General features: G+C 42.9%; 6 protein-coding genes across 13 annotated transcripts; 2 read left to right on the forward strand and 4 right to left on the reverse strand.

The window, feature by feature from the left end:
- Positions 1–411: 411 nt before the first annotated feature.
- LOC147217279 (uncharacterized) lies at positions 412–25,230 on the reverse strand. The gene is made up of 80 exons (XM_086176432.1): positions 25,139–25,230; positions 24,653–24,694; positions 24,331–24,553; positions 24,084–24,227; positions 23,747–23,903; positions 23,610–23,637; positions 23,418–23,526; positions 23,249–23,341; positions 23,108–23,171; positions 22,871–22,969; positions 22,680–22,783; positions 22,462–22,600; positions 22,236–22,354; positions 22,004–22,153; positions 21,751–21,921; positions 21,357–21,663; positions 20,926–20,993; positions 20,747–20,834; positions 20,542–20,659; positions 20,253–20,376; positions 20,017–20,153; positions 19,642–19,897; positions 19,236–19,478; positions 18,964–19,140; positions 18,707–18,852; positions 18,490–18,580; positions 18,005–18,394; positions 17,760–17,886; positions 17,563–17,681; positions 17,173–17,369; positions 16,840–17,023; positions 16,591–16,756; positions 16,375–16,499; positions 15,971–16,279; positions 15,686–15,889; positions 15,475–15,600; positions 15,194–15,364; positions 14,970–15,074; positions 14,787–14,882; positions 14,574–14,705; positions 14,396–14,409; positions 10,391–10,604; positions 10,135–10,278; positions 9,891–10,047; positions 9,750–9,777; positions 9,544–9,658; positions 9,356–9,448; positions 9,189–9,252; positions 8,984–9,082; positions 8,804–8,907; positions 8,587–8,725; positions 8,361–8,479; positions 8,129–8,278; positions 7,875–8,045; positions 7,481–7,787; positions 7,075–7,142; positions 6,896–6,983; positions 6,691–6,808; positions 6,402–6,525; positions 6,166–6,302; positions 5,791–6,046; positions 5,357–5,599; positions 5,085–5,261; positions 4,828–4,973; positions 4,611–4,701; positions 4,126–4,515; positions 3,886–4,012; positions 3,689–3,807; positions 3,299–3,495; positions 2,966–3,149; positions 2,717–2,882; positions 2,501–2,625; positions 2,097–2,405; positions 1,809–2,012; positions 1,599–1,724; positions 1,318–1,488; positions 1,092–1,196; positions 915–1,010; positions 678–809; positions 412–537 (listed from the first exon to the last, which is right to left on the reverse strand). Exons 3-80 carry the CDS (start codon positions 24,532–24,534, stop codon positions 520–522), a joined length of 11,622 nt encoding a protein of 3,873 aa, XP_086032558.1. The 5' UTR covers positions 24,535–24,553; positions 24,653–24,694; positions 25,139–25,230; the 3' UTR covers positions 412–519.
- Positions 25,231–31,440: 6,210 nt separating this feature from the next.
- xab2 (XPA binding protein 2) lies at positions 31,441–40,022 on the forward strand. The gene is made up of 19 exons (XM_086175849.1): positions 31,441–31,581; positions 31,995–32,143; positions 32,265–32,388; positions 32,477–32,674; positions 32,935–33,069; positions 33,154–33,318; positions 33,743–33,887; positions 33,991–34,133; positions 34,276–34,404; positions 34,480–34,611; positions 34,957–35,088; positions 35,276–35,389; positions 35,491–35,653; positions 35,755–35,945; positions 36,567–36,689; positions 36,800–36,971; positions 37,187–37,313; positions 37,924–38,030; positions 38,138–40,022. Exons 1-19 carry the CDS (start codon positions 31,546–31,548, stop codon positions 38,197–38,199), a joined length of 2,547 nt encoding a protein of 848 aa, XP_086031975.1. The 5' UTR covers positions 31,441–31,545; the 3' UTR covers positions 38,200–40,022.
- Positions 40,023–40,838: 816 nt separating this feature from the next.
- camsap3 (calmodulin regulated spectrin-associated protein family, member 3) lies at positions 40,839–64,967 on the forward strand. 6 transcript variants are annotated; one of them, XM_086175858.1, is made up of 19 exons: positions 41,782–41,819; positions 42,537–42,627; positions 48,178–48,440; positions 54,470–54,610; positions 54,779–54,871; positions 55,241–55,273; positions 56,764–56,902; positions 56,991–57,130; positions 57,225–57,309; positions 57,410–57,452; positions 57,541–57,596; positions 57,829–57,901; positions 57,987–60,117; positions 60,209–60,327; positions 60,539–60,831; positions 60,936–61,029; positions 62,223–62,341; positions 62,437–62,555; positions 62,657–64,967. In XM_086175858.1, exons 3-19 carry the CDS (start codon positions 48,303–48,305, stop codon positions 62,954–62,956), a joined length of 4,116 nt encoding a protein of 1,371 aa, XP_086031984.1. In that variant the 5' UTR covers positions 41,782–41,819; positions 42,537–42,627; positions 48,178–48,302; the 3' UTR covers positions 62,957–64,967. The 6 variants fall into 6 exon arrangements, with proteins under 6 accessions (XP_086031981.1, XP_086031978.1, XP_086031982.1 ...); XM_086175852.1 differs by lacking the exons at positions 41,782–41,819; positions 42,537–42,627 and adding an exon at positions 40,846–41,338; XM_086175856.1 differs by lacking the exons at positions 41,782–41,819; positions 42,537–42,627 and adding an exon at positions 40,846–41,338 and having other exon boundaries at positions 57,865–57,901.
- A 187-nt stretch (positions 64,968–65,154) lies between these two features.
- Positions 65,155–68,934, reverse strand: nr5a5 (nuclear receptor subfamily 5, group A, member 5). 2 transcript variants are annotated; one of them, XM_086175860.1, is made up of 7 exons: positions 68,701–68,934; positions 67,783–67,898; positions 67,453–67,594; positions 66,444–67,165; positions 66,203–66,322; positions 65,931–66,078; positions 65,155–65,796 (listed from the first exon to the last, which is right to left on the reverse strand). In XM_086175860.1, the coding sequence occupies exons 1-7, from the start codon at positions 68,792–68,794 to the stop codon at positions 65,549–65,551; spliced, it is 1,590 nt and encodes a 529-aa protein (XP_086031986.1). In that variant the 5' UTR covers positions 68,795–68,934; the 3' UTR covers positions 65,155–65,548. The 2 variants fall into 2 exon arrangements, with proteins under 2 accessions (XP_086031986.1, XP_086031985.1); XM_086175859.1 differs by having other exon boundaries at positions 66,444–67,168.
- An 870-nt stretch (positions 68,935–69,804) lies between these two features.
- soul5 (heme-binding protein soul5) lies at positions 69,805–71,348 on the reverse strand. The gene is made up of 7 exons (XM_086175861.1): positions 71,297–71,348; positions 71,071–71,127; positions 70,843–70,924; positions 70,635–70,755; positions 70,392–70,528; positions 70,139–70,302; positions 69,805–70,048 (listed from the first exon to the last, which is right to left on the reverse strand). Coding segments are annotated over exons 1-7 (666 nt in total). The 5' UTR covers positions 71,299–71,348; the 3' UTR covers positions 69,805–69,945.
- Positions 71,349–76,096: 4,748 nt separating this feature from the next.
- Positions 76,097–104,581, reverse strand: notch3 (notch receptor 3). Of its 2 annotated transcripts, XM_086175850.1 has the most exons (33): positions 104,210–104,581; positions 103,268–103,340; positions 93,444–93,586; positions 93,012–93,347; positions 92,267–92,389; positions 91,949–92,182; positions 91,515–91,670; positions 91,225–91,410; positions 90,049–90,162; positions 88,922–89,035; positions 87,723–87,956; positions 87,007–87,117; positions 86,725–86,917; positions 86,425–86,570; positions 85,661–85,894; positions 85,396–85,548; positions 85,076–85,304; positions 84,796–84,997; positions 84,544–84,700; positions 84,269–84,453; positions 84,040–84,172; positions 83,678–83,935; positions 83,489–83,598; positions 82,385–82,914; positions 81,957–82,283; positions 81,722–81,861; positions 81,391–81,619; positions 81,206–81,296; positions 80,926–81,094; positions 80,535–80,839; positions 80,287–80,434; positions 80,084–80,181; positions 76,097–79,953 (listed from the first exon to the last, which is right to left on the reverse strand). In XM_086175850.1, exons 1-33 carry the CDS (start codon positions 104,268–104,270, stop codon positions 78,436–78,438), a joined length of 7,440 nt encoding a protein of 2,479 aa, XP_086031976.1. In that variant the 5' UTR covers positions 104,271–104,581; the 3' UTR covers positions 76,097–78,435. The 2 variants fall into 2 exon arrangements, with proteins under 2 accessions (XP_086031976.1, XP_086031977.1); XM_086175851.1 differs by lacking the exons at positions 93,012–93,347; positions 93,444–93,586; positions 103,268–103,340; positions 104,210–104,581 and adding an exon at positions 92,579–92,695.
- Between the last annotated feature and the right edge of the window lie 21,852 nt (positions 104,582–126,433).

A 126,433-nucleotide genomic window follows, 5' to 3' on the forward strand; every position in this document is an offset into this window, starting at 1 on the left:
TTTTAAGGTTGTAAAAGTAACTATTTTGCACCTATCCCTTTGAAAAGATAGCTTCATTATCAGCTTCATTATGGCCATTGAGCTCTGTTTATAAATAAATTAGGGGTTTTCATTTCAGCCTGCATGATATATTTTAGGGATGAACTTGATCACCTGATGCAGCTATTGCTTATCCTGAAGGTGGCATTAGACAGATGGGGTCTCATTTGATCTGGTGTTTCCACTTAGATATGAATTCTGATTATTCTTTGGAGAGAAAATCGTTCCTCTCAGCCCACCACACAAGTACTCAGCAATCACAAACTTTCAAGCCAAGTCAACCCGTGTAGCTCTAATTAGCTGTTGTTTTGATCTCTGTGTACAACAATATAGAGTTGGTTACCTAGACAGAAAACAGCACAAGTCAAATTATTAATTAATGAGAAAATGGTTTATTGAATGAATACGCTGGTAAAGATCAATTCAACGAGGAGTCCATATTCTATGAACTCTGTCGAAAGAAGCCCATAACGATGACTCTTATTCAGCAGACTCAGCCTAGAAGGAAACAAGAATAAACCCCATGAAAACCATGATAAAAATCACCCCAAAATAAATGTAGAGATATTTTGTTTTGTATCTAAAGTATTCTCTGCTGTATTTATAATGATGTCCAATATCGCCATGTAAATCATTACCTTTCCAGTATCACGGCTCTTGGCCCTCAGCTTGTTGACCTGGGACTCAGCAATGTCAGCACGCTCCTGAGCCTCCTCCAGCTCGTGCTGGACTTTCCTGAGCTTGGACATGTGAGTGTTGGCCTGCTCCTCCTGTATTTGCAACAAAAGACATTTTGTTACCGTAGCACAAACATTTATGTTGATATGAATTTTGTGTATCATTGTAGACTAAAATAAATAATGATTTTCACTTACAGCTTCTTCAGCCTGTCTCTTGTAAGCCTTGACTTTGAGCTGCAGTTTATCAACCAGATCCTGAAGTCTGCTCATATTCTTCTTGTCCTCTTCAGTCTGTAACCGGAAATGATTGTTACTCATTGAGTGTGAAAAGTGAATGATGAATTTGGAAATTGTAGTTCAGTTAGACAATACCTGGTAGGTCAGCTCCTTCACTCTCCTCTCATATTTACGGACTCCTTTAACAGCATCAACTCCGCGTCTCTGTTCGGCCTCAACTTCAGTTTCCAGCTCACGGACCTGAGATGTAATAGTAGGTAATATAGCACAATAGTTTTATCAAGCTCAGTGACTACAAAATGACATCGAACAGATTTCATAAAGTGATGCTCTATCAGAAGAATTTTTGTTCATATCATACCCTGGACTCCAGTTTCTGCAGCTGCTTCTTGCCACCCTTCATGGCGAGGTTCTCAGCTTCATCCAGACGGTGCTGCAGGTCCTTGACTGTGACCTCCAGGTTCTTCTTCATCCTCTCCAGATGAGCACTGGTGTCCTGTTCCTTCTTCAGCTCCTCTGCCATCATGGCAGCCTGACATAAAGAACCAGAATTAGTTCATTCTCTAAAATTCCTCCAAAATCTTAAGTCCATTGACATTTCATCAAACTTATACATTTTTAAATTCAGTGAATGAAGCTCACATCAGTGATAGCCTTCTTGGCTTTATCCTCAGCATTTCTTGCTTCCTGAACAGCATCGTCCACCTCACCCTGGACCTGGACAAGGTCTGTCTCCAGCTTCTTCTTGGTGTTCAGAAGGCTGGTGTTCTGAATGTTAAAATAAATTCACATTTAATTCAATGTTTTTGGTCCTGAATAACAGCTTGAAGTTATAATCATCGGAATACCAACCTGAGAGTGAAGCAGTCCAACACGCTCACTAGCATCAACCAATTCCTGCTCAGCCACTTTGCGGCCTCTCTCTGTCTGCTCCAGAGCAACTCTGAGCTCCTCAATTTCAGCCAGCATCAGGCCATTTCTGCGCTCCACCATGGCAGCCTGCTCCTTCATGTCTTCCTGTCCTCTGACAGCTTCATCCAGATGCAGTTGTGCATCCTGAATGCAAGAAGAAGAGCTACTATAAGGTTTCTGGCATCCTCAGATATTGTTAATTTTAAGTAGACATGTAATTAAAGTGACCTTGAGCTGTCCCTGGACGTTCCTGAGCTGTTTCTGGGCCTCAGCAGCCTGTCTGTTGGCATGGCTCAGCTGAATCTCCATCTCGTTCAGGTCTCCCTCCATCTTCTTCTTGACTCTCAGGGCATCATTCCTGCTCCTGACCTCAGCGTCAAGAGTGCTCTGCATGGAGTCAATCACCCTCTGGCTGTTCCTCTTGATCTGCTCCATCTCCTCATCCTTCTCTGCAAGCTTCCTGTCAACCTCACCCTTGACCTGGTTGAGCTCAAGTTGGACGCGGAGAATCTTGGCCTCCTCGTGCTCCAGTGTACCCTAAAATAAGACGTTCATGACCCTTTAATTACAGGGCTCTTAAATATTCTGTTAAAAAAATCAAATAAAGAGCAGAATGTTGAATAGATATTCACCTCAGCTTCCTCCAGTGCAGACTGGATTTCACATTTCTCAGTCTCCACAGTCTTCTTGGCCTTCTCAAGCTCATGGATGCTCTTGCCAGACTCACCAATCTGTTCTGTCAGGTCTGAGATCTCCTCTGTGGATTACAACAAATACATTTACAAAATAGATACCAAAATATCTTGAATGCGTTTCGCCCCATTTTGATCATTGTCAGAATGACTCACGCTGAAGGTTCTTGTTCTCTCTCTTCATGGTCTCTAGCTGATCCAGAGCCTCCTCATAGGAGTTCTTCATCTTGAACAGCTCAGTGCTGAGAGAGCGAGCCTCCTTCTGGGCTCCTTCCAGCTCTGCCTGGCCCTCCTCATACTTCTGTTTCCATTCTGCCAGGACCTAAGGTTGTTAAGTAAGCATTCTGTTCAGGACCAGCCTCTAACCTTTGTTAAAATTGAATTTCTTACAAGTGTAGCATTCACCTTATCAAAGTTCCTCTGCTTCTTGTCAAGGTTGGCAGCCAGAGCATTAGCTCTCTCCACATCAATCATGAGGTCCTCAACCTCACCCTGCAGCCTCTGCTTGGTCTTCTCCAAAGAGGCACACTTTGAGTTCACAGCCTCAATGGACTCCTCAGCCTCCTGGAGACGCTGGGCCAGCTTCTTCCTTTAGTAAAGAACAATATGAAGAGGAACACGTTAGGAACACGGTATTTCACAAGTATCTTACAACTACTTGAACCTGGAACCCCCAACTATTCAATTGATACAATTTTTAGGCCATTAGATTAAAAGAATTGTTGGAAAGTCCATTACTTGGCCTCCTCCAGTTCCTCAGTACGCTGGATAGCATCAGTCTCATATTTGGTCCTCCATGTAGCCACCTCGCTGTTGGCCTTGGACATTCCTCTCTGCAGCTCAGCTTTAGCCTCCTGCTCCTCCTCAAACTGCTCTCTGAGCAGGTCGCAGTCATGGCGGGCTGACTGAACAGCATGGGCCAGGGCATTCTTGGCCTAGTCAGCAATATTAAAAGATGTGTGAGTAATTTGGGATTTTAGTTTAAGTAGTACATTGCTATAATGTATCATCCAGTCTTTTGTTCTTTGCATGGATGGAGAAAAAATGTAGGTTCAAGATATTAAAAGGAAGAGTTCATTTGTATGTTGCATATTACTTTAAAACAATCAAAATGTAATTTTGTTGTACCTTGACTTCCTCCTCAATGTGTCTCTTCAGCTCCTCAATCTGCTGAGTGAAAGCCTGCTTGCCCCTGGTCAGCTGGGAAACAAGAGCTTCTTTCTCCTCAACCTGGCGGGAGAACTCACCTGAACGACAACATTGAATGTGTCATTATTGAATATATGCATTATGATGTTACTGCAATTTAAATGTAGGAGTCTCACCATTTTCTGTATGAAGTCGTGCCCTTTGTGCATTCACATCATTCAACTGGCGAACATTTTCATCATTTTTGGCTTTGAGCTCACTCAACTGGTCCTCCAGAGTTCTGCACATTTTTTCCAAGTTGCCCTTTTAAAAACAAGTAAGAGTAAGTAAAATAAGAGTATTTTTTTCATATGGAGCATATTTACATGTTTGAAAATACTGAGAGGGAAAAAATGTACCGATAACAAGTAACTTACCTTTGCTTTGGCAACAGCCTCCATGTTGCTGGAAAGGTCATCAATCTCCATCTTGTACTCGCTCTTCTCCTTCTCGAGCTTCTGCTTGACACGCTGGAGGTTGTCAATCTGCTCGCCCAGCTCTGCAACAGTGTCAGCCTGCTTCTTGCGGAGAGCAGCTGCAGTGGCTTCATGCTGGAGGGTTGACTCCTCAAGATCACGACGCAGCTTCTGGAACTCAGCTTCACGCTTCTTGTTCATCTCAATCTGAGCGGCTGTTGCTCCACCAGCTTCCTCGAGCCTCTCGCTGATCTCTTCAAGCTCCCTGGAAAGGTCAGCCCTCTGCTTCTCAACCTTGGCCCGAGCAGCTCTCTCAGCCTCAATCTCTTCCTCCAGCTCCTCAATACGAGCCTTGATTTTGTGGGAGTAAGAAAAGGATCATTGCTGGAGCGTTCAGTCCCTTGCACTTTCGTTCACTAGACAATAAGTGATGGCAGATAAATTACCTGGAGTTCCTTGATCTTCTTCTGAAGCTGAGCACCAAGAGACTGCTCATCCTCAATCTTGCTGAGGAGCTGGCTGGTCTCAAAGTCCTTCCTGAAAGACAAAAGCAAAAACAGGGTCCATGATATAACTGTACTGAGTGTTTGACCTCTTGGGAAGAGCATGCGTGAATAAAGGAAACCTTAATTTGGTGCATAAGTAAACAATAAATAAAATTACTTCTTGATTTTCTCCTCAGATTGCTGTTTGTCATTCTCCAGATCCATGATGGATTCCTGGGCCAGTTTCAGATCTCCCTCAAGCTTCCTCTTGGCTCTCTCAAGGTCCATGCGAAGCTTCTTCTCCTGCTCCAGTGATCCCTCAAGCTTTTCAGGAAAGATAATTTCATGTCTTTATCCAAGTGAAAATCTGGCTTCAATGCAAAATCATTCCAAAATGTCTTCGTACTCATACTGGTCAAGAAATATCTGTCTTACATCATCCACTTGCTGTTCCAGCTTAGTCTTGGCCTTGGTCAGAGTGTTGACTTTGTCTTCCTCTGCCTGGAGATCATCCAGTGTTTGCTGATGGGCCTCTTGGAGGGCTTTCTTCTCCTTGGTCAACTTGGCAAGAGACTCATCTTGAGATGCCATCTCCTCTGTCAGGTTTTTCACCTGAAAGTGGCATGCAAGGTTAGATTATTTCCCCGACACTTGAAACAATTTGTGGTTCTGAACTCAGTATATATGACATCTCAAATGATTTCAACCTTGTTTTCAGTGGCATGTTTCTCCTTCTCCACTTTAGCCAAGGTAAGCTCTAGGTCATCAATATCCTTCTTCAGCTCAGAGCATTCATCCTCCAGTTTCCTCTTCTTAGCAGTCAGCTCAGCATTGATTTCCTCTTCATCCTCCAGTCTCTCAGTAGTCTCCTTGAGTTTGGCCTCCAGCTGGATCTTGCTCTTAATCAGGCCCTCACACCTTTCCTCAGCATCTGAGAGGTTTTCCACTTCCTAGAATGTGCGGCAATATTCGTATGATGCACTGAATATGTGAAATAAACATTTAGTAATATTCTGAATATGATCATATCTATACTTGTCAATTAGTGTGAGGGTTTGGAGGATTTGATTTATTCACATGCATTCACCATTTTATACATACAAATATAAATCACAAATCACATTTGAGTTTCCCTACTCACAGAAGCAACTTGTAACTGAAGGTCATTCTTCTCCTGCAGCAGGGAAACCATTTTCTCCTCAAGTTCCTTCTTCTTGGCCAAGGCAGTAGCCAGGTCTGACTGCATCTTGTCATAATTCTCCTTCATCTGCTGCAGCTCCTTCTCAGTCTCAGCACTCTTCAGAAGAGGCTTGATCTTGAAGTACAGTTTCAGCCATGGCCAGTTCTTCACATTCATGAATGAACGGACATTGTACTGAATGGTGAAGATAGATTCTCTGTTTTAAAAAGAAAAAAAGTTTTTCATTGAAGCGCTAGACCAAAAACACTCAATTACAATGCATGTACAGTTAAAATGATTATTTTTGTGTCAATCTGTGTTGTGTGTTAATCGAACCTCCTCTCCATCATCTTCACAAACTCCTTTCTCATAACATAGCCTCTGCAGAGAGCCTGAGTCATGGTCACCAGCTCGGCCAGTTTCTCATCTCTCATCTCCTCCAGGGTACCCAGCAGACCAGCTTTGAAGAACACCTGCATTTTTGAAGCGTAAGTTAACAGCCATGAGCACATACAGTTGAAATAGGACATATTCATGTGCAATATGTATCAATCTTTTCCATGAAAATGTACCTTTGTGTGACCAAATCTGTACTGAGTGTGATCCACATCAATGGAGCCAAGCAGCTTCTCTGAAGCTTTCTTGTTGTCGATGAACTGTCCCTCGGGAATGACACTGGCATTCAGGACTTTGTATCTGCATGACAAAATGTGGAAGTTCTTTATTTTCATAGCTCCCTTATTGACATCCTATTATGCGTTTAGAAATCCATTAAATCAGTAATACAAAGATCAGGTGTATTGTCACTTTTTAAGACATTATCTGATTTTAGTTTCTGTTTTTAATTTAAACTGCAGTCACCTCTGCTTGAAGTCACCGTAGAGAATTCTGCTGGGGAAACCCTTTCTGCAGATTCTGATACCTTCCAGCACACCGTTACACCTCAGCTGGTGGATGACCAAGAAGTTCTCCATCAGACCTGTAAATCAACAACATGTTTTGTTGAATTACTTTCAATATAATATTGCTGGTTTTATTGCACAAATATTAACAGTGTTCTTTTTACCTGGGGTCTTTGATTCATTGGGAATCAGGCAGCGCACAAAGTGAGGATGAGTGCTCCTCAAGTTGGTCATCAGCTTGCCCAAGTTCTCCTGTGGATCGATGACATGGGATTAATGTCAAACAGTATTTCAGGATAAGCAATGTTTGGGTTTTTATCAGAAAAGGTTATACTCTACATACCCTGAAAAGAGCAGACACAGTCTGGAAGGAACCACCCTTCTTCTTTCCACCCTTCTTTGCACCAGCATCTGTTTTTTCAAGATATTGTGCAATACAGTTACTCTAATGTTTTTAGCTGTGTTTTTCCAAATCCAAATCAAATTTAATGGAAATGACTTTTCAAAATACAGAATTCTGTCCAATGAAGACCCATGAGTATTTTACTAAAGACAAGTAATGTGACTCTTTCTAGCCATGAATCAGTTTTAAACGTCACAATGTGTTCTTCTCACAAAATTGATAGAAGTGCTACCGTCAATCATTCTTACAAAAATCAACATTTAAAATCAGAAAATAGAGGTTAGAATATTGAACAAAATAGGGCTCCTATACAATCTAGATCCGTGCCTTTTCTCCTGTCTCTTACCCTCAGCTGAAGCATGGGTTGCATAGAGGAAGGACAGAAGTTTGTTTGCAGCTTTCTGGTAGAGCTGCACAACAGAGTCGTTCAGTGGGTCCTTGTTCTTGTCCAGCCAGCCGGCGATGTTGTAATCCACAGTACCAGCATAGTGAACCAGGGAGAAGTGAGCCTCAGCCTTGCCCTTGCCAGGCTTTGGTTTCTCAAAGGCCTTGGTCTTGCCAAGATGCTGATCGTGCAGCTTGTTCTTGAAAGTTGTGTCAGAGGCCTTGGGGAACATGCACTCCTCTTCAAGGATGGAGAAGATGCCCATGGGCTGAGGGTAAATGTTATCATATTAGGTATAATGAAAAATATTCAGATGTTGTCCAGATTTTTTTTTCAATATGTCACTTTATCTCACCTTCTCAATGAGCTCAATGCAGGCAGCCAAATCCATACCGAAGTCAATGAATTCCCACTCAATGCCTTCCTTCTTGTACTCCTCTTGCTCCAGAACGAACATGTGCTGGTTGAAGAACTGCTGCAGTTTCTCATTGGTGAAGTTGATGCAGAGCTGCTCCAAGCTGTTGAACTGTTATTGAAAAAAGTTGGTCAGCTTTGTAAAAATCGTACCTATTAGTATGCTCTCCTTACTATGACATAATAACTACTCACATCGAAGATCTCAAATCCAGCGATATCCAACACTCCAATGAAGAACTGTCTTGGCTGCTTAGTGTCCAACATCTCATTGATACGGATGACCATCCACAAGAACATTTTCTCATAGACAGACTTGCACAGAGCACTGACAGAGTTGTTGACCTAGAAATAGAACATTAATTATAAATGTTGTTTAACTTTGAATTGTGAACACTTCCACTCTTTCAAAAGTTTCTTATCTTACCTGTGGGACGGTTTGACCTTTCGTGACCATCTCATTTCCGACCTTGACTCTGGGATAGCACAGAGCTTTCAGCATGTCAGCAGAGTTCAGGCCCAAGAGGTAGGCGATTTTATCAGCCACTATTGGAAACACAATATTTTTACTCAAATTGCACAAGCTGTTTTGCATCATCCGTTTTGTTCGAATGATTAGTGAATTGCTTAGAAGAGACTATTTTCCGAATTACCCTCAGTGCCATCAGGTTCAGCCTGCTCCTCACGCTGCTTCTGCTTGAATTTCATGTTGCCGTGATGCATCACAGCACCAGTCAGCTTGTAGATGCCGTGTTTCTCCTCTGCGGTGAATCCCAGGATGTCAATGGCGGTCTGTTTTGTACATGAAACCCAGTTAGCCCTCCACAATTCCCCTCATTTTTTCCATGTGTCTTAAACTACTGCTCTTACATCTGTTGCAAGGAACTCCTCCACATCATCAATGCTCTTGACAGTGATTTCACCCTGACTGATCATTGGGTAGTCATAGGGGTTGGTGGTGATCAGGAGAGCCTCTGACATAGAGAAGAAATACATAAGAGACATCTTTTCTCAAGTCCACGTTTTGCTTTGTGCTTTAGTATAGCATACCCAGGAGCTCAGGCTTGTGTCCAGTCATGAGCTGGTAGAAGATATGGTAGCTCCTCTCAGCAGACAGTTGGAAGGTGACACGGGACTTCTCCAACAGGTCTAAGAATTAGATAAAAATATAGTTGTGAAGTGGTGCCAATGACAAATTGAGGGACTGGACTGCATTTCAGACTGGATGTAAACATAATATGTTCAATTTACTCACATGTTTCAATATCAGCTGAGGAGAGTTTGCCAGTGGTACCGAAGTGAATTCTGATAAATTTACCCTAGAGCACCACAACTTTATTGTCAGTTTCATTCATTTTAAGACAACAAAGGACTGGAAGAAGAAACAAAACAACATAATTTTTCCTGTAACTGTGTACTCACAAAACGAGAGGAGTTGTCATTCCTCACAGTCTTGGCATTACCATAGGCCTCCAGCAGAGGGTTGGCAGCAACAATTTGGTCCTCAAGGGAGCCCTACAACAATCAGTGTTTGACGATATTAAGTGCCTATGCTAATGAATAGCCTTCTTCTAATGAACCAATCTCTGACAGTTTTAAAGAAGTGTTACCTGCATCTTGCCTGCTTGTGCTGGTGCTTCTTTCTTAGCTCCAATAGCTGCAATTGTTGCAAAGTACTGGATGACACGCTTGGTGTTGACAGTCTTTCCAGCACCGGATTCTCCACTGGGTTATAGGAGACACAATATTTAGATTTTGCATTGTTATCCTTAAGTCTTAAAAAATGTTTTACCATGGCAGTGTTTGTGTGACTCACGTAATCAGGACAGACTGGTTCTCACGATCTGAAATGCAAGCACACATCGCATGAATTCCTCTTTTTTTCTTGTCATCATTTCCTATTTCAGTATGGTAAAGGTCAGTTCTACACTTTATGCAATAGTTAATCTGATTTTACCTGTGAGCATGAACTGATAGGCATTGTCAGAGATGGAGAAGATGTGGGGTGGGGCCTCAATCCTCTTCTTGCCTCTGTAGGCATTTACACATTGAGCATCGTACACTGGAAGCCATTTGTAGGGATTCACGACGACGCAGAACAACCCAGAGTAGGTCTGAAATAGTAGGTGTAGATGATAAGCATAGATTCATATACAATTTTGTCTGCAGGTACAGATATGCTGCAATAAGTGGAAACTCACGTAGATCATCCATGATGCATAACGCTCTTTGAGGTTATACAGCACACAGGGCTCGTTGAGGTGAGTCATCATGGCCATGTCCTCAATTTTATCAAACTTGGGAGGATTTCTTGGGTGGATTTCATCCTCTTTGACAGTGACAGACTGAATAAAAGGTAAGAAAATTTGTTTGCGTCAAAGAATAATTTCACATGTGAATATTGCAGATTTAAATGTAAATCAACTGCACAGGTCTGTCAGCAATGTTAGTTCTCACCTTCCCACCATCAATGTCCACTGATGCTTTGCCACCCTCTTTCTTTGTGAGTTTACCCTTGAGGTACATCTCTTGAGGATCGACCACAAAGACAGCAGTTTTGGCATCAAATGGAGCACTCTGGGCCTCAATCCTCTCCCTCTCTGGTTTACGGAGGTATATGGCAGCAGCGCCATACTGCTCCATCTCCGCATCTGTACTCATGGTGGCTGTTTAGTTGAGACTAAAAAATGGAATCAAAAGGTAATCATGATTTAATGTTTCACCCATCTGTTTATGTATCTTGCTCATTTTATTGTGACTCATTTTACCTCAGCTCACTCAGGAAAAAAAGTAGTACAGTGACCAGTAGAGTCTTGAGATGCTATCAAAAGACAGTTGAACATGAGAATGATAACTTGTTCAAGTTTGTTCTTCTCACAGCTTATCTTATATAAATGTAAGAGAGCCAAAGATAAGAGTTGCAAAATTCTGCAACAGACTTAAATCTGTTACTATAATCTTCAATCAATCCCTGAAAAGAGATATTGACCACCTACAAAGGATTCAATTGAATATGTATTTGGTGTAAATACCAAACTAATCACTTGCAGGATTATTAAAACAAAATAACTAACATTAAATAAATCCAGAATAATTTAGTGTTTCTTTTGGAGTAATGCTGTCTATATTAGATGTTTTTAAAGGAATTAATAAAACTGAAATTATGAGAGTTCTTATTAACACCCACCAATTTAACAAAAAGTTCCAATTACTCATTAACTATGATAACTTTACTTAGTTATGATACTTCATTAATGTTGCCTTGTGGCTAACTAACAGGGACTCAGAATGAGATCATCACACTCACCTGGTATGGAGGCCTATCAGTTAAGGCTGAGATCCAGGGCTCTTCTTATATAGAGGGTTGGGATGCTTTGTCAGCATTAGCCTCTCACTCAGTATGGTCATGGCCTCTTATCCTCCTGTTGCCTATTTTGTGGCGGGTATATTTGTGGAGCTGGTAAGCAATAATGTGTAATTGCACTGAACTATCAACTGATAAGGTATGATTTGCTTTAAAAACTTTAATACTATTTACTAAAAATGTTTTGTGCATATGAGCATAGCTTTTGGGAAATTTAGATTTTTTACTGTGGAATAACCTGGAGTGCAAATTTGAATAATTAAAAAAAAGCAAACAAACAAAAAAAGAGTTTCACACATGGTTTGGAGAAATAAATATCTTAGTGTTAAAATATGCACTTATTATTTTGCTTCAACATGCTTAGTCTTTATTGTTTTATGGACCATAAATTTACTTTGAAATATTAGAATATTATTCAACTTCTATAAAATATTTTATATATAGTTGTACAAAAATGTCAGTGCTTAATCAGTGACTCTTTACTTTCCTTCAACACACTTCTCTATAATTAATGATCTGTTCTTAAACACTAATTGAATGAAGCAGAAATCCTAAATACTGTCATTTAGAACAGTGTGATTAGAGTCAAAATATGATTAAATCAAATAAACTCTGACTACTGAGAGAGAAAGGTTGGCCGTTCATTCACTGCTGCTTCAGTGCTGCCCCACTACTGCCTCCAAGTGCAATCACAAAAATAATCTTAAGATAACATCAATCATGAATTAATTTAGTGTATGAATAGTCATTATTAATGAGTGTCTTGATTTAGAGGATATGAGGGGTGTGATTAGCATGACAAATTAACATCACATCAACAATCTTCATTTTAATTTATGTGTAGCTTTGGGAGTTGGCTTTGGAAACTCATCCAGATTCCATGGTATACAGTGTCAGAACACACGCATGTTTTAGATCTCTGACATGAAAGAAAGTTCAGCCTTAAATAACAGTAATAAAAGTCAGTTGTTCACAAGTGTTTATTAAATGTGAATGTTAATCTTTTACAAAAACTCTGAGTTAATTCACGAGAATGTTGATTTATTATGCTTGATAATTGATCAGAATGACACTAATTATACTGAAACTTAAATTTAGCAAATCAACACATGTCCTGGTGATGCAATATATTCAGTGTAATAAAAAAAAAAAATTACCGTACTAGTATTCAAATTAAATTGCCTACTTCAAAATGAACCAGTATCAAATAAGACTATGTGGCTGATATTTCAAATGAGCCAGGCATATCATTCAGTTTTGGAAGCACACCCAGATATTTTAGGTCTACTGTTACCTGACTGTGGCCCAACTCCTGCATCTCATATTCCTGTAATAAAATTAAAGATGGGGCTATGTCCATACAAGTTCATTCGTCTGTTGAGTCTCCCTAAATGGATATGCAAACAGTTGGCATCTCAACTGAGATCAGGCTCTAAATAAGTTCCACATTATGAATTTCATCCCCTTGCTATATTTGATACTGCAAGCATCCGACATCTGTTTAATACGCATGATACGTTTCACCTGGCAGATCTTGAAGCCTTAATCCCATGATTGCAATTTGGGTACATTTTGAGTGATTGCAAAAGATGTAAAGTTGCAGCAACAAAAAAAATCATAAAGTGGGTGAATGTTTTAATTTTTATGTTTTATTTATTTATTTTATTTTCACAAGGGAAAAAATGTAATTGGACAATATTCATCTATTGATGCAAAGACATAACACATAACCATAATCAAATATACTTGTTTGTGCTTAATTTTCTGTCAGTAACTGTCAGTTACTGCTTCAAAATGCATTTTCATATATCTAAAGAAGCATTGATATTGTGGTTTATTTGCATGTTAGGAAGTCACATTCAGTCACCAGTGTAGCTTATCCCCTTCTCCAATTCTCTTCTGCAAGATCCTCCCACTGCTATTGCTGTAAAGAGAGACTCATGATTTCAAAGTCAAACCTGCTGTTTCCATACATTGTAGACGTTATTGTCACTGCTCAAACCAAAATTGTATCTTAAAAAAATCCAGTTTCATATATCAATTCATTTCAATGTTACTGTGAAATTGATATGTTTACTCGGTTATCATACACTCCCTTCGGAAAAGTACTGTGTGATGTGAGATCTTGTCAGCAGATGCTTAAATTGACACTCGTTCTGCTCCAAGGAACCAAGTCAGGTTGTCCAGGAGACTTAGTGTGAAGACCTGGGACTTAGCTGGTGTATCTATTGTGTGTTTTTACTTTTACAACACGAGCATTTACAAATCTTGGCTGACCCTCTCTTGTTGTTTTTTTTGTTAAACAGCATGCATTTGTAATTGTATGTTTAGAAAAAGAACTCACATCTTTGAAGTAATAATCTGCAGTATTATTAGCATTCCTTCCTGGGAAAGTGGAGCACTGATAATAGCAGAGGGAATGCAAGATTGTAATTCCGCTGTGTTCAAAAAATAAAACTCACATTATCTGTCCGCCTATATTTACTGCTTAAGTTGTTAAACAGGCATGTGGAATGTATACTCCTGGCTTGGGCATGCAATGAGCCAATGAGCAAGACCACATGGGGAGCGAAATGTGCAAATTTGTAGGAGTTTGAGCACAAACAAACTGAAAGTGAAGAACAAGGCATTCTGGGTGTTATTTATTTTCCATGACATCTCTCTGAGGGGTTGCAAAACAGAGGTTCCACCTTTGTGTTTTCTGATTTATACATTATTTGCCGAATCCAGATTATAAATTTAATCTGATCACAATTGGTATCACTCCTAGGGAGATATAAATTATTCATGTCATTTTAAAAGTTTTAATTCATCCTTTTTCACTGCTCACAACTTCCTTTAAGTTATTTGTTTTTTTTTTTTGATGCTGATGCTAAACCACATGGCAAGCTGCTTATTATACATCCATCTCTGAAATACCGTCTTTCAGACAAAACTTTTCTTTTCTAGGAAAACAAATCAGTTAACAAAAGAGAAATGACAGAATCCAGGATGTTGATGACAAATATTACCTTTATTGAAATGTTAAAGAGCCCTCAACCACTGGTTCATATTTTATGAACACTGCTGAAAAGCCTGAACTGCATGGTGACTCTTACTCAGCAGACTCAGCCTAAAGACAAAAGACAGCGGGGGTTAATTTGCATGATCATTTCAAAATCCAAATAGATGTGATTTGTGATATATATATATATATGTATATATGTATATATATGTGTGTGCGCAGGTGACTTCATTTCAGTGTGGTTTCCAGGTGATCATACAACAACAAATTACCTTGCCAGGATCGCGGCTCTTAGCTCTTAGCTTGTTGACCTGAGACTCAGCGATATCAGCACGTTCCTGAGCCTCCTCCATCTCATGCTGGACCTTCCTCAGCCTGGACATGTGTGTGTTGGCCTGTTCCTCCTGTGAGGGGGTAATAAGTACATAGTGTAAGCCAAATAATGATAATACCTTATTGGTTTCAATGTCAGAAGTTTTACTTACAGCTTCTTCAGCCTGTCTCTTGTAAGACTTCACTTTGAGCTGCAGTTTATCCACCAGATCCTGTAGTCTGGTCACATTCTTCTTGTCCTCTTCGGTCTTTTTGTAAAAAGGATTATATTGTGAATAGTAAATTTAGGTAATTAATTATAATTTGGAGATGCATATGACTAAAATTAAAGATACCTGGTAAGTCAGCTCCTTCACTCTCCTCTCATATTTGCGGACTCCTTTAACAGCATCAGCTCCGCGTCTCTGCTCGGCCTCAACTTCAGTTTCCAGCTCACGCACCTGAGATGTGATAATAGGTAATACGGCCCAGGAGGTTCCTTAATCTTGGTGACTTCAGGATGACAGAATTTATTTCATATAGTAATGCTCCTTCGGAAGAATTTTTGCTCATATCATACCCTGGACTCCAGTTTCTGCAGCTGCTTCTTGCCACCCTTCATGGCGAGGTTCTCAGCCTCATCCAGACGGTGCTGCAGGTCCTTGACTGTGACCTCCAGGTTCTTCTTCATCCTCTCCAGATGAGCACTGGTGTCCTGTTCCTTCTTCAGCTCCTCTGCCATCATGGCAGCCTGACATAAAGAACCAGAATTAGTTCATTCTCTAAATTTCCTCCAAAATCTTAAGTCCAGTGACATTTCGTCAAACTGATACATTTTTAAATTCAGTGAATGAAGCTCACATCAGTGATAGCCTTCTTGGCTTTATCCTCAGCATTTCTTGCTTCCTGAACAGCATCGTCCACCTCACCCTGGACCTGGACAAGGTCTGTCTCCAGCTTCTTCTTGGTGTTCAGAAGGCTGGTGTTCTGAATGTTAAAACAAATTCACATTTAATTCAATGTTTTTTTGTCCTAGATTACAGCTTGAAGTTATAATCATTGGAATACCAACCTGAGAGTGAAGCAGTCCAACACGCTCACTAGCATCAACCAATTCCTGCTCAGCCACTTTGCGGCCTCTCTCTGTCTGCTCCAGAGCAACTCTGAGCTCCTCAATTTCAGCCAGCATCAGGCCATTTCTGCGCTCCACCATGGCAGCCTGCTCCTTCATGTCTTCCTGTCCTCTGACAGCTTCATCCAGATGCAGTTGTGCATCCTGAATGCAAGAAGCACTACTATAAGGTTTCTGGCATCCTCAGATATTGTTAATGTTTAATAGACATGTAATGAAAGTGACCTTGAGCTGTCCCTGGACGTTCCTGAGCTGTTTCTGGGCCTCAGCAGCCTGTCTGTTGGCATGGCTCAGCTGAATCTCCATCTCGTTCAGGTCTCCCTCCATCTTCTTCTTGACTCTCAGGGCATCATTCCTGCTCCTGACCTCAGCGTCAAGAGTGCTCTGCATGGAGTCAATCACCCTCTGGCTGTTCCTCTTGATCTGCTCCATCTCCTCATCCTTCTCTGCAAGCTTCCTGTCAACCTCACCCTTGATCTGGTTAAGCTCAAGTTGGACGCGGAGAATCTTGGCCTCCTCGTGCTCCAGTGTACCCTAAAATAAGATGTTCATGACCCTTTGATTACAGGGCTCTTAAATATTCTGTTAAAAAAATCAAATAAAGAGCAGAATGTTGAATTGACATTCACCTCAGCTTCCTCCAGTGCAGACTGGATTTCACATTTCTCAGTCTCCACACTCTTCTTGGCCTTCTCAAGCTCATGGATGCTCTTGCCAGACTCACCAATCTGTTCTGTCAGGTCTGAGATCTCCTCTGTGGATTACAACAAATACATTTACAAAATAGATACCAAAATATCTTGAATGCGTTTCGCCCCATTTTGATTATTGTCAGAATGACTCACGCTGAAGGTTCTTGTTCTCTCTCTTCATGGTCTCTAGCTGATCCAGAGCCTCCTCATAGGAGTTCTTCATCTTGAACAGCTCAGTGCTGAGAGAGCGAGCCTCCTTCTGGGCTCCTTCCAGCTCTGCCTGGCCCTCCTCATACTTCTGTTTCCATTCTGCCAGGACCTAAGGTTGTTAAGTAAGCATTCTGTTCAGGACCAGCCTCTAACCTTTGTTAAAATTGAATTTCTAACAAGTGTAGCATTCACCTTATCAAAGTTCCTCTGCTTCTTGTCAAGGTTGGCAGCCAAAGAATTAGCTCTCTCCACATCAATCATGAGGTCCTCAACCTCACCCTGCAGCCTCTGCTTGGTCTTCTCCAAAGAGGCACACTTTGAGTTCACAGCCTCAATGGACTCCTCAGCCTCCTGGAGACGCTGGGCCAGCTTCTTCCTTTAGTAAAGTACAATATGAAGAGGAACATGTTAGGAACACGGTATTTCACAAGTATCTTACAACTACTTGAACCTGGAAACCCCAACTATTCAATTGATACAATTTTTAGGCCATTAGATTAAAAGAATTGTTGGAAAGTCCATTACTTGGCCTCCTCCAGTTCCTCAGTACGCTGGATAGCATCAGTCTCATATTTGGTCCTCCATGTAGCCACCTCGCTGTTGGCCTTGGACATTCCTCTCTGCAGCTCAGCTTTAGCCTCCTGCTCCTCCTCAAACTGCTCTCTGAGCAGGTCGCAGTCATGGCGGGCTGACTGAACAGCATGGGCCAGGGCATTCTTGGCCTAGTCAGCAATATTAAAAGATGTGTGAGTAATTTGGGATTTTAGTTTAAGTAGTACATTGCTATAATGTATCATCCAGTCTTTTGTTCTTTGCATGGATGGAGAAAAAATGTAGGTTCAAGATATTAAAAGGAAGAGTTCATTTGTATGTTGCATATTACTTTAAAACAATCAAAATGTAATTTTGTTGTACCTTGACTTCCTCCTCAATGTGTCTCTTCAGCTCCTCAATCTGCTGAGTGAAAGCCTGCTTGCCCCTGGTCAGCTGGGAAACAAGAGCTTCTTTCTCCTCAACCTGGCGGGAGAACTCACCTGAACGACAACATTGAATATGTCATTATTGAATATATGCATTATGATGTTACTGCAATTTAAATGTAGGAGTCTCACCATTTTCTGTATGAAGTCGTGCCCTTTGTGCATTCACATCATTCAACTGGCGAACATTTTCATCATTTTTGGCTTTGAGCTCACTCAGCTGGTCCTCCAGAGTTCTGCACATTTTTTCCAAGTTGCCCTTTTAAAAACAAGTAAGAGTAAGTAAAATAAGAGTATTTTTTTCATGTGGAGCATATTTACACGTTTGAAAATACTGAAAGGGAAAAAATGTACAGTTTATAAAACAGACCACTTACCTTTGATTTGGCAACAGCCTCCATGTTGCTGGAAAGGTCATCAATCTCCATCTTGTACTCGCTCTTCTCCTTCTCGAGCTTCTGCTTGACACGCTGGAGGTTGTCAATCTGCTCGCCCAGCTCTGCAACAGTGTCAGCCTGCTTCTTGCGGAGAGCAGCTGCAGTGGCTTCATGCTGGAGGGTTGACTCCTCAAGATCACGACGCAGCTTCTGGAACTCAGCTTCACGCTTCTTGTTCATCTCAATCTGAGCGGCTGTTGCTCCACCAGCTTCCTCGAGCCTCTCGCTGATCTCTTCAAGCTCCCTGGAAAGGTCAGCCCTCTGCTTCTCAACCTTGGCCCGAGCAGCTCTCTCAGCCTCAATCTCTTCCTCCAGCTCCTCAATACGAGCCTTAATTTTGTGGGAGTAAGAAAAGGATCATTGCTGGAGCGTTCAGTCCCTTGCACTTTCGTTCAATAGACAATAAGTGATGGCAGATAAATTACCTGAAGTTCCTTGATCTTCTTCTGAAGCTGAGCACCAAGAGACTGCTCATCCTCAATTTTGCTGAGGAGCTGGCTGGTCTCAAAGTCCTTCCTGAAAGACAAAAGCAAAAACAGGGTCCATGATATAACTGTACTGAGTGTTTGACCTCTTGGGAAAAGCATGCGTGAATAAAGGAAACCTTAATTTGTTGCATAAGTAAACAATGAATAAAATTACTTCTTGATTTTCTCCTCAGATTGCTGTTTGTCATTCTCCAGATCCATGATGGATTCCTGGGCCAGTTTCAGATCTCCCTCAAGCTTCCTCTTGGCTCTCTCAAGGTCCATGCGAAGCTTCTTCTCCTGCTCCAGTGATCCCTCAAGCTTTTCAGGAAAGATAATTTCATGTCTTTATCCAAGTGAAAATCTGGCTTCAATGCAAAATCATTCCAAAATGTCTTCATACTCATACTGGTCAAGAAATATCTGTCTTACATCATCCACTTGCTGTTCCAGCTTAGTCTTGGCCTTGGTCAGAGTGTTGACTTTGTCTTCCTCTGCCTGGAGATCATCCAGTGTTTGCTGATGGGCCTCTTGGAGGGCTTTCTTCTCCTTGGTCAACTTGGCAAGAGACTCATCTTGACATGCCATCTCCTCTGTCAGGTTTTTCACCTGAAAGTGGCATGCAAGGTTAGACCATTTCCATACCAATTGATACAATTTGTGGTTCTGAACTCAGTATATATGACATTTCAAATGATTTCAACCTTGTTTTCAGTGGCATGTTTCTCCTTCTCCACTTTCGCCAAGGTAAGCTCCAGGTCATCAATATCCTTCTTCAGCTCAGAGCATTCATCCTCCAGTTTCCTCTTCTTAGCAGTCAGCTCAGCATTGATTTCCTCTTCATCCTCCAGTCGCTCATTTGACTCCTTGAGTTTGGCCTCCAGCTGGATCTTGCTCTTAATCAGGCCCTCACACCTTTCCTCAGCATCTGAGAGGTTCTCAGATTCCTATAATTTTAAGACTAATATGTTAATAAATATACCAGTTTTAGGCAAGCCAATAATTAAATAAGATAATGTTTGGTGTCCTTCAGGATCCTTTTTCAATTAATAAACACAGTTATTTGTAGTGGATTGATACAACCATCAACAGTGTTTGTAGACCACTCACAGAAGCAACTTGTAACTGAAGGTCATTCTTTTCCTGCAGCAGGGAAACCATTTTCTCCTCAAGGTCCTTCTTCTTGGCCAAGGCAGTAGCCAGGTCTGACTGCATCTTGTCATAATTCTCCTTCATCTGCTGCAGCTCCTTCTCAGTCTCAGCACTCTTCAGAAGAGGCTTGATCTTGAAGTACAGTTTCAGCCATGGCCAGTTCTTCACATTCATGAATGAACGGACATTGTACTGAATGGTGAAGATAGATTCTCTGTTTTAAAAAGAAAAAAAGTTTTTCATTGAAGCGCTAGACCAAAAACACTCAATTACAATGCATGTACAGTTAAAATGATTATTTTTGTGTCAATCTGTATTGTGTGTTAATCGAACCTCCTCTCCATCATCTTCACAAACTCCTTTCTCATAACATAGCCTCTGCAGAGAGCCTGAGTCATGGTCACCAGCTCGGCCAGTTTCTCATCTCTCATCTCCTCCAGGGTACCCAGCAGACCAGCTTTGAAGAACACCTGCATTTTTGAAGCGTAAGTTAACAGCCATGAGCACATACAGTTGAAATAGGACATATTCATGTGCAATATGTATCAATCTTTTCCATGAAAATGTACCTTTGTGTGACCAAATCTGTACTGAGTGTGATCCACATCAATGGAGCCAAGCAGCTTCTCTGAAGCTTTCTTGTTGTCGATGAACTGTCCCTCGGGAATGACACTGGCATTCAGGACTTTGTATCTGCATGACAAAATGTGGAGGTTCTTTATTTTCATAGCTCCCTTATTGACATCCTATTATGCGTTTAGAAATCCATTAAATCAGTAATACAAAGATCAGGTGTATTGTCACTTTTTAAGACATTATCTGATTTTAGTTTCTGTTTTTAAGTTAAACTGCAGTCACCTCTGCTTGAAGTCACCGTAGAGAATTCTGCTGGGGAAACCCTTTCTGCAGATTCTGATACCTTCCAGCACACCGTTACACCTCAGCTGGTGGATGACCAAGAAGTTCTCCATCAGACCTGTAAATCAACAACATGTTTTGTTGAATTACTTTCAATATAATATTGCTGGTTTTATTGCACAAATATTAACAGTGTTCTTTTTACCTGGGGTCTTTGATTCATTGGGAATCAGGCAGCGCACAAAGTGAGGATGAGTGCTCCTCAAGTTGGTCATCAGCTTGCCCAAGTTCTCCTGTGGATCGATGACATGGGATTAATGTCAAACAGTATTTCAGGATAAGCAATGTTTGGGTTTTTATCAGAAAAGGTTATACTCTACATACCCTGAAAAGAGCAGACACAGTCTGGAAGGAACCACCCTTCTTCTTTCCACCCTTCTTTGCACCAGCTTCTGTTTTTTCAAGATATTGTGCAATACAGTTACTCTAATTTTTTTAGCTGTATTTTCCAAATCCAAATTAAATGTAATAAAAATGACTTTTCAAAATATAGAATTCTGTCACAATCACACAATATATCTTTTCTTCCAATAAAGACCCATGAATATTTTACTAAAGACAAGTAATGTGCCTCTTTGTAGCCATGAATCAGTTTTAAACGTCACAATGTGTTTTTCTCACAAAATTGATAGAAGTGCTACCGTCAATCATTCTTACAAAAATCAACATTTAAAATCAGAAAATAGAGGTTAGAATATTGAACAAAATAGGGCTCCTATACAATCTAGATCCGTGCCTTTTCTCCTGTCTCTTACCCTCAGCTGAAGCATGGGTTGCATAGAGGAAGGACAGAAGTTTGTTTGCAGCTTTCTGGTAGAGCTGCACAACAGAGTCGTTCAGTGGGTCCTTGTTCTTGTCCAGCCAGCCGGAGATGTTGTAATCCACAGTACCAGCATAGTGAACCAGGGAGAAGTGAGCCTCAGCCTTGCCCTTGCCAGGCTTTGGTTTCTCAAAGGCCTTGGTCTTGCCAAGATGCTGATCGTGCAGCTTGTTCTTGAAAGTTGTGTCAGAGGCCTTGGGGAACATGCACTCCTCTTCAAGGATGGAGAAGATGCCCATGGGCTGAGGGTAAATGTTATCATATTAGATATAATGAAAAATATTCAGATGTTGTCCAGATTTTTTTTTCAATATGCCACTTTATCTCACCTTCTCAATGAGCTCAATGCAGGCAGCCAAATCCATACCGAAGTCAATGAATTCCCACTCAATGCCTTCCTTCTTGTACTCCTCTTGCTCCAGAACGAACATGTGGTGATTGAAGAACTGCTGCAGTTTCTCATTGGTGAAGTTGATGCAGAGCTGCTCCAAGCTGTTGAACTGTTATTGAAGAAATTCAGTCAGCTCTATAAAATTGTGCCCATTAGTATGCTCTCCTTACTATAACATAATAACTACTCACATCGAAGATCTCAAATCCAGCGATATCCAACACTCCAATGAAGAACTGTCTTGGCTGCTTAGTATCCAACATCTCATTGATACGGATGACCATCCACAAGAACATTTTCTCATAGACAGACTTGCACAGAGCCATGACAGAGTTGTTGACCTAGAAATAGAACATTAATTATAAATGTTGTTTAACTTTGAATTGTGAACACTTCCACTCTTTCAAAAGTTTCTTATCTTACCTGTGGGACGGTTTGACCTTTCGTGACCATCTCATTTCCGACCTTGACTCTGGGATAGCACAGAGCTTTCAGCATGTCAGCAGAGTTCAGGCCCAAGAGGTAGGCGATTTTATCAGCCACTATTGGAAACACAATATTTTTACTCAAATTGCACAAGCTGTTTTGCATCATCCGTTTTGTTCGAATGATTAGTGAATTGCTTAGAAGAGACTATTTTCCGAATTACCCTCAGTGCCATCAGGTTCAGCCTGCTCCTCACGCTGCTTTTGCTTGAATTTCATGTTGCCGTGATGCATCACAGCACCAGTCAGCTTGTAGATGCCGTGTTTCTCCTCTGCGGTGAATCCCAGGATGTCAATGGCAGTCTGTTTTGTACATGAAACTCAGTTAGCCCTCCACAATTCCCCTCATTTTTTTCAATTTGCCTTAAACTTCTGCTCTTACATCTGTTGCAACAAACTCCTCCACATCATCAATGCTCTTGACAGTGATTTCACCCTGACTGATCATTGGGTAGTCATAGGGGTTGGTGGTGATCAGGAGAGCCTCTGTAATGAAGGAAATGCAACACTTGCCATCCATTCTTCTTTGGGCTTTGTTTTTTATTACCATATTTATATTTCAGTATAGCATACCCAGTAGCTCAGGCTTGTGTCCAGTCATCAGCTGATAGAAGATATGGTAGCTCCTTTCAGCAGACAGTTGGAAGGTGACACGTGACTTCTCCAGCAAGTCTAAATATAAGAAAAGTCAGTTATTAGTTGGTTAACATACTGTATTCCAGTCGCCGTAAAGTGGCACTGATTACAAATTTAGGAACTGAACTGCATTCACAGTAGAGGTCAACAAAGCAATTTGTTTAGATTACTCACATGTTTCAATATCAGCGGAGGACAGTTTGCCAGTGGTACCAAAGTGAATCCTGATAAATTTACCCTGTAAGAGAGAAAAATCTGTGATGATCAGCTGCTATGACGAAAATAAAACACTCATTTTGTTACTTAAATACTTACAAAACGAGAGGAGTTGTCATTCCTCACAGTCTTGGCATTACCATAGGCTTCCAGCAGAGGGTTGGCTGCAATGATTTGATCTTCCAGGGAACCCTACAAGAAGATCTACATTAATTTGGATTGCAAAGTGTTCTAAGATACTTGTTAACAGCCGTGAAAGTAGTTTTACCCCCATCTTGTTTGCTGCTTGCTCCTTCTTCTGCCCAGTCACTGCAATTGTTGCAAAGTACTGGATGACACGCTTGGTGTTGACAGTCTTTCCAGCACCGGATTCTCCACTGGGGGAGGAGAATAATTCTGTGAGAATTAGCACTCTTTTCATTACAATTTTTTTGTAACTAGGTATTTGTAAGTTACTCACGTGATCAGAATAGACTGGTTCTCACGATCTAAAACAAACAAATCATTCAACGTCTAATCAATACCTATTTTTTTTAGATTAAACATTTGTTTAGTAATAATATACTGACGCCATGTGAAATTAGTTAAATAAATCACCTGTGAGCATGAACTGATAGGCATTGTCAGAGATGGAGAAGATGTGGGGTGGGGCCTCAATCCTCTTTTTGCCTCTGTAGGCAATGACAACCTGAGCGTCGTACACTGGAAGCCACTTGTAGGGGTTCACAACAACACAAAACAGGCCAGAGTAGGTCTAGAAAAAGAAGATTATTGTATTTAAGTTTCTTTAAACACATTGCCTCGTTACTCAACATGTTCTAAAAATTTAGCCTTAACTTTGATTAATATTTATGGATAACATATCACTAGCAAAGGGTTGTTTATTCCAGCACTAAGTTTTCACTTAGATTTTTGGGTTAAGTTACAAACTCACGTAGATCATCCATGATGCAAAACGCTCTTTGAGGTTATACAACACAGCGGGCTCGTTGAGGTGGGTCATCATGGCCATGTCCTCAATTTTATCAAACTTGGGAGGATTCATAGAGTGGATTTCATCCTCTTTTACAGTTACACTCTGAATGGGAAATTCAATTAGAATAATTATTTTACTTGGATTGTTTTAATGATTTCTCAATGTATTCATCCATACAAGGTAGTTCGAATTAGCATTTCCCTACCTTTCCATCCAAAGTCTCGACAGTGGCTTTGCCACCCTCCTTTTTCACAAGTTTACCCTTGACATACATCTCGTCTGGAACAGTCACAAAGTAGGCTGTCTTGGCATCAAATGGTGCAGTTTGTGCCTCAAGTCGCTCCTTCTCTGGTTTGCGCAAGTAGATTGAGGCAGGCCCGAAGGCCTCCATCTCTGCGTCTGTGCTCATGATGGCACTTTAGAAGGGACTGAAAACAGGAGTTTTTAATTATTCACAGAATATGTAGACTTGAAATAATTTTTTTACAATATCTGATACTGGTATTATGAGTGCTCTGACACTATACCTTAGCTTGATCCCAGCTAAAAGGCACAGAATGTGTTGGAATCTAAGGATCATATTCAAAACAGATCATTGCATATGACACAAAGCAAAATATCTCATTGACGTAAATTGACAATCACATTGAAATCTCAAACAAACTCAGCCATTATAAAAGGATCCGCAAAGATTAAAAATATGATCACTTATACTAGTATATTTATTTTACTTTGGACTTGTTACCAACATATTTTTGTTCTTTATAAAATACCCAAGCAGTATCTAAAGCATTCTTATCATGTATAAATTCAGTCAAACTTTTCTAAAAAGTCAAAATCAATTGTGAAAGTCTTGAAAAATCTTTGACACCTTATGTTTTCCTTTTCAGAAAGTACACATAAGACATGCTTCAAGTAATACAATGTGTCACGTACTACATGTTGCATTCACCATGAAATAATAACACATTAGATACTATTGCATTAGACTACTACATTAGACACTTACTAACCTGGTGGAAGAGGCCTGTCAGTTCTTGGAGGAGCCTGAAGCTGCTGCTTTTATAGAGACTCAGACTGCCTGGTCAGCAGCACTCCACCACTCGATTTGGTCAAGTATCCCTGTCATCTTGAGACTCATGTTGTGACAGATATGGCTTTTTTAAGATGTCATACATATGCAAAATGTCAAAACCGAGCAATTCGATTATTACACATGTTGGCTGGGAAGAATGATAAATAAGTAAAGAAAAAAAAAATTAAATGCTGATAAAAGTACTGTGCTTTGAAATCCATTTTTGGGTCCCTTAACTTGTTGCCCTTACTAAGATGCAGTCAAATGTCAACTGTATTGAGTGTCAGACCTATCCCAAATTTAAAATCATTAAGATACAATTGAAACATTGTCTCGGTTTTTACAAAAACCACAATGAACACGAAGCAAACAACAACAACAAAACTTCTCAGTGCTACTTTGCATTGATAAAATACTATACGTTGAAGGCTTATGATATGTTATAATAATGATAATTACCAACATGTGCTATTGAAGTTCTTCAAGTTAACTGCCTAACCGCTCATAAGATGTATCAGTCATGGCTATATTCCAAAAAAGTTTGTTCCAAAATAGATTCCGTGCGGGACATTGCCCGGTTTTTAAACATATAATTTGTGCCAATAAATTCAATAAATTTAGTGTATGACTCAGGATGTAATTTATTACTTTATAATATGAAGTGGTCCCTGTGGAACCCATGCTATTAAACATGCATCGCCAGGAATGGAAGACAATTTTGGAGAAGCACCCAAGTGGTGCTGGTATATGGTTGCAGGATACCAGTCCATCTCATATTCCTCTAATAAAACTGAATGTAAGGCCTGTTACTCAAAGTTCAAGTGGTATTACTCCTTTCCTTAGAAGGACTTGTGGAACATTTGCCAACATGACTGAGATAAGACCTATATTAAGTCCCACTCAGATATCAAAGATGTTTATCCATGTGTGTTACACTTGATTCTAGGGAAGTTGTTGCTGTTATGGAAAGCCAGTGTCCTTGAAAAACTATGCGACTCTAGTTTTGAGACATTGTTGGCATAGGTTCCCAAATAAAATGGCATACATGATATGAGAAAGAGCTGAGATGTTGAAATACATATTAGAAGTATTAATGTCAAATTTAACAATTAATTTCTAAATATATTAATTTGGCACCAGCTCATACAAAAGCAAGTACATATAGTTCGCCTGCAACATATACCATGACACAAATGTACACATTAAACCCTTATGGTATGTTCAGTTAAGACCTATCTATTTCAGTTCCATGTGAACTTTATTGTCACTTGCGACTGAAATGTCAGTGACAGTGCAGTTAACCACAATTTAGTTCGTCTTCAATGGAGCACAATACTATAATGCGTCAAGGAAATGTTTAATGACACATTATTGATCTTAGGAAATGTTATTGTAGGCTGTCATCCAAAACCTAGAATTGCTATTTGTTCTTTTGTCTACGATACAGTTTGGCGATCCCATCATCAAGAAGTCATCCAGCCAGCTTCAGGATGATTTACAGTAAATAGAAGGACTATGGACAGGGACATTACGGACAGTAATCGATACGCACACATGCAATAATACAGCTATCGAAAAAAAAAATGAAATAGATTTTCAAGTAAAAGGAAGTATTGTATGTTGAAAAATATACCGTTCAAAAATGTACTGTGAATATGTGATAGAATCTGGTTTGCTGTTTGTCCTGTATTGGTGGAGAAGGTGATCTTGGTACAAGCATGACATTAGTCAAATTTAGTAAATGCCATTAGTGTGATTGATATAATCAACCACCCGTCTACATTTTTTAATTTTTTTTTAATTAGCTCAATTTGAATTCATCCTAAGACAAGCAATTGCTGCTTACATACCATTGGTTACTTTCTTTCAGGTAGACTACTTGATATTCTTTGAACTCATTAGATTTGTGAGATAGAAAAAAATATATTAAAAAAACATGGTTGCTGATGTTTAAGTTTGTCCATGATTGTCAATGATTGTTTTATTAAGGGTTTGGTTGTGGTCAAATAGCACCTCAGGGAAGTGCTTAGAATTGAATTGAATTGAATTGAACCGAACTGAACTGAATTGTGAATCAGCTCAAGATAGCCTCTGCATTTGCTGTGTGGTTCTTATATGGTCCCTAGTAATTATGGTTTCAGAGATCAAAAGTAATGTGCAGTGGTTAGCGCTTCAGCCTCACAGCACGAAGGACCCCTGTTCGATTCCAATCAGGGGGCCTTTCTGTGTGGAGTTTGCATGTTCTCCCTGTGTCTGCATGGGTTTCCTCTGGGTTGTCCGGTTTCCTCCCACAGTCCAAAAACATGTAGGTTAATTGGAAAAAAATGAGAAAATTGCCCAGAATGAATAAGTGAGTGAATGTTTGTTTCTCTATATATGTGGCCCTGCGATTGACTGGTGACCAGTCCAGGGTGGACCCTGCCTCTCGCCCGATGACAGCCGGGATAGGCTCCAGCATCCCCCCCGATTCTAAGTGCAGGATAAGCAAAAGATGATGGATGGATGGATGGATAGACGGAATGAATGCATTGAATAATTCTAAAAAGATGGTCTTGTAATGGATCTCGTATCATGGTCAAAATAGCAAGTGATACATTTGTATATTTTCCATACCTTTCTATCTGGATTTTTTCCTTGTTTTTGGCTAGAGATACACGGCTTTTCACTGATAATAGTATGGCTAACACAAATGCTCTATGTTGATGTAGTAATATGTTGGTTGTACTGCCAATTACATAGAAAAAACCGTGACATTGTTAAGTATGTCTGTAAAATCCTTCAAATCCTTTGAATTTTGAGACACGGCCCTTATACTTCTTACTGTTCATAACTGCTTTGATATCATAACTTCATAACTGCTTTGAGCCCTCAATGTAATAGGATAACATTTCAACCTCACTTGCCAAACAATGTATCAGTGTTAAAAGACACTCACATTTCACAAGTTGCAAGATATATATAGAATATTGCTGGGATTGTCTCATTACTAGTCTTTACAAGTGTTTTATTTTCTTCAAACCCCATTAGTTTTTAGGGTAGCAGAGTAAACTGAATGACTTACACTCTCTGCAGCTGTGCTGGTGTGTGTGTATGCGTGTTGAGGGGATTGCACATTTGCAAAGGGCCAAAGGCTATGATTTAAAGTGTTGAATGTCAGCAGGTGGGTCTGATCATGCCTCCCCTCTGTCCATTGCTAGATTCAGCGCACACAGCTGGTGTTTATTTGTGTCGGGGTATTGCATACATGTGCAAAATAAGAACATATCAGAAAATTACATTATGGCTTTCCATCGTGAGCAGGTTTTTGACAAAATGTAGAGTTGGAGATTCTGATGACGGGAGTGTGATCACCCCGGGAGAGAACGACCAAATGGTGTAAATTTGTCTGACTGTTGAAGACGGTAAATAAGAAGTGCTGCAAACTTTCACAGTTGGAGTAACAGTTAACACTTGGGCTATCACCTATTCATGTCTGCAGTAGCTTAAAATGAGTCCTCCAACGTTACTGCTGTTTTTTTTCATGATGCTTTGAGCATATATAATAGATGCCATAAGGGTTTTAAACATATGCCGGTGATTTGGTCTTTTGGCCCTTTCAAACGTAGCCTTTTTTCCCCTGTGATTTTTTATTTTACAGCAGTTGGTATCCATTTGTTTGCATTACTGTCCCCATCCAGCTCTCTTTCTCTGCTCATTCCATTTGGAAATGTTCATCATTAATTCCAAGTGTCATTCAAAAGGTGATTATACATTTCCCTTTGCTAATGTCTTAATTACTTTGTTCTTCCATAATATTTTTTTGAAAATATGTTCACATCCTGCCTTTATGTACATATTTTCTCGAAGTTAAAAGCATATGTTCCTCTGTTTTAACTGTATCCCAATTATACAAAGACCTGCTGAATATTTACCTGCAATGAGGTGCGTACTTTGGCTCTGCACAGGTCTCTGCTTTCTTATCATTGGTAGTTCTTCATTGCTAGTCGTCACAGAGCTTCAAAGAAGGCCCCAATCTTCCATACAAATGACAACTTTATTCTATTTTCCTCATTGGAAGAATGAATAGTGACCTCTTTGTGTTTAACAATTAAATCCTGACTAATTATTTTCCATTTTCTACCAGGTGGTGTTTTGTGTGCAAGGCAGTCAGAACTGTCCTCTTCACAGGCACTGAAAGCTCAGTCTTTGGCAGAGATTTCCTCACTAAAATTCTGGCAACAGCAGCTGTAAATGAAAAAAACGAAATCAAAAAGTTATACATGTACCAAGAATGTATTTGCAGCACCCAGACATATCTTAGAGGATGTTTAATTTTTTTTAACATTTACATCACCACACTATGGGTAACAGGATAATGCTGTCAATGTTTTTTTTCCTTAAAGGAATTTATGCCCTTTCTGTTTGTCAAGTATTTCTTTTTTGCACTGCTGCTTATTATTTTGTTAGAGTACACCTTTCTAAAAAAAAAAAAAACATGATGAAAATACCACATCACAAACATACTCGGATATAAAGCCATTGAAAATAAATATAGATTTGAATTCTCTATTTAATATAATAATCTGATTGCAGGGTCATGTTCAGTCTGAAAACAGAGAGCGCCCTTTTGTCAAGGTTTCTGAACTTGGGCAACATGTTTTCCGAAAATGGTGTGTAACCTTAGAACTAAGAGAGGACATGCCTAAAAGAACTTCATCTCTCATTAAGTGCAAATGTCAGAGGAGTTACTTGGTCAGCAGCAACCATAAAACTAAAAGAGACATGCATAAAAACCCCGCAGTAGTAAAAGATGTGCTCTGGGAGGACGCGCGGAGGTGCAGCTGGGTCCCTGCAGCTGTTGAGGACATTAGATGACATGTATGAGACGGTAGAATGAGGTGACTCGGTTTATATTTTTTTTTAAAAATCTGTAGTTTTGTTTTGGCGCTTTTGATTGTGTGAAATGCTTTAAATTGCCTTTTGTAGCAAAGAATAAATGAGATAAGAAACAAAAAAACAACTATATTTACTGTTTTGATGTACATATCGCTTAAAACTCTTGAGACTAGAGGCAAACAGATCAGCGGTAAAATCATTTGCAAGGATAATAACGATAACATTTTATTTGGTAAAAGTCAGAGAAATTCTAATATTTTAAGTACAAAGTACTGCGAATGACTTTGCGCCGGAGCTAAAGTTCATGGTGGCCAAACAGTATCACAACAATGGCATTGGACACATGAAGCACAAACGGCTTTATGATCCCCACGACGGATAGACAGCGGCAGTAAAACACTGGTCAAGTTACTGGGAGTCACAACCCCATAAAGTATCCTTTCTAATTATACCGATGCGATGAGCGAGATCCCACAGCCTCAGCAAAAATCTACCGTGGTCTTAAAATCAAATGATTCTACCTCCTTGCCTGCAAGCAAGTGCTAAACCGGATGTTAGCACGGAAGTTGTCAGTGCGCTTGCTTTATAGGTCCCACAACCCGGGAAATAAAAAGCACAAAAGACCACAGAATTTACGTCTCTCTACATCTTTCAGTCACAATGATTATGCAGCACTGATTGGCTTTTCATAACAATAAGCACTGGTCTCGCCACAAAACTACACAAACACACGTGTAAAACATCTTTTATCTACCGCTTGGATGACGCCCTCACGGATACGGAAGTAGCACACTTCACCAGAGATGTTTTAAATGGAAGAGTCCCAAAACAACAGAAGTCGGAACAAGTGACTCGTAACTTTGGCCGTTATAGGCGTTTTTTGTTGTTATTATATAGACTACAATAACTTGACTCCTGTATGAACATATTCTTTAACTTTTAAAAAAATGAGCAAACAGTTATGCTTCCTGCTTATTTTAAATAGGCAATTGACCTGCGGAATAGTGAGTTGATAGTGGGAGATTTTACGATAGAAATGAAGTGTACTTAGGTTTGCTCCACATTCCACCACACAAACACAACATGTAGCCTGATTAATAATATTATTAGGCGCAGTGTAACTTCTTAATCCACAATGTCGCAAAATTTCAGCGCTAAGGATGACACGTAAATTCGTGAAGCGTTCCTTATTTAAAAAAAAACAGCGCTGGTGTTCTGCACTTTGAAGAACCAGTTATGCCATTGGCTCATGGTGATACACGTGACTCAGACAACGTCCAGTAGGAGACACTTTTGCTGTCATGTAATGGTACGGATGCCTCTCAGGAAAACAGTGAATTGCTAACACTTTCTCCATCTTCCCCTCTCATCATCTCTGATTACATGCTTTTGAGAAGTCTGCAAGGCAAGTTAGCATTAGCCAAAGCTAACATTACAATTGTCTGAAAAGGTCTATTTCTAACGGCCGAAATGCCATCGCTCAACGGAAAGTCGGATTTTATGTTTGTAAGTGCTCCTCTTTTCATGTTCATATACTAGATATTACAAGATTTGTTGCTTAAACCGGGGTGGGGTAACAATTTCTTGAGCGCCAACTTAGCTTTGCGATGGTGCTATGTTTTGATAAAATGTGCTATAAATATACGACCATCCTTACTAATTGTTGGTAATCCGATGACATATACATGTCCCGTTATCAATTATTTATGAAGATCATAGAGCCCATCGATTTTTCTATGGGTTCGTGTAATTAAGGTATAGCATCAATTTTTGCGTCGAACAAATCGTCTTCAATTTCATGCTGTGGACGTAACACAAAGCTGAATCATTAATATTAGTGATTTCAAGTCGAGTTGAGTTATTATTTTTAAGTTAAATCTTTTGAAGTTGACGTTTGACGTGGTTTCTGTCACTATTAGGAGGACGATGACCTTCCTTACGAGGAGGAGATCATCAGAAACCCTTATTCAGTCAAGTGCTGGATTCGCTACATCGAATTCAAACAGAATGGACCCAAATCCACCCTCAATATGATTTATGAGCGAGCTCTGAAAGAGTTGCCTGGGAGGTAAGTGATGATGCAAATTGTGCCAGGGCATTGACAATTCAAATATAATATGAAAAATATCAAATCAGCAAGGATATAATTATTGTGAATCTTTCATGTGTACTCATATGTACTCCCACAGCTACAAACTCTGGTACAATTACTTGAGAGAACGTAGAAAACAAGTCAAGGGAAAATGCATCACTGAACCAGTCTTTGAGGAGGTTAATAACTGCCACGAGAGAGCATTGGTGTTCATGCATAAGGTAACGTGTGTTAGACATCCAAAATCCAATCCATTGTTGTTTAAGGAAATGCAGTTGTATAAGGACGTCTGTCATCCTTTTGCACCAGATGCCGAGAATATGGCTCGACTACTGCCATTTCCTTGTATCCCAGTGTAAGATCACAAGAAGTCGCCGCACATTTGACAGAGCTCTCCGAGCTCTTCCCGTCACTCAGCACCCACGGATCTGGCCTCTTTACCTCCGCTTTGTTCGAAACCTGCCCCTGCCCGAGACTGCCATTCGGGTATACCGCAGGTACCTTAAGGTAAGCGTGTGATTTTTTTTAAATTTTTTTTTTAATTTTACACACATCGGAACATACCTAAAAAAAGAACTTAAATTAATTAGTTACAAATACAAATCTTTATTTGTTACCATATTGAAAGAATGCTTTATATTTCATTGATTCATTTTGAAGAAAAGGTGGGAATCGGCCTAAAAATTACACATTTAGGTTTTGAGGCTACCCTCTACCAATATGAGAGAAATCCTCTCAATAGCTCACATTCTCTTTGTACCCCACAGCTTTCTCCAGAGAATGCAGAGGAATACATCGAATACTTGCGGTCGGTTGGACGTTTGGATGAAGCTGCTGTGCGTTTAGCAGCAGTCGTCAATGACGAGAGCTTTGTGTCCAAAGAGGGCAAATCTAACTATCAAGTGAGTCTTACTTTTTTATTGCAGAAAAGTCAACATTATTAAAATGATGTGAAATAACATGCGTTTTAATATGTCTTCTGATAGCTGTGGCACGAGCTATGTGACCTGATCTCACAGAACCCCGATAAGGTGACCTCCCTGAATGTAGGAGCCATCATCCGAGGGGGCCTCACTCGCTTTACAGACCAACTTGGAAAACTGTGGTGCTCCTTAGCTGATTACTACATTAAGAGTGACCTTTATGAAAAGGTATGCTCGCTGTTGTCCATCAGTTTCACAAAGTCCAATTCTTACTGGAAACTACGCGTTTCAATTAGATATCATTACGTTATCTTGTGTCTTTATGCCATTTTCATGGGCTGATGTAATGTTGGTAAAACGTGGTGTTTTGAACAGCAGTCATCATTATTGCATGTGTAAGGATAACTTGTGAGTTGCTGTAAAGTATAGTTTTAAGAGCCTTTGCTTTGAGCCTCCATTGTTAACTATTGGATGTCATGAGAGGAATTAACATAAAATTGAAATGAATAGGTTGTCACAGAGATCTAGTTAAGGCACTGATGATATAACTAGACGGTTGTTGTCTGACTGTGGTATGCTTAAAAATGAAAAGATTTTGTTTCAGAAATTTTCAGTTTGCTCCAACTTATTCATTCCTCTTCTCCGTTTTTAGGCCCGTGATGTGTTTGAGGAAGCAATCCTTACTGTGGTAACGGTAAGGGATTTCACACAAGTGTTTGATAGCTACGCCCAGTTCGAGGAGAATGTGATTGCCGCCAAGTTGGACCCCAACGCTGAGATAGGGCAGGAGGATGACGGTTTGTGCAAAATTGAGCAAAATAAATTTTTTGATGAGTTTTTCTTTTTTCTCTTGCTCAGGCTTTCCTTAATTATTCATCACCCACTTTCTGTATGACATAGATCTGGAGCTTAGACTTGCCCGCTTTGAACAGCTGATTATACGGCGGCCACTGCTGTTGAACAGTGTGCTCCTGCGGCAGAACCCTCACAATGTACATGAGTGGCACAAACGGGTGAAACTGTACGAGGGCACTCCGCGGCAGGTGAGTTCTGATCCATATGAAAAATGATTTGTAGTTGATAGTGGGAAAATTTAAGTGAACCATCTTTCAGTATAATTTCCCTGCCTAGTTGTGAGACAGTGAGTTTATGCCCGACCTTATAATGAATAAATGATCCCCACAGCCTCTGAAGATTATTAGCACGTATACGGAGGCAGTACAAACTGTGGATCCGATGAAGGCCACAGGGAAGCCTCACACTCTTTGGGTGTCCTTTGCAAAATTCTATGAAGAAAATGATCAGCTGGACGATGTAAGTACCTTTAGTATACCGAGAACCGTCTACAATTTTTATACCAAAAAAAACTTTTTTTGTTTTGTCCCCTAGGCCAGGACAATCTTTGAGAAAGCCACTAAGGTGAACTACAAGCAGGTGGACGATCTTGCCACAGTGTGGTGTGAATATGGAGAGATGGAGCTTCGGCATAACAATTATGACCAGGCACTGAGGATACTCAGGGTGAGACACCATTGTTTTTAATTGCCTGGCTAATGATTGGGAAAACACCCTTCAAGACCGTTCAAAGAGACGTTGTCTTAAGAAAATCTAAACGCGTCATTGTAATAGATATTTGCCTTACTTTTCATTTGTCATTAGATTAATATCAAAACCGCATTGGGATCTCAGGGGATTCACCTTCTTTGCCTCACCTGGCTGCTTTGTCAGCCTGGCCAATTTGTATTCTCAAAAAACACATTTTCCATAGCCCGCTTGTCAGAAATACTAAAATGCAACTAGCAGAGAAACACTAGGGGGAGTTGCGATTATCAAATCAATGTATTACTAACTTTATTCTGATTATAGAAAGCCACAGCTATTCCATCCAAGAAGGCAGAATACTTTGATGCATCTGAGCCGGTCCAAAACAGAGTCTACAAGTCCTTGAAGGTCTGGTCTATGTTGGCAGACTTGGAAGAGAGTCTCGGCACGTTCCAGGTCAGTTCATAACTATCCTTTTATAAAATATTTGTAAATGTGATCCAAAGATATGAGGGGAGTATAAATGGCACAGCCAAAAAAGCTAAACTGTGAACTCAATTTTAACGTCTTGATCCATCCTGCCGTTACTGTGTGTTTATAAATGGTTATTTGCCTTTTGTTTCTCAATCTTTTCCCCTCACAGTCTACAAAAGCCGTTTATGACCGTATCATCGATCTACGCATCGCCACACCACAGATCATCATCAATTATGCCATGTTCCTCGAAGAGCACAAGTACTTTGAAGAGAGTTTCAAAGTAATGACGTGCAACTTGAACACTCATCCTCGCCTTGCCGTTTGCAATGATAGTGATAGAGTCTTAACTGTTTCCTGCATTTTCCTCCCTACTCTCTTTAGGCATATGAGCGTGGTATTGCTCTCTTCAGGTGGCCAAATGTTTATGACATCTGGAACACTTACCTCACAAAGTTCACTGATCGCTACAAGGGCAAGAAACTGGAGAGAGCCAGAGATTTATTTGAGCAAGCTCTCGATGGCTGTCCTGCCAAGTTTGCCAAAAGTAAGCACCTTTGGCAACCTCTTCATTGTATATTTTATACTGTTAGCCTTTTCCCTATTCTTTTAAATTGAACTCATTTTGCATATTCCCTTCCGCTTCAGCCATTTACCTGTTGTACGCAAAATTGGAGGAAGAATATGGACTGGCACGGCACGCCATGGCGGTGTACGAAAGAGCAACGCAGGCGGTAGAAACGGAGGAGAGACATCACATGTTCAATATCTACATTAAGAGAGCAGCTGAAATTTACGGAGTCACGTACACAAGAGCCATCTATCAGAAGGCTATTGAGGTAAGTGGATGCATTTAACACTACTAGATCGTGACAACGTTCCAAAATTGCTTCAAATGTACCAATTTACTTATGGCTCTCATGTACATTGAGCGTTTGATAGTTTTAAATATGGCAGTAAAATTCAGTTGGACTGAGAGCTACCTCCAGTAGTTGGTTTATCCTTAAACGATCAACATTTACTCGTGTTGTGCCATTATTTTAGCCACAGACAACTGTACAACTGTGGCCAAATGTAGCACTTGTGTGTTAAAACAGAAAGGAAGTAAAGAATGAAAAAAGGTGGGATCATCAAACTAAAGTCATTGCTGTCCATTGTAAAACTCCCCGTCAGGAAAGAGGGGGAGGGAATCGGACTTCTTCCAGGAATAGTCAGGGGTAGAATTGTATTTGTACAATCCTGTACTGCCCTCCAGTGCCCATTTCTATGTGTACAGAGCAGCGCATCCCATATATCTTGGACAAAATATATATTTTCCCAAGCCGTAAGTCATTAGAGTCACATGTTTAAATACTGATTTTCCAAAAAATCTGATTTTTAGCATTATTTAGTATGACATAAACTTTTTGTTTTTGTTCTCTAAAACACTCTAAATTTTGCATTTTTTTATGGCTGTTAAGGTTCTTCCGGATGAGCACGCACGGGACATGTGCTTGCGATTTGCTGATATGGAAAGTAAATTGGGTGAGATCGATCGAGGCCGAGCCATCTACTCTTACTGCTCTCAAATCTGCGACCCCAGGGTAAGATCAACCACATGCTGACGTCTCCTCAGTTTCAGTGAAAGGTGGAATTTCCATTGGCGTTGAACTTCACAAATAGGCTTATTCAATATATACCTTTTGTTTTTCAGGTCACGGCTGAATTCTGGCAGACCTGGAAGGAATTTGAGATTCGTCACGGAAACGAGGACACAATAAGAGAAATGCTGAGAATTAAACGCAGCGTACAGGCCACGTACAACACACAAGTCAACTTCATGTCCTCCCAGATGCTAAAAGCCACAACAAGCTCCACAGGCACAGGTTAGAGTTTTTACACACAGCTTTAGATTTGTCTTTTCAACCATTAATTATTACAACAATGTGATATGATCACTGTTCTTTTGTTATATGTTATATAACAATAGTTGAAGTTCTGTAGCAGAACTGCACAAGAGACTACACTCATGTACGGAACAATTTACTAATTTCTTTTTGTTTGTTTTTTTCCCCCATCTTTGCTTTTGTTTTCTATCCAGTGTCAGATCTTGCACCGGGACAATTGGGGATTGATGACATGAAGATGCTGGAACAGAAAGCACAGCAGCTTGCTGCTGAGGCCCAGAAGGACAAAGCTCAGCCAAAAGAAAAGATTCTCTTTGTCAGGTCTGCTTTCCATTTGTTGTTATTGTTTTTGTTTTTCAAAAATAAAAATGCCTTTGGGAAGGTTTTTATTGTACAAAAATGAGGCATTTTACAAATGGACGCTCTCGGAACATGGTTTCAAATGATAAGCCTGTTTTAAGGTAACTAAAAACTATTAGATGCCTCTTGTCAGACAGGAAGATAAAGGAATGCATAAGTGACATAATCATACAGTTTTTACAGAAACATAATTGCAAGTGAAAAGAGCAGTGAGACGTGGCGTGCCATGTTTTGAGCTATTCTTGGATGTGGGTTTTATAGTAATGAGCTTTTTTTTTTTTTTTTTAAAAAGGAATAATTAGAGGGTTCCTTTTTGTTTCCCTGCATTCTGGGACTTCTAACACCATTGTGCACATGGCTGTTGTTTTACATGCCTTTGTATGTGTCATGTCCTGTGCATTGGTGCCACTCAGTGTCCCTCTGCTTGGAAAGTTTTTAAAATATAGTCCTCAGAAAAAACGAGGGCTGTTCTTCAACAGTACTTCGAATTCTGTATAACATCAGACTGTAAAGCCCTATTGGATTTTCCGTGCCTGACAAAAAAACACTTTTTATCTGTGCGAATATGCAGAAGCGATACTTCTAGAAGTGAGTTGGCCGAGCTTGCCAAACAAGCCAATCCTGATGAGATCAACATCGACGACGATGATGATGACAATGACGATCAAGGTCCCGAAGGTGAGTGACACATCCCCTTTTGCCCTGGCAGGTAATCAGAAAACTTGTCAATTTCTTTAAATCATCAAAAATGTGAGTTAATTATTTTTCAAACTTGGTATTTGCAGAGGTGCAGCTTGAACAGAAGAGTGTACCCTCAGCTGTCTATGGAGGGCTCAAAGACGACTGAACACTCCCTTACATCCAAACTGTGTGACTTGTAGCCCTCAGATTTGTACGCCTTTGTTTTAACTTTATGTAAAGTACTGATTCTATACACTTTTATATCAGTAGAAAATATTTGGGATCAAAATATTAACCCATAGTGTTTTTCAGTAATAATTATCCTTGTACGATATTGAAAAGTTTGAAATTGTTCAAACTGACCACATGGGGTCAGTCTTTGTTTGGTCTGAAGTTAAAGATGACAGAGCAATCTCTCTGGCAATCAATTAAAAATGAAACCCATTAACTGTTGTCAGATGTACTTCGATTTTCTTTCTGCAGGGAAAAAAAACAGCTCTAAATACACATGGATTTATTTCTGACAATTAGCTTTCATTGCAAAGACCACTTAAAAAGAAGAAAATATTTACATTTCTCACACTGGGTTTTGAATTACTCATGTTCGTATTTTTAATTGGGGTCAATTCCTCTAACTTGTAAATGTCCAACATGCTGTATTTCCTTACACAAACTCTGAAATTCTTTAGAGATTTACATGTGGAGCAGCTTAATATTGATTAAAATCATGCTTGGGGTTGTTTGAAAACAAGGTTCCTGACTAATCCTTATGTTGGGTCCCACTTTTATTTAGCTACTTTCAGGTGCTGTTAAACAGTCAGGTTAAATTAAGGGGTCCACCTGAGATCTAGTGCAATCTGACCACCCCCCCTCACAAAAAAACAAGGGTTTGAAAAATTCCAAATGTCACATTGCATTTGTTTTCACTATTAGTTACTCATGCACCAGTATCCCCAGCACTGACAAGTTGCTCTGTTCAACCCAAGAAAAATGAATTATGTGTGCGTATATATATATGCAGTGAGTAATTTCACACGTATAAACTAACAAACATTTGGGGAAAAAAAAAACTACTGGTCCAGGAGAAATGGTTCCATAATTAGATTAAAATAGCTGAGAGGTAATCCTCTTACAAAGTTACTGCAGAGGGATGCTAAGAGAACTCGGCAATATCATGTGACAAGGCAAACTTGAGATTTGTTTTCCAATGTGCACGCTGCTACTAGGAACAAGACTTAAAAATAAAAGGAGAGAAACTTGCTAATGTGGGGGAAAAAGAGCAAAGAATAGCAACAATTCAGATTTTCTTTTTATGCTAGCGTTTGCCCCTTGTTGCAGCAGTTTGTCCATATAATAATCTGGAAATACTGAAACACAGGCTACGATACTATGGCAAAGGTGGATTAACTACAACTCCAGAAGCCAGTTTTGGTAAACTATGAAATGTATTCAACTGTTGATGTTTTGTATGTTGCAAGAGGTCCTGCAAGTGACCTGCTGTGACCTGCAAGAGGTCACTGGTCATGCTCCGCTACACAACACATCTGGAGCTGCAATCTTCGTAGGTGATGCTCTCTCGTTTGCCCTTTGAGTGTCTTCATGACCTTGTTTCTAGATCAGGAAAGTTTAGAACGTGTTTTCTTTGTGAAGGACTGTGATGAAGTTTTGCATAAATTGCATAAATCCATTTCAATACATGAAAAACTGGTCAAGCAGCAGTATAACATGTGCCTGGAGAGAAGGACATTTTTCTGTTATAATTTCATGTCCTAGAATTGGTGGTTTTGCACCTGGGGTTTTCAATTAGAAAAGGCAAGTGTGAACAAAAATGCTACATTCCAAAGTTTTTTCTTTTTCTAATTTCACATTGTCACTAAGCTGTAATTGATATTCAACTTTATTCTAATGCAAAAGTTCTTATCATGTAAGCATTAGATTAAAGTTCATTTGTCACCATATAGTTCATTAAAAATGTTTTTTTAAGTTGGACTTGTGAGAGAGAACTTTTTTTTTTTTTAGGTCAAATGTTGTCATAACACCACATGGTGTTGCACCCATGTGATTTTGGGTATGTTTGAGTACAGCATCACATATTTATTTCACCATTAACCATCAAATATATGCAACTTACATTTTAACATGTTAAAATTGGCATTTCTCATGCATTTTTAACATGCAGGAGAATGATGTTTCAGAATTTTTGTCTGTGTTGCACTTGCAGATGTTCCCAATTTTTATTTAGTTTCTCACGCTATACATGCATTGTTTTCCATTTCACCATAAGGATTCTTCATTCAGTTCTTTTATGTGTGACTTTATGGCTTACTGGTTCTAATTCGTGTGCTGAACATTGGGCTCAAATGAATGACCTCGACACCGCTTCTTAAAACCAGCGCAGTAAAATTGTGAATTCATACAGAACAATCTTTGTCAGACTTTGCACACATGTAGTTCTACCCAACTGGACAAGCAATGAACCTGTAAACCAACCACAGTACAGAAAAATATACAAGAGATGGACTTGCAGGCCTTTTTTGGTGCATTGATGACACATTATTTTTACGCTGCCTATGTAATAGTAAATAAAGACTGAATCCTTTTGTCACGATGACAGACACTCCCAGCTGACATCCAATCAAAAAAGGTTTCCCTGCAGCAGAAGCACCTGTAGCAGGTCAACCTGCTGCCAGCGTTGGAGCCGGGAGGTCCCGCCCCCTCTCGTACGAGCTCAATTATGATTGGACGGCTTCGATGAGTGACTGATGCCAGTGGAGCACCTGGGAGTCAGTCATCGGCGGGGCTCCCAGTGAACCGCCGTACTGTAAGCTGACTACACGGCAATGCGGACGAAGAAGGGCAACAACGAGGGGAATAGTCCGCTTTACTCCGCTAACCCGGCTGTTAGTGGCGCCGTTTAACTGCCAGGCGTAATTCAAGAAGGGTTTCACCTCCAAAACCACACGGAGAAGGAGATTTATTGGCGTGAAAGCAGCTCCCCGCGGATATTTTTCCCTCACCGCCACCCTCCCTCCCCCGTCGACCTATCCACATCCGTGTTCCCAGCCCTCATCTGGGAGAGTGTCCTGGAAGAATGGTCGCTTGAATATTTTATATACGCTCGTAGCCACCTTTCCTTTTTTTTTGTATCGCTTCCTATTTTTTTTTTATACACTTCGCCATGGTGGACTCCATGAGGAAGACGTTTGTGGTTCCCGACATAAAGCCGTTGGATTTGTATGACTCTACCAAGGCAAAAATATGCTCAAGTGTCGGATGGCTATTGGCGAAGTCGTACGGCTGCTCAGGTAGGTCGCAGGCCTGGTGAGTTCTCACATGATCCCCAGACGTCTTTCGGAGCACCAACATGCTTTTGTTTCCCCCTGCGGTATGTTTATATTTTGTCCAGCAGTGCAGCGGAAAGCTCATTCATGGAGGTGAAGCGCAGTGTGTGTATGTATCTATGTGTGTGTGTGTGTGTGTCTGTGTGAAGCTCAGCGATTTTTACAGCACAAAGAGCAGCATATGAAAGGGGGACCATGCACTGTATGCATTTTCTAACTCTGACACATGTCATTTGTTCTCAGTCAAAGGGTGGTCACATTTTGTAGGTATGTCCGTGTCAGAGGAACAGGCCTCCTCCCTAGGCCTTATCACGCCAACCCAGTTTGTCCTATTTCTAGACGCCAGGCTTCAATCAGAAAACTGCGGCGCGCTGGGTTTTCAATCCCTTTTGACATGGAACATGGGTCTCGGATAATGTTCCTCACCACCCTTTAACTGTCAAAGGTGACAAGCCCTCTGCAGCTTCTGCAAACAAGCACTTTCCTTGAGGGTTTGCCCTGGGGATCAGACAGAACACATTGGTATACAATTCCAATGTTTGGGTTTCTTTTTACCTCGGACTACAACATTGGAGCTGCTCAGCTTTCATATTGCAAACAAACATTTGAAAGGAAATGGTTAAAAACGAAACTCATCAGACGAACATGAGGAATATATTTTGCTCCAGATGATAGCATAGTAAGATATTGTGTTTCTTTTACCAAGAGTAGCATCAGTTTGGCCATGAGGTAAAATAGATATTTCATTCAAAATCCTGTGCTATCTGTAATATTTCGGCGTGAAAACCCATTCATCATTTTTTAACCTGATTTTATCGTTTGGTGAAGATGAATTCATGTTCCTTGTTTTCCAAGGAGATCCCTGGAAACGTGCAGGGGTGTGGCTGGAGGTTTGCACCCCCAATAAAACGCTGCACCCCATCTCACATCCAGTATTCTAATATTTAATTTAGTCCAGGGACCTCTAACTTTAAACTTGCAGAAAGAAGAGGAGAAAACTCCTTTGTGGTTCTGAAATGTTGAGTATAATTTAGATCTCTGTCATGATCTAATGGTGATGTGTTTTGCCAAAGACTTTACTCCTGGGATTGGGGGGGTTGTGAGGGTGAAATCTGTTTTACTTTAAAACAACACAACTTAGTTGTTACACAATCCCATGCAGGCCCTGCGGCTGGGACTCTGCTGCATCTGGTGTGCTCTGTTAAACACTCCCACACCCTCTGGTCAAAGTCACTCTCCATGGCAGTCTTCAGGTATATTACTGGGTTGATATTTGTCTTTTTTAACATCGTGGCCTTGCTGAGTTAGGCTGATGACATCATCAGGTCTTTTCCGGGAAAGCCGGGAGGAGCAACAGATAACAAGCGTCAGGCCACCCAGTGCTCCACTCATTCAGGTCAATTAACCCGATAAAGACAAAAGGTGGCTTTTTTTTTTTTTTATCTGCGATGCAAGTTTGACTTTTCACGTCAGCTATTCATACATCACAAGTTTTTCAGTAGATAGACAATTGCTAACGTTAACAATTGCTGCCCTTGAGAGTTGAAGCACATAGCAAAGAGAGAGACAGGAGATAATGCCATTCCCATAATCTCTTAGTTTTGCAGTTGAAAACATACAGTGCTGGTTGTTCCCCATAGACCTGCCCGCTAATATTTTGTGTTGAATGCCACAACAAAAATGCAAGGAGCCAGTTAGGGTATTATGTTTTTAATGCAGGGTTATGTATATGCCAGATTATGGGATATATGCAATTTAGCTTTGTTTGGTAATTCATTCATGCTATCTTATAAACCTGTACATGTCCAATAGCGTGCTGCTATTTAGCGATGATTTTACAAGTGTGTGTAGATTTTTTTCCAAACTGAAGAAAAAGCAATTATTCAAGAATGGAAATTTGATCTTCCCTTTTAAGTGTTAGTGACAAATGACAACTAAGAGGATTACTGAAACTACTTTGTGTCTTTAACATTGAATGAAACCAGAAACCCTTGATGAACCTGTTTGAACAATCCTGTTTCTAAAAATTGACAAGTTCATAACTAAGAGGTGCTTACATTCTGTTTTGACTGTAGTAAAGTCTTGGAACTTTTGTTAATTTGTCATCCATTACCTCATGGAAACAGGTCCAACAGGCAGCTGATGGACATTCACTGTCTCTTGACAGAAGAGTGCACCTGCATGTTTAAAGCTCTGTCCTTCAAAAATTTCAGGACCCATACAGCTCACCCTCTCCCAAGCAATACCAACCCTCAATTGGGGACATGGACCTGAGGAGGATGTTAGTTTGCCATTAAGTTTTCTCAAGAAATAGTCTGTTTGATGGACAAATATGCTTCCTGGACTTTAATAAACAGCTTGGTAGAGTTACTTAGTGGTACTGTGTATCTCAAGACATAGAGCTCCACCATTGGTTCCCTTAAGCCTAGTCTGTATTTTCTTACCAGAGTACACTAGGAGGCTAGCGACCTGAATGAGCCACAGAACAACTCACTGAGATCTGGTTTTGTGCTTGTTTGTAACTTGTCTGCAGGTTGTATGCTTGCTAAGATGAGTAAATCTTGCATGTTCTGTCAGTCAGCCATACAGTTGTTGAGAGCTTTGCGCTGTTTGTATCTCAAGCACCAATAATGTGATTATATGCTCTGTCTACAGGATGTGTCCCTGTGCCTACTGGCTCTTTAATACAATTTAGGTCTGCTGTGCTTGTTTCATAACACAACGCTGTCTTTCGTGACGTGTTATTGGATACACAGGCCTGATTTTGATATCATACGTATGCTGTGTGAGCATGATCATATGTTGGTCGTGATGGAAGTAATCAGTGATGGAAGTAATTATTTTGTCTTTTGATCAAAAGTGTGAACATTATGAACATCTCATTTCTGTTTTAGCGTTGCACCAATTGATCAGGAATACATTAATTTGGTTAAATAGTGAGTTGAGTGTTCCAAATCATACTGTGATCAATGGATCCATGTATATATGTTGGAAACGGACTTTGGCGAAATATGTCTGTATGTCTTACTTATTGTCAAATATTTATGGATTAGTATTTTATCCAGAACTGAGTTACATGCTGAGTGTTAAACAGAGTTTGCCATCATTGCTAAATTTTAAGGGCGATAATGCTTGCGTTGTTATTTTATTTGTGTTTCTCTTCTTCACCACATGATAACCACATCTTTGGTTTCCTTGAATGATTTTCAAATTAAGGATAGTAATTTTAGCACAACAATTACAGTGGTTATATTTGTTAAGAATTTAAAGATAATTTGTGGAGAAACACAATTTTTTATTGGAGTTGAGAGCAACCAATAATTCAGCTAAATATAACTAGATTGAAATTGAGACAGCATAATGGATATTGATGTCCTTACATTTTTTTCAACAGAGTTGCATAAGTGAACTTTCACATATTATTCAATCCATGCTGTGCATCCTGACAGGTTATGTTTGCAGATTCAGCGGGTTCTCATGGCGGCCATCCGTTGTTATTATAAGGGCTCGCTGTCTTTTACTCTTACATTGTCCCTGATCCTTTCCTCCTTGAAATCAAGTGGTGATTGTTGTGTCTTGTCCCTTAACCCTTTCTTCTGATGGGAGGCAGCTTCGTTTTAACTGGGGCTGATATCAACCACCTATTCTTGTGTGGTAATGGGGAAGCTTTGTGTGTGTTGAAAATTGTCAGACAAGTGTGATGTCTGTGACATGACCGGCAGGCGAGCTAAATGAGTCAATGAGGTAGGAGGACACATGGCTCGTGCTATCAGTGGCAGTGCAGGTCAGTACAGATAAAAGCTGAACACATGTGGACTGATGACAGTCTAAGTCCATTGATTCTGTACCTTCATAATAGCTTGACTCATGGCTATTCAGTTATTATTGCGCATGCCAGGATGTGAATTAATAAGCAATAAGTTGCCGCCTGTTTGTTTGTGAGATTTTTATCAACGTGACATTGCCCTTGCTTCAAGATAATCCACATCGAAATTGTGAAAAAGCCGGTCAGATAAAGTCTAGCTGTTCTTTTACCTGTTCCTGAATTTAAAAGCTTCGCTTGAACACACAACCAAAATTACAGCTGTCACTCACCATGGATGTTTTACGTCTGTGTGAGAGGAATATCTATCAATATTGGTCTGTTTTCAAATACAGAAACCAGTGCCCTATGTCACAAGCAGCATTTCTGGTTTAGGGAGGTAACTTCATTTTCACCCCAGGATTTTTTTCATCACAATGCTGGGTTGCTTTTCATTTGCCCTTCTTCTAGATCCTTCTGTAAAGCATGTAAAGGCCTAAATAAGACACAAATGTAAACAGCCACTCCCAGACCACAATGAAAACTCCATGAATACATATCCCTCCTCACCAAACAGGATTACAGGATTCTTTTTCTTTTTTATCTACAGTTTGAGTAATGTTTCTCTACTTATTCATTTCTTGCTCTAAGGCCCTTAAAACCAGAGACGACAACAGTATTATTGATTTACAAACCAAAATAATTGCTACAGATGTTTGTTTAACTTATGCTTACACGTACGTGGTCAGTCAGGTTGTTTTTTTTTTTCTTCCATTTTCCAACTATCTATCCCTCGGTTGACTAATCTTATGGGATTATGGTGCTCGCCTCCTGAGTGAAGTATGCAGCTCCGTATATTTGAAAATGGACATCTGGTGTCAGCTCCAACCCTTTTATATAAACACAGATTGAGAGAATTGAATACACTTAATGAATTGATAACCATCTTGATAATCTGTTATCCCATCATGTTTGGTTCGATCAAGTGAGATCTTTAGCTAGAAGACATTCTGGATATGATGAACTTGCTTTGTGCCGTAGGGCCCTGAAGCTATAGGACTGACTAAAAAACAGTGTTTACTGACTCATCACGCTATTTTCTCACTGCAATCTGTAATATAGCTGCTTCTGATCAAGAGTATGCCTTGTATAAAAGTTGGAACGATAGTTGAAAGGTGAAGACCGTCTTGTTCAGACCTCTTGCTGTAGCTGATGCTTTTTCTCCGTTCTGTTACACTCCCTGCACTTATCAGAATGAATCTTTTCACCAATGGCCTCCTTGCAAATTCCTCATGCTAATTTTGCTCAAAGTCACTGTTGAGGGCCAATTATTTCCCCCATAGGGAATGTACGGCAGATACCAGGCCCACTCGAACCCACAGAATCCCAATTTTGACCAATCGTCAATTTTCTCTTGAATCTATAGTAGGCTTTACAGGAACCTTCTTGCTCCTTCACCAAAGGGTGGGTTTCAGCGATAGCAGAGGACTTGTAGCAGCGGGCCCTCTTTACCAAAATCTCCCCCTTTGAATCATAAAGACCTACTTGAATTACTGCTTACATATGTTACTGGTCAGCACACATGGTATTGTGGTCGTGTTTCTAAACGTTGGCTTCCTTTTCATATTTGCCACTTTCCCGGAACACCGTGTCAGCTTTAACCCCTGTAAATTGTATAGCTGATGGCGGGCATGTGACAACATTCAATTACATAGGGTGACTTAAATGTTACCGTGTTTGAAATAAAGTGCTTCAGACAATACTTTGTAGATATGCAAGCCTTTTCTATGAATGTACTACACAAATCACTCAAATAGACCTTATCCAGACCTTCCCATAGGGAAATTATTGTTTGAGAAGCGGAATTTGCATCCTGTTTTGCCTTCTGTGGATGTTTTGTTTTGACAACCTCGCCAGATTACTGCTTTTCACGTGTTTTATAGAGCTGCTTGTTTCAGGCAGTGCTCATCATCATGATTATTTTGGTCAATATTGAGAACATGATTCTACAGGGGTGCGAACAAGAGTGTTCTCAAACAGTGGTATTGATATTTATCTTTTTTTCATTAACCAAAGGGTTTTTTTTTTTTTTTGGTCACAGAAGAACATAACCATTTCAAAATGTCCTGCAACACAAAACTGTTTGATCTTCATCATCCTTTATTTGAGAATGACAGCCTATTTTTAATTTGGAGATTTGTGAATTTGATTGGGTGCTGGTAGTATTTACAGAGTGGTGGAAAAATGGAGTTCCACCCACAAGAACATGTTTACACCCAACAGGACCGAGTGGCTTTGTCACTTTAGTTATTTTAGTATGTTTGCACTGTTTTGAGTTTGCCGTTGGTTTAGTAAAGATGCGGAGGAACCAGTTTAGAGTATATAAGGAGCGTACATGTTTGGAATAATGTTTGCTCTGGTCTCTGTTTCTACAAAAAGACTCATCTGAACAGAATATCGAAATACCTTAAGTGAGGCAGTAGTAGTGTTGCACCATTACTAAATATTGTCACATGGGTTTTGCTACATTGGAGACATTTTTGCTAAAGTATTGCTCAAATCTATGATTATTTACAGGAAACTGTAAACATTAAACAAGCATTTAAAAAGAAGGAAGAAACAAGTGGCTGAGATTTTGTGATCTGCAAATGCCTTGCTTTGAGCTAACCATGCCCCACTGACCTTGATAAATGCTCTGCTGGACTTGTTCATATGATTATAGCTTTAGGGTTTATACCAGTTGTTTTAATCTGTTGCTGCACCTGGCAGAGAGCTGGCTACAGCGCAAGCATCAGGACAAAATTCCCATGATGATATTTAATTGAAAAGATGCAGGCTCAAGCCGTCACAGGATTTTCTCTCCTCTTTGTAACATTGAGAATGCCTTTTGAAATGACTCCCCGACATATTTGTCAGTTTTATCCCTTCAGCACGTCAGTAGCACAACTGCACTGTCAAGCTAAGACCATCTAACTGTGTTTGTCTGTTTTGCTCTTGACAGAGAATGTTCCTGCCGAGCTGCGTGACCCCTTCTACTGTGACCAGTATGAGCAGGAGCACCTTAAACCACCCGTCACACGCCTCTTGCAGTCATCAGAGCTTTACTGCCGCACCTACAGCCTGCTAATGGGTGGCATCGGCGCCAAGGCACATCCCAAAGACAACTTTGACCTGCTGCAGCTCCTCTCTGAGAGGGGGATCGTCTCCAAAGATCAGGACACACCAGTGACTGATGCAGACCTCCAACATAAGCCCGTCAAAATGGTAACGTTAACAGTTGAACTCATCGCTGGTCGCACCTGTCCACCAGGCAGTTTTGCAGGTTGTGGCTCACATGCTCTAATTCAAGGTGTAATTATGGCTTTGCAATCTAGCTAGTTGAGGTTTGTTTTTTTTTTTTATAAAGGGGGCTGTTTATTATTTCATTCAGGAAATTAAAGGACATCCAAAGACCCTCAGCCATTGATTCCCGGCCCCATCCCCCAACGTTGCCCTCAGCTTCTCCCAAAGGATGAGTGGCTCCAGCTGCCAGGATAAGGCATGCAAAGTGACACAAGGGATGACTACTTTAATTCAAGGCTGTGAGAGAGTGGAAGAGCCTGTGTATAATAGACGCACAAGATCAGTTGCAGGTCTATGACTAAATGGTTCTGGTGAAACTTAAGATCATTTGTTTAGAGAAAATTGTGAGCTGGCTCAGTGAGTTAAATCTAGAGGAACCGGTTTGTCCTTTTAGTCCTTGACAATGATTCTCACTCTCCCTCTTTCCCCCACCCTTTTACCTGCAGAAATAAAAAGACAACGGGATGTGAAAGAGGTCAAGGGATTTTGCACCTGCACTTGCTACTCTCTTGCTGCAACTAAGTTTGATGTGTTAATAGTACTATTTTTTTTTTCTTTTTGATTATTTTCATCCTTTTAGGTGACATAATTTATGACTTTGCCAGACGTGGTACCTCATTTTCATGAAGCCTCTTTTGTTTTGAAAATATAACTAGAAATCTCTTGGGACCATTGGAGATGATGATGTTGTTAGGTGATGCTATTTACGACACTGCCGCTGTCTCCTTGCCACTGCAGCAGGTGCAGCACTGATGTTGTACTTTTAATGAGCTTAATTATGTGCTTGATAGTTTGTACATGCATTTGCACGCAACCAAATACTATAGACATTGTTGGACTACTGGCTATTTCACAGAGTATGTGAAATTTTGAATACTAATTAATATTTGCTTGAAGAGGCCATCCCTGTCTTATTGAATACATTTTATTTAGCCAAATTAAAATTTCAGTGAGAGATAATGTGTCACAGCATGTTATGGATGTACATTGGTCTTACAGAGATGAACACTGTTTATTCTTTTAATGAATTGGAGCATGCTTGTCTGGTATGGGTCTGAGCATACTAACCAAAATCAAGAATTGTGATCGTGCCACTTAAACCATGGGTCTTATTGCAGTGGAAATATCTGTCAAAAAATTGCTGTGCAAATGTTTGCTTCCTGTTAATTTAGTTTGAACCAAGGAGACAATTAACATGAGTGCTGGAAATATTCTGTTCCAATAGGTTTTAAGGACAAAGTGAGCATGTTTCCTTTTAACACCTATATATTTATTTATTTTTTTTACTTTTTTGGCCTTGCATCTTGTACATTATATTTATGGACAAGTTATTATAGTTAGTACTTAAGAAATACAGATGTTTCTACCATTAGTAGTTGTACACTTCATGGTAACATCAAGGTTTTGCTCATTTTGCTACAAGTATCCCTCCTCTTGCAACTGCTGCTACGAGTACTACAATAACTACTACCACTGCTGCATGTGGTCTTAATGTACTACTGAGAGATTCTTGCTGGGATTGCCACCTGCCTTAGTGAATACAGCTGCTTCCACATCTCAAATCCATTCAAAACAACAAGGCTGCAACCAGGCTTACAATCAGCTACAATAGTTACTACCGGGACCAACAGAAATGTTCTAATGACATGTTTTCTTTCACCAGTGGTTACAATATTTTGTGCAGAAGTCTGCCTGCTTGTGTGCATCTTAGCCCCGGTGGTTCTTTCAGGCCAAAGATTTGGATAGACCCAGAATCCAAATCCTGACCACTAAATGCTTTATCTTGGCTGTTACTGTTAATGCTGCATTGGCTTTTCACTGCCTTGCCGCATGAGCCTTCAAGCCACCGCTTGGCCGAGGGCTGCTTTCTGAGCTTGTCTGCTTCTGACTGGCACCGTGGCTACAGTGTGGCAAGCAGAGAAAGTGGGTCATGCTGCTGCACTATGAAGGATGGTGCTTCAATGTGGGTCTTGGCCAGTAAACAGCTTTGGAGCAGCAACAATCTGCTACAACACTGCTGTATAACAAAGCTCAACATATCCGTGTCAGACAGGAGAATAACACATATTGTATGTATATAAAACGGTTAGGCTCATACTCATTCAGCATACATCCACATTGTTTGCTTTTTGTCCTTCTTTCTGACCTTGAACATTCTTTGTTGCTTGATGGAATACTATCTTGGAGGAAGATAGTGTATGACTTTTTGATTTAGGTCAAGGGAAAAACCGTTTTCATGTGATGTCAAAGTACAATTAAATGTCATATGGGTTATAATAATGTATGTATGTATTACCATTATCAGTTAAAAACGTCAATGACAATGTTAGAGGCTTTCATCACCACTGAAGATATCCTGAGATGTGATTTACGATATGTGTCCAAAAAAGCAATTATATGGTAAGGGTAGACAAATTTTTTGGAAGTTGAGGAGAAATTATTCAAAGTACTTTATTTACTTTGAAGTATCGTGATCTTTTTAGATTAGTTTTATTCTCAACTGTTATTTCTGAATTGAAGGTCCATTCAAAGGAAGCTTCTTCTTTTGCAAAGGCTGCGTCGTCCTCTGTGTACTGTGTGTTCACTCCCAGTGGCTATCCTGCTCCAGCTCCCAAACTCTTCAGATTGAGGATAAAGATCTGTGAAGATTAGAGATAATCTGCCATGCAGACTGAACGTCATTATCCATGATTTGAAGTCACTGTAGAGATGACTATTGACTCAACATGGACCTAACCACTGACACGAAAGTTATTAATTTAAAAATGTCTGACATTTGAATGACACTATTGGTGTCCTCGTCAAAGGTACTGATGTTGCTTACCAAGACAAGGAGGTCAAGCGTTTGTACCCATAGTGGTGAAGTTAGTCATATAGCTGTAATGCAGCTTACCCACTCAGCGCCTGTGTTGGTTTTTGATTGGCACTGACACTTAAATCATACTGCTGTGTTTGCAGGTTTCTGGTCAAGTGAGCATTAGGAGCTTAGTTGGGAAAAAAGTGGCAGACTATCAGAAATGCTAACCATCATCTCGCACCATTTAGTCTGCATTACGCCTTTTATTCATAAAACTGATTTGAGTAATTAAGTTAACTTTTATCCAAAAGCAAAACTGAGCACATCGAAAGCTGTTGTTTTCTTGTTTTGTTTGTTTTTCAAGGTTGCAGCATACATATTTGTGTTCATCTAGCCATGTGCTTTAAGAGAACCTCCAGTCTAAATCCCCTGCTGGGCCCCAGACCTGCCTGATCCCTGTTTGTCTCCCCCTCAGTCGGCACCAAGCCGGATAGGGGGATGGGTTTAAGTCATATTTCAGAGATAATCAGGTTTGGCCTTCATCATAATCTCACATAATGATCCAAAAAATGCTTGTGCATTCTTTCGTGTTGCCCCGTTGTTGACACAGTTATTTTAGCAGATTGGACAAAAATGCTATTAAGATTTCATGTTGATGGGGTTAATTGAGAATTAATTTTCCTCTCGTTCACACGGTTTTCAACCATTTTCTGGGTTGATCTTTCTGAGTGGGGAGCTGATGCTAGCCCAGGAGCATGGAGTAGTGCTGCGGTCAGGCTTGTATTGAGATGCATTGTGGGTCAGCTGGTTTGTTGTTATGGTGATTTGGCAGGCTCTGCGCTGTGCGTTATAGCGTTGCTCCTCTCTCCCCTCTCATTAGGGAGACTTGTGATTTAGCTTAGCAGCCTCTCCTGGGTCAGCAATGGGAAATCCACCAACAGCCCCCTCCTTTCATTCTGCATTTATGGCCATGAATTACCCTCTACACACTTCTGAATAATTACTAAATTGCACAGACTTACAGTAGTAGGTCTGTCTCTATTTTTGCCTTTACACCAACCTTTTGCCTGTCTTGTATATACTTATTTCACTATTATGGCATGATTACAATGATGATACTATAGCATAATTCCACAATAACAAATTCTTTTTATACACATAATTTATCCAAAAAAAGCAAAAAGCAACATGTTTAATGCATGTTTAATACAATTCTGACAGAGATGCATGTAAAACAAGTATTTCATCTTGCAATGCGTTCAGATCAATGATAATTATAACATTTGCTTTTTACTTTTGCTCATATTCATTATAATATTAAAGTTAATAAGTTAGACCACTGAAGTTTTGCATGGACTGTTTTGAATATTACAAGGTTGTATTACCCTGAATTGCCATTGCAGCAACCTTTTTTTAATTGTAATTCGTTATGCCAAACTATTTTCTTTTCTTTTCCAACATAGACATAACTAGTGATTTGTTAAAATCATATCTCATTGACTGTAGCCCTAGGTTTTGCAACAATGTAATGAGGGAAGACCAGTTAGGTCTACTCAGTTCCCAGTGACTGACTGCAGCACATCCAGAGAGCCTGGCCCAATGCTTTCGGACAAGCCTTTGCTGGCACAGCTTGGCTTGCCCGCCCCAGTGATGGGCCTGCCCAGGTCAGCACTTTACATCAGGGTTGAGTAGGCAGACATGCAGACAGGGTTCACCCATGCAGCTGGACTGCCACCATCCCCCAACTGTGGTAATGTAAGAGGTTAGAGTAGGAATGTCTATCCTGTAAAGTGGAATTAGTGGAAAAACAGGGAACAGGCACTGATTTGCACAGATTAGGCTCAAAACTGAAGACTGGTAGATCGAAGAAATGGTCCCATGATACGAATGTGTTGTTTGAAACATACCATTACTCTGTCGGTCAGAGAAAAAAAAAAATTTTTAACGCGCTGATCGACCTAGTCAGTCAGCAGCAAGGAGAAAAAGGCCTCATGGATAGTGAGTAAGCATCACAGAGGGTGGAAAAAAAAAGAAATCACACACACAATTTTTACAGAACAGCTTCATGTGCTTTTTTTTCTCTTCAGTCTTGTTATATAATTATTCTTTTATGTTTTTTATTCTAAGCTATTTGCATATCTACAATAACTTGGTTAAGCTCTGCTGCATCATAATAGAATTGCTGTTCACAATAATCAATTTTGACTCTAAAAAACACTATTTTTGCCAACATTATCTTTTAGATATCTAGATATCATTATCTTCTAAACTTTAACTTTGAAGATTTAAAAAACTTGATTAAAGTGTTTGATATATATTGAAAATAAATCACAACTCAGTATTGATTGCAGCCCAATGGCTGGAATGGAACACAGCTTCTAATGAGCTAACAGGTTTATAGAGTTAAGGTGCTCTCCCTGACTGAGCTGATAATGTTGGTGGTGTATTTTAATGTACTTTTGCCATTAGAAAGGTTATGTAATTGGTCCTGGTCCTGTAAGAGCAAATGCTGTCATATTTGTTAAAAAGAAAATCCTTGGGGTGGTTTAACATGTGTAAACAAGACATTTTGTTGTATTTTTGGCAGGAGCAGGGTATGCTTAGCATTACACAGTAAGGAGCATACCTCCAATGTTTTCCCCATAGACAAAGAACAAAATGAAACGTTAAATATTGAAATCTTTTTCTGTTGTTGTTCTTCCTGGTCCTTTTGCTACGTCACTGAATTCTACCTGACAGACTTGCGTCGTACGATAATGTTTAACAGTGCAGAATTATGGTTGGCTAGCATAAGGAAATCAGCTGTGGAATGACAGTGTTTGGACTCATGTGTTATCATCTTATAGGTCCATTGCCTATTTAAAGATTTAATGATTGAACAAACCCGGGTCCAAAGTTCATCCATTTTTACCGATGTGTGTGTTCGCTTGTAGGGAGCCCATTGTGCTGACTCACAGCAGGCTTCTGGTGACCCCTAGAGGACTTTGCTGGTGCATATTACTCATGCTGCAGCACTGTTCTGCAGTGAACAGTGTCCTGCCAGAGCAATGGAAATGTCGAGCATTATTTTGTTAGTTGTAATTCATTGATGCTGTCTGGACTGTGTGACCTCATCTTTCCACCTGTGACCATTCTCCTCTCTCTGGTGGTGCAGAGTGCTCACCTGGCTGTGATGGATAGCTTGATGACCATGGCAGCCATGGAGACGGTTACTGCAGTGAAAAACAGCGGTTCAACCGAGCTACTGGGTGGAGCCTGCAGCTGGGAGGATGCTCTGCTTCACTGGGTTAATAGGGTAAATATATTGTGATTGCAATTCATCACATGAGAAATATATTCAAATGTGATTATCTCTCTTTAATGAACTTACATCTGTTCAGTTGCAGAAAAGGGTAATTAATAGTATTTTTGGGACCTGGGAACTACGGGGCCTAACTATTTTGTCTTTTTGGCATGCTCCTAGTTAAACCAGAAGCTAAAGGAACGTAATGAAGGAGTCGGTAACGATTCATCTCAGAGCCTCACAGAGGGAGAGCCCCAACCTGTCCAGCCCTCAGTAAGTATTACATTAAATATTTATCGTATCCTTGTCTCTGTATCCTGTCCACATCCTTGTATCCAACGCAATAACATGTGTGATTGTGCACTCTTATCCAAACACATTATGTGCAGATTACGTTGCGGTTCTTAAACACAAAAAAACGTCACCTCTGTTGAGCCGGTGCAGGTATTAGTCAACAAACAATTAAACTGAGGGTGGTGTCACAGCTTTTCCAATGCGGTTGTCATGCCATCTCCAGACGTATGTTCGTCACAACTCTTTCTCCAGTTTGTTTAGTTTTTCCACTCTAGGTTTATTACTACTTCTTGTGCTCCTGTTCTTTATTTCCCTGTTTTTCTCGTTTTCCTGTACTTACTCTGACAGTGTCCTACTCGCTGGTACTGGAAACTTGTTCCTGTAAGTTCCCTTTTTTCCTCTGCTCCTCCTCCCTGTCCCTCCATCATTCCAGTGTCTTCATCCAATTTATCAACAAATACCTGACTGTCAGGTGTGTTTTTCTTTCAGTTTTTTTTTGTTCCCCATGCAATGGCGTGACGCTCCTTCCATGCATCCAATTGATTTGCATGTCAGCATAAATTGCATTAGGCAGGGCAAGACAACGGCACAAAGGCTGTTTTCACATAATCGATGCATGAATATCAGCCTTAGAGCCAGCCTCAGAACTGACCTGTACAACATGCAACCGTGCCTCTGGTTCTTTGTGTTTTTTTTGTTTGTTTTTTTTACCTTTAAATAGCTGTGGGTGCAAAAGAAAGACCTCTCATTAACTTCCTTCAGGTTTGCAGATGAGTTTGTCTACATACGTATGTCTAACCTTGGTTTAAACATTTTGCTGTCTATCTCTCTCACACTCTCTGATTCCTGTCTTATTTTCTGTTCCTCCTGATACCCGTGTCCTGATTTCAAAAGCCTCCATTTCCCTGCTCTGATTGAGTTTATCCCTCTGCATGTGCCATTTATTTTAACCGGGCAGTCCTCTACAATTGCCATTATTTGTGCGCTTCCTTACTCATACATCACAGTTTGAAAATCTATTTCCACTTACAATTATGTTACATGCCACAAAACATAAAATTTTATCGGTAAGTCCCTATTACGTGCTGTAATTTAGTACAGGCAGCAGTATTTTTAGTTTTTGTATTTTAGTATGTTTTTCAGATTTAGAATACTTTACCTCCTCAAAAATAGAGCTTTTTGTGTAAGAGGCACAACATATTGTTAAAATCAGAATACTAATTAAAAAAAAAAATCTAATAAAAGATTATGAAAGTATCTGTAGTACAAGACACTGTCTGTAGTTACAGTGAGAATGGTTCATTAAAATGAATAAACATGGATAATATAACACAAAAGAATGACAAAGAAGGTCAATTATGAACCATTGGCTAATAAAAAAAGAATATACTCACACAAGTGGAAGAACCTGTTCTCTAAGTTGTCTAAGTGTTTTTTTTTTCGTTCACCTCCTGTGCCTTAATGTCTCCTGGCACTCCATGTGATCGATTTGCTGCTTCACTTTTAAACATGCAGATGTATTAGGTTCAATGCTTCAGTGCTTCATAAATTGCAGTGCATCGACCAAAGGTACATAACATGATTTTTTAACTATTAAAAGTTTAGAAATGTATCAAGGCAAACAGAAAAGACATTCCTTGATCAATTAAAGGCAGTTTCCTCACGGTTGGTAGAAAATCTTGTTTGCAGGTGATCTGAAGGTCGGAAGTGCACCCACACATTTTAAAAACCATTTCTTACTGATTGTTTTGACATTGTACTACATACTTTCGAGACTAACAACCAGTTGTCCAGCTTATTCCATTTAATCACACACTCTTCCATTATTCCAGATTTTTTTTAACCCTATCGTGCTGTATTTTTTTTCTCAGCTCCGCTACAGAAAGGATAAAAATCACTTGAAACAGACGCCCATTTTTCCAGTTGTGAATGGAGTTAAGGACCTGTCCAATGGTTGTGCTGTTGCTGCAGTCATACATTACTATTGCCCTGGCCTGCTAAGACTTGAAGGTAAAAAAAAAAAAATCTGTCACTGTATCTCAACACCACAAACTTTTTTTTTAATGTTTGTGTTGTTTATTTCTCTGTGTCTCTTAAGATGTGTGTATGAAGGAGCCCATGTCTGTAGCCGACAGCTTGTACAACCTGCAGTTCATCAAAGAATTTTGTGACAGCTGCTTGAAAAGCTGTTGTCACTTGGCACTGGAAGACATGTTGTACACACCACAGGAGCTTCAGGTACTGACATGTACTTTTCCAGTTCCCTTGACAGCAGTATCTACTATTAGTTTGTTTTCTCTATATGTATTCCATTTTTGTGTCGTTTATGTAGATCAACTTGCTGAGCTTCTTGGCAGAACTGCTTCATTGGTTTGAAGTCCAAAAGCCAGAATTTGTCCAGCCAGTCGACACATTAGGTACATGACACCAGCCATGTAGTCCAATGGAAATGCCATTCTTCGTATAAAATGCGATGTTTGTTATAAAGTCTTACCCGTTGTTTCTTTTTTTTAATAGAAGGATCCACACCAGCAACACCAAGTGGTGTAAGCGGCAACAGGTCAGGGCTTCTATGAATGTTTTCTCACTTTTATTGTTTGTCTTTGGATGAAGCATTTGTTTGAACAATTTTTTTTCCTGCTTTCCAGTACCTCCCCATCTATCTTCAAGAAACCCTTTCTTCCTATATCCTCCCCTGCATCAGGTAAGATGAGCACATTGCATTTTGTATGCACGTTCATAACCTTTCATATCTGGTTCACGTGTTTCCCTTTGTGCTTTTTTTTTTTGGTCTTAGTTAAATGTTGTGTTGTATGACAAGTTGATTTTTATCTATTTTTTTAAATCATATTCTTCCTGGTATTGCTACCATTTATTGTCCATCCCTGTATTGTGTGCATGCCTTTATATGGTTATGTGTGTCCCACTGTACTCAGGATCTATGAATCAGTCTACCTCAATGTCTCATATAGAAGGTGTTGGAAAGACGTGGAGCAGGAAGCCTCTCAGGTATGAACTGCACATGTATTACTGTCGAACAGTGATGTATCTTGAGATGTTTATTGTACTCATACCCAGACCTCCATTTGTTTAGCCGCCCCTTGTCAGCGGTGTCCTTCAGCATCCCTTTTGGCCTTGACAGTGATGTGGACATTGTGATGGGCAACCCTGTGATAACCCGCTCACAGAGCTCCGATCAACTAAACCCGCCAAGTCAAAACATGAATCGGCTCCCCTTCACACCTCCTGAAGACATCGGCCATCTAGTTAAAAAATCCTCCGGTTCTAACGGAATCCCCAGAGCCTCTTGGGCCACACAGATTCCCAACGCGCCAAGATTGGCAGAGGAGAATGGCCTAGGGGCAAGTGAAACGGGCGAATTACCAACAATTGAAGAGGCCCTTCAGATCATCCATAATGAGAGTAAAATGGAGCCTCGTTTACACCCCGATGGCGCTCCCGATGGTTTCTACCTCCACTCTCCTGATGATCCCGCTAGCTTAAGACATGCCAGAAACTTAGCTCCCATCAGCTGCTCTGCTCCAACACGCTCAGGAATGATGTTCCGACCCACAGGAGAGTCCAAAGAGACCAGTCGCACCAGAAACATCTCTGAGTGCTCACGAGACGATGACTCTGTCTTAAGGGACGGCAGCGTGGACTCAGATGCATCAGAGGACATGCCTAAGTCACAGTCAACTCCATCCACTCCAGCTGCTGGTGCACACTATATCAGAGGCCAAGGTAGAGAGGTATCGGACAGTGGTGTGAAAATGACCAGCTTTGCGGAACGCAAAAAAAAGCAGACTACTGATTTATGCAAAGCCACCGAACCCTCTGTTCCTCAGGAGACCACATGGGCACCAAAAGCTGAAGAAAGCCCCAGTAAGAGCCCACAGCTCAACAATGAGATGTCTGAATTGGGAGCTCGTCTTGAGGAAAAGCGAAAAGCAATTGAAGCCCAAAAGAAACGCATTGAGGCCATTTTTGCAAAGCACAGGCAAAGACTTGGTAAGAGTGCCTTTCTACAGATGAAGAAAGAACAACGTGACGAAGGGGAGGGCGAAGGAAAAGAAAGCCAGTTTAGTACTTCATCCACAGAAGAAGACCTTTCTCAGTTGACACTGGAGGAAAGGCTCGCCCGAATAGAGGATGAAGAGCAGCAGGAGCTTGGTAAACAGCGCCCCCCCGAGGAGGATGACAATAATCTCACAGGGGATGAAACGCACAAGCAGGCCAGTTCCTTGAAAGAGAAGGCAAGCTCTTCTGATGAGAAGGGCCCTGGCGCCCCCGGTGAAAAAATGGTAGCCCCACTTGGAGACTATAACAATGCTGTATCCAAGCTTACCGCTGCCCTTAGCTCACTGCAGAATGACATGCAGAGGCTTACTGAGCAGCAGAACCAACTAATAAAAAAGAAAGCAACTGCTCCCAGCAACAAATCTTGGGTTATCCCAGCCAGCCCCAAGACCTCAACCCCAGCCCATCCCGCCGCACGGCTATCACGAGAGTCGACCCGAGATTTGAATTCAGCCTCCTCCTCTCCTTCTCCATCTCGTAAAATCGCGAACTACACCACGCCTCCAAAATCTCCTCAAGTCATTCATCGGAGAGCCCAGTCCGTACCGCCTAAAAGCCCCAAACACCACCAACACAGTCGTCCGACAGATGTTAAGGTCCCAACGCTGTCCAGGGTTCTTAATCCTCCGCAAAATGTCGACAGGATCCCCCACCTTCGTCGTGTAAATCCCGCACAATCCCAAGTCCAGACCTCATCCTCATTTTCTATCGGTGACTCCGATAGCCTCGATGAGCCACGACCTTTCGGACCGATTTCTGTGTCCACGCCCACGTCAACCCCTATACCCACTCCTTCCCAGACTCCTCGTCCTGTAGCAGATGACACTCTGTCAGAAGTGGGCTCCAATCACTATCAAACTATATTTAGCATGGACTTGGATGTGGGGTCCTCTCATGGTCCTGTATCTAAGAAGGAAGGGTCTACAGGTGGAGGCTGCAGCTCTGGCGCTCCCTCAGAGTGTTCCTTTGAGAGCGACGCCCCGTCGCTGGTGATGAACGGAAAGCGCAGCAGCCTGATTGAGATTTCACTGTCTGCTCTGCGTGGTGATGGAGAGGAAGAGGACCAAACACCTGAAGATTTCTGCGACTCCATGAGCGATAAGACGGAGCCGGAGATGAAAGGAGGAGTTGGTTTCTTTTTCAAAGTACGTGAACTTCGACCGATGTTCATTTTGACGCACTTGCTTTTGTAAAGTCAGTCAAGTCTTTTCTATTCAAATCTGTGTTGACGACTAGGATGACAAGGACAGGACAGAGGATGAGATGGCCCAGAGACGAGCAGTCTTGCTGGAAAAACAGCAGAAAAGAGCGGAAGAGATGAAGAGACGGAAACTTGAGCAGGAAAAAGAATCCAAGTAAGACTTGATTTGATGGCTCCGATAGAAAAATGAAGATATTACACAAGTGATTTTAGTCGCAGTTTGAGCAGTCACATTTTTACTGTCACGAGTCTACATTAATTTATTTGCACATTTTCCAAAATGCAATGATATTTGTCAAATGACCTCATGTTTTCAAAATCATGACACATTGAAATCTTTACACATTGCACTTGTCTTCTCTTAGCAAGCCTCAGTGGATGATTATTGAGGGTTGGGCGAACAAGACGGAGGACAGACCCCAGACCCCAGGCACCCCTCCTGCATCATGTACACCGCCAGCAGAGGGGACACCACAGCGCAGAGGAGAGTTTACCAGGCTGGAGTATGAACGGAGACAACAGCTGAAGATCATGGAGGACCTAGACAAGGTTCTGAGGCAGAAGCCCACCACAGTTCGCGGTGTTAAGAAGCAGAGGCCCAAGACCGTATTTAGAGATGACTCAGCTCTTTCTCATAGTCCTGTCAAGGGTTTCATGGGTAAGTAGTCTTATTTTCTATTTTTAACCCCACTCTACACAATTAAGCTAAGGTTTTTTTTTTTGCTAATTAACACCCATTGTTGATTTTATTTCTCTATTTAGGCAGCAGGCTGAACAAGGTGTACTCTCATTCCACCATGAACCTGTCCTCTATGGCTAATGACCCTGCAGGACTGACCGTCAGGAGGTCTGCCAGGTACACAGTGATAATTAATGGTACTTTGTTGATGAAAAGTTTAGCGGCTTCTTGTCCTGGATGACTCAGAACCTCCTCGGACATGTTACGCAACTCAATTGTTGAGCTTCCAATAAAGTAATGATTTTTAAATATGCATCTTCTTCTTCTTCTTTCGGCTTTTCCCGTCAGGGGTCGCCACAGCGAGTCAACTTTCTCCATCTAACCCTATTCTCTGCATCCTCCTCTCTCACACCAACTACCTTCATATCCTCTCTCACTACGTCCATAAATCTTCTCTCTGGTCTTCCTCGAGACCTCTTGCCTGGCAGCTCCAATTCCAGTATCCGTCTACCAATATATTCTCTATCCCTCCTCTGTACATGACCGAACCATCTCAGTCTGGCTTCTCTGACCTTCTCTCTAAAACATCTAACATGTGCTGTTCCTCTGATATGATTTTCTCTGAAATGATTTTTAAATATGCATAAAAATCGGAAATGCATTTTTATCCGCATCAGTATAGTTAATCCAGTCACCAGGCTTTTTCTTGCCAAAATGTACAGCCTGCCAGCCAATATATATGCTAACCATCAATAGCCCTCCTTTCCAGACTCACTCTCTTGGGTGCTTGTCCAGTTTGTGGACCTACTTTTCTGTATTCAGATGGTTCGTTGGGCAAGTGCTCTGAGGGTATCATGAGAGGACTGTTTTCTCCCTATTTTTGTCTACTATCAATAATTATCGATATATCGCATACATTATTGTGTCAAAGTCTGGTAAAGAATTGCAAAAATGATCACCTGTAAGCTTCTTTAATTTTCCCGTTTTTGATGTTAATTGCTTAACCCTGAATATTCTAAAATTACATTGTTTGTAATAATAATGATAATAATTAACATTTGTAAAGCTTTTTTTCATCAAAGTGCTGTACAAACAAAAACAAATCAGAGTAGGGCACAATAACATAGGAAATCATTCATTCAAATATTGTCTATTTTGCCAGTCATGGAAGCAGCGATGTGGTGGGGTTCGAGATTTACAATTGCATTGCTAGATGTCTTTGGTTACAGGAGTGGATGGTGTAAGATAGATTTTCTATTGTCACAGCATGTGGCAGCTTTTATCAGTTTTACCAGGGGCAAAGGTGACCAAAACACAACCTCGAGGTCTGTGGCTTATTTTCCTCGAAATTCTTGTTTGCCTCCCTCTAGCCGCTCTCACTCTCCCTCCCGGCTGATGTCCCCCAGAAGAATGAGTGGTCATAACGGTGAGAAGGACTGGGAAAATGGCTCCACTATTTCTTCTCCTGCATCAATTCCAGAATACACAGGTATGCGATACAGTGTAAAAATCTACGGTAGTTTTTTTTTTTTTTGCATGGCCACGTTTGAAATATGTGATCTATTGAAATGTTGTGTTTTGCAGGACCAAAACTGTACAAGGAGCCTAGCTTTAAGTCCAATAAGTTCATCATCCATAATGCTATCACTCGCTGCTGCTTGGCCGGTAAGGTCAATGAACCACAGAAAAACAAGATTGTGGAGGTGAGCTATCCTGCTGTGTTGAGTCAAACAGAGAGACAGTAAAGCGACCGTGATTTCTCTCGTCAGCTGCAATAGCTTTCTTTTCTCTGTTCGACCCTCAGGAAATGGAGAAGAGCACAGCCAACCACTTCCTCATCCTCTTCAGAGATTCCAGCTGTCAGTTCAGAGCGGTTTATACCATGAACCCCGAGACGGAGGAGATGGTACGGCTCACCGGCATCGGCCCTCGCGTCATCACACCGGAGATGGTCGAGTCCATCTACAAGTACACCTCTGACCGCAAGCAGTTCACTGTCATCCCGTCCAAAACCATGTCCATGAGTGTGGATGCCTTCACCATCCCTGGTCACTTTTGGCAAAAGCGCCCAGGAACCCCCAAGAAGCTTGGCACCCCAAAGTAAAGGGAGGAAGGCGTTCAAGATGGGTAGATGCGTAATTCAGGGTACCAATTCCCAACTTGACTCTTCTAACCCTTTATATTGACCCATGTGACGATTGACATTCATAACCCTGTATGTCCAATAGTGGACAGCATGAATGATTGTGGCCCAGCTTTCAAACCAGACTCTGAGAAAAATCAAGTCACCTCCACGTGCCAACAGAAGTGGCGGATCACTCAAAATATTGCGACAATGTAGTTACCCTAGTTTCTGTTGTGAGGGCTTCCTGGCGGAATCTTGTTGATTCTGCAAGGTCTACCAAGATTGTAAGTAATGTGACTTATTTTGTGAGGATGAAGTATTCTTTCCCTTGCGCCCTGCGTTCTCATGCCTGGTCTTACCGTCATCCAGAAGTTCCTTTTTCCTGACTTTTAGGCAAGAAAAAGAGGGGACAACCGCACTCCCTTTGTCTTTGCAGCAGTATTGAAGGCCAGCTCGCTCCCCAAGTTCTGTTTTTCCTTTTGCTGCCTTTATGTCTTCTTCCAGGGCTCTCTAGCTCCAGTTTACTGAAGCGAGAGGCTCAGCGCTCAGTTCAGATAGGAGATCTCAGCTGAAAACGAATTGCAGGTAACCCTGCTCTCCTTTTGAATGTAGGGCACACAATCGCCACGTAACCCATTCAGGGGTATCTTCTGTGGTCGATCAGGGCCATATAATTCTACACTGCAGGTTGCACTGGTGATGTCTGTTACGATTGTCAGTGGACTTGCCCACTTGGAAACTGCCCGTGCCCCAATAGATTGTGCACTCAAATTCAGATCTCCTTCAGCTGTAGACATCTGGATGTTTTTTATACTATTTTGACATTTTCTTTCCCTCGAGAGCTGTGAGATCTGGGAGATGAATGATATTTAAATAACTTTCCTCTTAATCTGCTTGTTACATTTTCAAGTATGATGAATTTACGTTATCTCATGAAAAATAGTACTGGAAACATGAAGGAGGGCTCTGTGTGAAAATGATAATCAATGCTGATTTAATATATACTGAATGCTGATTACTTTGTTGTTTTTTTTTTTTTTTTTGACAATGATTTGTAAAAAGTATGTTGACCTTTGTAAGCTACGAATAAGCTAGCCTGCTGCTTAAGCATTAGTGATGCGTATGTTTGAGATGAGGAAAAATGAGTGAATGAGAATAAATTGTCAAAGAGCTAAAAATTTGCTGGCGCCTTTTGTCTAGGATTTAAAAAAACAAAACACAAAAACCTTTAAGTCTCTTTTCCGATCAGATTCTCTGTACGTGTGTCCAGGCTTATAAAATAGTGCATTTCTTGATAAAGGATCATTCCGGACTGTAACAGCCCTTACCTAACCCGCATATTTTATAGAAATTTCCTTCATATGAAACTGAGGGAATGTAAATGGCTAAATTGTCTTTTCTGGCAGTGCTGCAAGAAGTGCTTTACTGTGCAGTTGCAAGTGAGCAAGTCAATATTGCCACACAATCTCTGTGGTAATATTTGGCCCCAATATCTTTGCGGTTTTAAACACCTGGTATGATGCAGATGTCTTAAAATCACGGACTGCCTCGAAATAATGTGTTTGAATATTATTGAAATAACTGCGAAATGAAAAATGTCAAGGGGAGCATTTAAGAATGGTAAGATTGAGAATGTGTGTGTGTGTGTGGCGTGCACATGGAATATCTGGATGTTTGTATTTATTTGTCTGTCATGAGTAGCGGGTGATAGTTGAACACTATATTTTGATTCTGTGCAATTCTCCCTTAGAAATCCCTGCCACTCAGAGGTGTATTTATTTGGTTTGCATTAGATTGCGCATTGGATGTTTAGTTTCATGTTCTACTAATGTCTTTTTGGTTTAATTAGTTATGTCACTCATTTTACAGAAGTTTTCACTTTTTTTTTTCCCTTTTTTTTTTGTCATCAAATCTGTGCCAGCCGTGTATGTTCATTTCATAAATTGTTTCCCTTGGCAACTGGACCAGACGAATAAAAAATCTTTTTAAATCATTGTCCTCTGTGTAGTTTCCCCCCATACATTTGCATCCAGTTTCATGTGATTAGTTGCGTCTCTTTTGACAAACTTGTCTTGCAAGAATTTTCAAAAAAACCCTATATGAAAACAGGAAATTGTGGGATATTATGGAATACTGAATACACAAACATTCAAGAACAAATTTATTCAACAATGCATATCTTTACACAGCTAAACTCTTCTTGTTTGTATTGGCAGCGTGGTTGCAATAATACTGCTTAAAATGGGAACTTAAGGGACATATGCTTGTTGAGAAGGGTTGGAATTTTTACAACATTTTTTAAATGTCATGGAAATTGAGGTCACAAATACCAGTATGTTAATATTTACGGCCCAATCGAGCCCTATAATAGAGGAACAATCTATTCTTTTAATTCACTGACCGTTTTGTAATGTACCACATTATAGTGTAAAGTCACACACAGTGGCAGAATTTGAAATGTTTTCAAGATTCTCAGCTTATAAATGTCCACTGATGCTTTCAATCGTGGACTCTCGCTAAAATTTGTGTGTATATTTAAGCTGCTTGAGCCTGAATGTACACAGTTGCTGTTTAGTTGTGCTTAGTGTGCAGCATCTCACTGAGTAAAGAGTTACATGGCAAATCTCCCAGAAGATGGCGCTGGTACAGATATTCCTCGACTTGCAAGCTGATACTGCGCACTTCGGGCAGTCGCAGAAGTAGCTGGCCGAATTTGTCGGAGTGTCCTGGGTGACTCCTCTGGGTGTGCTCCATCAGGGCCCTGTTCACTCTCTCTTGCGTGCGCTCTACCTGTCGGCGGCTCTGCACTGACTTCACATCTGTAGAGGTTATCGGTGCACATTCTTCAGCAATTCGCAATGCATTTAGCATCACAAAAAAACACAAGTGCAAGTGCCATGCATCAAAAAAGACATCAAACACTGTACTAGACTTTCAGAAAACAAGAGCTCACCGGGGTTGAACAACACCAAGTATTTTAGACAGACACACTCGTTCCTGTCAAATTGAAGGGTCTTTAATTTCGAAACCAGGTCCTGGGTTCTTGTTACTAGGGTACTCAGTGTCACTCCTGCCTGAGAGGTAATGGTTGACAGCTCAATCTGCACGAGAAAGAAATTGAGGTGTTGATAAGAATTACATACATTGCCCAAGTCAGCCAATATGCGTTCTAAACTAACGGAGGATCTTAGTTCAGATTTTTGTTTTGTAGGCGGGAAACTTCACCTGTTGTCCCGTGACAAGGTATATGCAACCCTCTTTGCCGTAGGTCACTTGTCGACAGAGGTGGTCCAAGACCAACAGTTCACTCCAACAGCTCTGCAGCAGCACCATCTGGTCCTCCACCTTCAGGATGCATCGAAAGATATGTCAGTCTTCATCCATCAGAAAAAATTCTACGTCTTCGGTGTGACCGGGCACCAAAAACGGTTTGCATGCGAGTCACCATGAATTCGAAATTGATCACCTTGAGTTCTTTAAAGAGAGCGCTGTTCCGGGCCCACTCCACAAGCCCAAACAGAGTCTGGTCAGCCATTTTACACATGATGCTAAAGGTGTTTAACCTGTCATGTTTGCCTCTGTTTGCTTGTTCTCTCTGCAGACTCGCCAGGACTTTGGCACACAGCTGGCTCTCATCCTGCTCCCCTTCCAGAAGTTGGCTCAGAAAGATAGATGCGGGTGTTTCAGATGGTGGCGTGATCGAGATTTGGTCGGTACCCCTGGCGAGAGGGGTGGTCAGCCTTGGCGTGGAGCAAGGGGATGGCGATGGGGTGCTTCTTGGTGTGAACGTGGTATAAGCTGCCGCTTGCATTGAATAGTTGGCGGGGGCTGGACTATAACAGTGTTGCGCAGTGAAGGTTTGGTGTTGCAGTTCTTTGTAAGGAAGGGGTGGAGTGAGAACCCTGGCTGCACTCACAGTGATGTCCACGGGAGCCGTGCCAGAGGGACACATGTGGGACTGACGCAAAGCTTCGGGTGAAAATCCACCTGTCGGATCACCGTAATGTACCACATCACTGAGGTGAGCATCAGCGGCAGCGGGAGGCTGGAGTGTTTGTGTCGGTTCCATTTTAATCCCATAGAGAGCAGTGTTTGCCTGTCGGTTCACTCTTTGCTGTTTCATCTTCCTGTCCTGTCGGTACAGAGGGCCAAATTTATTCCTGCCACCTCTCATACGATCTGCTCTTACTGCTGTTGACAGAACATGAAACAGACGATAATGGAAATATTTAAGACAATTGCATGGATTGTTATTATTCTTAAATAATGGCTAATATCCCACCCCCCTTTTTATAAGTCTCAGATTTCAATGCGTAACAAAGGCATCATAAACTGGGTCATTACAAGCATAACTCACACTGGTTTATGACTTGTTAGATAAGTCATTTAGCAGGAAAGAACATGCATGTCAATGCAGTACATTATCAATGCAAACAAGTGTTTTTATGTGGGATGAGGGTGAAGGTGATTTATACCCTCTCTCTTCATGCCCACTGCTAAACATTTCTGGAAGCGGCAGGAAGGACAACGTTTCCTTTGGGACAGGTTCACCGGGCAGCTCTGGTGTTCCGTGCAGATGTAATGCTTGTTATTCTGAACCGAGCGTTTGAAGAAGCCCTTCAAAGCAAGAAAGTAGGAAAATGTAAGACTTTGCAATTTTTTTTTTTTTTTTTTTTTTTTGCAGAGACTGTCCTAAAATACGTGACGGTGTTATATCCTATGCACAAGTTCTGCGATTGGCCTTGACTGCCACCAAAACAAAATATCCTGTATGCTTTTGAGCAAAGATAAATATGGAACTTTACCTTGCAGCTCTCACAAGTGAGCAGTCCATAGTGATATCCTGAGACTTTATCTCCACACACAGGACAGCCATCCTCTGCCAGGGGCCTGGCGCTCGGCTCTGTCTTTGGCTCATAAGCTGAAGGATCGAACCGGGTGGGTGAGGATTCAGCGAAGGTTGCACATGTGCATTAATAGCTGACAAAATCAGCAACATCCACACTATGATGCACACCTGACTCAGATTTGGGCATGTCGAAACATGCTCTCATCGAGCACAGAAAAAAATGTACACTGTCGTGGAATGACCGTGAAAACACCCCCAGCGGAGAAGCTTTTTTCACTGAAATGCACACGGGGACAGAAACTTCTGCGAGAGAAGCTGACCTCTGTATCCGTGGCTGAGATAACAGCGACTGGTTGTGAAACGGAGATTACTGTGATGATGTGCCAAGCTTCTGCAAGCAAGGTACATGACCTTATTAGTGTAGGAGATAATTACACTAAATCATTCTTTCCCCTTCTCCTATTTGTTTATTTTTTCCACCCTTTGGATAAAGACATGGAGATCCAACGGGAAAGGAGAGTAGATACCATCTTCTGGATTGGTTGTACTGGAAAATGTATGAATTCTGCTGTAATACACACATCGGCTCCAGTTTTTAGGTTCATGAAAATATCTATATCTCTGCTACTTGACGAAAAGCGCGGTCCGTGTCAGTCGCCATTTTCCAGACAGTACGTTATCACTCATCTGGATTTCTATGATTGCAGATATGATGGTTACATAATACCGAGTATCACTGGCCAAGAATAGATGCCAAACATTAAGAAAAAAAAAAAAAAAAAAAACACCAAAGAAAATTGTGAACCACTTCTAATGCTTTTATTCAACCGGATAAGCAAGTATTTCTAGTCGTGAACTTTCAGCTTCTACTCACATGTTGATGATCCTTCTAAACTCAAAAGATCCTCTTGGTAGTTGTTCGGTTGCTGGACCAGAGCCTGGGGCTGCTCGGGGTAGTAATCATCCATCCTGGCAGGTGGAACATGAACTCCGCAGTCAGTCCAATCCGACCCTCCTCATCTTGGATCAGTAGACCGGAGGGACGCTGCAGGAGAGCCAGAGAGAAGCCAGCCGGCAGCCCCAACAGTCCCGGTGGACTGATGGTAGCTTGAGGCCCGCGGTTGGACTTCGATCCATCGTCAGTGTCATAAAACCTCTCCTGAGTGGCACTCCTAGCCGGTCAGTCAGTCAGCCGGCACACCGGTCATGCTAGATATTCATTTGCCAGAATGAAACCGGAATGAAATCATCTTGAAGCCCTTCGGCCGATAAGACTGAGATTTCACAGGCTGCGTTAATTTCTCCTTCTTCATTTTTAAAAAAACGAGCACGACTTTTTTTTTTTTTTTTTTTTTTTTTTGAGGAACCGCACAGATCCTTGATGTAGGGATCCGAGGGGCCACGTCGTGGAAATTTTTTCTAATGAATTAATATCCTCGTTCAAAGTTCACTTGAGGCGGATTGAAGGTGACGGCACGTCAGTAAAACCAAATCTGTTGTGATGATATAATTTGCACCCATGGTGACCCACTTTGATTTTGTTGAGTTCTGCCCGCGAATTCTGTCCGTCACGTTGCGTCCGATTTTTTTCTTTCCCCTCCTTTTTCAATGTCTGGCGATCCCAATCCCGCCGCTCACGCCTCTCCTCCAATCACCTCCCCCTCGTGACCTCACGTCGCACCCCCATCTCTCGCTGTCATTGATAAAGTCGATATTTCAGTTCTGTTTGAACTCTCATTTGTTTTGTCTAATGTTTTCTGTCTGTGTTTTACCAGCAATAACAGTTACACTGTTGCCAAAACAACTCATCATCCATATCTCAGGGCATGTTTCTGGAAGGCGATACCTTGCTTCAGACCCAGGTACTGCTATCTGTGTTGAGTAAACTGCTCAAAACTTAAATGACATCAGATTACAATAGAACTCCATGTTCGTGATGAGTGTACTTGACCCGTCAGTTCGAGACAAATATAAGATATCAATGCAAAGTAGTTTTATTGATTGGAATAAAACACTTCGGGCTGCACGCAATTGTACACTTCATATCGCGGGTGATGATAGGAAAGAATGTGGTATAACATCGCGGGTTTTATCAGCCGTCATACGGGTCTCAAGGTCTTCAAGAGACCGGAGATGACTCCATTTCCTCGCTGCTGGAGCACTCTGGATCGTCCTTGGTGACAAACCAGACCTCATTATGCCTGTTGAACATTTTCCAGGGACTGCAAAAGAGCAAATTAAGTCAATAAAGATTTCTTTGGATGGGATTTTCCGTCAGTGATCAAATATTGACAATGATCCGGGGCGAATACCTGTTGTACACAACAGCGTAATGGAAGTTCTTTTCATAGTTGGCATCAATCGAATCCAGAAAGCCAGACAGGCCATCGGCCATTTTTCTGTCGGATATGGCCGTCATCCATTGTCCGTAGCTCCGCACGTAAACATTCATAGCCGGCATCTCATGGGTGTACACCTGCAAGACAGCAAATTGCCAAATCAGAAAAACATCATTCGAGAATAATTTTGACATGTAAACCGAGCCGTGCCGTCATCGCGTCTTACAGCTTCGTTGGTGGGTCTCGGCGGAGTTAGCTGATGCTCGGCAGGCAGCAAGAAGCTCAACGTGTATTCACCCATTTGCCAGAATCTCTTTTCAGTCACCTTTACAATAACTGGGGCCGTCATTTCAATTTTTTGTCCTGAAAAGAAATCAAACAGAATGCACGTCGTTGATATCGATAGAGAGCGACGGAAAAAACCTCGAGAGTCCCGACGTAGTTCATGTGAGCGTTGTCGGTCACGTACCGGCATCATTGCCTCCATCAATGTATTCGTACAGTCGTTTGAATGCCCTGATGACGGCTATGTCCATGAAGAATGACGTTTCATCGGTTGAAACCCATTTCGTGGGGCCGTAGTGACGGACCTGGGAGACGTGAACGGACATTCCGGGGTGAGATTCGGGGATGATCGCCGCACTTGAAATTGTTTTCACCCGCTCAAGTGAACTCACCTCGTAGTTTTCAGTCTCGCAAATCAAATCGAACAGCAGACATTGTTTTGTTTCTGTGCAGAAATCGAGCTCAGAGGAGTCTCTGGGTTTTTCATGGAGGAAGAAAGAAATTGAAATAGAATCTTGCAACTTTATGAAGTGCAGAAGATTTCCTTTTTGGATAATATTTAAACTCTGTGACAGGATCTGAAATTTGCAAAATAAGGGGCTAAAAGCAATGTTTCTTACCCAACTCTGCCCTCAGCTGCCAGCACCAGCAGGAATCCAATAAGAGCTGAAACAATCCTGAGAAACGGACGTTAAAGTTTTTCGCTTTGCTCAAAGGCAACATTTATTTGATCCAGTAAAAAGACAAGACATTGCAATGACAGTTTTTTCAGGTTTGTGTAGAATTGAAAAAAAAAAAAAGCAAAAGACACGTTACAGATCCCTGCAGGAAATAAAGGGTACTTACATTCTGACAGAGGAAGCAGCTCTGGTATTTTGATCGTTGCAGTCTGGCACAGCGCAACTAGTCATCCAAACTGGAGATATAAACGGAAGGCTGGCCACTCCCTGAAACCATAACACAAACCTGGCCAATGGGAACCCAAAGTGAGACAAAGACACTGGAGAAAAAAACATGTTTCGGTCAATGTGTCACAAAACCATTTTGCATCCCCAGCCCTTTCCTTTTCACATATCCAGGATATTAACAATCCGGCGGACATAAACAAAAGATCGTATTTGGACAACTTTGTTCAAGGGGGCACACCTGCGGACCCGAACACCGGGCGAAACACCAACAGTACAACAAGTTGTGTTCACCAAGCAAAGTTCAATAAGTTTTGAGTCTGTTGTAGATTTTTAACTCTTTTTTTTTTTTGTGTGCTTGCTGGTTAATATGTGTTTCTGACTTTAATATGATACATATAGTGAGCAAGGCTAACTTAGTGGAATCCTTTCTTTTGGATTCTTGCATAATTATATAACATATGACACACACATATATCCTAGTAGAATAAGGTAAGCCAAGAATGGGAAAGGGCGTGAACGAGCAAAATGCAATGAGAGTGAATGGCTCAGATGACACGATGCTTTTCATTGTGCATCTTAAATAGCGGGTCTATGTGACACCTGTTTTGTACCGACGGACCACAAACTCCCAGGGGTTCGTTCATATTTCAGTTGTGCTCCTTGTATGCAGAAAAGGGACAAAACATCAAGCCGCCTCCAAATCAGCCCTGTTTGGAACAGGCCTGAAGGATTTAGTACGCAAATGCACTCAATGGCTAATGCATAACACGCGATGGAATTCTATCGTTCTTCTAAACTTAGAGTTGCCCGAGCTTTGTTAAAGCAGGTGATTGTTGATGATATATGTATACACACACATACACACACATACATACTCTTTTACTTCAAACTGATTGCTTAAACAGAGAAAAGAATGTGTAGGTAAACATAAAATGTAATTGTCATCAAACTTGTGATTGTCTTCCAGTCTGTTAGAACTTTCATTGAAGCTCTGCTCTTTATTTGCACAAGACAAACACCCTTGAGAAACTTTGAAGTTTTGTTTGAGTTTAGATGGTTGCTGCAAACAATGGTATGCATTGTTTCCTTGATAATGCGGGGAGTGCATAGACTTGAAAATTCGGATTGAAACCCTGCAGAATTCCTTCCTGCTCTGATTCGGATTCACACTCTGATAGTGATGACACCTTCCCATTCGAATAACAACAGACCATCAGGTTATCCTTTGTTGAACAGGTTAGATTGGGAATCCTCATATGCGGTCCATAACAAAAGGAAAGGTGATATAAATTATTTAGACTGGGTCATGAACCCTAATGGCGTCTCAGACCTACTATAACAGCTACTGCATCTCAGTTAAACCAGAATTAACGCCAGTGTATGCTCACAAAGAAAGATGCGGTCATTTAAAAAAGTCTGCGATTAAAAACCCTTTCATTATATCTTTCAAATGCTGAATACAGGTGGAGTAATCTGAGTAGAGCGGCAAGATCTCTTCTTTTGTGTCTGAGACACTGGAAACACTCCCTCAGGGCTCAGTCCAATTCTCATGCATTCTTCTCTGTTCAGACACAAACATCTTATTCAGTTCCTTTCAAAATAAAGTTGTCTATCATTTTGGAAAAAAAAAAGAAAAAAAGACCAGAACTATGTAATGATGTAATGGATTCCATCTCCAGCTGAGGGTGCTCTAGATGGTCATCTAATGGAAACATCAGTAAATTATCATGAGCGGCTCCTGAAATGATTTTATGTAGTTGTTGGCTATATTATTTGGATTGTCTCTCTATTTCCAAGATTTTGATAAACTCGTTTCATTTAACTGAAGACAGTGGACCCACCACGACAACACTTAGTAAGCTCAGGGATTAAATTTATTTTTTAAGCTTAAGTACACTGTGTCAAAATTAATAGAAAAAACACAAATCATAATTACTCTACAATGCTTATATTTTTCAATAAATTCATAGGGCTAATCTTCATAAATTTAACATTTATGTAAATAATATTTGAATTGTCCACAGTATGCGTTTAGAAACTTTGATTATTTTTTAGTACTTTACGATGCTGGGCATTTCATTCACAGAATTCCCCATTAACACAATGCTGCTTTTATTCATGACACACATACTCAGAATATACTGTTATACACATCTGGAAAATAAATAAAACATTTACTAAACTGTTGAATTTGACAGAAATAAAAAGGAGAAAAACTTAAACTAACATCAATCCCACCTGTTGTGCAGTTTTCCCAAGAAACCAAAATAAAATGTTTAAATCAGAAGAGACCATTATTATGAAAATATTCAGATTCTATGAACTGTAACTGTAGAAAATAAAAAAATAATTAAAATATCAAATACATACATCAAAGAAATTGGGATGTTACAAATCTCTCTTTATTATACAACTAGTATTCAATGAAAATATAAAAAAATACTTTTGATTAATGTACTAGTTAGAAGGAATGCAGGAAAATCAATCTTGTAATCCTATGCATACTTTAGGATTCAGAATGTATGACTTTGCAGATTTATCAAGCTTTACTTACAGAATTAAAAGTTAAAATAAAATCAAAATGAAAAATCATAGGGGACACACTACTATGATTCCTGATACTGGCCCTTATCAAGATTTCTGGGGGTTTTAATGAAAACTGATAAGAATCAGAGGCACAAACTGAATATTGGAGTCGACTGACCTCTAGTGGTCAGAGCTAGTACTGCTACCAAAAGTTCTTTCTTTCTTTCTTTCTTTCTTTCTTTCTTTCTTTTTTATTGTACAACATTCACTTTATCTATCTATCTATCTATCTATCTATCTATCTATCTATCTATCTATCTATCTATCTATCTATCTATCTATCTATCTATCTATCTTTTAACATTCTGTCGCTAAGACTGGCGTCCCCTTATAGACAGGGTTTGAGAAAAAGTCAGAGTTTATACAGAATGTATGTAATATTTATGAAAGATCGACAAAACAAAACAAAGCAAAGGAATGTGTGTGAATCTGTTTCCCTTCTGGGAACTGCTTCAGTGTCCTGAGAAAAATGCAAATATACCAATAGAGTTGTTTTTTTTTTAACCAAAAAGATCACAAGGTTGAAATAGCTTATTATTTTACTATTTAATCCTGTTAAAGGGAATTTTGCTTCTGTTTGTTTTTCATTCCCCATCACTTTGGACAGACGCGGTTGTGAGTATGATCAATTCATTTATTACTTTATTAGGTGAATCGATCCTCGTGGATGCACGTGCATTTAAAGTATTTAAAGCTCAAGGGAAGTTTATCTCGAGGGATATTGGAGGGGTGGCTTTTCAGCCGACTCAAATCCTCTGTCTGTTTTTCGTAAGCTTGTTCCGGGATTTTGTCTCCAGCCATGAATGACTTTACATTTATAAAACACTTTTTTTCATTTATAAACACCCTTTTCCACATATCTATCTTCCAACATGACTGTAAACAGCATATTCAGGGCCTAACACTTTTATAGAGGAGTGTAGGACAGATAAAGAGTTGACCGATCTAAGTAAAGGTCAAATTCTAACCCGGACTAATGTGGCAGACAAACTTCTGCTGGCTGCGGTTGTTACTGGATGAGGTGAGCAGCGGTTTTCTGAGCAGCGACGAACACAGAGAGGATGTTATTGGAGCGGCGTCCACAAGCAAAGGCTGCGTAATATCGCAATTTTGAAATACAAGCCCTCAATTATGGTTTAGAATTTAAAATGGATTGCCTTGGAAAAGCAGCGGAGAGCCTTGAAACGCATCAGTCAAGTAGATTTACTGTGATCAAATTATAAAGTTTACATGGAAACTGATCCGTGTTTAATTAATAAGTCAAATGAATACTCCATTTTCGTATTAGAAATAATAGAATTTAATATAAAATAACAATCAAATGTAACAATAATAAGAACATTGCTGTTTATAATCATTATGGGAAAGGAATAATATTCGACAATTCAAAAGTATCAAACAATACCTTCCAATCTTGCAGTTTAAGTCAAAGTCAAAGTTGCGTTCAAGGACTCTCCCTGGTAATTCTTCGCACATTTTAAAAAACATTTCCAATGAAAATGTTCTTTATCGTGATCATGCGGTAAATTTCCTTTAAAAAAAAAAAAGCAACAAATATGGGGAAAAGCCGTGAGGTTTCGTGGCTGTCGAATCTCAAGTTACTCCGAAATCTTGCTCCCATTGTTCCATTCCCTATTCCGATCGTCATTTCCTAAAGTGACCGTTAGCAAAGTGAAGTGTATAATTTTACTTTCTAAATCACTTTTACTGCTTCAAGTATGTATTATATGGTATGGACTCAACATTGTACTTGGGAAGTGGCGTTATGTTCCCGCTCTGGCCGTTGTGCACTGTGATATTCCGTTTTTGCATCTCCAAAAGGCCTCGACAAACATGTATCGTCTTCTCCGCAGCCGATGATGACCGGCCAGTTTATCTTTGCCATTTGTGACACAGGATTGCAAACCTTTTTCCTTTTTACCTCATGAGTCCGGACGTAGTTCTTGTGAGTGACGATATATAAGTCGTGTTGAAGTCTAAAGCGGTTTCACAACCAACTGTGAAGACAAGAAAAATCTGGATTATTTCGCAGGATGAATATTCACCTTGTTCAATGAAAATAGATGCAATGGCGATTAACTTTTAATGTAACGTTAGCGTGACAATTTTAGTCTGATCGGATAAATAACCACTGAACTTGACACAGAAATGTAGTACCCACTTTTTATTATAAGTAATTTATTTTACAACTTTTTACTGTAAAAAGAATACCTGTGTAAAAGGTTTTATGTACAACGATTTTGAACTAGTTTTAAACAAGTATAGAAATTAATAATGATAGAAAATGTCTATGCCATCCTAATAACCAATAGAATATCAGTCACAACTCTGCTGCAAACAATACTAAATGAAGTACATTTTATTTTTGTCCTTTTAGTACATAACAATCATTTTAGAAACATACGACTTTTCAAGCAAAGATCTACCCAGAACAAACATATTTACAACAAACAGAGAACGGGAAGTTGAAATGTACAAAAAAAAAAAAAAAACACTTAGTGCGACCTGGTAGGGAAAACCCCCGAAAGGAACATAAAACAAAAAAAAAAAACACTTTTTCTTGTAAGTAAAATCTGAATTGGACAGTGAACAACAGAAATATGCGAATGCTACTTTGATGAGGACAAAACATCAAATGGAGAACTAATAGTTGTAGCTGTGGGTGGCGGGGCTACTCGTCTCTCTTCGTAATTCCTTAACGTGAGAATGCAGTGGTTACTTTGTCAAAGTTCTATGCAGTCCAATTCACTTTACACTGAAATGTCCATTAGGGTGTTAAGGAGACCGTGATCCCTATCCAGTCTCGGGTCCTGTGGGAGTAAAGGCTCGTCAGACGTAGGAGATCGGCCGGATCACCGGGAGCGTCATCCTAGAACTTGTAAAAGGTGAAAAGATGCAGCACTACACGGTAGTGTTCTCTCCTTCAGTCTCTTTTAGCAGTCATCTCAAGATGCAAAATCAGCGATCTGTGGACTGAAAGCTACTGTAGATGCAGGGGATCCGTCCCGCTGCATGCCATAAAACCCCTCCCTAAGGAGTGACAGGGCAAAAGCAGTCACAGCCCGGCAGTCGCATCCAACCCCCCCCCCCCCACCACCAACACCGACCCTTCCTCCATCCCAAAAACTACCAGATATGAGGTGAGCGTCAACCTCAAACGCCACAGGAATGTTTCTACTTAGTCCGTTTAAGGACATAAAATTTTAACCTGTCTATTATTGAGTTCTATGTCTTTTCTCTTTTTTTTTTTTCTCCAGATGCTACAGTGAGCACAGCGTCCAGGCTAAAAAGACAGGCAAAATGGTGAAATGAGAAGAGTAATCGTCATATAAAATAGCAGCTGATAAGCATAGCTTAGTACATCCAAAGTGATACTGAGAAAAAGTATGTGAGGTTGCCAGATATTTACAGTATAAAACAAACAATGCAATGAAGAGATAAACAGACTGAAAAAAATGGGCAGTGAAAGGCTGATCTTATAGGCAACGTAATATGATACTGTTTGAAATTAATTAAAAAAAAAAAAAACAAGCTACGTGACTGAGGAATTCAAGGCAGTGTAAGCGAGAAGCAACACGTGACGTGGAAGGAGTATACCTAAAACGTAACCCTGCTCCTTAATTTTTTTTTTGTAAATTAATAAGTAAATGCCCCTCGTATTTCATAAATATTCATCATAGTTAAATGTTTAATTTGACTCACACTCGCCCAACCGGGCTAGTCGCTGGAAGTGCTTCAGAGACACTCATCCACATTCTTAATCGTAATATTCAAATGACCACAATTTGACCAAGTCAGAACACATTACTACAGAGTGACTCTTCATATATATTTGCTATAGAACCAGTTTGTCATCTTTACCAGCTATTGTTGGCCTAAATAAATATCAGTCAAGAGTGGTGAAAATTCTTCTTTCTTGCCATTAATTGGTCTGAAAGATAAATTATTTGACATTACCACACTTGTAAAATACAAATATAGGTGGTCATATATAAAATAAAAGGGGAGTGGCACATCTTGTAAGAAACTAGGACACAAGGAGGGTGAAAACATCTAAAAAAAAAAAAAATCATATCAGAGATAAAAACAATAAATAAAAATAAATGGATTCCCTTCAACAATTTTCTTTTTTTTTATCTACTTTTAAATGTTAGTTTTCAGGAGAGGATCCCAAAGTCTTTGAAATGAAAGACTTGGTTTTCTTCATATATCTTTTTTTTTTTTTTTTAATTATAAAAACAAGTCCATCTGTGACAGAATTACTTCATTAAATTGTCTGTTGTTTCTTTCAGACAACACACATTTCCCTTTACGTTTTTCTTCCGCGAAAAATCACTAGCAGACCGTCCGCGTGATAAAAGAGGTCAATCCAAATCCAATGAAAATCTTGGAAACAGGCTGACACATACAAACACAGACAAGCCCGAGAGCCGGTCCACACGATTTCTTTTTTTACCCCAGGTCCCTTTTCAAGCCTGGCCCGTGGAATATTCATGCAAACACCTGCATTTTGCCATTGGCCTCTGGGAGTTGAGTAATTTGGGTTTGCGCAGAGCCAGCAACCGCAGGGCTGGGCGTGGAATCTGACCAATCGGAAACACAGTGAGGAGAAGGGCTCGACCACGGTTCGGGCGATTCCGGGGAAGGGGTCAGGTAAGGGTGCTCGCTGGGCAAGTGGAGGTAATGCTTCGGTGTGGTATCGAGTGCGGAGGAGTAACTGTGCTGGGAAGGAGGCGTAGGGTAATCCTCCGTTCCTGCGGTGCTGCTACTGGGCTGGGATGGAAGGGCCTGAGACGCTTGGGCTGCTGGCGTGGCCGGCGGCGGAGGCTGAGCCGGAGGCTGGGACTGGGAAGGCTGCTGTGGCATCGGCTGCTGCTGCTGCTGCTGCTGCTGCTGCTGCTGCTGGAAGAAGGATGGAGGGGGTTGTGAGGTCTGCGGTGTTGGCGGAGTGGAGGTGCCCATGCGAGCGATGCTCTGCTGGGTGGTGATGCTGTGGTTGATTAGCTGCTGTTGATGTTGTTGCTGCTCGGCGATAGAGGGCAGCTTGACCGGGCTGATAGTGGGCGTGGAGGTGACCGGTGTCGGCTGCAGCATGGGATTATGATAGATTTGCTGTTGATGCATCAGCATGTTCTGCTGCTGCTGCATGGCCGGGCTCTGAGGATGCATGCCGGCTTGGCTGCTCTGCACCAAATTCACTACCTGCTGACCGCACTGAGAGGAGGAGGGCATTCGACTGTGCCAGTCAAAGGGCACGCTGACGGGACTGACCATGCCCATATTGAGGCCCATCTGGCCTGAACTCAGCACGTAACCGTGATTGACATCCGAAGCCATGGATACCCGTCCCTGCAAGGACATTCCTCCTGTTCCCAGGTCATTCAGCTGAGCCAGAGACACGGCGAAGGGGCCGCCCCCTTCCAACATGCTATTGTGTACCATCGGTGTGCTGGGAACAGACATGGAGGAGTGGAAGAGCCCTGGCGACTGCATGGCCACGGGGGAAGTCGGGTTGGTTATATAGCCGGCGTTGCTCGCGCCACCGTGGGGCGAGTCCAGTGAGTCGACGGGGGACAGGGTGACCGAGCTCTCCAGTAAGGCGCTCTGCATGTCCAAGGTCAGCTTTTTATTGCGGGCCTTGACCGACTCCTTCAGACTTGTAGCGTGTTGACCTCCCAGGCCGGATCCCTTGGCTCCGGGTCGACGGTTTTTCTTGCTCTGCGGTGTGTTCTTCAGACTCGGTAGGAAGGCGCTCGGAGGGCACATCAGCGGAGATAGCGTGTGTCCCCCGGTGAGGTGAAGTCCGGCTCCTCCGTGACCCTGCGGACTCCTTACTGTGTTGTACTCATCGAGAAGCTGCACAATGTCGTGGTGCATACGCTCCTGAGCGATGTCTCTCGGTAACCTGTCCATGTGGTCTGTAATCTCTCTGTTCGCAAAATGCGCCAGCAACACTTTCACAGCCTCGCAGCTTCCCTCGCGAGCTGCAAGAAACAGAGGTGTCTCCTCCTGCAAAGAAAAAACAGGGCAGAGAAACACAACAACGGTTAATTTCAATACTCTATTTACCACTTTCAACACAGAATGATGCCGTCTTAAAAAGTGAGCGACGCTTTCGTAGAAAATCCCGATTCCATACCTTGAGATCTTGCATATCTTTGTTCGCACCGTTCTTCAGCAAGGCCACAGTAGCGTCCACATTGTTAACGGCAGCAGCCCAGTGCAGGGCGGATTTACCTGAAGACAAAGGACAAATAGTTGAGATTACTTTGGAATCTCTGGGAAATTATTTCATAGAAGAACCACTTCAGCTTTTCAGGGAGTTCAATTACACATAATTACCCAGCTCATCAACTGCATTCACATCTGCATGACAAGTGATGAGTTCTTCCACCATTCCCTCTACCGCCAGCCGAGCGGCCAGGATGAGCGCCGTCGAACCGTCGTACATTCTGGAGTCCAGATCGGTCGCTCGGTTTCGGATCAGGATCTAGGAGTCGCGAAGGTGTCGTTATAAATTCGGCTTCGAAGCGCATCCTTAAAGATGCGCGTTGATCTCGTCGGACGCCGTGATCCCGGCTGATGTTTACCTGGAAGACACCTTGCGCGTCCGCGGCCACAGCGGCGTGAAGCGGCGTACGTCCTGTGTTGTCCTGAGCATTAGCATCCGCCCCGGCATCCAGGAGCCTCTTGGCGGCGTCGGCGCGGGCGTATCGAGCCGCGAGGTGGAGGGCCGTCTCCCCGGTTCGGTCTGTTTGAGCCGCGAGGGACGCACCCTGGTATATAAGATCTGAGATAATATTGGCTGAACATTCCTCATTCTCCTCCTCTTCCGTGACTTCGGGCTCTAGGCCACCGCCACAGAACGATGCCAGCATCAGCGGTGTGAAACCATCTGTGAGAACATGAAGACACACAGGGCTCAGTTAGTCATCGATTTGATTGCGCGATACAAAAATAACAAAGACTCCATTTCCTGACCTGGGCCTCTGACATTGACATCCATGCAGTCGCTTTCAAACTCTCCCTGTGGCGGCGTGAGAGCCATGGTGGGCGGCACACGGATGTCTGCTGCTGCCAGGTGATGCTGTGTCCACTGCCTGCTGTCCACCGCGTCTTCGCTGTCAGACAGCATACTGGGTTCCTCTACCTGAAGTCCCGAAACGTTACGTTACGTTTTCTACCGACGTGTTCCTTCGCTCATTCAAACCAAAAATGATTTGGATAACTTTGAAACCAAAAAGGATTTCACGTTACTGACTTTCAGCCGTTTCGCTTCCGGGCAGTCGGCGTCCATCCACTGGTCACTGTGATCTCCAAGGAGAGATTCCTCCACAGTTTTGGGTATATGTCTGTCAGCAGAAACAAATGATCCAAATTTAATTCTAAAACACATTGATTTAAGTATTCATACTTATTGTCGATATTTGCCTTCTGAAAACTTACTTCATTCCGAGAGCATCTTGACCCACGGGCTCCCTGCGGTTCTTGTTGCTGCTGGGTTCTTTTTTGAAGAAGAAGCCCTCGGGGAACCACAGCGTGCTGTGCTCTCGCTTCCTACTCGCGATCAGCATGCCCATCACAAGGATGACCAACAAGAAGATAGAAGCCATCCCAACCAGCAGTACCTTGGCCCACGCAGGTATTACTGTAGTTACACTTGGGCTACTTTTACCTGTAGTGCGAATACAAAGAGATATTTAGGATACACAAAAAAGTAAAAGTATTTATCTTTGTGTGTGTGTGTGTGTGTAGTTTTAGGGCGGGTCCTACTTACCACTGACTTGTTTAAGGGGATATGGGAAACGGAGCATTTCTGCGGCTGATAGGGCTCCCAGGTACTCTGCAGCGATCCCAGCTGTGGGGAAGCAGCCCTCAGAGCACAAGCGGTTGTCTATTTCCAGATGCACAATGGAGCTACAAGACAGGAAAAGATATGGTGTTCGTTGAACATCGTGGAAATCGTTCCAATGAAAGTTTGAGGTGTTTCGTTTACTGGGTGTCCGACTGACCCGATGACTTCCTGATGAGGCTCCAGTTCCCGTTTGAGACGTGCCTCTCGGCGGGTGTAAGGCCGTATCATGACTTCGCCGTTTTGGTCCAGCCGGAAACGAAGTGTCGTGTGCAGGATTGCGCTTAACTTCAAGAGAAAGGCCGTGCTCGTGCGAAGGAGCTCTTCAGGAGGCAGGAGGACGACCATAACCAAGATGCCGTCGGCAAGATTTTCCGGAGTCTCGCGCGCGCAGTCCAGGCCGTCCCAGCCGCACTCCACCGTGTTGCAGCCTTGATCACATTTGCCGTCGGCGTAGTGGTCGATACAGTAGGTTTCGTACATTGGACTAAAGACGACACAGAAAAGAGGAATCAGCGACCTTTTAGGCTAACTTGGATCGACCCACTTGTGACGGCAAGTATGCCAAAGCGTGGAAACAAAACTCACTTGCAAACATTCTCTTTGTTTGTGCAGTCAAAGTTGTCGAAAAAACAGGCGGCGTTGTTGCAGGTCTCGTCACACTGACTGTTGTTAAACGCGCGCCAGCAACGAGGATCTTCGCATTCAGCCCAGGGGTTCACAGCCAGAGAGCAGTCCCCCCCGTCCCAGCGGCAGGGCAGCGTACTGCATTCCTTGTCGCAAACGCCATCGTTGGCTTTTCCTTGACAATCCGCCAAAGGACACGAGGGTATCGGTGGCTCGGTGAACGCGTTGCTCTGCTCGCAGCGTTTGCCGGTCCAGCCGGCGGGACACTGGCAGTAAAAGTACGGGAAGCTGGTCTCTTCGGTGCACAACCCTCCATTACGACAGGGCTTAGAGGAGCAGCCTTCATTGCTGCGGTGCTGACACTGAGGACCCCCGTAACCCGGCAGACAGGTGCATCGCGCCCCCCGTGTGGTGAGCGCACAGCTTCCTCCGTTGTAACAAGACAGCTCCCGGCACGACATGCTCCTTTCACAATTGGGGCCGGTGTAACCCTGAGGATATGGGGAATTTGTTTACATCATGAATATAATAAAAATAACACATACATACTTATACTGTATGTATAATGGTAACGACAACAATAATAATGACAATAATAATAAATCTGTAATGCAAAAATGATAACCCTTAATGTCTTTCCTCAGCCGAAGGGAATATTCAAATCTTTGTACTTAAGACCTTAAAACACTTGATAGCCTTAACCTTGACAATTTATATTTTATTGTATTTCTTATTCTCCCTCCTTCCTACTACTATCTATTACTGTTCTGTTTTTGCTTGAAACTCTGGCACAACAATTTCCTTCGGGATAAATAAAGTTAAGTTAGTCAAGTTAGGCTATGCAGCAAGTTAGGCTATGCAGTGTGTGTGTGTGTGTGTGTATGTACGTTTGTGTGTCTCTGTCCAAAAAAAAAAAACCCTCACTAACCCAAGCTTACTGTTCTGTATATTTCCTGTGCATCGAGTATTTGCAGTCCCTATGTCCTCTATTGTAAGTCGCTTTGGATAAAAGCGTCTGCCAAATGTAATGTAATGTAATGTAATGTAATGTTAATGTACACTTACAAGTTGACACGTGCAGCTGTATCCAAGTGGAGAGCTCGCTACAGAACAGGCTCCTCCGTTCTGGCAAGGATGCGACTCACATGCACTGAACCTGCTTTGACATCTCCGACCTGAAATCCATATTTTCATCATTACGCCGTGCAACTCAAAGAACATTCGCCGGATTGCGAAGCTGGAGCACTATCTTACCTGTGAAGCCGAGCTTGCAGACACACTGGTAGTCGTTGGGCAACTGGATGCAGTCGAGGCTGTTGGAGGGATTGCAAGGGTTCGAGTGACACTCGTTTATGTCTCCCTCGCATCTTTCTCCTGTGAATCCGGGAGGACAATTGCAGCGGTATCCGCCCACTCGATCCACACAGGTGCCATTATTCAGACACTTAGGGGGTGCTCTGCGTGGCCTCAGGGGTAGAGCGCAGTCATCTTCATTGATCTCACAGAGAACACCTTCGAAGGACATGATTCATTAACTCCGATCTGTGTGTACATATTAACGTCAAGCAGTTAATGTTTTTTTTTTTTTTTTTTTTGTCGGATATAGTCCTGCATACCCAGTGTGCCGGGAGGACAGGAGCAGATGTAATGTCCCACTAGATCAATGCAAGTGCCTCCATTCTGGCAAGGATGAGACTGACACTCGTTGATCTCTGTCTCGCAGTTCTGTCCGGTGTAACCCGGCATACACTAGAAAGATATACAGAGGACGATAACGTTATCTCAACACTCGCGACAAACACTGCATCGTGCAAACAGCAGAGACGGACGATGCGCTCCACTCACGTCACACTGGTACCCTCCGACATATCCCCTGCAGGTGGCGCCGTTGCGACAAGGTTTGTCCTCACAGTGGTCCACTTGGTTTTCACAATAGCTGCCGGTATAATCAGCTGAACATTTACAATAGTGTGTATTCCCAGAGTTGACACAGTGACCACCGTGATGGCAAAGCTCATCCGTCTGCAGTCCTGATGGGAGACGTTTTAAATACGATGACTTATTATTTATCCGTTTTAGTTAAAATACAGATAGGATGACTTTCAGAACAGAACGGTTACCTCTTTGGCGAGCAGCTGTCTCACAAGAGACCCTCGGGATGTCACAGTAACGGCCAGACCAGCCATTGCTACACTCACAAATGAAGGACGCGTCTTTCTGACGACAGCGTCCTCCGTTTTTGCAGGGCGACGAGCGTCTGCACCAGTCGACGGGTGTCTGGGTAAAAGTAGAGCGGGGCCGAGATTTAGATATACAAAAACAAAGCGTAAGAGTTGGAATTAGTTTGCAATCGAGTGAGTAAGTGTGCGTACCTGACAGCGAGTGTTGGTGTAGCCCTTGGGACAGGAGCAACGGAAGGATTCCAAGGCATCTTGACAGATGCCTCCATTTAGGCAAGGCTGGGAATCACACTCATTGACCTCATATTGACAGTGGGAGCCTGTGAAACCCGAGCGGCACGTACAGGAGTAGCCGTTGATCTTATCCGTGCACGTTCCTCCATTGAAGCACGAACTGCGGAAATAAATACAGTTCCCGTATATGTCCGCGTACGTTTTTATTGACTTGCGCGAAGGAGGATTCAACACAAACCTTTCAGTGCAATCGGGGATGTTGGTTTCACAGTGGATGCCCGTGAAACCAGGTCTGCAGGTGCAGGTGTAAGAGTTCACATAATCTGTACATGTGCCTCCGTTTTTGCAGGGTGACGTCTGACATTCGTTGATCTCTTGGGCACAGCGGGGCCCCGTGAAGCCAGGCAGACAGCTGCAGTGAAATGAGTTGACACCGTCCGTGCAGGATCCTCCACTCAGGCAAGGATCTGATAGCGCAAATGGGAACAATATTCTCAGTCAAACAGAGAGTGACATCAGAGAATTCTATATAGTTGTGAAAAGTAAGATCCCACTCACTTGGAGAACAGTCATTGATGTCTGTTTCGCATGTCAACCCTGTGAATCCAGCTCTGCAGGAGCACACGAAGCCTCCGAGTGTGTTCGTGCACGTCCCACGGTTCTTGCAGGGGTTGGAGATGCATTCATTTACATCTCTGTTGCACAATTGACCTGAAGATTGCAAAATGAGACTTTAAGATCTGATGCCACGGGATCATACGTACATTGCCAGGCCAAGTTTCTTTTTGTAAATGACCTGATTTTGAAACGATGGTAGCCTTACCTTGCCACCCGGGTTGGCATTTACATTGATATCCCAAGTAGTCAGGAGTGTGGGTACAAATAGCCTGATTTAAGCAGGGGTTCGGGGAGCAAGGTGTGAGGACTTCAGCGCATGTGGGTCCGCTGTATGGAAGCTCACATAGGCAAGTGAAACTGGCCACGCCATCCACACAAGTGCCCTTGTTCAAGCAGGGACTGGACGCACACTCATTGATGTTCACCTGACAAAGATTACCTATAAGAAGACAATATGAACCGTGTGAATTTGGGGAGTTCTAGAAAAGAAGTCGAAGTCATAGCAATATATGTACCGTAATTTCCGGACTATTGAGCGCACCTCGATGTAAGCCGCACCGGCTAGCCGATCGCTATCTCGGTCTTCCTCCTGCGCACTAAAACCGTTAAAGTCGTATTCTTCGGTGTCAGAGTTGAACAGACTCAGAAATTCCCGGATATTTCATCGGTCCGATGTGATGAGGATAAACGTTTTAGCGGCGTGAAGCCCGTTAGCGTCCCCCACACAAAAAAGTCCATATATTAGCCGCATCGTTGTTTACGTGAAAAAAGTCGCGGCTTATCGTCCGGAAATTACGGTAAAATATATGTAAAGTCATTTTAAGGAGACTGTCAGAACACGTGGCAGGCGAGGGCTTTTTGATGATTACTATACCCTATCCATTTACTATGCTGTCCACGGTGTTCGCAAATGTAATAATTCAATTTAAAATTCTCCTCATTCTTAAGTTGCTAATGACAATTTCTCACCTCTGAAGCCCTGTCGACACTTGCAGATGAAGCCATTGAGCTGGTCAATGCACGTGCCGGCATTCTGGCAGGGACTCGGCAAGCAGTCATTCCTGTCCAGCTCACAATTCTTTCCCACCCACCCTGGTTCGCAGTCACAGCGGTAGCTAAAAAGATACGAGGATACACAAAAATCCAAAAGGTGACCATCGGGGAGCAATAAACAACCAGCCGAAATCATATGCAGCACTGAGTTTGCGACTTGGTCACATTTCTCTCAGATGCGTCACCAGCCTTTTAAGATGATATACGATGACATACCCGTTGATGTCATCCCTGCATGAACCATGAACACAAGGGCTGCTGCCACACTCATCCACTTGGGAGTAACAGTACGGAGGCTTAAATCCCTCAGGACACTGGCAGTGAAATCCATTTTCCTCATCCACACAGGTCCCTCCGTTCCTGCACGGGCTCGATGCGCACTCATCTATTTCCACATTACACTTTGGACCTGGAAAGAAAACGTCAGACAGTCAGAGGACGTCAAAAGTTCCTCCGATTTTCCTTCCGATACGCGTGCGGGTATTGAAAGGGTCGTACCGGTGAAACCAGGTTTGCAAACACAGTCATAGCGGTTGATCCCGTCCTTGCAGAAGCCGTAGTCGCATGGGTTGCTGGCGCAATCGTCGAAGTTGATCTCGCAATTGGTGCCTGTGTTGAAAAAGATGTGTTAGGAGGAATTTTTACATTGAGTTCTAAATATATTACTGCAACAATCATGACACATCAATAATAGTATACTCCTAACCCTACATCTTGAAACATATAATGTTTTGCTTATCTCAATGGACAGTTGAAGAACAATTGTGTTGCAGGTGTGTGAGCACAAATATACACTGCTCAAAAAAATAAAGGGAACACTTAAAAAAATCACATCTTAGATCTAAATGAATGAAATATTCTTATGAAATACTTTGCTCTTTACACAGTTGAATGTGCTGACAACAAAATCACACAAAAATGATCAATGGAAATCAATTGTATCAACCCATGCAGGTCTGATTAGGAATCACACTCAAAATTAAAGTGTAAAAACAAACTCCAGGCTGGTCCAACTTTGATGTAATGTCCTTAAAACAAGTCAAAATGAATCTGTGTTGCTTCCCGAGTGGACACTATGATTTCACAGAAGTGTGATTGACTTGGAGTTACATTGTGTTGTTCAAGTGTTCCCTTTATTTTTTTGAGCAGTATATTTTTGGATGGCTAGAAATGCTAGCTGCACGCCGTTTTTGAATTGAAGCGTTTCCTCTTACCTGAGGTTCCATGTTGGCACTGGCAGATATACTTGTTGACCAGGTCCACGCACTTTCCTCCGTTTTGGCAGGGGTTGCTGTGGCATTCATTGAGCTGGTTCTCACAACGATAGCCGGTGTAGCCGGCATCACAGTTACAGGTGTAGCTGGCAATGCCATCTATGCAAGTACCGTGGTGGCACGGGTCGGGCTGACAGTTGTTGATGTTGCTCTCACAAAGAGTACCTTCATACCCTGAGCAGCAAAAACAAAATGGAAATCGATGTTACGACACTTCAGTCGTTACTTCATAAAACGGTGCTTCGAATGCAATCTTTTGAGTTCACTTTGCCCTTGCAAAAGGAACGGCGGCTTCATTGAAGCCACTTTATTTTAATGATGAACTCCATTTGATCCTGTTTTTCCTTTCCCCCTTTTCCCTCACTTTGATTGTAATTTGACTCCGTCTGGCGCTGTTTCTTTTCTAAAGGGTTCACTGTGGTTTCTACGTCGACACTGTCTGCGTCAGTAAGAGGTGCTGTGTGGTATGTGTATGGTGCAGTGCTGAGTTGGGCAAAGCAGTAAAGAACAGCCCAACACAGGCCTCCCAGGCCCGCTTTTGTTCTCAGTGGCAGACAGAACAATAGGCTGCACCACGTCAAACAGGGCCACTTCACTCAGCAGAAGGGGCCCACAAACACAGGGAATACCAAGCAGCTGGCAACTGAAACAATGGCCGTTCCACAGGCAAAGAGCCAAATGAACATGTTAAATATCCATACAGACAGTCAGTTCCCACATGAAGCCTTCGTGAAAACGCTATCCTGAAGCTCACACCGTATAGCTTCGTTTTTAAACGCGCAAGAGATGTGATGTGAAGGAATAAAAAAAGGAAGACGCAGAATTGAGGCGGTGTTTGGGGGATGAACAGACGAACAGATGTCGGGGTGATGACCAAGGTTCTTTTCTTGGCAACTGCCGGTCCTCAGTGACCCCGTGATCCTAAGAGCCGATGGGGGGAAAAAGGGGGATTAGGGGCCTCAAGTCAGTCTGCTCGGCCAGCCGACAGCCAGAGAAAAAAGTTGACCCCCACCGAATCACGGGGACGGAACACACCCCAACAAGTGGTTGAGGTTCATCTGCTCTTTCCTTTCGAAAAATGTCGAAGTGTACCGTCGTACGGCTTTCTGCTGACAGCGACCGCGCACGGACGGCCTTACCTTCTGCGCAGCGGCACTCGAATCCGTTGGGGCGATCGTAGCATTTCGCTCCATTCTGGCACGGCGTGCTGGCACACTCGTCTATGTCGATCTGACACATGGTGCCAGTAAACCCTGGGACATTCAAACACAGAGGTGAGGGGTCAGAAAGAAGGTCTAGTGGAAGGGTGTATGCTCAGGTCAGAGGGCATTTTGTCTCTTCTTTGTAGGGCAGAGGTCTCTAGCTAGTTTAGTGATGTCTGACTAAGACAGGGTTTGAGAACGTTTTGACTGGTTAAGGACATGTCATCGGTGCACTTGTGCCGACACTGCAGCAGCAGAAGACAGAATGGAAGTCCTACGACCTTGATAATGCCTTCAAGAAGGCCCTGACAATACAGCACGTACAGTTTAAGTCCGAAGGCAAGTGATTATCTGACGCCGGTGGTGTCTGAGATTTGGCCTGCACAATAAAACTTGAACAGTTTCAACTTTTTTCAAGTTATGGTATTCTTTCGTCTGCTATAGAACTACTCAACAAGTTAAATTCTGCTATTCTTCGAGCTTGGAAAAAACCTTAGTGACTATACGGGACAGAAAATACTCAGACGGAGGAGACTTTATGCATGGCGGTGCACCGTTCAGTTGATTAACAATATGAGGATGGACTGTGTGCTAGTGCTTGGGATGCTAGAGGAGAGGGGGTACAGGGGCAGCGGGATTGTTTTTTCTTGTGGGGACACCCCTCCCCTTCCTGCATCAGCTCTGCTGGCTCAATAGCTAGATGGGGGGCTAAGGGGGGACGTCTGTCCCAGATGTAAATTGCGGACCGGGAAAAGAATCTCATTAGCAGGACTGCTGTTCCCCCCACAACCGGGGCAGGATGAGGGAGACTGCTGTCCCGTCCACATTCCACAGAGGAGGGAAGCGGGGGTCACAATAGTGTCTTTGTTCAGGCAAGAGGATCGGCAGCCTTTTGGGTTTGCCTTTTTATATGAGTGGTGGCATCAAACATTGTCCACCAGGTCCATCGGTCATTTTGGGAATTCAAATTCAGCTTTCTTCGTGGGGTAGACAAAAAACAGCACTAGCGGGGAAATCTTACAGGTAATTTAAAAAGGGGCTTCGGTAAGTCCGCGTAGTCTTACCTGGCTGGCAGGTGCACGTGAATCCACTGACCATGTCCCGACAGATGCCGTCGTTTACACACGGGTTGCTCTCGCAATCGTCGACGTCGATCTCGCAGTACGTGCCCATGTAGCCTGTAAGACAGACGTTTGCCGTTTGTGAGTGATTCATTGTGTTTTAATACGGGGCTTGTCAGTTCGGCACAAAGGTTTGTGCGTGTATTTGAGTAAACTTTCTGCAGTGGGGCTGAGTTCTGTGGGAAACCTCTTTGCCACGGGGGTCCTGCGAGTTTTTGACTCCGGTCCCCGCTGAACCGCCGCAGGATGTCCGCAGTGTTCCCATTCTACCCACGTGAAATCCACACATCCTACTGTCTACAGAGCATTACCATTCCCTAGGTCAGCGCCCCATTCAACAGACGCATGTTATACATTCTGTGTTACTAAACTATGACGGGCTCCTCCATTGACGTGAAACCGAGTGCGGAGCCGAGCGCTGCCCCCGGGGAGAGGCTAGAAATGACAAATAATGGAATTAGAAATAATCAGCAGCTCCATGTGAGCTTTGCCAGTCTGGCTGATGATGAGGAGGGTGAAGAGGAAGGGCCTGTCTCTGGAAATGAAGGGTGAGGGGGAGAGGCTCTGGGAAAAGGCCTCTTTCCCTCTCTGTGTGTATGAGGGTGCAAAGTGGAGCACAGAGGGGCCCTATTGTTCCCCTCCATTCCCACCACTCTACAGCTCATTACTATTCACAGCACACTGCTCCCCCTAACTGCTCGCCCTCTCTCACATCCAATCCTATAGACACGACTCCCGGCTCTAATTTGTATAGCTCCCAAAACCCCAGGATGCATGTAGGACTGAGTGTGAGAGTTTCACTGAGTTTTTGTCAATAAGTGTCCAAACCATCACTTTGTCCACACTAATACCTGTCTGGCTGCACTGTGGAACCGAGAGCAGGGGAGTGCCGCCATGGTCCAAACACCAATAGGATTGTATTACATAACAGTCTACTCTGGCAGTCGGTATGGCAGCCCTGCATATAGTGCTTCTTTGGAAGGTGAAGTTTGAACAATTACTTTATCCACTCTGTTAATGGTTTTCGGTCTGCCCTGCATGAATGACGTTCGGATGGACGGAGTTTGAGCATGCGGTTTTTCTGGTTGTGCTATACTGATTATCAGCAGGGCTGAATACCTGGCATGCAGATGCAGGTGAACTCCCCAATGCGGTCCAGGCAAGTGGCATCGTTCTGACAGGGCATCGACAGGCATTCGTTTATGTCAATTTCACAACGCGGGCCTTCGTAGCCGCGGCCGCACTGACACTGGAACGAACCCTCGGTGTTCACGCATTTCCCAAAATGCTCACATGGGTTGGCGCCTGCAGGAGTTGGCATTAGGTCAGGACGTGATACGCAAACAAGGAAAAGACAGACATATGTGACATATCAGCAAGGCGGCGAGGGAACTTCTAAAACGGCATACCGATTGAGCATTCATTCATGTCCTGGTTACAGGCGCCACCTACAAACCCAGCGGGGCAGGTGCAAATAGCGCGACCATTGAGCGGGTTGGTATCGCACACCGCTCCCTCGTTGCAGGGATTGCTCACGCATGCGTCGTCAAGGTGGCACAGCAGACCTATTGAGAAGAAGAACACCGAAAAATGTGTAAAACTCTCAAGAAATATCTTCAGTATCTTTTCAGCATTTCCTTCAACAAGTGACAGAGAACTTGGCATTAGGGAGCCATAACAGCAATAAATAGATGTTGATTGAGTAACACCGACAAAGAAGATGGTGTCCATGTCTTTTTGCTGAGAACAGTTCCAGCAGAGGGATGACGCTCAAAGGTGCATCCATCCCATAAAAAGCTCGGCCGTGAAAAGTGCTAAGGCACCCTTTGCCGATCCTGCTCACCGGTTTTTCCGACCGGGCACTCGCAGAAGAAGGATGCGACGCGGTCATGGCAGGTGGCACCGTTGAAGCAAACGGCGATGGCGCAGTCGTCTATGTTCTCACTGCAGTCGTCTCCCGTCCAGCCGTTAACGCAGACACAGGTATGTCCCCCGATGGTATTGAAGCAGGTTCCCCCATTATGGCAGGCGTTCGGTTGCATGAGACACTCGTTGACATCCTCGGCGCAGTATTGCCCTACGGTGGTTTCGTAAGATACGGGGTCAAAAGATATATATGCCCCAATGGACCGTTCCAAATGTGAAGTCAACAAAGCTGTACCTGTCCACTCTGGCGGGCACTGGCAATTATAAGTGTTGACTCCGTCCACACAAATCCCTCCGTTGATACACTTGTTGTCCGGACAGTCATCCACGTTATTCTCACAGTTGTGTCCTTCGAACCCTGAGGAATATAGGAAAAATAATGCAGACACACTCGAACACTAAACACTAACAAACAGAGGCTTAAGTTAAACATGTAGCGGGCATCTGTTCCATTCAAGGGAAATTCTCTTTGCACCCTTAAGTAATATTTCCCACACTATAGGAGGCATAAGCAGTAAAGAGGTTCAAAAGGTGTTGGATTGTTTACATCTTCTCATGATGGCTCCCACATGATGCCAGCAGCAGCCTTGACTCCTGTCTGCCTCAGAGGTTTGCACTCCCCGCCGTGTTTGCTTATTTTATAATCTCTCAGTTTCAATGACTTCCTCTCTGGCAAGAGACATTTCCTGTATGCTCCCTAGTGGGAATCCAGAGGGTCCATAAAGAAAATTCCTTCAGTTGTGATCAGAGCTGAGTGGAGTGAAGCACAGGCGGGTTGCCTCTTCAACTCTCCCACCATCCCCTTTCCCATAAGTAACTATTAATAGCAGACAGGAAGTTGACCTGGGACGGTGGAGTGAATCCCACCAACAGACCCAACAGCTACGTCATCAGCCTGGGAAAATGTCCAATGCGCTACACATACGGAACTTGAAAATCTGCACAACGAGTCTCGGTTGTCTCAATAGAGAGCCGGGTACCTGGTAGGCAGGCGCACTGGTAGGAATGGTCGCTCGTCTGACGACAGGTTCCCCCGTTGAGGCACTGAGACGGCGCGCAGGGCAGGGTGGATATTTCACACGTGTTGCCGCTGTATCCAGGCTGACACTGGCAACGGAAGGACCCGTGAGCATTGACGCAGAAACCGCCGTTGAGGCACACGCCGGGCTTGCGACACTCGTCGATGTCATAGCGGCAGTTCTTGCCCTGGAAGCCAGGTGGGCAGGAACAGTTGTAGTGGTTATTCCAATTGGCACAACGGGCGCCATTGGCACAGGGACTTGTGGCACAGGCGTCAATGAGAGAGCAGTCTTGGCCTGGTAAATAAAAAAAATGGATCGTACGTGGTTAGAACAGTAACGTTGCAACCTTCAGAATTGTTTTGACATTTGTAGAACTTTGAAAAGCAGTACCTCTGAACCCTCGCTGACACACGCAGGTATACTGTGGGATATTGCTGAAAACCTGGCTCTTGCAAACCGCTCCGTTAAGACACGGTGATCGATGACAGGGATCTTGGTACTTACAAAGAGTGCCGATGAATCCCGGGCGACATCTGGATAGAATAATTGAAACACCAGAATGAATTTATGTTTGGTCACGAGGCCCAAAACGGGTCAGAGGTTGACCGGTTAAAACATTCAAGACGATATCATGACACACCAAGACCAATGTAGACCGATTCCCAGCATGAACATGACGGTAATGGGTCTGGCATTCCCGGGCATTAAATCTGCAAACTGATTTATATTGTGGGATGAATAAGACTTCAAGGCCGTGGATATAATTCATCTTAACATCTCCTAGTCCGTAAGTACTGGCTCCTTAACATCATGTTTAGGGGGGGAGACTCAAATGCAGTTACAAAGACATCAATATATATCCATATATATCTATATATAGAGAGAAATATATATAGATGGACATCTCTGAAAAGCTAGATCCAGATGGCACATTACTTTCCTCTCAAGCTGGAAAAATTCAATTCGTCAGTGTTCTTTACCAATCCAATCTTTCCCTGTACATATTCTGAATATCAGCTGTTTTTTTTTTTTTTACTACTCTTGAATTGGGAAAACACCCAAAATATCATCTAGGAAACTGATGCCGCAAAGCGACCGATTCAAAACACGGGCCAAAGTATGCATTCACATGTCAGAGCGAGACAACAGCTCATTGTCATAAACTTTTGCAATATCTTGAGGCTTTACCTGCACTAATAAAACTTGTTTTTATAGTTTGGACTTTTCTGTTGCTTTTGTCAGGGGGTCTGCTGATAATTCACACAATAATTTGGCTCACAGCGAAGGACGCATGAGCTGGTAACTTTACACCCGCAGTGGAGCCTCCGGCCGGGTACAAGCCCCCTCTTCAAACAGGCTGTTTGATGCTGATGACAGGGCTGTGTGACGGCCGGGTTTCGGCCCACCCTAAGGCTCTGTCTTCTCTTTCACAGGCAAAGAACCCCTGGGCATAATCAACAATGGGTTTTCATCTGTTCTCCTCCAAATAAGCTTGGCTATTACACTTGTGTAATTTATATATTGAAAAATCCAGCATGTCCTTCACTAAAAAGGTAAGAGTTTCTGCAATCCCAGACTTTATGAAGCGTAGCCGGCCGTCCCCTTTTTTTGACCGTATTGCTCGGTTTCAGAAAAACTCAAGACTTCTCAGTTTTGTTTGGCTTTTTTTCCGGCTTTGCAAAGACAATAGTGAAATGGAGAAGCCACAGGCATCAGCACAAAGGCGTATCCACAAGAATGTGCACATACACAGGAATGTGCAGGAAATACAAACGTCTCCAAAGTAACAGTTTGCTTAACTATAACTTTAATAAATTATCCAAGTGTAATTCCTATTGTAGAAAATTCCCGTTTGCCATTTCAGTAAAAGGCGATCCGCAAAGCCCCGCGATATCATCTGGAGAAAAGCGGAGTAGCTCGGGGGCACTCATTTTGAATTTTGGCTGAGTTGTTACAGCTTCCATCCCTGAGAGCCCCCCCTCTGCCCTCCCCTCCCCCCGTCCCCCCTTTCCAAACGCCAGCTTGGCTTTCCTCCTAACAAACCCCCTCCTCTTACGCGCTGAGAGGTCAAATGTCAGAGGTCCCAGTCTGATTGTGATGATAATGTCACTCAGGCTGCAGGGAGTTGGGTGGGGTTTACTCGGCAGGAGAGTGTCTTTGGAAGGTGGAACTGGTAGAGAGGACAACGAAGAGAAGGAGGGAGCGGCCTGTTCCAGAGGGAATGCCATGTCATATTTCCTGTAATCCCTTGTCCACTGCTCTGAAAACACAGCTCCCCCTTGCAATGCACGATCCCCGTTACCCTGGCAACCTCACAGACGAACAAGCAAGCCTGAACACTCGAGCAATCACCCACCCACCCGCGGTACCCATGGCTATTTGTCATGGCTTGGCTAGGTTTATTTAGAGGCAAATTAACTATGTCTGGAATCTGGGAGGTCACTAAAAATGAAACAAAAATGAAGCACAAAGAGAAGACTGGGGGGACTGAGAGAGCGAGTTCCTAATAAAGATGAAAAATGAAAAAAATCCCAGTGCAGTTCTATTGGGGCTGCTCTGTTCCATGAGTTTTGATTGCTAAAGAAAGATTGAGAGCAACACTTGTAAAACACTGTTATTCTAAGAGCACCTTTGCACTGGTCGATGATTATGGGTGCTATTTGTTGTACTACAAAAACCGAATTGCATGTGTTTGGAATAAAGGTGTCCAGCAATTTGGATGAAGCAGTCTGGTGCATGTGTGTTTCCGTTTTAAGAGTATACATTTGTGCATGTAGTAATGGCATCTTTTTTTTTGTTCTCCCTTACAAATGAGCTTTGAGATAACTTGCCAAAACACACATTCTTTTGTCCAGCCCTGACACGTTGCCAGCATGCAACTCCCATAACACAAATCCAAGTGCTATCAGCGCAGACTGTAAGAGACGCTCAACTTTGTCCCAGTACACCTGAGAATCTCCTTATCAGACTCTTTACAACCTTGTGGATTCCACGGCCTCTGGGAACACAAGGCCAGGAACCGTGGCATTGCCTCCGCCCAGTCTTATTTCAGACGGATGTGGAGGGCAGGTGCAGCCTGCTGTTGTGCAACGGGCCCCTGGGTCACATTTAGTGACTGTCGACTTCTGACCTTTGAGGAAGAGAACGGCAGATGAGGAGGAGGTATTTGAGTGCGGTAGGGAGATGGCCAAAGAGGGTAATCTCTTCGCGTCAACACATTTGAGGGCTTGTGCCAGCTGCAACCCCGGCACGCTGCATCTGTCCACATCTGTCAGTGTACCTCCGAGTGTCCAGCTTTTAACTTTCCTGCAAGACCCCAGCCAAAATAAATGATGTTTTGCTCATGGGACTGTTGCTAAGTCACTCACAAAGACACAGAGGCACACTTGCGCACGCACGAACACACAGGCCACTTCACACCACTCAGACAATGCGGTCATCTTTCCGAAAACACATGCAATAAGAATTCCTTTTCACATACTTTCAAGAACGTTCCGTCAAGGCAGCACTGCAACAAAGCAAACACATGCAGCAATCACTACACGCCCAAAACACAAAGAAGAGAAACTTACAACCAGCCCCAGCCTGTGAGAAAGGATATAGTGAACCCCTAAAAGAGAACAGCCACTGAAGAAAATGCAGAGGAAGAAAAAAGTAGATGTTAATTTTGAAACATAAATCAAAAGAGTTCTTAAGGGTGACTTTTTGTTTTATCTTCAACATGACGTGATGTCCAAGACGTTCTAGTGCCGAGCGTGATGATGAGCCCTTGATTTATGTGAGTGAGCTCTTTCACCAACACCGGTGTAACCGAACACCGGTTTTCCTGCTATTTGGGTCACTGAAGCAGGGTAACCTGAGCTCATCCTCTCATATACAATGGTAGATACTCTGCCAGGGGTCAGAGGGTGACTCACCTGTGAACAAAGACTCTGTAATCTCTGACACGGTTCATACTCACGGTCATGCTCCACAAAGCGCAAAGTATAATGCGGTCTTCCTATTTAAGAGCGCACTCCCCAAGTTAAAAGACATAAAAAGGAAAACACGACAATACAACGGTATCGTTCGGCCGGAGGTAGACGTTTGAATTCTGCACGGCGAGCAACGGCTTGAACTGAGAAGCGTAGGAGATCAGAAGGGAACCGTGTTTATATGTGAAACGCAAGAATAACCGATCTTGGTTACAGATTTCCTTTTCCTTTCCATAGCATTGCTATGGCATTAGCAGAGACACCTGGCATCACCACAGTTGTACCTTTTTTTGGGGACAATGGCCATTCAACCGGTGGACAAAGGATTACATCCTGGTTGTCTTGTATCACTGGTAAAGTTTGTTTCATAAAATTATTTGTTGATGAAAGGAGTCTTTTCAACATGTGTTAATTTCTGCTATAAATCAGCGGTCAATCCTCGCACTAGAGGCCTATTTTTTTCTAGCTGAAAATTTCCAATCTGCAGGTTTTTTTTGTTTTTTTTTTACATTTGTTGTCCGTCAGGGGCTAACAAATATTCTGATCTGTAAAAATCATCCAACAGAGGGTCTTTCAGCTTAGACCCTCATCCCTTCTTTCCACAAGTAAGCATGAAGCAGCTTTACTCCTTTATGAGAGTCAATACTGACACCACACTGCCAACAGAAGACTATCCACATCCCCCTCCTTCCAACAGCCTCCTTTGCTCTGCTCTCCTCAGCTTGGCTCTCCCTTTCTCAGCAAAGAGCCAGATTGGGGGTTGGGGAGCGTTTTGTGGCCCAAATAAAAGAGCCAAAGTAGTCAGAACTCCTTTGTATGAACGTGTTGGGGGGGAGGAGTGACCCAAACAGCAAGTCTTTCAGGCCCGGGCTTCCACAGACCAACAGGCCTGGGCTGTAACCTGGCAACAGTAACCCATGGTGAGAGTGCGCTGGAGTGGGAAAGGGGGTGATGGGAGACGAGGTTTTGTAAGGACAGTTAGGCCACTTCAGAGGACTGATCCCTGCCTATGCAGGTACAGCTGAGTGAACTATCCAATTATTCTGGTAATTCAGCACGAGCATGCCTTAAAAGGGGGCTTTTTACAGAGTTTAAAGTGCAGAGCAACAATTACGCTCGGCAAATGTAACGGTAGGATCAGACTGAAGAAGAAAAAAAGGTGACGTCCTGGGCCTTAACAGCTCCGGGTGCGTCCTCGTTACCGTTTTAAGTCCTAAACTCGCTGTATGGCTGTACATGAAAAATGTTACTTCGGAGTGTAAGTGGTATTTCCTTGCCAATCGTGTCCTCTAAACGCCAAGAAAACGTGTAGTGAAATGACCACTAAAGGGACAGACAATTTATATTTGACTTTGTGCTTCATCTCAGCAAATCTGCCTCAATAGATTTTTGTAAGAAGCTACTCCCTGACATTTTTTAAATAGCAGCGTATTTGCCCATAACCACATAACATGAATCCCAGGGTCGAGGTCTGTCAAAGAATTCCATATTGGACACGACCACAAAACCCCCACCCAGCCACCTAAACTGAACCAGATTTGTGTAAAAGTCTGAAATTGAGACCAAAAAGAATCCATCCCCAAAATACTAAAAGAAAAAAGAAAGACAGCGATGCATTATCTGTAATTTTACCAAACGCCGGCCTCCGTAGACGGGCTATCAAAGGTATCTCGGTTCTTTTAACGGCCGGCGCTGCCACTCATTTCACAGCAAACACACAGCGGGCTACACACTGAACGCAGATTAAATAGCACAATCACCATCGCCGATAAACCACGATTCGCTCAAATGTTGACAGAAGCTCTGATTCTCAGCCTTTCCTTTATTGATACGTGCGAAGGAAAGCGATTTCTTTAGGGTAATGGCAATGTTTTATAATGATAACCAAATGGGAACTCTGGAGGGAACGCCCAGATTAAGTCTATTATTTTCAACCACCCCAAAAAAAGTAGTTCATTCCTTCACAAGGGTTGAAGGCCTGATAAGGTGTACGGCTAATACGGACTAAACCGTTAAGGAACTTTTTTTTTATTTACGTTTTGCACTGCAGTCGTGTCCCGGGGCATCAGTTGACTTTTAATTTACAACAGACATGAATATAAAAACAAAAAAGGTCTATATAGAATAAGATCTAGACCTTCTACTAACAGAATTTTCAATTAGTTGGATCTCACTGCCTTGCAGATGATAACAAACAGCCAGAAGAGGACACTTAAAAGGGACTTTTATCCTGACAAGTTTTCCCGATATACATTGAGTCCAAAAAGATTACAATTTAATCCCAAGTAAATGTTCCGGCGTCTGCTCGCGCTAATGATATTAGCGGGACGAAATGAGGGAAGAGATGAGAAACGGCGTGAACTGAGCTTTAGCTGTTCCCCTGATAAGACAGGATGTGTTTAACAGGGAGGTCAGAAGAAACAGCTCCCTGATACGGGGCCTGGGAACCCCGTCCCCAGTCATGACCCAGAAAGAGGAGGGGACAACAAAATTCAAATCTTCTTCCTAATGACGATACGCCCTTCGTATTAGCGGATAGCATTCACGCGATACGACCGCCGGCGTCAGGTTAAACATCTGTTCTGCAAAGCGGAGGAGGAGATAACCTGAAGATTCCATGAGGATTTCAGGACAGTACAAACAACGGTACATCATAATTGTAAAACTGCAAAGTAATCACCTTTTCTCCCGACTACCTTGTAAATACGGCGAGGCATTCCAAACATTGCGTTTTCAATTAGACTAGACTGACTGCGCTGTTAAAGAAATTCCTGAAGAGGCTACCGGGGTGAGTGGATGGGAGGTGGACAATAACCTGAAAGCACCACAGGGACAGGAGGAATCTCGCTAAGCATTCCTTTCTAATCCACCATAAAGATGCCAAAGAAAACACTGGCCCTGAGGTGCTCTAAGCAAAGCCAAAATATAATGTGTCTGTTGGCTAGGGCCCGTCGGTAAATATGTGACTTGGCATGAGTAAATAATTCCGTGTTTCGCTTAATTTTGTTCCTCCGAGAAGCATTCTTCATCTTCCCTTGATCAAACGGTTAAAGCAACTTAAAATGTCGGAATTTTCCCGCTTGAAAAGCCCGAAGACGATTGCATCCTTTAAATGGGAGAGGCCGTCTTTTCTTTCTCCTAATATTTTTTTTTCAATAATTATTGTAAAAAAAAAAAAAAAAAAACAGGCACGCAGTTGCAAAACTTTACTAAACAAACAATAATCCATAACTTCCTAAAGGTCTGGTGACCATCTCGGGGCCTGGGAGTAGCCACGCTCTTAACACAACACTCGCAATTTATATGATAACTCTGCTACTGAGGCCAAGGGTAGAGCATTAATAACAAACGGAGGACTTTGTTTCCACTCATAGGTCGAACACAGTGTAGAAGTCCCGAAATTTATTTCCGCTCGACTTCCGGTATCCCGGGAGGAAAGGGCCGATTTGAATCGGCGACCTGCCGCTATATTTGGAGACGAGAGGACGAGCCGCCGGGGCCCCGGACTCCACACGGAGAGGAACGGACCCGGTTGTCTTTGCTCTGTGAGAGAAGCAACATGTGCTGGAGGGACCCGGCCACAGGCTTCATTCCTCCACGAGCTTGTCTCTCACAGTATGGGGGCGGCATGCTGCTCAATGGGAGCACCTGGCCCTATGCTTCCCCTTTGTCAAGATCTGACTTCACTGGATTACCATCACAACATCCACCAGCTGTCCTCTGAGTAGCCCTCCCCTCTGCCCCCACTCGTTCCCTACCCCCAGTTCAATTCCTCCAGCTGGATCCTCTCTGAATGACACCCTCTCAATCTGCCTAATTATCCCTCCTCCGACCATGTCGCCGCGGCTCCCTCCGGGAAAGTTCTGTTTGCAGGCGAAGCCGAGCGTCGGCGGGCCCCTTCGCCTGGACTTCCTAAGTACGTGTCCCGTGCGGCGAGCTTTTTTCGGACGCCATCTGAACTTCACTGTCAAGTTCGAAACACGCCGAGCCAAGGAGGAAAAACTCCTGCTAACCATTGAAACCTTCATTAGTTTCCACTGATGCGATGAGTAGCCGTATTTACAACTTTTATCCCCGAAGAAACCGGCGAAAACTCCTCCGGGGTAAATCTACACACTTCATACTTGTAGTTTTGGTGAAAGGGAACCTCCCAACAGGGATGCTCTTTGTGGTTGGAAAGCATTGTGGAAATAAATTGTGATAACTGCTACAAAAACTGTAGATAAAAAGTTTTCTTATGCCAGAGTTGAAGGATTAAAAATGATACTTTTATAGGTTTAGGGTCAAAAAGAGTTGTAAGGTGAAGAGGAGGAGGGTGACTGAAAAAGCTTGGCTGGTCAACCAGTTGAAGCTAAAGTTCGCTACATTTCTGTCTGCTTCAAACTTTCCTAAATTACCGGATGAAGAAATCCAGAGGCGGGTGATGCTGAAGCTAAGTTTTAAATCAAGACAGAGATTACATTCATTTGTAAAACGGTTGCGATGGCAGACGCCATACAGACCGGAAAGTTTTACTATTACTGGAGAAGCTGCTCGCTCCAAGAAAAATCAAACATGTGAGCGGCCAGACAACTACGGAGTGGGAACAGTTTTACATCACCAGCTTTCAACAATGCAAGTGGAGAGTCTGAGCAAAGACCTAGTTTTCCGAATTCCTTTCAAACACCGAACCAGGAATCTTTATCCTACAGATACGTTTTTTTTTGTTTGTTTTTTTTCCTGCACTGTACCGGCCCTCAGGTTATTGTGGCCTTTCTTCTCTTCCCTCTCAGTGTCCTGGCCTTCTGGTGCCATGTTACAGCGTGGTATCTGCTGAGAGAAAGGATCTTTTCTACTGTTTTGGATATCCTGTTTTTGTGAAATCCCAGGAGTAGGGGTGGAGCAGCTCCACCGCTCACCTCTGTCTAGGACTGGTCTGACCACTTTAATGTGGCAGAGCTGCGGTCCACTGCTCTGGGAACTCTTTCTACACACTGCGGCTTCCCATCTGATGTCCTTTTCGAGAGGAAAGACTTTGTCTTTGCAAATCTAGCAGTTTTTTCTTTTTTTTCTGCAGTGGTCAAGCTCCAAAGCCTCTCCTGAATGCCAATATTTACAAAGCATAGAAGATTGAATGGACACAGAGGATAAGCGAATTGCCGCAGAGAAATGAAAACATACAAATAATACTCAAATGACGGGTTTAACATCTGCGGCTCTGCTGAATCTGACTAAATGCAAAACGGTGAAGCTGAAAAAAAAAATCCAGCTGCATTAAATTACACATTTACTAACATCGTGACACTTATCCCACAGTCCACAGCAAATGATTAATAAAATGTCAGTGGGAGTTAGTAGTTGCACATATTCAAGGTACACGTCAGCTGTGGCATAGTACTTCGTGTTGACAGCTGTGAAGGCTAAACACTTTCAGGTCAGGATCTGCACACATTCAAAGGTTGAGGCAAATCATTTACAAGTTTAATTGTGTGAATTGGATCCTGCTCAGGCAACGGCAATAAATTAAATCCATTTCTCAATCCGCTAAAATCAGAGTTCTCTGAAGATGAGAAACTTGCAGTGCATTGGAAGCCTGTATCTCTTCCATGACGCGCATGCTCCCCAGAGTGCGAATGACCCCCGGGCAAGACACTGTAGGCTATTTAACTTGACTATTGTTTTGGGTTCCCACACAAGAACCCCCTCCACACACCCCCCCCCACCCCCCTACCAAACCCCCGATTTGAAAAACAAAAGCCTTATCACTGTAAAAAGACGTGGGAGCTAAAAAAAAAAAAAATTGAGAAAAAACAACACACACCCAAAGCAGGCAGGGAATGAGGACACGTCGTCCTATCAACTGTAAGGGCTCATAATAAATGGACTTTTTTAGTTGCTTTTTTTTTTTTTTTTGTAAAAAGAGACAAACCAAACAAATGTAAGACGACGAAATGCATCATCGAAACTGATGTGTGATGCGCCCCTTTGACAGGTGCAGGGATGAGTCTGCTACCGGAGCGTGTTGAGGCCTGCTGCTGTTCACCTGTGTGGATCTGATCAATTCATAACATCTCTCACCCATTTTTCCCCGGCTTTAAAAGCGTCAAGAGGCAAGAGAATGCCCATCCGTCCCCCTGGGATCCCATGTTTCCCCTTGCCCAACGATAAATGATGAGTAACGGTGACCCGTGTGTTAACCCACATCATTACCCGGCGAAACAATCGAGTGGCGGTGAATGTTTTCGTGAACGTTCCACTTACATGCATCGAGAGGCCGACTCTAAGCATGTCCCTCCGTTTTCACAAGGTTTGACTTTATCCACGCAACGGACACCTGTGGAAATTTGAGAAATTAATTATAGAACCGCACAGAAGCTGATGCCGTCCACTTCCACCTTCTGATCCTACGGGGTCACAGAAACACCGTGATGGTCGCACAGCTGGGGCAACACAAGTAATCCCAACTCAGTAATACACAATCTGATGTAAAGTGATGCAGCACCCTTGGGCAGAAGGCCTTTGCTACTTCTTCATGTTGCAAAAGATTTGCAACAATGTTTGCTATTCATTTTTGAAATAGGAAGATAAACGTCTGTGTTTTGCCTGATAAAGAGTAATTGTCCAAACACACACACATACATAAACACAGATTGATGCTGTTTCCGCTTGAACGTTTGTTTAATAGACATTCATTTAACATCTCTGACAGTCTTTGCTCATCCACTGGAGGGGAAAACACACAGTTGTTTAAAGGGTCTTTGTTCGGAGGGAGGGGGGTGCTAAAGCTCATCACCCCCCCTGTTACAGATGAAACGGCGCAGAAAATAAATACTGTTTTTATTTGGCTGCTTTTTGAATTTTATATTGAACATGACAAGTCGGGGTTAAATCTCAGCATGTATTAGGCAAAAAAAAAAAAAAATCACTGAAATCACCCATGAAATAAGAAGTTTGTCCAAGTATCATTCTTTTAAGGGTTTAATTAAAAATCAATAAACTTTCTGCAGCATTTTCACTGAATTTTGCAAAACAAACTGCAAATGCATTTGAACCTAAAACTAATTTCGGGGTGTTGGTTCATCTATGCATCTCCAAAGTGGCCTATTTTCTGCATGCAGTCTCCCTGCGGATGTTTGACACACACACACACAAAGATACACGCACATACACACTCCCATGAAGGCAAAGATGATCTGAACGTACCTTCTCCACTGCGCGTAAACACTAACAACGACAAAATAATCCATGGGATATTCCCTTCCATTTCGCTGGAAAAAAAAGTTTCCAACACTTCAAGGCGGCGTTTCAGTGGAAATACATCCTTTTGATAGATTCTCGTAGAAATGAAAGATCCGATATTGAAGGGGGAACTTTCATTAAGTCAGCCGGAGAGGGCGGCGTTAGGTCCCGGTTTGCGTAACAGCCTCCGTAGCTCGGCCACGGCTGCTGCGGTTCTTCTCCTCTGAAAACTTTTGAAAAACTTATCCCTCCCGATGAGTCCCAGGGCCTGGGATTACTCCGCCTCTCTCTCTCTCTCTCACTCACTCTCTCCCTCTCTCTCTCTCTTACTCTCTCTCTCTCTCTCTCTCCCTGTCTCTGTCTGTCTGTCTCTCTTGGTCCTACAAAAGAAAGTCCGTGCGCAGAGCTTCACATTAGCACACACACACACACACACACACACACACATTTGCACACACACATACACACATTTGCACACAAATGCAAACACACACACTGTGGGAGAGTGTGCAAGGAAAGCCTCAGTGTCTTCCACCCAGGGAAACTGAGGGGAATTCAGAGGTATCTTAGTCTTACTGACCCCCCCGCCCCCCCCCCCAAAAAAAAAACTTTTTTTCTTTCTCTCTCTGTCTGTCTGTCTCTTTCCAGTCATCCAGCCGGTGTCGCTGAATTCAGACGGCGATGGAAGCAAATGTCTGCGGTTTATTGCCGAGCCGTGCGGAGATATGGCTGCAAATGACACCCTTCAGATCATTGATTGCAGGGAGAGAAAAAGATAAAGAGTACAAATTAACGTATTATGTCTAGATTTTCCCCCGAGTGCTTGAAAAAAAGGACTGAAAATGCTCGATATGACGCAGGGAAACGTAATCCTATAACTGCCGGGTTCTCATCCAGGGATGATCATTGTGATCCCGGAGGAGGAGGTTAGACTCGTCATCGGTTCGGTGTTAATTTTATTACGGGGGTTGTTTTTTTTTTTCATAAAAAGCCCTTTCGGTCCGACGGACGTCTCTCGGCGAGTTCGATCAATAATAACAGCTCGCTGGGAAAAGGGAACGTCTTTCCGCGGAAGCCGTTTGTTTACGCGTTCGAGATTAGACGGAGATTCACGTCGCCGTTGTGGCAGAAAAGTGCGGAGATTCACACCGCGCCGGGCTCTGGCCCGTAGCCTCGGCCTGAACCTCACCAGCCAATGACAGTGGACTCATTTTCTGCAGGCGCTGTATAGTGCCTTGGTTGTTCTGTGGCGCGGAGCGGAGCCGGTCGCTTACAGAGACAATAGCCTTGATTTGAATCATAAAAGGAGTCTGGCATTATGACACAGTTTCTCTCCATAGGGGAGGGCAGCACACTAATATTCAAGCACACTATTGCCCCTGCCCCACTGTCTCCCTCCTCTCCATCACCCCCGGTCCAGATCCTGGCCTTGAATAAATTACCGCCGTGGGTCGGGCTATGAATGTAGCGGGCCGGTTTGGAGCGAAGTTCGTTAGTGCGCGTGACGTCATCTATAGGGACGGGAGAAAAAGCCTTGTCGGGCCTCGCGGACACCTGCTACATTTGGCAGCCGCCGTGTGACGAAAGATCGGGCGATGTAAAGTTTTCATTGACCGGGGTTTTCGGCTCCGACACAAAGATGCGATTAGTCGGTTCTGACGGAGAGTCCTTTCAGTCTGACCTTCCGTGGAGGTTCTCGGTCATCCGGGTCATGGCGGATTCTTGTTGAAACCTTCTCGCCGTGGCAACCGGACTTGAATTTCTTCACTTGAAGATGTTTCGTCCCCTCGTTCTTCAGTTTTAGCGGCCCGTGGGGAGTTTTCGAATATGATATTCCAGTCCGGTTGCCACAACGAGAAGATGCATCTGATGCAATAAAGCCTCCACATTTTTTATTCTAGTATGTCCAATAAGCTGTATTTGTTTGCCCACATCTGGGTGTGAAAATGTCCGCTCCCCCTGCAGGAGATGTAGCAGACACACTGCGATGCAGGTGCTGACAGGAGGCTATTTTGACTTTCTCCCAGCTGGAATGAGGGCTGACACAGAGACATTAAATCTTTCCTATGAACCGTTGTACTCCTGTTGGAAAAGACATGAAGAAAGAAGAGATCCTGAAGATTTGACGTTTATTGAAAACAGGAAAAATATCAACCGAGACCGTTGTTATATCATATACTTAAAAGAAAACCCTTCAAGGTGGTTTTAAGAAGCGCCGCCTCGATCAATAATCATCCGCATTGCAAATTAGATCCGTGCAAATGAATGTCGTTTGCAGCATTCGAACCACCCTGTGGAGAAGCATTAGGAATTCACCAGGGACCTCAAACTTTTGTTGTACACCACAATCTAAAGTGTAAATCAGAAAATTACAGTTTGTCGTCCCCCTCCCTGATGTCGTTAGTGGAGCAGCCCTGAGCCTTCAGAAACAGGACCTCGTCTGCATTGTTTCAGAAATGAAAGCGAACATTGAACTTAATCTTGTGTGAAGAACATCAGGAGAATGGCCTCCTTTTTTTTTTTTTTTTTTATTTCTTCTTCTTCTTCTCCTGGAAAAACATTTTCAGCTGTATCGTCCGCAGCTCGCCATTTCAAAGAATTCTTTATCAGCTGACGTCTCATTTAGTCTTTGCTATCCAGTCTTCGTCTTTTTTTTTTTTTTTTTTTTTTTTTCTCACCCACTCTCTCAATCACAAACAAACAGGAGAAGTAAGCAGGGCTTTGTTTGTGTTAGAGTAAAAGTGTGAGAGTGGAAGCCCTGGTGACAAAGTTCTCGCGCCTGACTCGGGGGGTATTCTCCAAACACACAAACAACAATGTCACAGGTCAGGATTTATACCGCCGCTCTCTGTTGGAAAGCAAACAACTCTGCCATCGGAACAGTTGTCACCACTACTTATCGGCAGAGCTAAATCTGATGAAATAGCGGCCCTACTTTTAATCTTGACTTTTTAGTGCTTTTCTTTTACTGCTCTGCTGCTGCGTGCACAGCTGGACTCCCTTTAAACATCTGATACCTTGGGATAACACACTCCATTGTAACGCACACTGCAAACAGACGGACTTTCATCCCGGACAACACACGATTCTCTATATTTGTAATGGCGCGAGTAAAAGCTGACAAAAGCCTTTGCCGCGTAGAAACCAGGTGTGACCGGATGGAAAAGAGACATGCTTTCACCGTCCGTCCAGACCAGGACTCACTTGGGGGGGGGACCGTGTTCGTACTCCGCGGCTGTATTTTTCTACAAACTCAGCCACCTCGCTCGTACGGGATGGAGGTCGCGGCAAAGTTGAATTCATGCTTCTCATACAGTGACAGGTGGAATTACCGGTAAAAGTGCTCGGATCATGCGATCAACCAGCATCCTCCTTTCATGTGGCCTTTTAGATCTAGCACGCTCTGTGTGATGGGGTGCTAACAGGGACTGTGTGTGTGTGTGTGTGTGTGTGTGTGGACACAGTGGATGTGATGACTTTACCACCCAAGCCAGACTGATTTATGTGGAGGGAGTGGGAGAGGGGGGTCCTTAGAGCACCAACAGAGAGCATGGAGAGGATTAGAAGTCCCTCTGCAAAGCTGGTCACGGCCAATCAGCGGCTGAGACCCCCTACTGACAGATGTTGGGACCAATTGCGACGCAGCTTTTAGGTCGCTAATCTAAACCGTCTCCTTGATCGGTGCTTTATAACAGCGCGATTTTCTTTGTGAAACCGGTTTCATCATCAAGTGTGTTGGGATCATGAGGTTTGAAGAGGCAGCAGGCACCTGGGCTTGTCCGCGGATGTTACGACAGCCCGAAAGTCAACTGTAGCCCGTAGTGATATGATATCTGATCTTTGTTTACACTGCTCTCCGAGAAGCAGAGATTTTTAACCGGGATTAAATCTCAGTTGTTCCCAGGAAGACCCAACTGAAATTGTTTACAGCCTCATCTTGACTTTTAATTTCAGATTTTTCAAAGTTATATTAAATATAAATCTTTTGATGCTTTAATTAGAAAAACAAAACCATGTGGAGTTGTGATTTTTATTATTTATAACGTGTCTGAATATATGCTGATAGGTGTGTTGGTGTAAACTCTTGTTGCATTTATTTATTCACAACTGATCTCTCTGGCAACTTAAATTGTTCAGCCGGTATCTATTTTATGTTTTATCATTAATAAATGAGGTTTGATTACTGGTGAGTCATTTGAACTTCTTTTCTTGTATTTTAGCTTCGTGTGTCACGGGAGGACGATTTCCCTCTAGATTAATGAATTTGTCATCCAGCACATCAAGCGAACATTTGTTGCAGATTTGATGAAGCCACACATGCGTGTGTGTGTGTGTGTGTGTGTGTGTGCGCGTGTGTTTGTCAGAGTGGGTGGAGAGCATAGTGAAATAGGATACAAAAGTATGAGTACACACACACACACACACACACATGTACACACACACACACACACGTACACACACAAACAGTGACTAAGACGGGCTTTTTTCCTAAAGTAAACACATGTGAATGATGGATCTTTCTTTGGATTGTGGGAAAAAGTGTTTGACTTTCACACAAACTCTCTAAATGGCTATTGAATCCTCCGTGTGTGCACACGTCCTGTTTCTGTAGAAGACTGGGACAGAAAGATGGAAAGAGGTAAAAGTTTTACATGCACCATCTTGTTTGAAATCTTTCCTCACTACACAGAGGACAGTTGGACACGGAGTTAGAAGTGGGTGGATGGATATCCTGCTTATATCCTGGCTCAAAATGCACCTTCACTAATCAAGTATTGAGAAGGGAAATGTCGTCCCTTCCTTGAGGGATATAAATCCACTGAGTTAGACAGTAGACTGAGACTCATTGGGAGCTCAGTGGCATTTGAATTACCAGAGCAGTGAGAGTGGAGGGCAGAGAGTGCAATAGACATCTCTGTGAAGGAATGTATATCAGACAGAGCTGGAGACTGGCCAGCTGGAGGAATTCAGAAAGCCCTGACTCCGTTTCCGTGTGAAATAGCTACTTAAGACCACTGCGAACAGCTGCCGGACAGTGCCCCCTCTGAACCCCACCTCCACCTCCTCTTTCCCCCCGCGGGCTTGTAAATCTTGAAGGAGAACGGAGGTGCGGGCGACCGGCTGAAAAGGATCCAGCGAGGATCTCGGGGTTCGGTGCAAAAGGTCAGGTCCGCATGAACGGGCCGCGATGCCCGGACTCTCGACGATACCTGCCGATGACCTGACACAAACCCTTGCGGGCGGGGTTCCCTTTTCTGGTGATTGGATTAATTGAACTCGTGTATGGAAGAGGGCACTGAAGGCCCCCCAACAACAAGAGGACTTAACTTAACAGAAGACAGTGGGGTCATTTAAGCCTTTTAACAAAACCGTGCTCAAATCCATGTAATCTGACTAATAAAGCAGCAAGTAGCTCGGCTTGTATGCAGATATTGGGCCGACGGCCTTGAAAAAAGTGTTTCAAGTGGCATATGCTCAACTGAAAATGTCAAATAAAAGACATATTGAGAAAAATGACTGAATTATAACTGCGACCGATCCCACATTTGCCTCTGAAAACCAGGAGAGAAAGACGTGGAGGGGTCTCAAGCTCTCTGTTCATCGTCTGTCTCTCCTGAGTCAATTGTTGGGGAAGCAGGGTGTCAACCCTTCGCCATCAATCACCCCGTTTCAGAGGAGGGCAGACAAGGCAGGGACACGCCCCCCAGGACAGGGGGGTGGAAGTTCTCATGCCCTCCCCGCCTCCCGAAAACCCCACGCCCCTACAGACAGAACTCGGACAGCTGGTCTGGCCATTAGGGGTAGGCCGAGACCCGAGGGCCCCTGCACAGCGGCAACAGCTGCCAGCCCGCCGCCCCCCAAAGCACCCCGCGAAAAACAGATCTATAAAATCTGCATTAGAGCCTTTGCATTCCTTTATCAAGATGGCCCCTATCACACATCATAATCCGTTTGGTTTTCTTCATCGTTTACCTCACATGTGCGCTTTACTATCAACTGCAGCTCACCCCGGAAACATTCATTTTGTCCGTGCACGTGACATCATAAACTATTCGTCCCGGTGAGCGAGCGAGTTGCTGCTAATTTAATGCCGTAAGATAATTTCGGTTTCAGTAGCGGAAAAAGTTCAAAGACTGAAATGTGAGTAAATGATCGGCTAATGCGCGTTACACTGGACTTGTACAGGACTCTAACAACAGGGTGCCTCTGACTCTTATCTGAATATATGAAGAACCCGCTGTGATAATTGTCAAAGAAAGCTGTGTGAAAATTTACGAGCATTTGTCATTCGGTAAAAAAAAAAAACCCTTAAAGCGATTATTTCTGCGTGTGTAGCTGTGTTCGCGATACGATGCGTTTCGTTTCGGTGACTTAAAAAGCGAAGAGCGGCGTTTTTAAAACCACGTGCTCGTCAACGTCGATGCACGAGGGTTTCGAGCGTTATGACGAAATACGTGTGTTCCACCGAGGGATAAACGGAGAAAAGTGCGGAGCGTTTCAGGAGATTACACCACAGTCCCTCAGGGTCCTTGTTACTCATGCGCTACTGGCAGCGAAGAGGTTCCCACACTTACACACTGAGAGGCTGTACCCGCACCCCCCCCACCTGTGCCTTTACATGTCCCAGCAGAACGCTCCTGAGCCAGGATCTTCTTTAAGAAAAGAACAGGGAAAATCACCAAACCCGGTCGGTGTGCAATCAAAACAACAGCCGGTGAGTAACAATGACGGTGTACCACTAAGGTGTAATTACTACGAAACCACCGAGGAACGGGATGATTTGCCTCCACCTAACCATTAAATCTTACATTAGCGCTCGGTAATTAAAATAAAAAAAACAGCAAAACAAATAAAAAACAAGTATGCATAAATGTAATATATATAAAATCTGATATTGATACATTTGAGGGGTAACCAAAGCCCAAGAGGCTATTTGCAAACTGGCATGAATCTTGACAGCGCTGTGCAAATGTGTGACTGTTTCCTGGCCAAAATCAACAGGCCTGCTTCCTTTGTCAGCCAAGCAGTCTCTGATCACAAAATCCATCATGGAAGCCCACTGCCCTTTTGTCCGAGCCCACTCAAGCAGTGTGAGATTACATGTGTGGTTATTATCTCCACATCCTTCACTTCATCAGTGGAGATGGATTTTGAGGACGGGGGGGAAGAGCCAAAGTCAGTCCGAGGCATCTCACGTCAACACCGGGCGCCGCGACCGACGGACTCGGTCGAAAAAGTTGCGAACGAAGCTCCGCGGTCACCACGGGGAAAGCCAGGCGATTCGCTCAAATAGCAGTTTGGAAAGGGTGGTGTACTGGACACAGTTTGAAAAGGAGCAAACCGCATTCCTGCCTTAGGCTATAGCCGGTCTACGTGAACACTCGAGTGATAAGGACGGCAGTAATGGGTAAGAAAGGGAGGGACTGGAGGGAAGTGTCCGGGGCAGATACGGTTTAAGAGCGTTGTGCCCGAGGGCCCGCTGTCCTGTTTTTAAAAGGAAATCTCTTAAAGGATTGCTGACCAATCTGTTTGCATTTTATTTGAAACACACGCGCATGCAGGAACTTCTCGACGGGATATTTGTTGCGTCGTGCCGTATTAACCCATCCTCGTTGAGGCGGCTGAGATCCTGTTCATTTTAGGGATGTTTTCGTTTGACGATATTTCTATATTCAAAAATTCGATGTCAAATATCGCATTCGATTTGGGTGAACTGCTTTTTTCTTTGTATGATTATTTTGCCCTGTTTGAAGCAGGTATAGTCCTCCAGCTCGAAGGTGGTTCGGTGGGGGTGGAGAGGGCGGCTGATAGCGGCAGACATTCCTCACCGCACCACCCAGGGGGCCGAGGAGAGAGGAGGGCTTGCGGTAATTCCACTTTTATTAAAAGATGTTGAAGAAAAATAACATGCTGCTCCATAAGCAGCAGGAAGGGAAAATCAGCATGACGGCTGGATCCGCCCTCCCTCTCGCCCGCTGGACGCCGGCGCGTTGAAAGCTTCCACCAACATTTCTACTCTCCTCCGCCTGATGTTTTTCTTGCTTCTCATCTTCCGCACTCCATTTCTGTCAAACAGCCGCCCAGACGTCGCTACCCATCCCGTCCCTTTAATCTCACTTCCTTTGTTTGTTCAATGCCATTAATCCTCCCACTGCTGCTCATTCAATCACTCCCTCGCCTCTCTCATGGCCTTACTATCTACTGTATGCTCATCCGGCTCGCCGCTGCAAACCCGTGTGTGTCCGAGTGTCTGGAAAGCCTTACGCCGTCTCCCCGCGCTTGCACGTCGTGCGTGTTGTCCTCAGCTTTAGGGGCTTTAGTGTATGTGTTTCCGGGCGGATCCTTAAAAGCTGTGTAGTGCTAATCTCTTCTGAATAGCCTCTACACCGTTATTGAGGCCGACTTTATTGACAGGACAATTCTACAACCGTGCCTCTGGCCGCACTGACCTCCGTGACTTGGCCGCTGTCTCCCCAGCAACTAATGACAGAAGTGTGACAATGCATGAGAGAGTAGGTCTCACCTCGGGACGGCACGGCTATTGTGCCCCGAGCTGACAGCGCCGGCCCGTCACAAACAAATGTTCAATTCCTTCGTTCCCGCTGTTCGCCCATATTAATCTCCCGCCGGTCATCTCCCTTCCATTTGCCCCTCCGAGCCGGCTTTTCGGAAGGAATGCTTACAATATGCGGTCAGGAATGTTTTAACTGAAGATACGAAGGCCCGGATTATTCGGTTTCACAGCAGAACTTGGATTTAACTGCAGCCGTTCCCCTCCGCGGGCCGCGGAAGAGAAAGGCGATCCAGACATTCCTGGGTCTTGTCGTGTTCTCTCATACTCTCTAATTTGGGAGCAGCTGTCAGGCCATGCAATCCCTCAATCGTCAAAGTCGGACGCGGAGGTCGGGTCACGGGGAGCGTTGATGTCCGAGTGTGGCGCAGCTATTCCCAACAAACCACCTGTGGTAGGTACGGCACGGCCCAGATTACAGGATAGGAAATCCGGGATCCATCAGTAAAAAACAGAGGTCATGGAACCGGTATTTATGCTAAACGCGCCCATGCCCTCTGGACACTGTTAATCATTAAGACTTGCTGTACACGAATGAGCATAATTATAAAGCACAAAACAATAAGATCTTTGACAGCCTATTGCAGATCTTTGCTACGGATGTCCATGTTTCACACTCTCGAACACGATAACGTAACGCTTTTTTTTTTTTTTTTTAAACTACTTATTTCATCATCGGTGTGTGAAAACTTTGTGTGCAACTCCTGCTATTACAGCTCCTCGCATCTGAAGAGAACGCCAGTTTGGCCGTACGGCGTCAGACCGACAAGTCACGCAGCAATGCAGCGTGCACGTCAGCAAGTGTCTGCTTTGTGATTCATAAACTTCAGAGTAAAATTCCCTGTGGGGTCGGTCGGACCGACACATGAACCTTTAAGCAAAAACACTAGCCTGGATTCACCTGTTGCACTATTCATTCAAATTCCCTTCGTCACACCAAGGAGAACAAGATTACATCGTGTTTCGTAAGAAATCGTGTCTGAAAGTCCTCTTGCAACATCCCTCAAACATAGCCGACCTAAAAGCAGGAAAATGAACGCCAAACTTTCTTCATTATCATCTTGGGGAAAAAAAAAAAAAATCAAATGTCAGCATTTCAAATAAAACTGGATGTAAGATCAAGATGAGGTGAGGTTATCTGATCTACCCACTGAACTTAGGTATGGATATTGGACGGGGCTCTCACACTCCGCAGAACATGTTGAGACAAGGAGGCCCTGGAGGATCCCAGATGTGGTCTGCACTCTGCTCTGTACTAACCCCTAATTACATTATTGACTTCGTTATGGGACATAATTACTAGGACTGCTGAGTAATTCAAACCTCTGGATGCTACTTGATTTATTTTACCCCCTTTTTCCTTTGAACATGCCTTTTTTGCCCCCCCCGACCCCCAAAACACGCACACATGCACGCGCACGCATGAAACTCACGGACACACACACACACACACACACACACACACACACACACGCACATTCAGACATGCTACTGCAGAAAAAGTCAAATTTTCAGTGTCAGACAATTCAAATGAAGCCATTTCTTTGCTATTTTAGTTTATAAATCAACAAGCTCTCCAATCGGCACTAAGAGTTAAGTCTCCCCAGCCTGCAAAGGGATCCGGTATCTCAAATCTTGTGAATATATGGGACGCAGACTTGGTCCCTCTTAGAAGTGGGCTTTGGAGGTGGATTTCCCACATATGCAAGAAAGGCCATCTTGGGGGTCTGCTCGACCTGGGCTCCCATGGACGTGCTGTTTCAACAGCTTGTTCTAATTCCCTAGTCTCCCCAAGCTCCTGCAGGACAAACAGGGAAAAGGAAACACTGTAGCCCCAAATCACTACAATAAGAGCAGCCTCAGGGGCACAAGGAGGAAGAGGGTCAATGCAATCACAGTAGGACTGGAGGCTCAGGAGCGAGGGGGTCGCAAATAAGGGAAGTGGGCGACCCACGCCCTCATATACAAGGGAATTTCTTTCTTCACATGGGGTCTGCTGCTTTTTGGTTTTTACGCAAATTACCTCCCAATCCCCGCCTGTTTGATGTTCTTTTGAAACCCGGAGTCCTTATTTAATATATCATCCCTCGGAGCACGCTTAGCTTTTTCCCTCAGCGTTAATATTTCCATGTGTTGTGTTCATTCAACAATGGTGCACTGCGACGGGCCGGCTTAAACGGCTCGAGCTCGTTTTTCAAACACCGGAATAAAAGAAAAAGAAGAAGATTGAGTGGAAACAGCGAGATGGATTTCAGGATAAGCAGCAAAACCTTACACGCAATGACAATTCACACATGGCAGTTTGGCATCGCTGCTCTTGTGCTCGCTGAACTCAATTATTGTGCGTGTTTGGGGTGCTGTGTCTCCTCTGGCAAATAACACACACCGGGTTCGTAGCCCTGCTTTAACAACACCGAACATGTTTCATCCGTCTGTCCTCACGGAGGCGGATCAACAAGAGATCCTGAAGTGACAGGCACGCGGGGCACACAATCCTCCTGATGACAGAAACACATGCTACGTGTGGGCCAGCGGTTGACTTTATGAGCCAATGTGACTCAGATCGGCAGATCCTTCACATCGCAAGGTTTTCCACCGCTCAGTCACGCCCAGCCGTTTGCATTGACCTTTGATTACTGAGTTTGTATCCTTATGAGACCTTCCGTGAATTCCTCTTTTGTGTTACACCTTTCCACGTAAACAACGCTGCTTTTCAGTAGCTCGGGCGCTCCGCTCGGCGGGCTATCAATACGCCTCGTCTTCGCATGTTGCTGCACGTGCACGCGCGAACCCGGCCGACCGGCTTGTGCGTATTTGTTTGTGGTGCGAGCGAAGGGGGCTCCGTGTGGGAAAAGTCGCTTTCCGCTCTCTGAATCGATGAGGGCGAGATAAGCACGCTCAGTGGCCTTGGTTGGGGATGTATGACAAACCTTTTCTTGTGTGAAAACTTCCTCCTCATTTTCTCTCAAATTTGTGCAGCAGCAGCAGCAGCGACAGCAGCAATGTCATCTCATCTATACAAAAGTTGACCGGCCTTGAGGATCGATGTGTCAAATCAATTAAGACAACAATTTTCTTGTTATCTGGGCGCCCTCAGCAGTTAAAGCACCGGTAAAATATTAATGAAGCCGCCCGAGCCTTCTCCCACACAGCAGATGTGCCATTATACCATACAATTATTACAAATAGTCCATGCAGTGAAATCAGAGTCCGAAACTAAACATTCGCACTGTTGTTCCAACAGTCTACTTCAGACCTGATATCTATCACAAAGACATTCCCACACATGTACTTGTTTATTTATTTCTTTTTACAGCATTTAGAAAATATCTTTAAAACAAGACCAAATGGCACCTTTATTAACCCTTGATGCCAAAATTTTAGGGGGGAAAAAAACAATACGTGATAATTCATCAACTATATTGGAAGAATAACAAAACCAGAATTCATGAAGTAAATATGGAGTCTGTGATTCAGAAGGTAGATTATCGGTGTCACATATCAATTGAGAGAGCAGTACTTTTTTGTTTTGCATTACAAAAGAAAGAGAAGTAAATAAATAGATAATAATGATATACATTTTTCTGGTTTTAAGATTTCTTGAAATGGGATAATTTCGCAGAAACAATCCCCCTTTTCTTTCCAACATACTTCATGTTCAGGCGGTATCTGTAATGCCATTTAGGTAGCCTTTCGCAAGCCGGGCTTTCGGGATTATGTTCGAACTACGAATGAAACTTTAATGCATTTCCCTGTGGATTAGACAAGGGCCACGCGCATGCAGATAATTCACCATTTCATTCAGAGGATTAATACATCCCAAAAATATTCCTCCATGAACAGCACAGATGGTAGAGGAAAACACAGCGCTTTTGTTCGTGTCTCTTAAATTCCCATGATATCTTTATGGGACGGTTTGGTGGGTTACGGTCCTTTCACCAAATAGTAGTTTATTGTTTTTATGACTGCATGGGAGAAGGTTGAAGCAACCATGTAGAGAAATAAAGTACATGGTGGTACATGGCATCTTTAACATTAATAGCAATGACTACGCCTCCAAAGAAGTTGTATAGTATTATGAATGCCATATCAGATTTCCCCATTGAATTGATTTAGATATTTTTATAGTTAGTATGAATATGTACTTTTCCCATGTGCCACAATGTCCTTTTTTAAACTATGAGAGGTTTGTGCAAATCACATAAATGTTGAATTTTTAGCCTGTGTTTGTGCATGGTTCCCATCAATGCTGGTGCTTAGTGTGGGAACCAAGGGCACAGATAGCAGGATGTGGGAGCCAGAGAATGAACTTTCAGTTAAACACCAAGAGGGACGGGGCTCGGCCCGAGAAGACACCCGAACCTATCATTTTTTTTCATCTTACCAAAAGAACCGCAACTTCGACAAATCGTCCGTGCCTTGGCCTCGGAAGCCAACGCGTCGATGGCAATCAAAAGCAGATGCGGGGATAAGAAGCAACCCGACCGTACACGATATTCCACCGGCGTCATCTTCTCGTCAAGGTGATCGTAATCCTGCACTTTAGCACCATTGCACCTTTGCACGTGTTATCCGCCGCTGCCACGCTCTCATAAGATTTACCAATGGGAATCTCAACCGTATGGACCCGTCCACGGATGAGATGGATAGGAGAATCGTTGCTCAACCTTGGCTTTCAACGTTTATCTGTAACAAACAGTAATGAAGGCCTCCTGTTCCTGTCTGTTAGCAAATATATCACCTTTAACAGGCACACATTCCAGAGCAGGCACCATGGGAAAAGACAGAACAAGTGTTGGACAATGCTCTCAGCCCGAGGAAGAAAGGGGATAGATTCTCTGATTGCAGTTTGGAAAAGTGAGAGCGAGAGAAAGAAATGTTGTTTTTTTTTTTTGTTTTTTTGTTTTTTTTTTCCGGGGCTGTTTCGAATCAATGCAAATTCAATCCGGGCGACTTAAATAAGCCATGATGTGAGCATATGCACAGTCGCTGCGTCAGTCGCTTTATTTGTGGTGGATGAAGAGGCCCTGTGTGTGGTCTGAGCAGTTACCATCTTCGAGGAGAGAGCAGATCTCTAAGACACTTCAGACTTCGGTCTGATGCAGAATCTCTGATGAGTGCAGACCAAAGACACAGAGGTCCAATAAACAAAGTGTGTTTGATCCAGCCGCAGCTCAGAGGCCTGCCAAGCTCCCTCTGTCTTAGAAAGGAGACCACGGCCTTCACACAAACAGTCATCTGTCCATTTCGCCTGGCTGTGCAGGGAGATGTCATTCATGGGCTCCCGTGCCAGCAGAGACAGAGAAAAGATTAAAAAAAGCGGGTTTATAAGGGAAAGTATAGTGTGCGTTTGTGTTTCAATCCTTCTTTGTTCTTTAAGCAGCTGCATACGTTTGTTGTGCAACATGCAGGTGATTTTGTGGAGATGCTTTTCAAGAGCTGCGCCACATGGTCCTAATAACACCGGGGCTGACTCAGCCCACTACTGCCTCGGAGACACTGGTGCAATGGGTTTACAAATCCTTGCAAAATACAAAGAAGAAGAGCCAGATCAAATTTGATTTTGGAGATAAATGGAAACAGAGTTTTTTTTTTTTTTTCAGACTGATCCTGTTTAAACATTAAATATTAAAACAACAGTAATATCCTATTCTTTTAATATCGTGGGTTTCAATTCTGATGAGGCTCTCGAATTTCAAGTTTTAATTTTTTGCAGATTTGTACATCATGAGCGGAGGAGCCGAAAGGTCTGCTTTCCAAGATATTTTGCACGCGCGTTCACAAAAAAACAATCAAAACTGTGGAGATAGAGCGAGAAAACCTTCACGTGAAGTTGCAGACTATGCTCTCCGGCCTTGTGATGCTTGGAGAGGCTCCAGCTGAGTGGCAGAGCGGCGCTTATCTTAATGAAATACCATTTTGTTGAGTCGAACTTCTAAGTCAGGTTTTGTGTTTGTAAGATCTCCGTGTTTCTTTAGACAGCAGGAAACTCTAAACTGAGCCCGGGATCAGGTGCACCCATCACGGCTATTTCCCACACTGGGGAACGAGGCAGCAACGGCTAGACATCTGACACTAATCGCCCATTAAAAGTGCAAAACTTTTCTGGAGCGGTCAAGTAGGAAGAAGTGGCAGCTGCTGCCACTGCTTCCAACTTGGAGATTGTAAGAATAAATACAAAGCTCTTCAGAAGACTGGTGTATTGTCTTGATTTGTGCAGCTGCAACGTAACAGCACTACCTTGCTTTGTGCAAGAGCTGGAACAAGGGCGACTATGACCAAAGTATTGTGACAGTACATGGCACATTAGGAACTGAATGCGGTTGTAAATGGCAATCTTCGTGTGAATATGGACGAAGGGTGGTCCTCACATCGAAGCTTGAGCCCTTGGCATTTAATATCAACCATTTAATGTGTCCTTTATCTTTTCTCGCTCAGTGGATTTTTCTGTTCTCCTCTCCTTTAACGGCGTTCTGGAGGTCCGATGTTACGCCGGTCACAGATCGACCGCTAGCTTAACGGCATGCCAAAGAAAGTGCCGTTCTGCGAGCGTCTGCGAGAGGGGATCAACTTTAAGCCGAAGGGAGCGTTTTCCGATGGTTTTTTTTTAATGCGGCACCTGTCGGAGCTCAGCGCGGGCCCCGGATTCTGCAGGACCTTGCCCGTGCAGCTGTGCGTCCGGCATGACCGTCGGCCAGGAACAGAGGCCAGGACCCACTGGAAGTCCTCTGACCGGCTTCTGATCTGGTACCACACATAACAATGAAGCTCCTCTGTGAGTACTCTGACCTCAGCAGGCCTATAATCTAATGATATGGAAGATGTCTGGCGGTGATCTAGCAGGCCCAGGAATGTGACTTGCACAAGGACGCTTCAATTTCAAAACAGCCTCATGTTGCTGGAGACAATATAAGAGAGCAGTTGTCAAGAAATGTGTCGAAACAATCAAGGATTTTTGCTCCGTCCCGTCGATTTCCTTTGGACTGTCCTAACTATTCCTCCTCGTCCATTTTACGCTAAATGCTCCGAATATGAGATGATGGGCTAGAAGGGGGAGGACTCTGAGGCGGAACGAAAAACAAACTGTAAATCTGACATGAGAGGGGGCCTCCGGGGACTAGATGTTCATTCAATTAATCTAAATTACAATAGTAAACACCAAGGGTTAAATGGCCACTCAAAACATACCCATGGCTTTTTTTGACTCTCTTGAATGGAAAAATGCGTGCCCCCCTGCACCTTACTGGCCTCTTGAGATAGGGAATATTAGTGGCTGGAGGGCCCGGGGCCGTCCTTACAGAGCTGCCTGCCTGTGAATGTCCATTTATAACCAGTTTGGTCCAAATAAGCAGAGGAAGCATGAGCTGCACTTTCCCACACTACTCCAGAAGACCAACACAACTTCTTTATAGTTCATGACTGCATGGAAACTACGCTCCCACTAACAGCGCGCAGAATGGGCGGACCGGTGAACCGTAGCCGCCCAGATAACACGACTTGACCAGCGCCGAATCTGATTAGCCGATCTGAAACAAACCATACGCCGACAAAAAAGGCAGGGCTTTGCAGACTCAGTGTTTCCGAGAAATAAAGGCAATTTAGTCAATTATGAGCTGCGACCTTCTTCATTTCTAAACATTTACGACGAAACCTTTTTAGCGCCTCAATAAGACCCCGTTGAGACGAACGATCAAAAACACGTTTTAAGCGAACCCGGGCTTTACAGTTTATTAAGAGATATCAACAACCGCTAATCCGATGCCTTTGCATTGCTTGTTGAACTATGACAATTTCCACCAGCTGCACTTTGAAGCTTGGGCTTCGGGTAACTAAATCTGATTGACACCTGTTACCATCCAGTTGCGCCCGGGTTTTTCGTTCTCAACGTGCCGTCCTCGTCGACGTAGCTCACGTTTCCGTCTCGCCATGAATCTGCGCCGACCTTTTATCTGCGCGGCTCTCTTTGAAAACCCTCCTTAGGCTCTTTTTTTTTTTTTCTCTTCTTCTTCTTTTAACTTCAGATGGTCACATTTTGTGGGGATCTTATTTCTCGTGCAGCACGTTCCGGACGCCGTTGTTTTTGTTCTGGTTTTTAAAAAAAAAAAAAACCTCTGGGGGTCGTCCCTTCTGGAAGTTGCGACCTGGGTATGCGATTGAGTGACAGGGGGGTGCACGGCGTTTTAGGGGGATTTACTATGAATTAGCACGCCGATTTGAAGGTCTTTTGTGTCGCGCTGTGCCGCAGCCAGAGCAGACACCCCAGCGACACGTACAGCTGGACAGTTTGTCTGCAAAACATACTGGTTTCAGCAGTGTCATTGGTCAACTGTCACATCTGTCAGCTTTATTCTTTTTGAGTTTAAATATATATTTAACGAGAGAACAATCCCCCTGCATCGTATGTCACGGTGGCCTTCAGGATTTAATCACTGGCAGCAGGTCTGTTTTATTTAAAAGAGCCATATATTTGATATTATGATTTCTCAATGCTCAATTAAAAATGGAAAAACAGCATCGAGTTAACTCGCCCCACGTTCGGATTTTCTTGGAATCGGATTGAATGGAAGTGGCTGGAAGTTGGTGAAAAGAGCCAGCTCCCTCTAATCAGTCAGGAGGGCAGCTGTGTTGCAAAGACTCGACAGTTACCGTCCAGCTGGCTCCGACTCTGGGAACCAAAGAGAAAGGCTAATATGCAGTTTACGCCATTACAAGCTTATGCCCCCTGTCTCTATTTCCCTCTCTCCCCCACTCTTTCTCTGTTCTTCTTAGCTGTGCTCACTTCTCTCACCTTTCTCTCACTCCTGTTTTTTTTTTTTCCACACACACACCCACACACACACACAAAGGAAGATCACACCAACACGTTAATATAATCTGAGATTCTCCTCCAGGCCTTCCTCCAGAAATTTCTGCGTCATGTGGTTCAGGATTCCCACATAACAGTCAAACTGCATGTGGTGTGGGCTGCATGTTCCGTTTCCTGCAGATTAACTTTGTACGCTCCCCTCTTTACTGTGACAGACTGAATCAATCTAATGTAAATAAGCATTCCTAACTTTCAACAAACCTATAGCCCCCTAAAACCAGAATCCCCCCTCGGTTGAAAGTGAGAGAATTCCGCCAGGAGATCTAAACTTCCCTCTCGAACTGGCCTTCCCACAGACGCCCCGCGGCTCAATGACTTTGACTTCCCACATTTAAGAGTAACTAAAAAAAGCATCTTCAAATTGCAACCATAAGTTGTCTCCCGTTACCTCCTCCCACACACACACATACACACACACACACACTCACACGCTCACTCCTACAGGCTTAATGGTCGTCTTAAAAACACGGGTTACTTCCAATTCTCTGGTGAAAACGCTAATGAATTTCACATTTCCATCATCTTTCGCTCAGCAACGTATCGCAGCACGGGATGATCGCAGGGCGGGATGGTCGCAGGGCCCGGGGAAACGAGTAGGAGAACGCTAAAAGGGGCAATTACATGATCGGGCGTTTTAGCCGACTGCGCAAAGGGGTCAGAGGTCTGTCCCTGGAGGATGTGCGAGTTTGACTCCTTCGCAGAAAACAAAATACATCTACTTAGTGAAATCACTTCCCGTCAGTGTTTACTGGATGGTGAGCGCTTGGGCAACAATGTGGCAGCGAAGGAGAAAAAACAGAGAGCTGTCTTTGAGAGAGCTATGAGCCAATGCTCGGATAAACATTTTGAAAAGTTTGGATTTTTAGTAAACAAGCAATTACTCTTGCTGTGAAAATTGCCTCTGTTGAGAGGCAGTCATTTTAGCATATCCAAAAGCGCGAGCTCTATCTCGCTCCGGGTCTCTCCGAGGCCGGACGGCGCGGTATGGAACTTGATCTCTGTGAGATAGTCTGACAGATTATCCTTCACACTCATCACAGCAGAGAGAGCGAGCGGAATACGGCGCGATAGGTGTGTTACTGTTACACTTTCAGCGAAACTATGCCGGTGGAATCACGGCTCTTCAGATAACGTCGACATCAGAAAGCCTAAACTATAACCGCGGTCTTATCTCTTTCACGCCGTGGAAGGCCCACATCAGGGTTCCCCGATGTGTTTACAAGCTTTCACACAAGAAAAAAAAAAAAAAGGGTGAGGGTCGGGTCGGGATGGAAGAATACACACAAAGTCCCCCGACACGAGAGTGTGTCGGGGAACAGAACGATTCTATGCCAACATCGAGGGAAACTGGAGAGATCCTCCTTGTCTCGGCATTCCAGATTTAAAATCAAATTTCAGTTTCCTTTCAGCGTCAGAACTTGTTTGCTGTTTTTCTGAGACGCTCGATGGAATTGCCTCACACAGCGTAACCAGCTGTGATGGTTTTTTGGATCAATATTTCTTTGAGAGATCCCTCCGTGAAGAAAAAGAAATAAAAAACACTGATTTTCCTTGTTGGACTTGTTGCGTGACAGTATTATATTTCTTCTATAATGTTAAATAGACAATGTTACACTGGAAAAAAAAAACATCAATATACATCTATAGGTTCTTGACCTGGAATTCGACATAACTTTTAACAGAAAGTTATTTATGTTGGTATATTTTTTTTTATAATTTTGCCATACATCCTGATCAAACCGGGACTGGACATTTGCTTCCGTGGAGGCCGAGTATGTTTAATGTATGTGACAAATAAAAACTGATTCTGGTGTAAAGTATTGCTTATGTGCGCGCACTGTAGACGGACAAGGCATTTTTAGTCCACATTATTGTCTTACTTATGTCATTGTTTTCTAAAGAGAAACTACTATACATCAAAATGAGATTTATTTTCACCACCTCCTTACCACCTTTTTTGAAAATAAAGTCATCACATCTCATGTTTGGCAAACAAGTCAAACATTCACAGTTTGAAAAATGAAAGGGGTTCTGCCGTAGTCTCGGTGTGTGCGCGTATATGCATGCACGTGTGCGCGCACGCGTGTTTGTACAAGTTCCCGTGTAAGACCCACAATCTGAGGAAAAAAGAAAGGTTACAACTCCACTCTTGGCCCCGTGCAGTGGGGTTGTGAGAGAGACATTTATTTCCCTTGGGTCTCTCCCACGCCATCTCCCCAGTCCCCTCTTTCCTCTCCGTACATGTGAATTTGTATAAACCACCGAAGAGCCATTAAAGCTGGAAACTTACTCTCGTACAGATGGGAAAGGTTCAGGGGCGTGGTGGAAAAGACACACCTTTTGTAATCGTCTTAACAGATACGGAAAATTAGTCATTGCTTTTGCGGAGCTCTTGGAGAAGACTGGAAAACACTGAACGGGATGACTACTGAGACTGCAGTCACAGTTTAACGTGCAGGAACACACGCCCCCCCCAACCCCCCACCCCACACTCAAATGCCAAAAACAACTATGCAAGTCATTCTCTTGGGCTTCAATAATTGAAAAAAACATAAAAGATAAATATATGAACTAAGCTCCAAATTGTTGTGCTTGCGTGGGAGAGTTCAAAATGCCCCAAAATAGTCTTTACTAAGGCCAATGGAATGAGGGTCTGCTTCATTTCTCCATACAAGGGCCTGTTCTCTGTACCCTACTTCCTTGCCTAAACCCTCCACCACAATGACCAGAACATGGCTGCCGGGTTTTTGGTACGTTTTCCCCGGGGTTTCTTTTTTTTGAAAAAAAAACCTTCTGTGCTGGCGGTGACGTTCCCACACAGTCAAACACCATCAGGCGTCGGACTTTTTTTTTTTTTCACAGGAGTAAAACGTTTGCGTCTCCATCAAATATTCCACGAATGTTTCCGGGCTCCGACATGATAAAATGGGTTTTCTTAGATATTGTTTCTGTTTTTGCCCCCCCTCCCAAAAAAAAAAAAAACCCTCAAATCAGGCAAACGCTCAAAGAGAAAAGAATAACAAGACACGCAACTCCATATGAAAGCGTTGGATTTCACGTGACATCGGTTTTCTTGAGGTTTGTCTTTGAGGAGAGGAGTCATTTGACTCGGTGACGGCAGAAATGAAACAGCACTTAACACTGGTGGCCAGAAACTCCCACATGCCAGACCTTTTAGACAATAGAATGACTCACAGACACACAGCAAGCACACACTGATCCAATCCAGACACACTCACTTATGTCACTTTAATCTTGCTGCGGTATCACCGCATCCACCTACATTTCTTGCTTGTAAGCGCCAGAGTTCCTTCGACGCGGTACGTTCGCATATGTTCGGGATACTTCATATGTTGCCGCGCATAAAGGCGCCTGTGTGAAAAAATTATTTGAAGATTTTATCCTGTCGCCCTGCCGCCTTGTCTGTCACAGTTTTTACTGCAAAAGCCAATTGCAATGGTCGCCTGGCACACCAGAGTCATAATCTGCATCCCCGGACCTTCTGATCTCTGGATGTTTAGTAGTGTTGGCACGTAGCAGGAGCTGTCAGCCCAGCATCTCTTGGAGATCTGTGTTTAATTTGCAAATGCGGATCTTGCCAGAATACTGAAAATAAAGGAGGGAGAGCAAGAAATGAAGCCAATTTTTTTTTTTTTTTTTTTGCAGTGTGTTAGGGTGCTGCACGGGCCTACATTTCTGTCCTCTGCTGATGGAGTTGTGGCTGGAAATCTGGGAGATTTGTAGAGACGGCGACTTTGAGCTCAGCGGTGTCTGTGGTGGAAACAATTGTGCAAGTGTTTGTGTGTTCAAGTATCACTTCACAGTAAATATGAGGACTTAATGTGAAACTGAGCCGCTAAACGGCGGCGTTTGTCTGTGGATTACTCCGGCCCGGGCCCACCGACCGTGAACACACCTTACGAACTGCGGAGGCTGATGGTTTCTATGTAGAAATTTGTTTTTACGCCGACTTTCTCGGTTTTCTGTCCAGACATGCGCGAGGGGAGTTGCGAAGGGGATGAAAGTGACAGGTAACGATAAACTCCGACAAGTTTTTCTGGTTCTTCTCAATGACTGGGGCCGTCAAGCCGAGGCCTGCCCTCTTCCCTCCGGCCTGAGAACCACGGCGGTGATGGCAGCGATGATTGCTTGCCCAAGTGCCTGGCTGTTCTTGCTGGAAGCAGTTCCCATCCTACTCATCTGTTTATTATTTTCCTGTGAGGGCTTGTGTTGTAAGAGCAATGAGGGAACGGGTCAGGAGAAGGGAATATTCTCCCATGTTTCATTGAGAATACCTCAAGAGACCGAATTGATGGTTTTTTGAACAAAGCCATAAATAAATCTGGAGGAAATGGAGAAACATATGTCCACTCTTGCGGCTTTTTTTTTTTTTCCAGGACCTTCCAATACAATCGTAGGGCCTTTTTTTTTTTTTTTTTACGCCAGTGTGGAGGGTGATGCAAGTGCTTGGACGGCCTCACGGGTTCGTTTGATTTATGTCAGAAAAAAGGATATTAGAAAGAGAGACCTCAGGAACAAAAGATACAACAGCATAGAAGAGAAGCCAGGAGAGGAAAAAAAAGAGAAGAAATTAACAGTTCCCAACAGGCAAGCCATGATGGCAAAACAAGGAGTTTTTAAAAAATGTCTTCACCGTTCTATTTCTCTAGGCGCAAAACAGCGGCGACCCGCTGGAAACCGAATTAAAATGATTCAATCTCATGACCAGACCTGTGATTGACCGCCGACC

This window comes from Fistularia commersonii, chromosome 28, assembly GCF_037954325.1.
Source record: "Fistularia commersonii isolate RoL2024-O1a breed Wild chromosome 28, RoL_Fcom_v1.0, whole genome shotgun sequence".
In the NCBI taxonomy this organism is placed as follows: Eukaryota; Metazoa; Chordata; class Actinopteri; order Syngnathiformes; family Fistulariidae; genus Fistularia; species Fistularia commersonii.

Coding starts and splice junctions, on each gene's coding strand:
- nr5a5 (XM_086175859.1), bottom strand. CDS start 68,794: ATGGATGATTACTACCCCGAGCAGCCCCAGGCTCTGGTCCAGCAACCG. Junction 66,323..66,443: donor CTCTCTTTAAAGAACTCAAG/GTGATCAATTTC, acceptor TGCATCCTGAAG/GTGGAGGACCAGATGGTGCT. Junction 65,797..65,930: donor CTTGGTGTTGTTCAACCCCG/GTGAGCTCTTGT, acceptor TAACCTCTACAG/ATGTGAAGTCAGTGCAGAGC.
- LOC147217279 (XM_086176432.1), bottom strand. CDS start 24,534: ATGAGCACAGACGCAGAGATGGAGGCCTTCGGGCCTGCCTCAATCTAC. Junction 20,660..20,746: donor CAATGAATCAAAGACCCCAG/GTAAAAAGAACA, acceptor GTTGATTTACAG/GTCTGATGGAGAACTTCTTG. Junction 2,883..2,965: donor AGCAGAGGAACTTTGATAAG/GTGAATGCTACA, acceptor TAACAACCTTAG/GTCCTGGCAGAATGGAAACA.
- soul5 (XM_086175861.1), bottom strand. Junction 70,756..70,842: donor GCGAGACTGAAAACTACGAG/GTGAGTTCACTT, acceptor CACGTCTCCCAG/GTCCGTCACTACGGCCCCAC. Junction 70,049..70,138: donor TACGCTGTTGTGTACAACAG/GTATTCGCCCCG, acceptor GCTCTTTTGCAG/TCCCTGGAAAATGTTCAACA.
- notch3 (XM_086175850.1), bottom strand. CDS start 104,270: ATGGAAGGGAATATCCCATGGATTATTTTGTCGTTGTTAGTGTTTACG. Junction 91,671..91,948: donor GTGCCCGGTCGGAAAAACCG/GTGAGCAGGATC, acceptor TCTTCTCAATAG/GTCTGCTGTGCCACCTTGAC. Junction 85,895..86,424: donor GTGTCGACAGGGCTTCAGAG/GTGAGAAATTGT, acceptor GTCTTCTTATAG/GTAATCTTTGTCAGGTGAAC.
- xab2 (XM_086175849.1), top strand. CDS start 31,546: ATGCCATCGCTCAACGGAAAGTCGGATTTTATGTTT. Junction 36,690..36,799: donor CTCAAATCTGCGACCCCAGG/GTAAGATCAACC, acceptor TTTGTTTTTCAG/GTCACGGCTGAATTCTGGCA. Junction 37,314..37,923: donor GAAAAGATTCTCTTTGTCAG/GTCTGCTTTCCA, acceptor GCGAATATGCAG/AAGCGATACTTCTAGAAGTG.
- camsap3 (XM_086175852.1), top strand. CDS start 41,212: ATGGTGGACTCCATGAGGAAGACGTTTGTGGTTCCCGACATAAAGCCG. Junction 48,441..54,469: donor AACATAAGCCCGTCAAAATG/GTAACGTTAACA, acceptor CTGGTGGTGCAG/AGTGCTCACCTGGCTGTGAT. Junction 57,310..57,409: donor CCAGCCAGTCGACACATTAG/GTACATGACACC, acceptor TTTTTTTAATAG/AAGGATCCACACCAGCAACA.